Source organism: Condylostylus longicornis, unplaced genomic scaffold (genome assembly GCF_029603195.1).
Source record: "Condylostylus longicornis isolate FDR11 unplaced genomic scaffold, ASM2960319v2 ptg000013l, whole genome shotgun sequence".
Taxonomy (NCBI): domain Eukaryota; kingdom Metazoa; phylum Arthropoda; class Insecta; order Diptera; family Dolichopodidae; genus Condylostylus; species Condylostylus longicornis.
The window spans coordinates 12707624-12851802 of NW_026577982.1; the positions used below are offsets into that span (position 1 = coordinate 12707624).

At 25.0% G+C, this 144179-nt stretch overlaps 1 protein-coding gene across 2 annotated transcripts; it reads left to right on the plus strand.

Annotated features, from left to right (window-relative positions):
• Positions 1-6509: 6509 nt before the first annotated feature.
• LOC129619392 (mucin-2) lies at positions 6510-107743 on the plus strand. 2 transcript variants are annotated; one of them, XM_055534645.1, is made up of 8 exons: positions 6510-7010; positions 7515-7919; positions 101060-101189; positions 103274-103388; positions 103495-103655; positions 103764-103906; positions 104715-105798; positions 105914-107743. In XM_055534645.1, the coding sequence occupies exons 2-8, from the start codon at positions 7815-7817 to the stop codon at positions 107365-107367; spliced, it is 3192 nt and encodes a 1063-aa protein (XP_055390620.1). In that variant the 5' UTR covers positions 6510-7010; positions 7515-7814; the 3' UTR covers positions 107368-107743. The 2 variants fall into 2 exon arrangements, with proteins under 2 accessions (XP_055390620.1, XP_055390621.1); XM_055534646.1 differs by having other exon boundaries at positions 6510-6928.
• The last annotated feature ends 36436 nt before the right edge of the window (positions 107744-144179 follow it).

A 144179-nucleotide genomic window follows, 5' to 3' on the forward strand; every position in this document is an offset into this window, starting at 1 on the left:
GCTAGTTTTTCAGGTCCTCAAAAATTTTATTTTAATCCATTTAAAAGTTGTAAAAGATTGACATTATAAAAATTATTAATACCATTCAGAGACAGGTTTTTCTTAGAAAAATTTAATTATTTTCAGCAATCTTCGTTGATAGACTAGCAGTTCCAGACAATTATTTTTGGTCTGTTTTTCAATATTCCTGGAAAAATTTACGTATTCGTTGGTAAAAAATTATAAAGAACGCTACCGAGATATTGAAAATATTGATTTTCTTAAGATGGAACTACATTTGTATACTGGCGTCCCAGAACAATATTAGCGAAAGGATTATGATATTGCATTTACGTAAAATATTCTGTTATAGATTTTAAAATTCAAGGCACAAATTTCAAAATATAGCCCAATATTCAACATAATTAAAAGTAATTGAATAAACAAGGTTGTGTGTTTGTACGCTATAAGTCAAACGAATTGTCTGTAGTACACTATATAGTGTGTATGTATGTATATACTATGATAATTAAAATAATTTCTTTTCTCGAACAAAAGTTGTCACTTTTTTATTGCTTAAAATTGGGGCCAAATTTTTTATTTTCATATCTAGGTAAATAATTTTCGCAATACTTTATTGAGCTCGAAGTTTCGTTTATAACGTAATTTGAAAGAGGCGAAAATAAGTTTTCCATGTGTTTATTCTTTTAAAAGAAATCAAATATCTATTTGGGGGGTATTTTTTTCATTCTCCATTCAGAAAGAGAAATTATTTGAAACTCTATATTGCTAGTTATTTAAATAATTAAAATGTGACAGTGAAGCCTTGTAAGAATGAAATTCTTAATGATACTCGTACTACCGTCATGTTCAATTCAATTAAAATGCCAGTGTCCTTAACCCTATATATTTGAGAATTTACGTGGTGTTTTTTTGAAGTTACCTACAGTTGGCATTATTAGTTTTTACTTTAGTTTTCTGTTGCTCATTTAACAAGCAAAAATTAAAAAAAAAGATTGAAAATTACGATAAATATCTTGCACCAAATAAATTTAATTTCAAAATTACTTTATTATTATAAGGCAAAAAAACTAAAAATGTTTCTGAATGAGAAAAGGACATTTTTTATTGCTATTCATAAAAAGTTTTGAATGCAAAAACTCTTGCCTTTGTTGACTACTTTTAATTTGCTATTTAATTAGAAAGCATTTTTATCTGACAGCAGAAGATTTTTGGAACAGTTTTTTTTATATTTGAAAAATTTCAAGTTATAAAATATAGTCCTAGATACTTTCGATGCAATAAAAAAAATATTGCTATTTAAGAATTAAATTGAAATTAAAATTGAAAATTGTAATAAGTGTAAAATTAGAAGAAAAAATTATGAAACTCAATGGACGTTGATTGTAAATTGTAAAATAATTTGTTCTAATTTAGAATTATGTTTCATTGATTGCAAAATGGAAATGATGTCATTGTAGAGAAAATTAAATTTGTAAGCTGTTGAAAAATAATTGGCATTTTTAATTAGGAACGATTAATTTTTAAATATAATTAAAATGTTTTTCTATTAACAAGGATATTTCATTATTGTAATACCAGTAATTTCTTTATTCATGATCGAAAATGAAGAGAAAATGTAATTAAGTAGTATTCATACTTTAATATTTGGTAAATTTGGTCATTTGGAAATGTCTTTGTGCTAAATATTTTTGAAAACACTAGAAGAATTGAAAGTGCTTTGTGAGAAATTGAAAAATATTTTTAAATTGTTTTGAAGCAGATGGTTTTTTGGAAAAATCCGTTAAAATGAGAATAGACGCTGGCTCTGTTAGCATAGAAAGAATTAAGATTTTTAAAAATTTATTTGAACGGTCCAAAACTGGAAATCTCTCAGAATTATGAAAACTATTTTAAACTGTTTGAGTTTTTCTGGAGTGAGTTAAGTGAACTAATTAAAATTTACATACTAATTTATGTTGATCTAATTTTATTAATTAGTGAATCCCAATATTTTCCTCTTATTCATCCAGTTTCATCAATAAATTTATTTCAAAATTCACTTTATTAAAATATTCAAAGTTCGAATTGTAATATTATTTTTTTTTAAGCAAGAGTTTTTCATCTATCATTTCCTTTGTGTATGTATAGAGAAACTCTACTAATAAAAATAAATATTTATCTTCAATATTTCCTTCAATATCCTGTAATATCCTTTTCAATTTATAAATTTATAGAGCAACCATTTAAAAGACAAAAAAAAAATTTTTTTTTAACAATATTTGAAAGTGTTAATGGAATTTTTTCTTCTTTTTTATTCCAACACCTATACACCTTTGTCTCTGTCTTTTTCATTATTTTTTGTCCTTTATAAGAATGAACTGAATCGATTAAATTTTGTTGTTATACATAAGGATAATAATACATACATATATAGAAATAGTTTCCTTACATTTAGAGTAAAATACATGTTATCCTTTAAATTGTAAAGCATAAGTCCAAAACAAATAAATTATATTGTATTACATGTGTATGTACATATATGTGTGTTTTGTACAAAACTGATGATATATTTACTCATCATTAAATTGCTTACTTCAATATAACAAAACAATTTTCTTTTGTTGTGTCCTTTTTTCGACTATATAAATTGTTTAACAAGTAAAAGAAGAAAATAAAAATTTTCAAACATGTAAGTAAAGTCCTATTTTTACAATTTTGTGTTCTTTTTTGTATTTTAAAGGAAAATATTAAAGTATAGGAGGAAAATCGTAAAGAAAAATTTAAAATAAAATCACAAAGGACATGGCAATTTGAAAGGAAGAAAAAGAAAGTAAGGAAAATAAGAGAAGAAAAAATAAAAATTGAGAAAATTATAAAATTGGACAAGAAAATTGAAAAGGGTATATTCTGACAATAACCTCAGTTATCTTTCTCTGGTATTGCTCTTCACCTGTATTAGGAACTCTTACAAATAAGTGAGAATAAAAGAAAAATAGTTTTGTGTTTCTAGACCTATTTTGAAAATATTATATTGGTACATGTCAGTATAGGCTTTGATTTTTTTGCATTTTGTGATTTGAAACCAAATATACTTACAACTCTAATTAAGATACTACCAGTTTTATTGGTTTATTTACCATTTAGTCATATTTTTCGATTATTGTGAAACTAATGGAAAAAATTTCGCTCATAAACGAATTTGGAAAATTATTTTACAATTTTAATTTTTGTTTACACAATTTTAGTCCTGTTCATTTTAGAGGATATTCTTTTATTATATTTTCATATAGGAAGTAGTTGATTATGTGAAGTTCGATAAGTATACGATCATTGAGCGTTTTGGTTTTTTTTAATGTCGTCAACCGGTTTATTAAAAAAAAAATCTGTAACTTGTTTTCGTTTTACATAAAATAATTGAAAATATTTTGATAAAATTTCAAATTTTAGGCTTATTGGCAAGAAATTTTGAAAATTTCGTAACTGGGTCGAAAACTATGTGCACATCAAAGTATTTGGCTTGATAAATTTCAGGTCATATTCGTGTAAAGCTAGTTTTAATTTGGTTATATTTAACGAAAATTGTCCGAAATTAATTAAATTATAATTTTTACCGAAAGTTTCTGTGGTTACCAGCAGATAGTCAATAAATATTTCTGAAAAATACAATAAATTTATAATCTCTTGGGATTTGATAAGAAGGGAACTGATAGCATAGGATTGTAAATTAAAAATTTAACATTTTTAATTTGAGATTCTTAAAAATGTTCCCTGTATTTCCTGTATTTACATTTTGTCGACTGATAAAATATTTATCGACACGTTGATTGAAATGAGTTTTTTTTTTTTCATTTAAAGATTCTTTCTTTTACAATGAAAAAAAGGATATAGGAAGAAAATTGTATTCAAGAATTAAGTGTGTTGCAATAACAAAAAATTTTTGTATTTATTTTTATAAATGAAAGAAAGATAATGTCCTTTTTATAAGAAAAATTCAAAGTTGGAAATTTACGAATTAAATTTTTTATTAATTTTGTTTTCTTTTCTACGGAAAATCTCTTTTTTTAAATAAATATAAGGATACCGTATTAAATTTTAAAGTCTATATTTATTTTACACAAACACACACACATGTCAGAACATATTCTTCCTATCAGCACATATTCTTCTCCTCTTATCGTAGATAGTGTGTTTCCAAGAATAATAATATTTAATTTTTAAAATATAAATACAATGATTAAGGATAATAATAAAGAGAGAATCGAAAGTCGAAAAGGTGTTTGTTTTCTGTTTATTTTCTTTTTTTTTGATTTACAAAATGATGGTCAGGATTATTGAGTGTGAGTAAATGAGGGTAATGATGGTTAAAGGAAATTAAAAATTAAATAAAAATCAAAAAAGAAAATGGTATAAATGGAATGATGTGTCTTTTGAATATACTGTAAATTTGAAAAGGATATTTGCTTTTTGTTATTGTAAATGTATAATGTTAAAAGGATTAAAGAAAATCACTTTATTTTAGGCATATTTTTTCTTTTTTTGAACAGAAACAATTTTTTAATACGATTTTCATTTTATATATTTTAATAATGTAATTTTTAGGTGACATTTAAATGGAAATCCAAAGGTTATTCAAAATTCATAAGAATATTGAATTAAAATTTTTATTATTGTATTTTGTGTGTTATTATTGTGTTGTAAAAGTTAAAAGAAAAGAAAATTTAATTTTGTTTTATTTTTATTATTGTTATCTTTATTATAATTTTTGGATACACTTAGGAAAATTGAAAATTTTATAAAATCTTTTGATCACATCAATTATTAATTTAAATTAAAAGTCAGTATCAGGTTTATTTATAAAAAACTTTGTTTTGTTTTTTGTTGTTTTTTAAGAAATATTCAATAAGGATATTGTATATTCAATAAGGATATTGTGTATTATAAGGAAATATTGTAAAACAAATTGTTAGGATATGAAATTTTAGTATGATATGGGAAAGTTTATAAATAAGATGGAAAGATAAATGGGAAAAACTGACCTAAAATATGATTAAAAATTTTTTCTTAATATTGAAATTTTAGTAGGTCGAACCCTATATTCCTTATAGATTTGACTCCTAAATTTTGAATAACAATTAAAAATTTTTTAAATAATTTCTTTAAAAAGTTTTTTCAGAGGCTCATAATACATGATTAAGGGAGAAAATATTATGGTAGATTTTCGATAAATCATGTTTCTAAAACTACTCCGTTTTAGAAATTCTAAGTATGACAATGAATTTAAAATATTCGAAATCATTTTTTGAAATGTACATGGAATTGGTGCAGTTTGGCTGCTATTGTTATTAATTTAATCTATGGATTTTAATGCGGGAAATTGAAATATTGTTATATTTTGATTTCGTACTAAGTTCATATACGATCATATACTATACTGCTTATTCTGTATTTTAATAAAATATTTTGGTCATACCCTTGCTAAAGACAGCTACATGAATTTACAATGAAATTACAGAAAATAGAATTAGTCATCATTAGTATGAGATAAATATAAGGTAAACGAGTATTATTTTCTCGAAACGTGGAGAAACTACACTGACATCTTCCCAGGAGCCTAAGTTGTTGTGCTTAATTTTGAATTCTAAGTTAATTGGAAGACTAACGTCAAAGTTGTGGTGAAAAAGACAACTACTGGAATTTATTTGCATATAGAAAGGCCATCAGGAATTATAGCTGTTCGAAGATCACAGTATTTTGTAGTGAAATTTTTATATTTTTCAGAAATTTGTACAATTTCATTTACAGAATGAAGATATTCTGAATTAGTGCGAACACACTGAAAAAAAGTAATTAAATTTCATTTTTTACATCTACTACAAATTTTTAAACATAAAAAAATCAACACATTGTCGGAAACTATGCACATGTTTTTAAAATAGTTATTATTTATTTTACATTGAAAGCTTTCAAGAATGAGAGAAAAATTTCCCAAAAGCTGAAAATAAAAAAGCTTTTTCTTTCTATATCAAAAAAACATAAAAAATTTCCCAAAATTTTTACAATTCATGTTTTCTCTCTCTGATGTTTTCCTTTATAAAAATATAAAATATTAGTTGAAAACATCCTTTTCGTAAAGCAAGTACACCACACACATATATAACAGCTTTGTTAATTGAATCCTTTTTTTTTTGTTTTATTTTTTTTTTACCATAAGTTTGTTTGTTTTTCTCTTGGTTAACATTTTTCATAATAATATACGTACTACTCTATATGTATATCTATATGAGGTTTAAAGAAAAAGTGTGGGAAAATATCGGGAGAAAAACAAATAAAAATAAAAAAAATGTACTGACAGCATGGACAATTGTCTATACGTTGTTTCTCATTTCATTTACTATTGTTGTTGTTATTGTACTTTTCTTGTTTATTATTGTTCTTTTTTTCCTTTCCTCTTTCTTTTTGTTCTGTTATGTTTTTTGTTTTGTTGATGATTTTTTTCTTCTTTTTTCGATTTAAGTTAATTTTATAATGTGAATTTTCTGTTAGAACTTCCGTGTCTCTTGAAGTGAACAGTTCGTAAGAAGCGGTTAAAATAAATAATAAAGAAAAAACAAAATTTGAGGAAAACAAAAATTTGAAAAAATTAAAAAAAAAAAAAAAACATTTTGACGTCGGAATTTTTTGATTTTAATTTTTTTCCTCTCATTTATATTCTCTCTTTTAAAAATATTGTGAAAATTTTTTTAAGACAACGGTTTCTAATTATTTAACATTTGTGAACAAACATTTGAAAAAAAAAATAAAGTAAAAACACAAGGGGACAAAGAATTTCAATTCATTTTTGATAGTAGAAGTTGAGAGGAAATTTTTCTGAATTTTATTAAGATTAATCAAAAAAATAAATAATAAAAAAAAATATCAGTTATTTTTATTTTATAACAGTAAGAAAGTAAGAGTATTAAAATAAAGAAAAGTTAAAAAAAAGAACAAGAGAAAAAAAAGGCAAAAGACGAAAAAGACGAAAGAATTTCGTAATTATTTTTGAGTCCTTGAATATCCGTTTTGTGTGTTCATTTCTTATTTTTTCGTTTTTGTTTCTTTTTTGGTTTTTATATTGTTTTTATTTTCGGGTCATGGTCATAAAAAATTTTTAATGTTTCCATAAGAAAAGTGTTGTGTTTTTCTTTAAAAAATAATATTTTTGTTTTTTTTTCTGTGTTTTTCTTATGCGTTTCTTTGCCTTCATATTTTTTTTGCCTTGGTTATAGTGGTGTACGAATTTAGTTGAGTCCGTTTATGTTCTTTAATCTTTTTCATTTTTTTTTATCATTCCTAAAATTTTTTATTTCTTTATTGCTACTGTTATTTTTCTTAGAGAAATTTCTACCACAAGAATTTAACAATAAAAAATTGACTAAAAAAACACATAAAAAAAATTTCTTTTCTTTTATTATTTTCTGTTCTTTTTTGTTTTCTCAAATAAATTTTTGTTAAAATAGAAAAATTAAAAATTTTCTTCTTTCTTTTTCATTCAGAAAAAATATTTCAGTTGGTATTTTAAGATAATAAGGAAAATAAGAATGATTAGAGAATTTTTGAAATGATGATCCTTAAAAGTGCTTAAGAGTTCTAAAATAATATTAAAAGTAGAATAAAAAAAGAAAAAAAAATTAAGAAGCAAAAATTGTGTAAAATACAAAAAAAAAATAAAAAAAAAATTATTTGTATTTTTTTTTTAATAAAAAATTTTTTTTGTAATTTTATCCTTCTTTGAATATTTTTTGAAGAATTTTGAATTTATTTTCGAAAAATAAGAAAAGGAAGAAAAAAAAATAATGTTATTACATAGAAACTTTTTGATGATGGAAAATCGTGGAAAATATTTTGGTTTGATCCTGGTGATATTCGGAATAATTTCGAATCCATGTGATGCACGTGCGGTAAGTAAAACTACAAATATATTGAAATATTTTTTTTCTGTTAAAATTCTGTAATAGAATATGAGTATTTTGTGGGGAGAAATTTTTAGTCTTTAAATGCCGACTTAGGTAATCGCTTTATTTTTATTATGAATTAAAAATTTTTGTTTGTAATATTTATGGCAGAAAGTTATCGTTTTAAAAATTTGTAATTGTAGTCAAACATGAATGAATTTTGTTCGCTTTTATCAGTGAAATGAAACTAATTTAACAAAAGTAAAATGAAACTAATTAAAATTGTTACTACTAGATTAAGAAGTTCGTTAGATAAGGAAGGTATTTAAGTAAGAATTTTAAAATTATAATTATTTTTATTTTTTCATTAATTTATTTGTTTATCTGGAATATATAACAGTGATAATTCAATAAAATATTAAAACATCGATTTTTACAAAAAAAATAATCACTTGAAACCCTCTTCATCTAAATCGTTCAATACAGCCAAATCGAAAGATGTATTTGCGTTTTCAATCTATTTTTCAGGATAAACTCCATAATAAGGTTCCGTTCCTTTAAATGCTTAACAGATGCTTATATAATAGGCTTTCTTCTAAGTGCTTCACAACTTAAATTTCATTATTTTTATGTTTTTTCTAAAATAAAGTATTAAGTATAATCAAACAAGCATTTCAATATTAATCATACGAAAGTTTTAATAGTAATCATACGAACATTTACTGCCAATGACAGTAAACGTAAGTATATGATATATTGTAAAATTTCCACTACAATTTTAATCGATTAAATATTGAATCAATGTTATTGCACAGAGTTAACATTTGAGCTGTAAAATTTTCGTATTGATTTTAACATTTTCCAAATTCTCTTTTTAAAAATCTTCTTCATTATTGTTTAAATCAAAAATTTTATAACATTTTTATTACATTTAAATGTACAGATTATGTTAATCTATATCTCAACTATACGTAAAGCTAGATTATTCAAAAGGATTACATAAATTAATATGAAAAACATTTAAAATTAAATTATAAAATAAATTTTGAGCAATTTTTCTTTTACTTTTGAGCTATTTTTATAACATTTTGATTATTTCTACAGTTTTTTTTGTATATGATTGAATTAAATTTCCATAAGTTTAAAAAAGAATTTAATACTTTAATTGAATATTGATGAAAGCAATTATGACGTATTTTATAATCAAACCCACCGCCCTCACATAATTTCATTTTTTTAAAAGATTAATTAGTTTAATTTATTAATTATATAATCAGAAAATTTTTATGGCCCCTCCAAAATATGTACATAAAAATTTTTTTTTTTGAATGAAAGGTTATAGGGTCGTATGATATAAATATAAAAATAAAGGAGGAAAATAAAATCGATTATAAATGACCTTGTCATAATGTTATTCAAAATGAATTGAGTAAAAACAAAAAAAAAACACAGTGAAAATTTTAATTTTATTTTTAACTTTGAAAAATTATTTTTGAAAATAATAAATGATTACAATTTTGTTAACTTAAATTTTATGAAATGAATTACATATAGATTTGTTGAACAGTTCAATATTCTTTATTGAATTTCTTATAATCATTTTGAGCGTTCAATTTAATTCTTATAATAAATCAGAAATTGATTATATAATTATATTGTGTATATGTATGTGTATGTATTAGGGTATATTACTTCATATAATGAACAAAATTTATTAAGGCAGTGTTCATGTACATATATCGTACGTATGTTGGGTTACTGACCGTTTGAATTTTTATTTTTTTGATATACGAGGACATTAGGGTTATAAGAATGGCGATGTGGGAAACAGAGTTAATATTTTACTTGAAGTGTAAATTACTGCAATATTTATTAATGGTGTTGTGGACATTTTTATTATATATACATCTGGAATAAAGTAAGTACTTACAGATTTTGAAGTATTTATATGACCTATAATTAGGTTATGCGTGTAAATTGGAAAAATTATTATTGTATTCGTATATATTGTTGATTCCTTGAGTTTCTTCTGTTAAAAATTTGGTTTAAAACTTTACAATATGAATACATATAAAGTTTAGAATGTATGTATGTATGTTGTTTTTTATTTCTTTAAAAATATTTTAAAACTGAAGAGAAAAAATTTAAGAATTTTTGTAATTTGGAAACAATGCCTATTACGTTTATTGAAAATTTTTTAATATTTTACATTGTTTACTTTAATTTTATACGTTTTAAACGTGAAATGTAGAGTCTTATCTAACAATTTTATGATTTAAAATTTTTCGTTTTAAATATTCTTTTAATTATACATGTACGAGTAGTCTACTATTTTCCATTCATTTTCTTTTTTTTTCATAAAAAATTTTCATGATTATTTTCTATTTATAATTATTAAGAACTCACATAAAACAAAAACACAATATCTACTATAATTATGCTGTTTCCGTGTTAATAGCAAAAGACTGGGACTGGTCATTATAATGGAAGCATAAAAATTTAAATATAGATATTATTTTCCTAAAGGTTGATTGGCCTTTTTTTGAAAATTTTTAAAAAAAAATTATCAATTAATGTGAATGTACAAAAACAGGGGTGTACAATGTATTGAAAAAAAATTTGCTAAATTCTATACTTAAAACCAGATTGCTGTGGCATGGAGGTCTACTAAATAATTTGAGTTTGAAATAAGTTGAGCAGTTGAGACTCTTTCAAAATAGTAGGTGGAAATAGTAAAATGTTTATTCGACTGTTTTTTGAACAGCTCTCTTCCTAGATTTACATACTAGGAGAAGATAATACGAGAAAGCAGTATCTAATTGCACACACATACATGGAATTTTGTACGATATGAACAAATATAATTTTTTGTAATGTTACCGTAAGTACGCAGTAGTATGCAATTTGCACCTCGTGTTATTCAAGAAATAATTGGAAAAATTTTTTATGTCAATTTTAAAATTGAACCAAATCAATTGCGTCAGTAAATACCATTATAGGTCGTAGCTCTTATAAAATAAACAACTTAAAAATTTTATATTTAATAATTGAAAATTTTTATTTTTAAAATTAATTTAAATATTGAAATTTAAAAAAATATTATTACCCCATTCAAAATATTTAATGGTTTTAAAATACGTGCTCGTATTGTAAGTGTTCCCATACCATTTAAAAACAAATTGGTATCTCTATTCTTGTGGTATCGTATAGTGGTTATGGTATAGTGTTTAAGAAATATCGTTAAAATTCGTGTAATGAAGGACTTGCGTGACTTTACTAAATTAACTAAACATTCTTTTTCATATTATTCTATTGAATTTTGTAAATAAATTTCATATTACATACTTACATACAGCATTATACATATGCATAGGTACTAACACAAATAAAGAATTTTGTGTATAGCTATTTTATGACTATTAGACGGCACTGAATCATTTTGAAAATAAAATTACTTAATGGATAATGAAAAAAAAATTATATACACAGGGTATTCCTAGAGGTAGTGCAATGATGGACAATACCGTGCAGCTAAAATTAATAACCAATATGCTTCTATCTTTCAAGGGATATACCATAAGTCTTAGGGGACTTCAATTATTTTAAAAATCAAAAATATTTGTAAAAAATTATTTGCCAATTATTGCGGTATCCGTATACTTAGGGAATGGGCATTTATTCCTCGTTTTCAGCCAGTTGTTTTAAAGTACCATTATGTCACACACAGCCAAATCTATTTTCAATAAAGCCAGCTAAAAATTTTGATCTTAAAATCTATTTTGACGTACCTTTGTAATTAGTTGGCCCTTGTAGACCATTTTGTTTCTTGCAAACAAAGATTTATACACGGCATATTTACGTTGAAGAACAATTTAAGGTCACACTCTGTATATAAACGTAATCGAAGCGAAAAATTATACATAGAAATAAAATATTAAAGGAAAATATAATTTTGTAAAAGTTTTTGATTTTAAAAGTTGAAAATTATTGTTGTAGTGGTAGTTGTAAAACATAAATAAATTTGTTTATGTTTTACAATTTTAAATGTAGTTTCCTTTGAAAAAGATGAAAAGTTATTCATTCTCTTTTTAATAAAACTTAGAAGGCCATTCAAAATATTCAATGTATCACAAAATATTATATTCGTTTATAGTTAAAAATCACGACCTTCTAAAAATATTTAACAAACAAAATAATGCAAAACTGAAATGTATGTGCGTTTTCAACAGAAAATAAATTAAAAAAAGCGAAATCAAAAATACTCGATTACAATATCCTTTTTCTTTCATACCCTAAATTAGAGAAAATTTATAAACAGAGAAAAAAATTATAAAAAGAACTGCAATAACATAACCGTAAAAACTGTAACTCTTGAACTGAACAGGGGGAAAATAGTGAAAAAAGTACTCATATTAATTATAGAAAATATAGCGTTAAAAATAAAAGCGAAATGTTAAAATTTCCTTTTTTTTTCTGTTAAATTTATTAGGAAAAATATTTTGAAGTGTTACCAGGGTTAATCACTTAAGTACAAATAAAGAAAATGAAAAAATATTAAGGAAATAGAAAATTATTTTGAAGAATTCATTTTGAAATGAGAGTATGAAAAAAAAGGATGGTATTAAAATCCTTCAAACAATAATAATCGCTTTGTTATATAGAATGTTTGGGTATTATCCGAAACGCAAAGGGACGGGGAGAGAGTAAAAATGAGAAGAGGAAAGCATAGTAAAAATAGTGAAAAAAATTTTTTTTTATTTTTTCATTTCATTGTGTTACGAAACAGGGTTAAGTGGTTGCTCTCTTTTCAATGTGTTCACTTTTTTTTATTTTCAACTTTTTATTTTTTCCTTTCTATTTTTTTCTCTTTTCCGTGTGGTTTTCTTATGTTTTCTTTTTTATGGTTTTTGTGGGCTCACTATTTCTTGCCAATTATACAAATGATGGAAATTTCTTTTTTTTCGTTTCTATTTTTACCTATTTCGACTTTTATCCGAGAGTTTCATTTTATTGTTTGTTTGTGTAAGGCACAAAGCTTTTGATTCTCGTTTAGAATACTTTTCTTTTAATCGTTAATTCTTTGGCTTCTTAAACATTTCTATTCTTTGAGCGTTGTTTCTTCTATATAGTTTTTTCTTGCATACTCGTTTTTAAATATGGCTTTGTTAACTCAAATTTTTAATCTTATTGTAAGTAAAGAGTATTGGTGAAAATGTAGGGGTTGCATTGTTTCAGTTTTGTTTAAAGTAGCGAAGATTAAAGAATGATTGAGTTTATATTGAAAATAATTCTAAAAAAATTTATTTTCATTTTAGTAATTTGGTGTGATGTTGTTGATGTTGCTCAGTTACATTACGTCTTCGCTGATTCTAGGGTTTTAATGAAATTGGTACTTAACAAAAGTTTGAATAAAATTAGAAATCTATTTAAAGAAATTTAAAGGTACTACACGTTCTTGCATCTTAAAGTGGTACCTATATTATGAAAAGAAGCCCCTGCAAATGTTCTTAAGTTTGATTTAAACAATAATTACTGCAACCATTGAAGGCTATCATAACACAATCAAACTGAATTTTTTTCCTATGTATTTATATTGTGTTTTAAACTCCCATTCTTCAGCTCCCACATTTGTTTATCGGTGACAATTTTTAATTTCTCAACTCACTGTATATGAAATCTTAATTTATATATTCAAAATAACAGTTTTGTAAAATCATCATTTCCATTCATCACTTTACCCTTATGATTCATTTAAAGTTGAGTTTTAGTTCATTAACTACTATTAAAAATTTACAATATCTAAATTTTATAAATATGTAATGCTTCGTTCGTTATTGAAAAATTATCAAAATTTTCAAAGAAAATCCAAAAACAAAAAAAAATACCACATTTTTGGGGACAAAAAAAAATTATAACCATAAATTTTACCCATAACAATACCATAAAAATAAAATCAAATTATTATTATTATTATAATGGGGTAAATATTATTATGGACAATCCGTTTAAAAGCCTAAATCTAAAAATTTAATGCTTCATAAAGATTTTTTAATACGATTATTAACAAATTTTCAATTTTAAGTCTTCATCTTATTAACCTGATATTATCCAAAGGAATAATAAGTTTGTTTTTCTTTTCTCTCTGTTTTTGTTTTTTTTTTGCTTTCCTGATTATCCTATTATGAATAATGTTATTAAACTGACACATAACATGTATATTATAATATTGGTATATACTCGTATTTATAGCACAATACATTGTAAACTGTTCACCATATGCACATGCTTAAGAGACCCCCACATTATAAGGAAAATCCTTACAATTTCAATATTTTTTTTCTTCTCATATATTTCGATTTCTCTTTTCCTTTTTTTTCTTTGTATAATTTTAGTTTATAAAATATTTTTGAATAAATTCTTGTGAAACGTGTAACTACCTATATTTACTTCTGACATTTCATATTTATTAGATACATTCAATATGGTTATAGTATTGCTTCTCTTTTATAAAATGAAAGTTTGGAAAAAGAAAAACTTGTAAAACTATATTTTGTAGTTTATGTAGTTGAATATACAAGGAAGTTCAAATGAGGCAAAATCAAGAGGAAGAAGAAGAGATGAAGAGAAAAACGAAAAGTTGAAGTTGCAAGATGTAGCATAATCAATGAACGTTTGTTGAAATTTCCATTACCGAAATCATTTTTGTGAGCTTGACATAATATAAGCTTGGTATTTTGAATAAATTCGATAGTTTGAGCACATAGTTCTCATTTTGTTTTCAGAGGATCGCGTTTTCTGTCATATTAACTTTAATTTAAAGCTCTGACTGAGATTTTCTTTGAGATTCTTCACATTTAAATGTTACAATTGAAATGCGAAAATGTTTAATAATTGAAGAAATTAGCAACGGCCTAACAATAAAACAAAACTGATGCAAATCCAAATTGAATTTTCATACGAATTTTACAATACTGTTATTTGACAATTCGTACAATGCAAAAATTAGGGACTTACGAAAAGTAATCTCGCGTCTTCCTTGTCACTGCCAGGTTAGACGAGATTTTAAAATTTTTAAAAATAAAGTATTTTGTATGTCGAATTAAACATTGATTACGTAATGCAACCCTAAAACGATAAAATCCTAAAATTTTCTAAATTCAATGTTTTAAATCAGCTAAAATTAAATTCAAGTTTTATAATTTTTACTTTTACGGACCCCATAGCAACGGAAAATTATGTAAAACACAGTAATTATGAAAAGAAATGAAAAATTTTTCATAGAACATAAATTTTGCCCGACTATAAATATTTCTTCATATTATTATGTAGCAAAATAATTTGGCTTTTATACTGATGGTCATCATAAATAATCAAGCCTTATTGGCCTTGTTAGAATTCAAGATAACCTAAACCGTAGTAGTAGTAGTTGTACCGAAATGATTTATGACTAACAGATTTTGTTTTTGTACTTATGTTGTTCTTTTTTTTTTTGTTTGCCCCCAAATGTAAAATTATAATGTGGTGTTGTTCTGATTTAATGTTTGTGTTCTCTTTTCCTTATACACATATTATATACAACATAATAATTTGGTAAGGAAGGTATGAAAAGAATGAAAAAAACGGAAATGTTATGAAAGATTCACATATAGAAAGAGTGCGGGTTTTCAAAAGATGAAACTTTTTTAATATGTTGTACAAAATTATACTGTGTGCTGGCAGTTATTATAATTGAAGAAAGAAAGGTTTTGCAATTTTTTTTTAAGTAGCTCCTTCTTTATTTAGATATACTCAGGTTGACATTTTTATTTTTAAATTTAAATTAAATAAATTAGTTGCCAGAAAACTGTTTAATTCATATGTTGGCAAAGTAATTTTGTATAACGAACTTGGTAAAATAAGTGAAGGTAAAAAATAGACTTTTGAATAGTTTCGTGGAAATTTAAATATAGTTTGAGTTTCCTAAAGAAGTTCAATATTAATCTGAAATTATGCTTTCTCATTATTTTCGCCAATTTATTATGGACTGAAATTTTAATTTAAATTTCCAATACAATTGAAAGCAATTTCTAATTAACAATTTTTTCAATCGTGTGAGTCTGAAATTCTTTAATGGCTCGTATTCATATTGGAAAAATTGCCTCCCTGATTTACGATTAATTTTCAATGAATTGCAAAATTTTAATTTTAATTTGTTTCTAGTTTCCACGAAAAATTTCAAAAGAATATTTGGTTTTTCATATTAGCTTCACGTATTTTGTTCGTCCATTCGCTTATTGGAAATGTTTCTTTTGAGCTGCTTTCTTTTAAGTTAAATTTCTTAAAAAGTAGTACAAATTTAAGTTTTTTAATAGTGCAAATCGTAAACATCTTATTAATTTGCAAATGTAGAGGTATGATTATTTATTGTGAGCAATTATGGCAACGAGGTCTCAATTTAACAATTTTGTATAAATCATTAATAAATAGCTTGTTTTATAGGAAGAAGAATTTCTTCTAACCCCCGCCATCTCTCAACATATTTCTCCTAAAATTTTACAATTTTCGACACAATTATATTCAACAAATTTTTAAAAATGCAGGAACCAGTAATATATTAGCAAAATAGTAATGATTTCTCCCAAAAGTATGCAATATTATAATAGTAATTTATAAACTTTAAACCTGAAATTGTTTAATTTTCATTTTTAAAACTATACGGTCCGATTTCATTCAATTCTGTTTGCTTTTTACTTTATTGTGTTTTTCATATTGTAGCGAAATATTTTTGTAGCGAATTAATTTTCAATTTAACAGGGGCATAATTAGAGTTGATTTTCTTCATACTGATAAAATAATTAAATTTAATTACAAATTTAATAACAAATTCATAATTTTTCCAGCTTAATAATTTAAAAAATTTCAGCATAATAAATATAAAGCCTAAAATTGAAATTAGTCACGCTGCCGTTCAGTCTATATGCATTCAATCTAATGTCTGATTTTCTTGATTTCTAAAAAAAAAGTATAACCCCAAACAACCAACCACATTTAATGTGAAAATATTTGAAATTAAAATAGGAAAATTCGAAAAATATCGGAAAAATTAAAACAAAAGCACAAAATACAAGCAGAGTAATAAAAACGAAAAAAAAAATTCTTCCAGGACTTTAAGGAAAATGATAAGCAAAAATTAAAAGGACAGAAGATAAATTACTTTTGCAAATGACCATCTATATTTTAGGTTCTTGTTTTCTGTTTTGAATACGTTCTTTTTTTTTTGTTTTTTGCTATATAGGTTTCTCTGGAAAAGACAGGATGTATTTTTATGTTTTGAAAACCTTTACAATAGAGGTTCCATTTTAATAAAATTTTATAATGGTAGCAATACGCCATCTATACGATTAAATTTAAAAGAGTAAAATGAGGAAAATAAGAATACGATGAGAGAAAAGAAGATAAAATTGGAAAAATAAAATTTAGTTGACCCTGATGAAGTCAGTGAGTGCGGGTAAAACAAAGAAGTTAAAATATTAATAGATAAAAAAAAACAGAAATGAAAGAATTAAAGGCAGAATAAAAATAGAAGAAGAAAAAAAGAACAACAAGGATAACATGGTCGGGTTTTTAAATATAAATCTCTAACCAGAGTTTCAGAGTTAAAAAAAAAAGAAACAACAAAAAAAACATACAATTGAAGCGTTAATAACGTGCCCAGAAAGGGTTTACTTTACAAAGTAAATTAGGCGTAAACAAATCGCTTTACTCTTTTTCATTGCATTTTTCTTCTTATTTATTTTTGTTTTCCATTGTTTTTTTTTTCCTATTCTATTTTTTCTATACTATTTTTATCCCATATAGAAAAATGAAAACAAGAAAAAAAAAGTATAATATTTTTATTATCCTGTTTGTTGGTTTTTTTATTTGTTTTTATTGTTGGTATTTTTGTTTTTTTGGTTGTTTTTCTTCTATGTTTTTGTTTTTGTTGCTGTTGTTGTTGTTCTTTTGAAAGGATTGCTTTCTTTTAACCAGTTTTATTGCTTGTAAGAATAATTTGGTTAATTTATTTTTTTTTGTTGTTGTTTATTTTCTTTTGGTTTTTATTTTTTCTTGTCTGTCTCTCTTTCTTTGATGATTCTTTTGTTTTCTTTTTCAAATTTTTATGTTTTTTTTTCTTTGTTATTTTTACGTGAACGTTCAAAACAGGATTTTTGTTAATTTGCTGGTGTGTTGTAAATTTGAGATTTGTTTTCATTCTTCTATAATATTGTAAACAAAAATTCCAGAAAGAAAAAAAAAATTATAATAAAGAAGCAAAGAGAGGGAATGGTGTAAATAAGAAGAAATTAGAAGAGAGAAACAGAGAGAAAGAGATTTTGGTGAGTAATAAATTTTTTTAAACGAATTAAGGTGCTGCCGCTTCAACATTGTTGTTGCTTTGCTATTCTTGCTGGTGGTAATGTTGGGAATAATGGATTGTGATACGAAATTTTTATAATGTTATCCGTTGTTTTCGTATTAATGTTCGGGTTGTTGTTTTTACTTCTTTTTTTTTGTGTGTAATTTATAAAAGGCGAAAATGAGATAAAAGTATAATGGTAGATTACTTTTAATTTTGATGATTTTCAAAATCAGATTCCTGTTTTTTTTCTTGTTGTTTTTTTCCATGTATAGACAAGAGTATTGAAATTAAATGAATTTTTGTGTTTTATCTTAATTTAAAAAAGTAAACTGGGGGAAAATGAGGTATTGGCACATAATTTAATGGTATTTGTATATTGAGTTCTGGGGGTAATCAAATTGATTATGAAAGATGAACTTTTAATGATGAAAATATGAAAATTATTAAGAGTTATGAAAATATTAGTGAAGAGAATTTTAATTTTGTGAAATGTAATTTTGAAAATTGAAATTTTTTTTTAGAAATGTGAAATTAAGGAAAAGGAAAATTATTTGGGACTGGAATATGAATTTTTGAAATTATATAAAAATTTTATATTGTTCTCAAAATTAAATCTTTACATATGAACATAGTCGTTTAAAACTTCTATAAGCAAATATTTCAAGGTTTATGAATGTTACAAATCGAAGTTATTCTGCATACATAATTGAAACTAACTTTAAGGTAAAATTAATTTAGAAAAATTTTAATATTATCCATGAATTTCAATAATTAGCTCAAATTTTCCCATTAGAGAGTAAAAATGTTATGCACCAATTTTTTTTTTAATTATTTGTACAGTAGCATAGTAATTTTCAAGAATCTAAAGCAGCACAGAAATACTTTAGAAATTTATAAAAACATCTGAGTTCCTTAGTGATACCTTATAGATTAGGGAGTTTATACCTTACAGAAAAGTAAAATATTGTACTATGCTCATTATAACATTTTCTCAGAATCTGATTGGCTCAAACGATTTAAACAAATCCTGTAGTGAGTCATGTTTCGTAATTTGGGAATAATTTTCCAGTATATCTTCTAATTTGTTAGCCAACAGTAAAGTAATGGCACGCGTCGAAATACCTACTATGGCAATTAATATACAAAATTATTTTTTCTTTCAGATTCAGGAAACGTATTCTATATTTTTACTAAATTAATAATAAATTAAAGTATTTAAGGCATAAATGAAATTAAAGTCTCCGAAATTTAAAATAAATATAAAATAAAATTTAAAGTAAATAATATAAAAAAATTCTAAAATTTAACAGTAAAAGAAAAAAAACACATTGAAAACAACAAAAAAAAAAATACTTTATCGTCCTAAGGGATAAAGAAAACAAGGGTACTACAATAATTTGAAGAAGTAAATTTTATATTAAAAATAATAAAATATCGAGCGACTTGTTTGTTTAAGTGAGATGCAGAAAAACAGAAAAAAAAATCACTCCCTTTCCATTTATTCACAACGCATACAACATTTTGTTGCCAAAATTCAAGCCTGATCGGTCTACATCGCAAAAAAACATAACAACAAAAACAAGAAGCAAAACTCTAGGTATGAATTTATTTTTTCCTTTGCATTTATTCCCAAAAGAAGGTTCGCTTTTCTCATTTTTTGTTTTTGTTGTATTTTTATTTTTGCTCCAATTGTTCCTTAAAAAAATATAAAATAAAAGTAGAAACAGTTTTTTTTTTTGTTGCCTTTTGTTTTTCGTTAATATCTCCCAAGGCTTGTAAGGGTACTTTATATGGTAGGTACGTCCTGATTTTGATTCCATACAAAAATTCGTATACAAAATTTTCAGCCTTTTGTTATTGTATTTATGCTCTTTCGCTTGTTGGGCTTCATAATAATTCCGCTAAATTTTCATAGCTAAAAATAAAAAAAAAATGAATAACAAACATATATACAAACATACCTTTACATAAAAATATGCTTTACATATATAATTTTACATATACCTACTACATTTATACTGTGTGTTTGTATAGCTGATGCTGTTATTCCTGTTGTTATTGTTGTTGCTATTTGTAGAAAGAAAAGACGTAAATCTTTTTTAATGCCCATTATTTCCGAATGAAATAAAATTTTCACAGGAATTGTTTGAACTGGAACTACAAAATATCATAAAAATTAAACAGAGTATAAAAAACAAAACGCGTTTTTTATATTAAAAATGCAAAATAAAAAAAAAAAATATTTTATTTTGATGCTTTACTTGAATAAAAAAATACAATAAAAAAATATTGAAAGCATAAAATTTTTTTTTTTGAAAAATTTTATTTTTGAGTTATGAAAAGCAGGAACATGATTGAAATATCAATACCTTATACCTTATGAAAGCAACATTGAACAGGTTGAACGATATGAGGGGGAAAATATTGTTGAAATGGAATTTCAACATTTTTATATTCGAATTCTTATGTATTTTTTATGGTTTATTGAAAAATTGGAGTAAAAAAAATATTTTAGTTTTCAAATCTTTGGGAATTGAATTTTGAATTTCATATTGAATGAAGGAAAATACAAAAATAATGTTGGTGTGCCTACATAGTTTTCAATAATCAAAATTAATTTTGAATGATTAAATTTCCTTATATTAATTCCGTCGGTGCATGCAATATGGAATTTAATATTCGATCTGGTTTGAAAATTCCAAAAAATTCATGAGAAAAATTTGCTGACTAAAGGTAAGTATGCATTATAGAATTTTTAAATAAAATTCTATTTTGAGATTTTTAATAAAATCGTAATTTTTTCATACTTAGAGAGCTCAGTTGGATGAGCATTTTCCTAGAAACTGGTTGATCATTTATTGGAGTTCATAAATTGAGTAGAGAAATTTTTTCGATTTTGCTGAAAACTTTTTCTTTTGTTGACATTCTTGTCTGCTTTGCCGTTGTATGAAAAATTATTCATTCTTTTATATTCTTTGAAACCATTTTCAATTCAAAAAGGTGAATTTCAACAACGAGGGAATTTCATCTTAGAGAAGGAGTACAAACGTTTGTAACTCCAAATTCTTTGTTTTGGGAATATTACTATAAATTTCATTGAAATATGTTGGAGTAAGACAAAGAACGTAGCTCCCATATCATATGTGAATGTGAATAGCTCTCATACGTAACAAAATTATTCAATTATTCTAAGGGATCTTTGATTTGTGCATCAATTTGATACAACTTTAAATATTGGCTATTCTATTGCAATTAAATTAATACTTTAGAATTTTCACAATAATTGGTCAATTCAAAATTATTTGTTTATCCTGAAATCTATATAAAAAGTTTTTAATTAAAACAATTTTTTTTAAATCTTTTAATGTACATACATGTGTACTTATATCGTATTTCATTTAATTAATTTAATAATGTTAATTAACAAACAATTTCATTAATTTATTGATAAACAAATAAACATACTTTTGTACTCTTAATATTATTGCCATTAATAAATTATGAGTTAATTATGAAAAGTTTTGATGACAAAAAAAAAAACAAATTCAAAAAGGATCTTAAAAATTTTAATGAATAATTAAAATTTTTGATAATAGCAAAATAAATAAGTAAATTAAATATTTTAAGAAATTTTTTAAATTACTATTGGTCCATGAATCTACATATTTAATGTCCTTATTATTAATTAATAGTGCATTTCATTTCATTTAAAGTTCATTTAAACTAAAGTGCCCATTTTTGAGTAAGTTTTTTTTTCAAGAACAATTTTAGTTATAAAAGAAGCTCGAGATTGTATTATTTGGCATTATAAATTAAAGTAAAAGCTATTTTAAGATTTTTCGAATACATTGAGAATACGTTTGCAAAGGGTACTTCTTTCATAAATATTGTACTTCAGTTCTTTTGTAAAGCATACGATCTTAATTGTTTTCAGATTTGATTTTAAATCAGCTTATATTTGAAAGTAAAAAAAAAATTTATACATTTTCTTTATGAAAAATGTTAAATTTTAAAATAAAATATTTGTTAAAAGCCTTTTTAAAATATTTATAAAAAAAGAAAGGAGAAAATCAATTATTTTAAGAATTTAATTTTGATATTTTGTTGTCAAAAAAGAAAATTTGCCTTCTTTAGCACATTTTTTACAAAATTAAATAAAAAAATATTCCCATCAGATTTTCTTTTTGGTCTAGCCTGGTTATTAGTCTATATCATATCAATGTTCGAATAAATCTTAAATTAATTTCAAATTTGAAACGAACATGTTTGGAAAATCCTGTATTATTAAATTAACATGGCTGGCATATTGTAGCAATCAAAATTACATGCCAAAGTAAAAGTGTTCGTATTCACATTCAATTTAGAATGAAATTCCGATCATATGAAATTTGCATGAGAAAATTTTTTAAATTTGCATACTTTTAGGATATTAATCAATTATAAATTTTTTAGTGAATGTATTTTAAGTCATTATTAATATTGGAGGTATTTCGTTGTGAGAGATATTGACCCGGAGAAGTTGCTCGGATTTATAAAAAGAGGAAGGCTAAACGGAAAACACTACAGCTTGTTTGGAGACGCAATAGATCTTTTAGCCGCGGTGTATCATCGCCCTAATCTGTAATTATTTACAATATAAATAAATCATTGTCATTATCCTTATCAATTATCATTAACAATCTACATAAATCGAGTATGTATTCGTGTATGTTAACCGTGTATTTGTTTTTAAGTAACCAATTTTGCTTTGTCATTACCAATATAAATAGCAATACAAAATTGTTCTTCTTTCTTTCCAACTTCATTGATTCAACTATAGCATCTTTACTGTTCTTTGCTGATTTAGCAATTACCATTTTAAATATTTCTAATGTACTTATTTTATAATACAGTTTCTCTTCTTAAAGCAATTCCTTCCATCTATTTCCACTTTCAAATTCAAGATTTTGATAAAATTTATTAAAAAAAATTTGATGTTATGTGATGGGTTTTGTATAGTAGGACTTGCCAGTATGATAAAATTGTAATAACTACAATAAAAATATTTATCGATCTATTAAATGATTAAGTATTATTGAAATAGAACCGTTCAAATGGTCAATCAATGTATGATAACTTCAAATAAAATGAAATTCACAATATAAACAACGACGTATCCCTACAGTGCAGCCACAGCTATTCAAATGTTTAGTGAAAGCAGCAATTACGTTAACGTGTATTCACATTAAATTCGTAAATGTTTTCTGAACTAAAAAAATTAAATAAACAAATTAAAATCATAAAGAAAATTTTTAAGAGTTCGGTAACCTAATTCTACCCATAAAAACAAACACAAAATAATAGAAATCATTTGTGAAGCGAGATGCAGAGATGAGGGTTGAAAAATTGTCGTACATCATACAGTTTGTTACACATACAATGTACACTTTTCATACAATAAACTGAAAAATGGATTGTTACTCCTTTGATAGTACGTGCGTTTATTTTCTAAGAAAAAAACAAACACAAAAATGTAAAAAAAAAAAGATATTTTTTACGACCAATTTGACTAAATTCTATTCAACATCATGAGCAAAAAAAAAGCACACATACTTAGATCATAAATTTATGTTTTTATTTTTAAGAGTACGTGGTGTGGTGGTAAAATGCTGAAATAAGAAAGGGGTTTCTTTTTTAGCTTCTCGAACAAAAAAAAAAAACGAGATGTGTGCATTAAAGCAGAAAATGTCAGAAAAACTCAAGTTAACAAAAAAAAAAAATTCAAATTTATTGGAAGAAAAATGAACTTTTCGTTGAGAAAAATTTTTTATTGTCTCAGCTAAAAAAATATTATCTATTTTGGATGGAATTGTAGATGTCATACATTAAAATGTGCTAAGAAGACTTGCAAAAATGTTCACAAAAATCCTAAATATTTTTTACTAATTTAGATAGAGTTAAGAAAAATCGTTTAAAGTTCCCTGAAAGGACATATTCTGTGGTTCCAACTCAACAAAATTTATTGTTGATCGACAGCAAACCTAAACAGTTTCATTGAACATTTAACACAGATTGAATTTTATGTTTTAAAGGTATAAAAATTTTAGAAGTTTCATTAATGTTAAGCTGGAACATTTTACATACTGATCTCGATGATTAGGAAATTCCAGGGAAAATTTTGGTGTAAGCCAATAAAATGTCTGAAATTCGTCATCATTGACGTTTAACAGATTGCCTTCGTATAAAACAGGAATTCGAAATCACTTCTTTTTATGGCCGTAAAACTTTACTCCTGAATAATTCAACTTAAATACTCTTGAAGATATTGAGTCAACTAAAGTCTCTTAATACTAAAAGTAATACAAAAATTTTTCGCTAGGGAAAAGAAATTCCCTCTTATTATTTCAAAGTTTACTCAAAATGCAATTCTAGATTCATAAATATTTTAAAAAATTTTATTTCAAATTAATATTCTATAAAATTTTCTATGTTTGCACAAAAATTTTACTGTTGAACCGCATATGTAAAAAAAAAACACAAATAGACTTCTACTGCTGCTGCTACTTCTAGTGAAAAAACAAAAAAACAAGTAGAATTATGAAAAAACAATGACACTTTCAAATTATGGTGGTCACAGCTGATGATTTATGATAATGGCTTATGTGGTTGAGCGGACACATTATTCTTTTAAGAATACGTTGGTAACAACAAAAAAAAACAATAACATAATAAAATAAAATGAAAAATGTAAACAACATAGAAAAACATAAAAAAAGGATTCAAACTTTTTGAGTTTCTAAAAAGGAGCTTTCCAAAGAATTAGAAAAGAGTTGAGATCTTAAAGTCACAACAAAAAACATCGTGTGTTTTTCTTTCTTTTTAACTTACAAATTCATGAAACACAATAACCATTTATAAAAAGCATTTGTACATTTGTGTAGAAGGCACAAACAACAAGAAAGAAACAAAAAATAAAAAGCAAGAAATTTTTTTATATAAATTACTTATAAGGAATCATAAAAAAAGGATATTTGAGGTTAGATTCTCCTTTTTGCTTTTTTCTGCTTTTTTTTGCTTTTGCTAATAAAAAACTTTTTTATTTGTTTCTTTTATTTTCAATTTATGAGACGGAAGCGGTTTTGTGCCTCTTTTTTTTCCTTTCTTTTTTCTCTCCTGTTTTGATTCTCTCAGATTTTTCGTTTTGTTGAGTTGAAATGACATTTTGAATGTTATTTACTTGAGTGATTCATGTGTGTAAATAACAATATAGTCAAATACGTTACGTCTGAAGCGAGAATTATGGTCATAAAATGGAATTTTTAAAAGAACGAGTAAGAGAGAGAGAGAGGTAGAAAGAGAAAGAAAATGAAAAACAAAATTAATGAGGTGTATGAGTGTATGTGACGTTTTACTGTTTAAAAAAAATAACATTTGTGACGTAAAAAAAAATTTATTGTGTAAATATTCAGTGATTTATGCGTAATGTTGTTCATTAAAAAAAAATATTTATGGACTACGCCTTTTTTTATTATATGTTTTTTTTTTTTTGATTACATGTACTAAAAATGCAATATAAACGAAATCATACGGTAATTTGAATTGGAATATTCAGCCATTTTTATGTTACTATTAAATTTTAATATGTTTAATTTATTAAATGGTAATAAAATTGATTTTAGAACACATGTACTAAAAAATTTTATAACGACTTCATGGCGTTTAAAGTGGGGAAGAGAAAAACCAAATTTAAAATTTGGGACTTAATTAATAATTGGCGCTTATTTTTAGAAACTTTGAAATACAATCGAAATATAAAAAATTTGAAAATGTACTAAAAAAGTTCTAAAAATAACTTAATTTAATTTATTCATTCAACAGTTCTTTCTGATAAGGCTGCTTCCAAATGAAGAAATAGGTAAAAAATAGAAATAATTAAATTAATGTGAACTTAGATGGAAATTAGTCTTATTACCTAATCTAAATGGTTTGGAAGGGCTAGTCGATCTATTCACATATTTTGAAGATTTTGCATCACTTTCATTCCGATCAACAAAGACGATTATTGTTTTTGTTAGAGTTGTTCCACCAGAAGGAAAAACTAAAAAATTAAAAAATGCGAAAATGAAGTAATTTTAATGTCGTCATACTTTAAGTTTTAGGTACTGAATAACGGAATACTTCTGCTTTAATCCAATTTTTGTACATAATTTCGCTCAAAAGACGCGAAAATTACTTATAATAGATTATAATTCAAATTATTCAAGTATAGCACGTAAAAACGTAACGAATTCGGTATCTAAAATTTTGACATAATTTTAAATACAGGACGACCCTGATTATGTTAAGTTTGTGAAAATTTGTTCACTATAGTCTATTTAAATATAATTTATCAGTACACGCCAACATGTTTTACACTCTAAATTAAATGATCCTTAAAAATAATCGAAAATCTTTAAAAATATTTTATTTTCCAGGAATATTTTCAAAACTCTTCTTCGTCTTCTTAGAATATTCATTTTTAAAAGCATTTATAATTTAATTTATGAAAAATCCTTTTATTCTTTAATATTATGTACGTATGCATGTGTGTATGTATTTGCCCTATAATATTTTGAAATATAATTGTATTTAAATTTGAAATAAAAAATTGAAGTATTTTTCTGATTTTAAAATATCATTAAAATCTATAGAGGATTACGTCAATTATTCAATTTTTATGTTAGAAAATCTGTCAGAAAATTGGACTTCATCCTTTCAATCATGTTACAAAAATTTTTTGTTTCCCTATTGTTTTTGTAATATTTTCTATGTTTGGTTGTGTATTAGATTCGATTCGGAAATTTTAACCTAATTTTTTTCTATATCCATAGATATTTGGAAAAAAAGGATTTTTTTTTGTACAGAATTTTCACATTTGAATTTTTTGAATGCTTAATAAATCTAATTTTAAGTATTTTTATGGTACAAACATCATTCATTCTCAATATTAAAATATCCTTACTAAAATTTTTGTCTGTTTCAATTTTACATTAAGCCTAATACAATTTTGCTTATAGGGTACTTTATATATATATATACAACATTAACTTTTGAGTTTTCTCATTTTCATTCTCTATTCTACATGAGCATGAAAAAGCGAATTGAATATAAATTTTAATTTTTTTTCCATTTCTAATTTCTTCCCTATAATCTCAAATCAAATTTTATTCCCTGTGGGATGTATAAGTATTACATATCAAAATGTCAGAAAATTAAATCAATCTGTTAGAAGAATATACAAGAAGCATAGTGTGTGTTTTTTTTTTGAGATCTACTGGAGGCTGTTAAATTGTACATTTATCAAATATCTGTCGTTTCTCAGTTCTTTTACATAATCTTTTTTGTTTTGTTTGCTTTTAAATACAAATTTGTACTAAAGAGATTACCTACTACGACTACTACTGCTAGAATATACTAGTATATTATTTGGATTGAGGTTATGGATTTTTGTCTGCGTGCTTATTACTTTTTATATTTTCCGAGGTTTTTAATGTTATGTCAACTTATTGTATCAATGTCAGTCAAAATCAGAAAAAAAAGGAGAGAATTTTGTTTTTTTTTTTTTCAAAGTAGGCAAAATATAAATCCCCAAGATTCGCTAAAAGATTTCGATATATGGATGTACGGAATATGGAGATTGAGGTAAAATATGGGAATTATTTCAAATTAGGTGAGTATTGTAAGAATAATAATTATTGTTGGTGAATTTTTGAAGTTAAATTTTGAGTCAAATTGGTTTATTAATTCGGGATTATGTTATTTCTGAGAGCTCATTGTCATACTTTTTGAAAGGCTAATTTGTTAATTATTGGAAATTTAATGATTGTATATAACCATTTAAATTTAATTATCTACTCAGTAATTAATTAATGAGAAATAAATTTAAAAGCAAGTACACATTTCATTATTCGATAAATAAGGTTGTAATTCACAAAAGTACACAAATTACAGCCGCAATTTCCTATCGTCGCAGTAATAATGTTCAATATGCCAAACATAAAATTAATGGAAATACTGCATCCTTAATTAAATACAGGTATGCCTGCACGTGCACTTTTACGCGACTAACTTATAAAATAAATTATTTTAGATATTGAAATTGATGTGTAGACAAAAAAAAACAAAAACAAAATATGCTCTTCAACTCAACTTAATTCAATCATTCCCATCTTATTACAGGCAATCTACGTGACATTAAAGCGCAATTCTTTAACATCACGTCCTCTGTTTTAAAATTTGAATGAAAAAGGTTAACAATATTCCGATGCCAGTTACAGCCTTGATGATTTTAAATTTTCCTTTTTTTTTTATTTTTTCTCTTTTAGATCGTTTTCTAATACCATAATACAATTAATCTATATATATATTTTATATAAAATATATTTGTGTATGTATAAGAACAATTTGCTATAAAATTTAAAAGGCTAAGAGAGAGAAAGAGAAATAAAAAAAAAAAAAACCATAACTGTGACAAAAGTAAAATATTTTGTTATAGGAGATTGAAAAGGATGTGGTTGGTTGCTTAAATGTTGGAGAAAAATTTGAATTTTATGAAAAAAAAAGAAAATAAAAAAAAAAAAAAGACTACAATATTCAACACAATATGAGCAGAAAATTTTTTAAATAAAAATCCTGGTAACGAAATCCTCTAAATCTTCTCTGACTAATTGAGAACAATGGAGTGATCCTTTTTTGATTGAATTTTGCGGTTTATATGGATAAGACTTATTTATAGTCTGGTGATGGTTCAATTTGTTGGATTTGATTGGATTTATTCTTGTTTAGTTAAAAATTCTTGAAAAATTTTTTTCCTTTTCTTCTAAATTAAAATTCCTTTGACGAGTGGAGAAGAATATTGAATTTAATGTTGGTTGTTTTTTTTTCTTAATTGCTGTCAGTAGCAGCAAAAATTTTTGGTTTTTTTTTGGAAAAATATTAAACTTACATAATAGAAATTTGGATATTTTGTTACTTGTTGCGGTTTTGACTGCTTATATTATAAAGTAATTTAAATTAAATCTTAATTAAATATTTACAGTTTAAAATCTCCATTATGTATTGGTCTGCTGATTTTCTTATAATATCTCAAAATATATTCTGGATTAGGTCTACTTATGTACTTCTTTTATTTTATGAATGATTTTTGAAAACTTTATGAATTTCTATTAAATATTTCAAATTAAAAAATCGTGTGGATAAAATATAATTTTAAAATTTTATGATTACTAGATAATGGCATTCAATATTGTAACAATTTGATTTTAAAAATTTAAAAATTTGTAAATAAAATACAAGGTAACACGCAATTTCTTGGTTGAATACTGCACTACCCATCCACTGCTTTGTTCCAATTATTGATTCGTTTAAGAAAAATAATTAGATCAGCAGCGTCTTAGAAGACATTCTTCTTCATAGTAAGCAAACCACTTAATTTGCAAATTTTTTAAAATTCTTATGGCTTGTGGCCATAATCACCTTTATATTTTGAATATTTTTAACACCACTATTTTATTAATCTTAGCTGCCTATTACATATTTGCATTCCTTAAAAATCTTACTATACTAAAACAAAACAGCTCTTTTAAGATTTTATGTAAAAATTTTTTAAATTCTCTTAAACTTTAATAATTTATAAGTTCACATCGTACATATAGAATCAAAGTAAACATTTCAGAATCAATATGAAAATTCAAAAAAAAGACAAAAAAAAAACAAACAAATTGAACTGGAGAGGAAGAAAAATCACAAGAATTTCTTTTATCTTGATTCAATTGCAAAATTGAAAAATTCTTAGTTATTTTTGAAGAAAATCAAAGGAGTTCTTTACGTAATATTCTCGGCCGCGCTAGTATAAAAGATTTCAGACAAAGTTATCATTTTGTTCTTTGTTTATAATAACAAGATGTCGGATTTCTAAAGATTTAGTTTGAATATAATTTGTTTGCTACAAAAAACGATAACTAATTCAAGTAAAACTTAAATTTATTTCGAAACTCGCTTAACGAAATTTATTACCATTATGCAATTTAGTCTCTTTGAAATTCCTCCTATATGTATGCAATGAATGACAATGAGAGAATTTCTTTGTTAGAATTTCGTTTTCATCACTTAAACCTCAATCTTTTATATAAATATTACTTCTAGATTTAAAAGAACACAAGGGGAAAATATGATATTCTGCAAACCATACGAGCTTAATTGGATGCATTTTTATGTTAAGTAAACCCAACTTATTAGAAAATTTGTTCGGAATTAATTAGAAAATTTGTTCAATAGCAAGCACACTTCAATTTAATGCCCGAGAAAACCAAATTGAACTACGATTCAATACAAACTAAAAGCCAATTACTATTACAAAAATTTCACTTCATATTTGAAATTTTCAGTATAAATAGTACAAAATAACCAATCATAGTTTTATCGATTGTAAAATAGGGCAAAGAGAAAGAAAACTATGAAAAAAATTTATTAATGGTAAAAGAGAAAGGTAAACATGAAAATTTGTGAGAAAAAAAAAAGAAAAAGTAGAATGAGAAAGAAATTATTTTTTGTGAAGAAAAATTCCAGGAATTCACCTAAAAAACACCTTTATTGAACAGTTACTTTTTTCGATGATGGTGATAAAATGCCACCTCACATTCCTGGTCTAGGTGTTCTCATATAAAAAATGGCGATTTAAAGTTTTTTTATATGTTCAATTTTGAATGAAATTTTTGATTGTGTTAGAGTTTACTGTACATAACAGTGAATTGTGGGTGAAATTCCTGTATACATTAAAAGCATTCTCCGATCTCTTACATAATTTATAAGATCACCTTTGGATAATGTCCTGTTCTGGCAGTTACATTTTATTTGTATACCATTTTGTGTCTTTTATTTTCTCTTTCTTTTTTTTTTTAGTGAAAAAGAGAGAAAACAAAAAATATTATTTTTATAGAAGATTTTTTTTTTTTCTTTTGTTCAATTGCTCAGTCTTACGTTTTGCTTTTTTTTTTGTTTAAAATTTTCAATGTTTATTTTTGTACGCGAAAGTTAAGGTGGGAAGGTATAGAGGGAGTGAAAATTCAATTGAAAACTTTTTAATATTTTCATTATTGTATAAAAGAAAATTTTTTTTTGTTTGTTGCAAAGAAAAATGTTTTCTCTCAAAAGAAGAAAGTGAAGAAATTTTTTTTATTTTTTTGAAAATTTCGTTATAATTTCGCATTTTTTACATTTTACAATTTTTAAGTATTTTACAAATAATTTTCAAAATTTCATGACATCAAAAGAATGACTGAAAGAAAAGGAAGAGAAAGAGAGGAATAGAGAGTGAGATTGTGAGTGCAGGATGAGGAAATTCAAAGTTTTTTAGAAAAAGTAGATAGTTATACTCATTGTGCCCTTGTCTGTCTCAGGACTCATGCTTTAGTGAACCGGAGCAGCTTGTGCGTTTATTAAAAACTCATTTCTGTTTGCTTAATGTTACTTTTTAACTACAAAGGAGAGACTAGAACTAATGAAATAACATAAATTTTTTGCTTTATGTAGAATTACTTGGCTTGACTAATTACCTTGCTAATTTTTATATGCATTTTAGACTTGACTAGATAACATAACCTCTCCTACCATCTCTGTGGTTTCGTGACATAAATAAGATCGAATTTAATTGCTGTGAAAATAGAGAAGATGCATTTTTAATTATCATGCAAAGCATTGAATCTAGTAGTGCAGTTCAGGGCTAAACATCTTCGTTTACTTCACTTTTTCAACTAATTCTCGACTTTATCTTAAGGGACGCTTTATTTTTTTTTCTGTCATTAATATAAGAAACTTTTTCCTTAATTTGCCATCTTACCTCCGAGTCACTGAAATATTGAAATAAAAGAATTCAAAGTTTCTTTTGTCATTTTCCAATGTAATCAGCACCCGCAGTTTTGTGTTCTTTTCATTTTCTTTCTTCTCTTTTTTGTTTTGTTCCCTGTATTTATGCTTTGTTCTCACTTTTTAAGTGAAAACTTTGCAGTTTGAATTTAATTACGATTATCATTTACTTTGTTCCGTTTTATATTTCTTCTACGAAATGCCTCTGATGTTATGCTTTGTATTGACAACACAAAAAAAAAATAAATAAATATTGTAAATTCGCAATTTAACCGTTATTTGTGATGTCGATAACAAAATACATAAGGAGGAGAAAAGAATAAAGCTGTTGAAAATGTCTAATAAAAAATATTTAAGCTTAAGATTGTAAATTCGTGTGATTTTTATTGTATGGGCACTTTTGAATGGAAAATATTTGAAAATGAAAGAAAATTTAATAAATTTTAAAGTAAACGAATTTTAAAAATTTAATTTAATTTGGAATTTCAATTACTTTCGTATAGCTAGCGTTTCGTAATTCGAAAACTCTATCATTGCTATATCTAGTTCTCCGCTTGCAAGATAACAATATAATCAATTCACATCTTATATTTGTATTACTTGCTGAATTTAAAATTTAAATAATTCCGAAAAAAATTTCATAGCTTGCCTAATTGACTAGGTGTTTTAGAAACCATAATATTAAAAAAACTAGTATTCTGTTAAAGTTGTGTTAAAAATACTTACAAACTTTCTTAAATCAGTAGGACTACTAATAAACTTTAATGGTTAACCACAAAGCAGTACAGTCATCGTCTCATAAGGTGATCTATTTTCTTCCATTGCATTTAAAGAACTTCTTCTCAAAGTTTTTGAACATGAATAGAAATCTTGTTACTACCAGTTTCTTTATTAAACGACGTTATATAAATATCAGCTGTTTGGTATATAAATGATTGATTCATTTTATGTAATGTAAACTAGTGTGTGAGAACTAGAACAGTGACTTAACTGTTTTAGTGACAATGATCCAGGATTGTTTAGTTCGGATATTAATCAAGTGTGCCTCGATTCCTAAAAATATATCTGCAGTTACGTACTTAGGATCGGAGTAGCATAAGTGGTGACTTACTATAATTATCAGAAGGTTAATTTTCGATACTCGTCCTAGCGGCCAACGCCTATTTAAATTTCAAACATTTGAATGTTTAGAAGTTTTAATACAATCAAAAATTTGATTTGAGCTTGACCAAAGACATTCTGTTTTTGTTCCATTCATCATTGCAATATTTTTTCGGAATTTTATAAAATAAAATTTAATTTTAAATAATTTTACTTAAAAACGTGAATTGCTTTTTAAATCTTTGTATTTTCCTGATTCTGTGAGCAAAACATAAAAATATTTTCAACAATAACGGTCCCATATATGCAGTGCATTGGAAATCAGTGAACCTTTAAGAATTTTTTTTTTCTTCTTTTTAACTGTAGATACCGATTTAAATATTCCCACATATAAAAAAAATCAGATACACAATATACTCTTGTAATCATGTAACAGATTTTTGTAATCGCATATGTATAAAGCATGGATCTTAAAAGTTACATGAAAAATAAAATACAAAACATAAGTATTTATGGTTATACAATATACATACATATATACTATAAGAATATTCGTGTATATATTTGTATGTATATAAGGATGTAGGAATGTAAACATAACATATTTTTGAATAAAATCAATAAACTGAAGTTTCTGAATTAAATTAGAATAGTTTATTTTATCTATTTTGTTCTTTTTTTTTGTACTCAAATATTGGTTATAACTTTGTCCAAGTGGGAATCATAATTTTTTCTTATACTTTCTCTTTTTTCTTCGATACATTCATATTATATATTTGTTTATGTAAGTGTATATTCGAAGGATATTTGAAATTCAAATCTGTAATCTCTAAAGACAAACAATATGAAACATAAAAACTTATTTGTAAATATTAGAAGAAGAAAAAAGGAAGGGAAAAAGAGAAAAAGAACTCAAAAAAAAAAAGATGATGAATGTGCCCGAAAGGACTTTTACTAGCCTTGTCTATTTATCAAAATAAATAAAAAATTTGAGGTAGAAGATGAGGATTATGCGGGCAAGTGAGAGAAAATTTATACAAGTTTAACTTGATTTTTTTTTGCCTTAACTAAATATTTTATTTGTAGGAATAGTTTTTCTTTTCTTTCATGGAAGGGCTTCAAGGTTCACATTTGATGTGAACAGTGCATATTTGACTATAATGGCTAGCTTAGCCTTTAAGAATCTAATAAAATTATTGGAACAAACTAAGTTTAATTCAACATTTGTGGTAAAATTTAATAGTTTTTTAATTAAACAACAGTCAAGAACTTGAAACTTTTACAACAAATTTCACCTATTTCAATCGAAGTCTTAACCAGTTTTTGGTCTCGGCAGTTCCGTCTTAAATTCGAATGTGCATTTAGAATTTTATTGAAATTATTCAACTTAAAAAATTTAATTTATTCTCCAAAATTGGTACTTGGCATTGCCTTTTTGTAAGGTGAAATTTCTTCAAATTTGTGGGGCGTGATTAGACGCAAGTTTAAAGCAAGAAAAATTTAAAGATTTCTGTAATTTTCAATTAATTAAATGAAAAATGAAAAGTCAGAATTGTTAGACTGATTATTTTGCAAAAATTTCCAGCAAATATTAATTTTATCTCATAATGGTTCAGCGCGAAATTTTCTTACTTTTTTCCTAAAAACTTTTTGAAATATAAAATTAGGTATGATTTTGAACAATACCTCTCTTATTGTACAGTAACACACTCGAAGAAGAAAGATATCAAGATGTAAACTTTATAGATAAGAGAAATTTTAACATAAGTGGGACATAGGAAAAAAAAATTCATTTACAAAAATATGAAAGTTTTCTTGATTTTTTATAAGTGAATCAGAAACATAATTTATACATAAAGATGTTCTAAATATATACATATATAAATGTACTTAGGTAAATATAGAACAAGTGCTATTAATTATGTATCATTACGGATGGTTTTCTTATAGCAAGCGGATATTCTTGCAAGTTGTATTCAATTGGATTTTTAGTTCATTCACTTAAGTTAGAATCCTTTGAGCATATTACTCGTATATTACATGTGTAGTTGGACAGAAAAAATTTCATAAAGGTTGAGCAGAGCTTGGGAATTCGTTTAAAAAATTCAAAGGGTTTTTGGTGTTCGGTCTGCATTAGTCTCTTTTAAAAAATATAATAAATTTTTACCTTGCCTTTCTTCATTCCTGAATAAACGACAATAAAACTTTAATACCGAGGCTCTTTGGCAGGTATGAAATCGCCAAAATCAAGATGTAAATGTGAAATCAAATATAGTTTGCGATGCGAAATTTTCTAATTCTTTTGACTCAGTTATCCTGCTAATTTTTCTAACTTGAAACAAGAGTCTCTTATTCCATTATTTTATGTCCTATCCTCTTACTCCTGAAATATGAAAAGTTTTCTATAAGTTTTATTGTTTCTAATTTGAAAAGGACAATATAAACAATAATTATCAATAATCAATAATCAATAATTGTACATATTGACAATATTTTATCAATTTAGTATCACAAATATATAAAATTATGAATAAATTTCAATTGTTTTATATTTTATTATTGTAAGAGAATTGAAGTTGTACCTCCACCAATTGAACTATGTACCTATATATATATAACTGTTATACCATTATATAATGTTCGACAGGATAATAAATGAAATTGGGAAAACAAAAGAAAAAGTATAATGAATATAAAAAAAAAAAAAATTTATATAAATTTTATTTATTACACTTGTATGTGTGCAGATGTGCTTAAATTATACAAAATATAAATGTATAACAGTACAATTGTATAACAGTATTTTGTGTAAGAATTTATTTAAGTATTTGTTCTTTTGTAGATCGTAAATTGATTTTTTGTGTACTGAAGGAGGGCTGGAGAGACAAAGACAAGGAAAACAAGAGACAATAAGAATATTATAAATTGGAAATGAAAAGAATAATAAAAAGAAAAGGAAAATTAATAAAAATTGAATAAAACTATTTGCTTGTCTCTTTTGTTTTTTTACTGTTTCTTGTTTTTATCGAATTATTGTATCGGATACTTTTGGGGAATGAATGGAAAATTTTTTCTCCTAAAACAAAAAAAAATTCAATTTTACTAAACTAATAAATTTAATTCTCATTTATAATTCTAGAGCAATATGAATGTACTAAAGTGTATGCAAAGGTTTAGAAAATTTGTAACTACATTTCTGTTAAATATTTTTTAATACTAAAGTGTTGTGTTGCATTGTTATTATGTGCAATACGTGACACATGAACTTGTTTGTTTTTTTTAGCTTCAGGTGTACATGAAGTTGTATGGAATATGTGTATATGTTACTAATTTTATTGAGAAAAAATTTTATTAAGAACAATATACGAGAAAAAAACATTTCATACAATACAAGGTATGTGAGGTTTCGAACACAAGGAATGTGTGGTGACATTTGGTTTGAAGTAAAATTTTTTAAATTGTGGTTTAGTACAATTCCATCATTTCGGAGTTTAAAAAAGAATTCATATGCGTTTGTAATTTAAGTTGTAGTTAGTTGATGACCTGATCACCTGGTGACATATTCTTATAATTAAATGGTTTTTGATTTGGAATTTTATTCTGCAAAAAAATTTTTTTTTGTAAAATAAAAGTAGAGGGCTCTTAAGGTATGCGACCTTAGGAAATCGGACGGGCTCCTAGCAATTTCTTGGGGTACCATTGCCTACCTCAATGCAGTCTACGCAGAACACTGATCGCTAGAGGAGCATGCAGTTAGGCTGGGATTGCTCTTCAACAACGTGTCACAGCTGCCAGAAATGGATAAGAAGAAGACGATTTTTTACTATGTGTGCGAGTGTCTGGCTTTGGGCTTGGCCAGACTGATAACGTACGACAAAGCAAGTGTGACGGAGTAGTTTATTATTTCTTTAAATAATTCAAAAACATGCAGTATCTTTCGATATTTTCATTTATGAATATTGCTGCACTATTACTGATCGACTACAATAAAATTCTCCTCACAAAAAAAAAAATTTATTTATTAAGTTTAAAAGAATTTTTGAGGTTATAATTTTCTATTGAACTAGGTTTTTATTATCTAGTGTTGTTATAGAAATTTTTTTTATTATCTTAGATTTTATATTGTTACTAAAAATTTAATTGTTCAATTTTTACCATTTGCAAATTTTTTTTTTTTTAGAATTTATTAGAATTATTTAAAAATTTAATTAAAATTTATTTAGAAAAATGTGTTCTAGATGTAGTAAGGAAAATTTATACCGAATGATTTCCTGCATTCAAAAATATTACAAAAGAATATTTTAGTAAAAATTTTTGGTATATTTTGGTACGTGAGTTTTTGGTCTTCCAAAATATAAAAAGTATTTTTTAATATTAATTAGTAAGGATTTAGGTTTTGGTTAATATAGTAACTATGGTTGCACTGCATCAAACCGAGGAAGAATTATTTTTTAGTTTTTAGAATTTGAAATAAGCATTTAATTTTTCTATATGTAGATTCTGTGATTGTAAAATACTAAAATATATTTGTTCAATTTAAGGGAACATTACATTGCAAGATGGAAGAATATTCGACAATATAATTTGTCGCACGACTGACTGAATTCTAAATCTAATTGGTCATGTCACGTTCGGCTCTGTGTATTCTTGACAGTTTTGTTTTGGAAGACTTATTTGATAACGTGAGGAGCTATCCCTGTCTATATGTACTTATTTCTCTTAAAAATATAGGTGGCGGTATTTTACATAAGTGATCTTGCATTATTGGAACAGGTGTTAGAAAACGAACATTAAAAATTATCTTTTAAAAGCTTATAATTGAAGTGATTTCCAAATGCTCTACAACGTACCTTTATTTCTGCATGTTTAAAATCAGCCTCATGAGACTTCATATTTGCATATATCAATGAAAGTATTGTAATCGTATCAAACAATACTTTATTTAGCTGAAACAATATTCATAGAGAAATTTAGACTTGTATGATTGAAATTTTTCGATTACGATGATCGATCAACCTTTGTGTTTACATCAGAATACAGAATAACTAGACCTATATAACTGATCGTTTTTTAAACCTTTGAGCATTTTTAAAAAAATTGTCAAGAAATCTTATATTAGGCTAACATATTGGAAGCAGCTCGTGGATCAAAACGAAATTTTGTATAAGAAGAATAGATTTTTATTCTTGTAGCAAAATAGAAACTCTTTTAAGGACTTAACTTGTTTTTTTCGGATTACGTTAATTTATTAAGGCCGATGCAACTATTCCTAAAATTTTTGTTCCTAAATTAGTGTGAAAAAGACATTTAGATAATTTTCCTACTCTTTACTAGTAGCCTAACTAACGCTTACCTAGTCTGAATAAATTTGTCCATATTTGATTAAATAACATTCAGAAAACCAGGTTTCTTATTACTACTCTTAATATAACAAGAAAAAAATAAGAAAACTTTTTTACTTCAAAATAATTTTCAATCCCTTTTCATTTTGATTTGCCGGTTGCCGGTTGCATTACTAAATTACACTCATATTTTTTAACTGCGGTTATGAAAAATTTTATTGAAAAACTTCATTTTTAATAATAAAATTTTGTTGTTGGAACAGTGGAAAGGTTTTGAAAGATTAAATTTTCCAATACATATGACGATTTTTTTTTTTATTTTTGAAAGTTTTCCTCCTTTTTTCTTATTTCCAACTTAAGTGGATAATCGAATTAGTAAAGTTCTTCCTGCTTGATAAAAAATAAAAATTATTTTAAGAATATTAAAATTTTTTTTTTTGTTATTCTTGTTTCATTTTTATACTTTTATTCCTTAATATCCTTAATGGATTTACAAAATAAAATAAGAACAGAAAATTTTAATCTTATTTCTATTTTGTTTTCATTTTTTTTCTCAGTGTTTTCATATAAAATTGTTGTTGTACTTTTCAAATTTAATATGGGTGTAATATTGTTGTTGGTGTAATCTTTAAATTCTTCCATGGAAATAAAAACTCGTATAGTATTAATAGATTTCCTGTTTTTCATAAAAATAAAAAAAAAGGAATATTGAAATGAAATTTTAATTGAATTTTTGAAATTCAGATTTCTTATTGTTTCTTAAAACGTATTAAGATTATAGAAAATAGAATATTTTTTACTAAAATTAAAGAAAATCTTAGAAGAATATGGGAATTTCTTAAAGAATTCTGTGTACCTTTTGTTTTATTGAACGAGATTCATAACGTCGGAGTAGAATGTTTGTATATTGAATTGCATTATTGCAACATTCGATATTTTATATTCACGATTTTATTAATTATAATTTCATACAGTTCAGAACTTGTGAACATCTGGGTTGTTAATGCAATATTAAATGGTTCGTACTGGTTTGAAATTTTCCACTCCATAAAATTGAAATCAATTTAATAGAAATTTGAAAATAATAATTACATTTTCCTCGATATTTTGATGAGGAATATGTGAAATATTGAACGAGAATGTGGGCTCTAAATATTTTATTTATTATTTTTTAGTGGCCCCTATTTACAAACAACGAGTGGATTATTTGATTTTCTCATCAAATATAAAATAAATTTATTTTAATTTTGTCAAATTCTAATAGCACAAATTCAAATATTTTATTAGAATTCTTGAGGAAATTAAAATTTTGGGTAAATACTTCCTTTATTCTCATAATTTCAAGATAAATATCTTAAAATTATAACTATAGAATAATTATATATGCAAAATATTAATCTAGGTCATGACATTTTGTTATATAATCCTTAGAGATTATTAATGTAAATTTAAACAAAAGCAAGATAATATACTGTTATTAAATTATCAATAGTATCAAAACTAATAATATGTAATTAAATAACTATTGTTTTTCAATAATAAACAGTTATGTTTATTCAAAAAATTTATTAATCTAATCTAATTTTCAATTATGATTAAAGAAATATAGAATATTAAATTGTATAGGATTGATTAAATACTGGTATAAATTATAACGATTTTGAATTTGGTGATTTGTTCACATAATATGATAATGTATAGTAGGAGTTTTCCAGGATATTCTATATATTATACAAATTATATGCTTCAGTGAATTCGAATCAAGCCAATGGATTTTAAAGTACTAGATTCTGCTTGAACAAATTGAATTTAAAAGTAATTTTCTACTTTATTCTCTTTCAAATTATATCAATACATAATAAAAAATTGCATACTTTTAGGGAAATCCGAAAAAATTAAAAAACGCATGAAGAATGGTCAAATTCATGAATGGTCATTAAATCAGTTATCAGTTAAAATAAATAATTAGGGCTTTGATGGCAAGATTTTTTCTTTTAGTTTTTTGCTTTTGCCTAAAGATTTGAAGAGGGTAACATTTTTAAAAATAGAAATATATGAAAATTGTAATTTTGTTAAATTATGCGAGGTGATAACTTACCTTCTGAAAGAACAGAAGAGAGACCTTGAATGATTGGGTGTAAAAAACGAAAAGGTGATTGAAATAATAACCCTGACGTCGGTATCATACTCTAAGAAATTAAATGTTCACTCCGAATTATAGTTGAACGATAAATGAAAGATTTGAACCTTTCGGAATCCGGACTATCGCTTGATTCATCTATAAGACTTTACACCTCCACAGTCAATTTAAAAAAGAAAAAATATTCAAACCGGAGAGTAATTTCTTACCGTATTTGTTTGGAGGAATGCGAAAGACAAGACATTTACTATGCAAATGAGAGACGGTTTTATTTAGCGCTTAAAATTTTTAAATTTGACCTTCTGCTTCAATATTACGATTTGTAGGAGTTGAATTATGCCTCGTATTTTCTGATATGGAATCTCTTTATGGTGTTCGTTCATTTATCACTAATTCATTATTATTTTACAGCTTATTGCATTTTGAGTTTTATATTCTGAATTATGAAAATGAAATTAGCTGCAGTGACGAAGAGAATTATTGGTCCTTTAATTTTATTATTAGAAAATTGACAATTAAAGCAGTTTTTACTATAAACAAACTATTTATTATCTGATTTTCATCTTAAAAAACATAAGGTCCCAAACAAATTTCAATTATTATTAGAAATTCAATTTAATTCAGTTTTATTTTTAATCAATTAGGGCTTAAGACCTATTTTTGGATAATAAATGAATTTTATTTTAATTAATATAAAAGAGGTGTCCATTTGTTTTGCCTTTTTTTTTTGCCAATTTTTATATTTAATTTTAATTAAAATTCACGCACCTAATGCAATATTTTTAAAAATAGTTCATAATTTAGTATTCTTACCTATCCAAATGTGGTATGGAAAAGGATAACTGAAAAAAAAAATTTTATTTAAGTGTAATTAGTTTAATATTTTTATGAAACAAAATTCTATAGAATTTATCAGTTTAAGTAATGGGTTATTATAGTGATATAATTATTTTTTTTGCAATAAATTCACCACACCTGTTTATTTTTTCTATCCTTTGAGGATAGTTATTATTTTCTATTACAAGAACAAAAACAAAACAAAAAGGATAATATAAACATTAAGTATGTCAACAATATTCACAAAGGACACACCTAATATGTACATACAAAGTATACATATACACATAATATCATGTATTTAGGTTTTATATAGGATAAATAATATAGGGACCCACATAATATTTTATTATTTTTAATAAACTTCATTTAACGTTAATAATAATATACGTAATATTTTATTTTTGTATCTTCATATTATTATAAATTCCATTTAAATATAGGTTTGAAGTATATTGTTGTTGTAGGAAAAGGTATCTTTGCATAAAAATAAAAATAATAATAATTAATCATATTAATAATATAAACAACAAATAATAATAATAATAAAATTAACATTTTTATGAAATGTAAATGTATATTCAACTCCCACACCCCTTGAAACATGAAAATAGAAAAAAATTTGTATAAATATTTTGTTTTACACACATTAATAACATATACAAAAGATACCAGTACCACAAATATATTCAAAATATCCTTTTTTTCTCGTTTTGGAATTTTAGAATATTAGAGAAAATTGTCCTTGTTATTATTGTAATTAGATATGATGCCATGGTTAAAATATGCATTACCTTGTCACAATAAAACCTCATAACATCAGCTATCTTATATATGTACAAACATCATAATTTCCATATAAATGTGTATCCTTTTGAATAAATAATGACAAGAAGAAGCAAAAAAAACAACAAAAAGTAAAAAATTGTATATTTGACACGTTGAATATAAAAATATGGCGATATATGCTTTATAGCACTACAGGGTACACAAAATATGGAAATATATTACTCGTATTATATAAGAGGTTATGGGTAAAAAGAATGAAAAAACAAGAAATAATAATTTTTTTTTTGTATTTTTTATGATTCATTCGAACATCACCATTACATTCCACATTACAATATAACAAGATTATTTTCATTCAGTATACACATATGTAGGATGTTTGTATAAAATGTGTTTATGCATAATGTAATTTAAATGAATCCTTCATTTGTTTACTTCCTTTTTTTAAGTAAAATGCTTGTGTAACAAAAACCCTTACAGTTCATGTATACTTTTGTGATCTTTTCCTTGTACTATGGAAAAGGTGTTCCTTGACATCATAACATTACAGTGCATGTTTGGCATAAAACCGGATTTGTTCGACAATATTGTTCGAAAAAAAAATTTTCTATAATTTTCTGATAATTTTACGACGATTAGATTTAATTACGATTGCTCGAGCTACAATTTGAATTGGAAATTCCAAAATAGTTTCTTTATGTACAGAAACAAGCGAAAACTACCATGAAATACATATCGCATAATAATAAAATTGTTTCTCTCAGCTCTAGAATAATATTTATTATTGAAACGCACTTTTGTGAAAGTGGGGTACTGTGGTAACTTTGATACTACAAAGGTTTTCAAAAAAAAAAAAAATAAGAACAAGGAAAATTAGATGCTTAAGAGCAGATTTTTATATTCTTAAACATCTCACATATCATGACACACAAGTGTTAATAACAGAAAATATGTTAACTGGAATAAAATTCGAATGTGATCATGTGGAGTACAAGAACTAATTCTAATTAATACAATGCACACCGTATTAAATATAACATATTAAATTTAATTATACGTGATGAATTTTTTTAAATGCATTAAATTAGATAAGATAACATATGGGTGGCAATGTTCCCCTCCCCCTTTTCCTACTATCATGCCTACTGATTTCAGTCCACATCTATGCTTCAAATAAATTCGATAATATCCTGTGGGGACTAATTTCAACTGTACTGTGTGATTTATTTTGTATCCTGTAGTTTATCTTAAGCAAAAGGGTTGAGAGAAGGTAAGCATTCAGAGGCTTTATTATTTTCTGCATCAAAGCTTCATATTCACCGAGGAGGTACACCAAATTTCAAATGCAAACCGATTTTTTTGCAGAACCAGCAGAATTTTTATCGAATTCATTAATTATAGAAATTAAATTCCCAAAATTAGGCCATTAATTGCAGAAAGATTTGTTTATCTATATGAACCTATCATAGATTGAGAATTAATCCGAGATCTGGTTAACGATGAAATTAAAAAAACCTAATTTCTTTCAAAATCCTTTTTATTAAGTAATGCAATCGATGATGGAAATTTTTAAATTTATAAGAATGTATTTTGAAATTTAAAATTTCGGAGCTAAAACATTCACATTATTAAAAATATATTTATTATGCCACCATCCTAATAGTGTGATTATAAGAGAACATTATATAATTATGTTGGGATTTCTTACCCAATAATAAATTCTCAATTTATCCTGGTATATCTGATACCAGGATAATTGAGTCACATGCAATAAATAAAGCAATTAAGGTAAAGACTTACCTGTAAAGATGTTATTCCATTAACTAAATATCTACTATAAAAGAGTTAAGAGAATGTAAAATTCTTTTTATTCCGATGCAAAAAATTACACATTATTGGTTGAAAAGAATAAGAACGTATAGCACATTTATTTTAAAAGATTTATTTTTTACTTATAGAATTTTATGTGTTAAGTGTTACCATTCTAGTACAATGTCCTTATCATACTATTTGTAGATATTACTTTATCTCTTTCCGACTATGACAATAAAAAACTTGAGAAAAGGATATTCTATTAGTATTAAATACATTATTAATGTACACCTTTATTGTGGCATTTTAATGATATTCTTTTAAATTCAGGCCATATATTCTCTGTGCCTATATACATGTACATATATACATATATATATGTTGTGTATGTATAAAATGTTGACATAAATTTTGTTTTTCTTTGCTTCTTCTTTTCTATTCTGTATGCATATATGTACTTGTATGATAAATTTAAGAAGCTGCCGCTATGCTGATTGTACTCTAAAACAAAAAAATAAAAATTATTTTCTTTTGTTCTATATTTTTTGTAATATATTAAAACTTAAGTCCTTATAAAGTCCTTTTTTATGGTTATTTTATTTTATTTATCTCTATTTATGTAGGAATTGTATTTTATCCTTTATAATATACACAGATAATGAGGGTGGCAATTAAATAATTGCGGTTTAAAAAAAATTCTTTTAATGATAAAAATTCCCGTTTGTTTAATTGAATTTTTTATTTTTCCATAATTCGGTACCATAAAAATTAAATTAAGTAATAAAATAAAGTACAGATTTGGCCTATGTTACGCTTGTTTTATAGGATTATTTTTGAAATTAATGATTCCGCTCGATGTTCTATGAATTCAATTACAATATATTCTTAAACTCCGAGCCTACATTCAAAGGTGACACAAAGCCAATCTTAAATTGTTTTGCTTTAAACCAAGCCACAGTCGTATCCTCACACAGCAGTTATTCTACCATCTTTTTCTGTTCTGAGCAGAATTTCTAGACCTACATAACTTTTAGTAATAAACACCAGAAGATAATATTCAGTCGATATATTCTTCTTATAATAGCGTTACGCCTAAAAGAAATGTAAGAAGATAGCAAAAAATGAACGTTAACTTGATCTAATTTATTACGCGAAGTGTTCGTTATACAGTGTGTTTTATAATATGAAGATGTTTGAACAAGCTGCTTACCAACCACCAGTTGTGGTAAAATTGAATGTCATATTATAATTCTAAGAAGAGTGTTATCGAAATAATCTCACTATTTTCCTTTTTAGTGAATATTTTTCAAAACTTAAGTCACTTTATTTTTAAGTTACAATAGTTTAGTCAGTTTCTTTAAGTTTTTATATGATTCAGTGAGAAAAAGAGAGAAATGAATTTGAGAAAATGAGAGTTTTAATTCGAATTAAATTCTTCTCAATCTCGAAAGTTAAGTGATTTTCTCTCCCTTTTCTGATGAATTATGACAATAACAAGCTGTAACCAATAGTTTTTAAGTGGAAATTTATTACTAAGTAAATTGCTGAGTACCGACCTCAGATGTGATTAAGTGTTGGTCAGAATATTGCATGGGTTTGACATAATCCGAAAATATGTAACGGGTGTGCATGTATATACTCGGCATCTACTAGCCAAAATCTTTTCTTTCCCTCATGAATTTATTTAGTTGCCAATTTAAAATATAAAAATTATTTTGTGGTTGTGTTGTAAACTATTTCTGTTCATTTATATAAATTCAAAATTACTAAGTATGTACATAAAATGTACCACATTAGTACAAGATCCGAGAGTATTTCGTTTGTTGTTATTTTGCTTGTTTTGTTTTTAGATGTAAAAAGGATGCGCACTATATGTGTAAATTTTATCCTATGAAATAGAAATTCATGATTACATAATATTTATGCTTAAATTTTTGTTATTCCATAAATATCTTTTAATATTTTATAATTTTTTTTTTTTTGTATTTTTCGGTAGAAATTTGAGTATCCGTTTGTTTTAGTCGTTTATTTTATTTTTCGGAATGTTGGAATTTTTATCAAATTAAAAGCTAATTCTATCGGATATTATAGGAAAATTTATTTGTTGCTCCCAAAATAGTGATTTAAGACATCTAAACCCAACAGACATCTAAATATATGTACATATTTAAGCATAATATGAAAACATACATATATATTTATTATATATAAAATAAAATATAATAAGGAAAACAAAAAAAAAAAAAATAATAATAATAATTTAATATGAGAAGGATAAAAGTGTTTAGTGTGTAAGGAAGGCCCACTCTAAAATTAAATATTTTATGTGTTTATGATGAAATTTCCATAATAATTGGTAATAAGTTTTATGTATATTTTAAGTTAACATTCACACATTGTGCATATGTTCAAATACATAAATGGGGGGTTAAATAAAATGAAAAAAAAAATAAATTATTTATTTGAACTCTTATTGGTAAAAATGATATTTTAGGTATACATAAATGAATTTACGGTGATTTTGGGAATATTTTTCAAAGTTTTCAAGGTAAATTGGTTATTTTGTTTTTTTTTTTTTGCTTGGAATTGGAAACAAATGGTACTTAAAGTACGATAAAACAATAATTTAAGTGTTATTGGTTTTAAAAGTTAAAAGTTTTTTTTTATTTATTCATTTACTGACCATAATATTTAGATTTTATATGTTTATTTTAATATTTATAAATAGTTTTAAGGGTTTAGATGGAATTTTAGTTTTGGATATGCAATAATTAAAGTGTTAGAAATGTTGTATGTAATAGAGGAATAAAGGGCTTTGAAACTGCCTAACTCATAAAATGTGGTTTCTCAAAACGAACTATAGTGAAGGAATATTTTAATAATGAAAGCAATAAAACAATTTTGCAAGTTAAATATAAGATATTAAGCACATTTCCTTTAATATTTCCAATAAGTTTTACAAAAAATCTTCCTATTGTAAGAAAGTGTTTATATATCAAATATTATTCATTGAAAATATAGGATTTTATTTAATGTGTTAAAATTCTTTATGAAAATTAGATGAGTAAATGCCCGTGGATTGTGTTTGATGGAAAAAAATTCCAAATTTAGGTTCATTGAACTGCAGAAATTTGAGTTATTGAGATATCTTAGAGTTCCAATTCGCTTCGATGGGTTACAATATTTATTAGCAAATATAAATACAATAATAATTTCAATCCATTTTAAAAGTGCATAAACTGGTTTTCATGAGGTTTGGAATGTCCGGTGATGTTATTATGAGTTTTGTAGTCTTAATTTACCCTTCTGGTTTTGTGTAATACATTCCAATATCTTTTATTTAGAAAGCTACAGGTTTATTTTTTGAAAAAATTTTTCATTACTTTAATTGACGCAGTCCCTGATCTCGGAATATACAACTTTTTTGTACAACCTTTTACTACTTTAATTCCACACAAAATACTATCCACCTTTGAACTAAAAAAATTTCGAATTTTTATTTTTCGAAATGGAACATTTGCACTCTAATCTGCATACGACTTAAAATATTCAAATTTTTTTTTTTTACAAAATTTTTGAAAATTAGTATTCCATTCACAAAAATCTTTTATATTTTTCATTTATAGTTTTTGAAAGTTTTAATAAAATTATCCATTATCAAATTAATTTCAATTATACATAAAGGACTATTAAGGATATATAAGCCAAGAACACAAATATATGTGTGTGTGCACATACATACTTGTAATGTATAAGTTTTGAGATAATTTTAAAATTTTAACAACTTTGAAAAATTTCTTTATTGCTGCATAATATCAAAGAAAAACAACAAAGAACAAATTCTCTAATAACATAATTGTTTCCATACACTTTTCATATATACCACCTTTCACATTTTCCAAATTGCTTTCCTCATTATCGATTTTCCATTATATTTTCATTTTTATATATTTTTACCTGTTTTATGTCTTTTTGTTTTTTTTTATATTCACATGTCTACACTCACCTGCTCCCATTTTAAACATTTTAATTTTGACCGATTCATATTACAAAATTAAAAAAAAAAAAATTCTTTTCATGTAATTCACATCCAATGTATATAAAAATAGAATGAAACCAGGTGTTCTCGAACAGAACAGGTGGAATATAATATAGATTTAATTTTTTTTTTTCTTCTGCTATTCCAAAGTTATTTACTGAACCCATTGCAAAATAGCCAGCAATTTTAACATCGTTTCTTGTTGTTATTTGAGAGCGTAGATTTTCTTAAATCCATTTTGATATTTTTGTATACCGTTATAGATGATTATGTGGGATTTTATATGGCATTTGTGTGTATGAGAGTGTATTTTATGTACATTCATTGTATGTATATATGTTCATATATTTATTTTTAATATAGAGAGTATTAGCTAATATTTACTCATTAAAATGTACTTTTAAGCCAATTATATTCTATTAACTTTCAATTGACCTACGTACATAATATATACATAGATTATTTGTGTGGATTTTATTAACTAAGCAAAAAAAAAAAGAAGAAAACTTGGAATGCAGGTGGTGCTTAGATTGAATAAAAATTAAAGTGATTTGGACAGGTGATTATATAAATGGTTTGAAAATTGATTTTTTTTTTTTTTTAAATTCTATTTTCATTATTTTTGGATTTAAATTGGATGAAATGTTGAATAAGTTATAAAAATTTATATAATATAGGTTTTTATATATTTGTAAAAATATGTGGAATGGATTGCGCTATATGTATAACTTCAGTGGATTTTGTAATATAGAGAAACAATTGGAAACAGCTAATGTGCCATTGTAAATAGTTGAGTATTGGATGGGATTTTTGAGGAAAATATGAAAAGGAATTGCAAAATTGTTGGCACTGCAATACGTTGATATTTTCATAGAAAAACTGAAAATATAAAAATAAAAGGTAAGTAAATATTGTACCATACCATATAATAAAAGTGATAAATGAGTCTTGAGCGGTAATGAAGGAAGAACAGCCTCTTTTAGACGAAAAACCATTACTTTACAAATTAAATTTCAATACATTTAAAAATCTTTTATATTTTAGAAATTCGTGGATGGTTAATCGTTTTGTAAGCCAACATTTTGTTGTCCTATACTACACGACCTGTTTAAAATCAAATTTCAACGATATTTAAATAATTTCATTAAATAATTGTGGTTAAATATGTCAATTGTTATGAACCCCTTATTACCATTGAAACTCATAAATATTTCGCGAAAATGTTGCCAAAGTTTCAGTGAAATTTGGATCTGTTTCTAATATTTTTTATTTTATAGAACATTTTCTTACATTTAGGAAACATTATAGGAAACTAAATGAAACGTTCTTGTACCAGATAAAAATGTTAGATAATATTTCAATTAGCAAATTTATATTTCCATAAAAAGTTTAAGAGATCTGATTAGGAAATTATAGAAAGCCCATAACATTTTGATTTGTTGATTGAACCAATTTATAATTATTGCGAATATTTTTTAATAAATTATAAATTTTCTGTTTAAATTTTTAGATTTTAGATGAATTTTTAATATTTTTTTTCAAATCATATTAATTATTTTTTTGAAAACCATAAAACATACGAAAAATTTCAACTTCAAGGATTTCAAATAAAATTTCTTAGCGTACTCAATAGATCCTTAGCAATTAATCTAACTCAATATTATAATGACAATTAAATCAACATAATTTTGATTTAGAAAATACAAGCATATTGAAGATTGAATAATTGAAAATTTGATCAACTCAATAAGAAATGGCACTAAGAGTCTTGAGAACCAATATTATAATTAAAAATCAGAATTCAAACTACTTGTACATCTTAATAGACAACCACAATCTAATTTCAATAAAATCATAAAATATTCATTCATTTTCGAGTTCTAGAAAACACAATCCTTCATTATTTTTTACTCAACATAATTTTTATTTTCATAATTAAAAGATCCTTGTATACGCATTAATATTAACATTATATATAGTGTATGTGCGTATGTTATCCTAAAATAATTTCAAGTCTATTAAAAAAACCCAATTAAGAATTTATGCAGAAAAAGCTTAAATTCTAACAAAAATTTATAGTTTTTAAAGTATCATTCTCTTGAATTAAATTTTATTTTTCCCATTTTAAACAGGATTGTATGTATGTGTACGTAGGAGCAGATGGCCTTGACGGAATTATATTACAAATATTATCGGATGGAAAAAGTAATTACTTTTCCTTTTTGACATTTTTTATTTTCAAAAAACAAGAAACAACAACAGAAATTAATTAAGAAGAACAACCAACAGCAAAACAAGCCAAAACAACAGAAAAATCAAATAAATAAATTAAAAGCCTTCTGTCTCCCGGCCTTTTGTCTCCATTTTAATAATTTTGAATTTTTTTTTTATTCTGTGTTTTTTGTTATCTTATATAAAATATTTTATTTACTTTATCTCATTTTATTTTATTTGTTGTTCTTATAGTTGTAGCCCTCATAAATTTATATATTTATAATTATCCATATGTTCTCATATAACATATACAAGGAATATTAATAATAATAATCGTATGTAAAATTTAAATTCTTTAAATTATTATTATAATTCTGGATCACTCTAAGGTTATCAAATATTTTCCAAACATATTAATTCTAAATTTTGTAAGATAATATTTTTCGCATTGCCTTTCAGATTGAATAAAGAAAATTTATTTCATTTACGATTTTTAGAGGAAACTCGCAGGCTTCATAGGAAGTTGTGAGAGTTATTCCACTGGGACGTCATATGTATATGTGTATTCCAATCCAATGCTTTGGATTTCACGAGTTTGTTTTATTGAGAAGAAGAGAAAATTGTTATTCATTTGCCTCCAGAAATAAATAAATTCAGTTCTTAAAAGTTTTATTTTATTCGTAAATCACGGCTTTGTATATTTTGCTGCAGTGATCAATATACAAAAATATACGCACTCAATTCATTCTGCACACATTTTCAACATATCTGTTATATTTTCTGACCAACGGTGTGCTTTTTTGGACTTAATTCTGAACTGAATAAAAGAGAAATCATTTTAATTTACATATTTTTGACAATTATTACGTATACTCGATAAGAGTATATTATCTCTCTCTCTGTCTCTTTCTTAATTTTCAGAAATTCAATCTCTCAGCATCAATCACTTGAAAGTACTTGAATTGAATTGAATTTGAAACAATTGAAATTCTCTTTTTCGCCTTCTTTGTATGGGATAGTCATTTTCACTTAATAATTTGGCAGTTTTTAATTTGTTATTTTGTGCTGTCAATTATTGCGAAATATTTAAAGGAAAATGTGACGTACAAAATCAAGTTAATTATAAACGGAATTGATTTTTAGGATTTTTGTTTTTTTAATTTTTACTCATGTTATTTTAAAGTTTGTTGATATCAAAAGTATTAATACAATGTACTCGTGTTTATTCTATTTGTGTAGTAGTAGAATGAAAGTAGGACGATGAAGTAGATTTTTTTTTGTATAACAGAAAGTATATATGTATAATAATAGGTTTACATGACCAATTCAAAAATTACGTCTCGATTATTATTACTGCCTTTTTTTCTTGTTTTTGTTTTTCAATTTTTCTTCTACCTTCTTTTTTTTTTTTTCATTATTCGTTTTTGTGCTTTTAGTGACATGTCAAAATAAAATGAAAAAAAAAACGGAAAAAATTGTCATATTCATTCCAATTTTTTTTTTTATAAATATTTTTTTAGCACATATGCACGACCATATAGAGTACAATATACACAAAAAATGAAAAAAAGACAAACTAAAGAAAAAAAGAGAAACGGTAAACAAACTTTTCGTCCTTGTTCTCATTTCATGTACTTGTGTGTTTCTGTTGTATCTGAAATGTCATTATGAAAAAGAGGATTTCATTTTTGCCCTTTTTTTTGTAGCATTAATATACTTCAATTTTATATATCCTTTCAAATATATTATTATTATTATTATGTACATTCAATAATAACACATACACAATATGTACGAGCAATATGAAAATTAATATATGTTGTGGTATGTGTATATTTTGTATATATTGTATACATATATGTATGTTGAGTACATGAATATTGACACATAAGAGAAATTTTTATGACCATTTTTTCGTATATTTACATATACATTCATATTTATATTCATGTACGTTTGTATATTTTTACATATACCCGTATATGTGCATTCATAATGGGCGATGAGATAAAATTTCAGTTTAAGTCTCATAGAAACGATGACTGGGTTAATTTTATTCTTTATTATTATTATTTTTTTCTTTTTGTATTTTTTCACAAGTCCTTGATGAAATTTATGGAGCAAAAAAGAAATTGAAAAGTATTAAAGATTATGGAATTCATTATATGAACAATTTTTAAGTTATATCTCTATATTATACATATAAACATATATACAAACTGTATACAATAAGTATATTATGGTAAATGAATATTAAGATGATTTTGTATGTATATATATAATTATATATATGCTTATAGTTGAATGAATGTAGATTAAATGAAATTTAAATGTACAATAACGTTATGATTAAATCTAGCAAAAAAAAAACAGAACAACTCTACTAATAACTGAATGAAAATTTTTTAAGTAAAAAATAATTTAAAATATTCGCATAAGTGAACGTAGAAACTGAAAAGTACTGCAATATTGCATGAAAGTACTAATTTAATAAATTATATAAAATTGCATATCTTCAGGCGAAAATATTCATCATAAATCATTGCTTCTTTTCAATGATCATTGGGGCTTATAAATCATTGCTTCTTTGACATAGAAGAGATCTAAGGAAAACTTATAATATTACAAAATTCTGTTATAAATTGAAATTCATAAGCACAATCTGTTATATTCATTAAATTAATCAAACCAATTTTGATTACGGTTCTCAGAAAAAAAATTTTTTTGATGATATTGAAAAAAATTTTCTAAGGAAATTTTTTGTTTATTTCATCTTAATTCAAATACTAATTTGTTCTTGTATAACGGTTATTAATAATTTTTGTTTATCCTTACAAAATTATCCTCTTTTTTTTTTGTTTTTTCTTTACTAAATTGTTATTAAATTCAATTTTAATGTCACTGAATATTTTATGACTGAACTTGCTGACAAAAGAAGATATTAAATAACACAGAAAATATTATGGATGATGACTGGTAACAGATGGAACGATTGTTCAACAATTTATTACAGTGACATCCTTTTTTTTCGCATGGTTTTTTGATTTTTTGATTTTTCTAAATTTTGATGTTTTACGTTTTTTTTTTTTTTTGTATCATTATTTTCAATGTTGTCACTGCTGATATTGTACATAAAAAATTATGAAAAATAATGTTGGTAATGAAGTGTTTTTTTTTTCTCTTGTTTTGTTGCTTTAACAAAATTTACACACTAAAATTTTGTTAAAGTTGAACTGGAACTGTGTATAGGTGGTTCGGCAAAATTTTATTAATTAAGTGAAGTGTGGGTTCTATGTAAATTGATGCGTTATTAGAAAATTACTTTAGAAATTAGTTTGAATTTTGATATTAGAATTTGTTTCAATATTTTGTGAGAAAAGCTTGGTGTTTAATTGAATTTTTGCTATTGTATAGGCTATGCATATCATACTCCTATTTATTATTACTCAGAACGAATATTTAATTTAAAAGAAATTCAAATGGTTTAAGAAAACTTTATTATATCATAATAATTGTTCATATTGAATAACATTAGGCATCTAAGGAGCTATACAAAAGGGATATAATGGAACTTCTTACTCAATTTTTGTGTCAAGATGCAATTATTTTCATTAGAATAACCAGTAAAAGTAACCCGAATTAAAACACCATGATAATAAAAATTTCAAAGAGAACTTTTATAAATTTTTTTATTTTTTTCATTTTGCATAAAATTCTTTTAAAAATTTTTCCATCCATTTTTATTGCAGATAAAGTCCATTTGTCATAAATTTTAATATCCTTTAATATCCTTTTACATGTTCAATTGATTTTTATTACAGTTTCCTAATTTAACATTGCTCAACAAAAGCCTAGAACTTAATCTTCATTTTTAAATTATATGAAAATAAAAAAAATTATTCGAGAAGAAGGAAAGCCGCATAAATTTGTTCACAAGTTATTTTATTATTTCCCAAGAAAAAAATTGAAAAGGAAAGAAATAAAAAATAACAATTTTTAATTTTTTTAACACCTAAACACTTTGTCAAAAGATTATGAGAAAAAAAAAAACAAAATGGCTGACATTTGATGTTGTCTTTTCTTCTTTAATATTTTTTCTTAATTTTTTCCGTTTTTTTGGTTTTTTGCTTTAAAAAAAAATATTTTACGATCATAATAATTTTGGAGAAAAAAATACACTATAAAACTCAATGAAGCGAAAACCAATTTTCGCAATTTTTCATGCGAAAATTTTCAATTTCAAAGTGAAAAAAAAAACAATGAAATGAAAAAATTTTTTCATAAAAATTCAAATAAATTTTCTTTATTTTTTGTTTTTTTTTTTGTTTCCTTTCATTGTTTTTCATATATTATTATTATTATCTTCTTATCTTCTTCCTTTTTAATATTCTAAAATATAATATCCAATAAATAATAAAAACAACAACCGAAAACAGAAATAGTAACAACAATAGCAACTGAAATTTATGAAGAGAGACAATGCTAGAGTGGTAAAGAGTGTTAAGAGATTGGGATCAAAAAAATTTTCTTTTCTTGTTTAAAATTTTCATTATATTTTTTTTGGAAGAAAAGGTTCTCGAATACAAAACTAGAGCAACAACAAATAATTTTCTCTTCTACATTTTCATACTCCTACTCCTTTTATATTGAAATATTAATGAAACACGTCTGATCTAATAGAATTCTCATTTAAAATTCTATATTGCCTTAAAAAATAGATACTCGTATCTATGTACTTTTAAAAATAGAAAAAAAAAATTTTGTTTTCTTAGAGTCTCTTTATAAAATTAATCAGTTTTTCTTATACTTACTTCTTCTTCTTCTCTTCTTCTTCTTTGTCATAGGTTTCCCTGTTTCTTGATACATTTGTCGGTCTTACTATTATATTTGTTGTTATCCAAGATATGATGATGGTTGTTGTTTAGGATATGATGATGTAGTTGCTAGTTGACATATGTGATTTGATTGTGGTATTTATTTTGTGTGTTCGGATGTGTATTTTACTATGGTTGTTCTTGTGAAATTGATGACCAGCATTGTTTCCATCGTTTTGGAGGGCGACCTGGAAGTCGTTGACTGTATGGTTTTTCCGTGTATGCAATTTTTGCCAATCTATTGTTATCCATTCTTTCAACATGATCCCTCCAATCGCGTCTTCTACCTCGTACCCATCGTACAATGTCGGGGATCTTACAGCTTTTCCTGATTTCTGCGCTTCTGATCTGATCACGTAGAGTTTTACCACAGATTTGCCGTAAAGTTTTCATTTCAGTGGCTCTTAATTTTTGTTTTGTTATGGAAGTGTCTGCCCTACACTCTAAAGCATACGTTGAAATTGGTCGTACACATGTCTTATATATTTTGACTTTTGCTTCCTGTGACATGTATTTGTTTCTCCATACGACCTGTCGTAAACAGCCAGAGATTAATGAAGCTTTATTGGTCTGTTTACTCATTTCGGCCTTTATGTCTCTATATGCAGTTGTTTCGACACCGAGATAATTGAATTTCATAACTTGCTCTACGGATTTGTTGTTGATGACTAGTTTGCATCTAATTGGATTTTTGGCAATTACCATGCTTTTCGTTTTTTCAATGGAAATCTTCATGTTATATTGTTCTGCAGCTTTCGCAAAATTAAACAGTAATCTTTGAGCATCATCTTCGTTCTCTGCTATAACTGTGGCGTCATCAGCATAACACAATATATTGATTCTCCTGTTACCCATTGTGTATCCGGCATTGACCTCTTTTGTTTTTTCAATTATTTTATCCATGATTAGATTAAATAAAATGGGGCTTAAGCTATCGCCCTGTCTAATGCCATTAGCCACACGCACATCTTGAGTCAGTTTTTTATTGGCTCTGATCTTTGTTTTGTTCTCTGTGTTCATGTCACGGATGATATTGATAATTTGTGGGTGGACACCTTTTTCATTCATTATAGCAAGAACGTCTCCAAGTTTTACTTTATCGAAAGCTTTTGTTAAGTCAATAAAGCACATATATGCTGGTTTATTGAATTCTATTGCTTTCTCTATTATTTGTGTGATTATAAATATGGCGTCTATTGTTGATCGGTTTTGACGGAAACCTTGTTGCTCTTCGCTAATTTTGGATTTATTGTCGACTTCTTGAGCGAGTATTTTTGTGAGAAGTTTTAGAATTGAACTTAGTAAACTTATTCCTCTATAGTTTATGGGGTCTGTCTTACTGCCTTTTTTGAAGATAGGTACTGTTATACTGGTTTTCCATTCTTTGGGAACTTGACCATTTTTAAGTATCAAATTGAAAAGCTTTGTGAGCTCATTTGTTAGTTGATCTCCTCTTATACTTACCTATGACTAAAATAATAAAGAATGGGGGTAAAAATCGGTCTGATGGAATATAAGAAGGAAATTGAGAAAAATTGCATAACGTGAGGGGCATATTTTAAAAATATCATAATCATATGAAAATCAAACTGTGACATAAATTGCATAATGTTAATAAACCCTTATATTTACTTTTTTTCTATTATTTACTGGAGGTCTAATACAAAAAAAATTGTTTTTAAATAAGTTGCATGTAGCATTTGGCGCTACAGATCCATATTAGCCATGGTTTTCGTCACAATACCCCTCCATGTTGATCTAAAATATCTTTAGCCAGTGTTCTCCAATTTGGTACCCCTATAAAATGTGCGCCATTTCCAACATCATCCAACCATCTTGTTCTGGGTCTTCCTCTCGCCCGAGTAAGATAAGGACGATTTCTAAAAATTCTACCTCGTGCTCTTTCTTCACCCATCCTAGCCACATACCAGCCGAACTTAACCTTTGTGACTTAATGAATCTGACTATATCTTTACCCCCTATCAGCTGCTCAAGCTCACTGTTGCTTCGTTTTTCATATTCACCATTTACAAGTCTTTACGCATTAAAGATTTTTCGAAGTATATTTCTCTCAAAAATTTGTAAAGCATTGTCATCGACCATGTTTCACTACTGTATGTTACCAGAGGGCTTATTAATGTTTTGTAAATCGTTAATATTGAGTTTCATGAAAATAACTTTAATGTTACTAATTTCTTGTTTGCGTAGTAACTCCTGTTACCCGCCTGAATTCTACTCTGAATTGTAGAATGCATGCTGTTATCTTGACGTGCCAAGAAATTTAAAACTACTGACACATTCAAGAGATTAAGAAGTTAAAATATGAAAATCACAACGAACCTGTACTTTATATGGCAACACTAAGATCTACTAATCTTACTCAGAGAAAAAATGTACAAGCAAATTGAGTTAAAAAACAATTTCCTCATTGAGAACAACTTACTAAATTGGTAAATCTTTATTTTTTCTTAAATTAAAAAATTCCACACAAACATTTATCAATATTCAATCTTGAAAATTTGAGAAATTAAAAAAATTCTTTGTGAAATTAAAAAACAAAAATTCTTTAGCTACTTTTATAGTGCGGTTCCTGACGATTCTCTTATGATCTCAAAAAGTTTATGAAATATAAAGAAGAATATAGGTAAAGGCAAATCCTTTAGATTTGATAAGAAATATGATATTTTTATTCTTCAAGGACCTAAATTAAATTTGAAAAAAAAACTTTTCAAACAACACAAAAGAAGAGAAAAGAAAAGGAAAACAGGAGGCTTTAGATTCACATCAAAAGCCGTGGATGTCGCGTAATCTTTTGCACAAAAAGTTTAATAAAAGTAGAATTTCTTTTTTCGTTTTGTAAGTGTGTGTACAATAAATTTATCATCCTTTTTGTACTAGATAATAATTTAGTAGTCCTTTCTTTTCAAAGATAATTTCACCTTTTCTCATTTTTTTTTTCATATTCTTTTATTTTTTGTTAAAAGAATGAAATCTTAAAAATTCAAAATTTAAAACGTTGCTACTCTTATGTACATTATGTATGTATGTAGTTATATAAGAACCACTGTTATTATTTAGTGTTGAATTTTATGCCTATATTTAATATAAAAAATATAACAGTTATAATAATGTCTAGATAACAGTTGGAGAGCAAAAGACTAATTCACTAAAAATAACCTTTCATTTTCTTGTCCCATTTACCAACTTCTATTTATTAGAAATATAACAAGTAAAGAGAGAGAGAGAGAGAAAAGGAATGATAGTGAGAGCAAGAGTGGTGGAGGTTCGAAGAGGAAAAATATGATTAAATTTCTTTTTAAAGAAAATTTTATGAAAGAGACAGAATAAAAAAAAAAGAGTAAGAAAAGAATAAAGAGTAAAAGATAATTTGATTTTTCTTTGTTTCGTGTTTTTTTTATTTTTTAAGATTGAGGTTAGAGTAGACGAGTTTTGGTAGATTTAAAATTAAATAAAAAAGGTAAAAAATAAATTTTATCTCAAAAATAAAAAATTTTTTTTTTCTCATTTTTCTCATTTTCTTTGTATATCCTTGAAACTGTTCTAATTTGCAATAAAATAGATTGAAGTTACGTTATTGTCCTTTTTACATTTTCAATAAAAAAAAAAATGAAAACTAAATTCCTTTTTTAAATTCATGAAATTTGGACAAAATTTGAGTTAAAAAATTTTGTTTTTATTTTTTAAAATTCGCTTGGTTTAAACCGGATATTTGGTTATAAAAAAAAAAGTTACTTAAAAATTATTTGATTCCTGTGTGTCCTTGCATGTTAGACGCCTTTTCGTTGAATATTTTGTACCCAAAACTAAATTTTACCAGAAATGTTTTATGACATTTTATTTCGCCTTTTTTTTTGGTTGAAAGATAAAAAAAGGACTTGTATATTATGTGCCGGATATGAATAAGAACAACAAGAATAAAAGAGGAAAACTAATGCAATACAAATAAAAATGTTGTCTTGTTGTCTCTGAGCATGAAGGACGAGAATTTTAAAATACAATAAAATGTCAACGGTCACAAAAAGTCACAATTGTTATAAGGCTTTTAGACAGAAAAAAGGAGTAAATTTTGTAAATTTTTGAAAAGGGTATTGAAAACTTTAAGGAACGAAAGTCAAAAATGAATTTAATAATTTTTAAATTTTTAAGGAATTTATAAAAATTTTTATTTCAAATGGAATTTTTTGTAGAGCAGAATTTGATTATTAATATTGTATAAAATTTATTGGAGGAAATTTCCAATAAAATTTTTAAGTTTTATTGAAAATATTCGTGTATAAATTGCAAAATCAATCCAATTGAAAGTAACTAAAGTTCAATCCAATAGTTGAACGTAAGTTTAATACTACTTTGGCTGTCGATTTTCACAGTGATTTACGATATTACTTGTACATAATAAATTTTGAAAATGATTGTACATATTAAAATTTGAAAAAACATGGAAGACAGTAAGATTTTTTGATTATGTTTTACAAAAACAAAATTACCTTAAGAACTAAAGGTAAACAGCTTTTATAGTACAAAATTTCCCTAATTTCAGTTTGGTGTTTTGAAGTCATAGCTTTGAAAATCAATAATTCTTAAGATAAGTAACAATTTTTGAAATTTTAAGTAAATATTTTTCTCCTTTAAAACTTCAAAAATACAAAATTCAACCCAAATAAACAAAAAATTTTTAAAAGCTATTCGCTCATTCCAATATCGATTTAATAGTAACAACTCAGTTGTAAGTGTGTCGAAAGATGATTTATTCTCTTCTGATGCAAATCAATTTATGGAGAAGATCAATTTATGTGAGATAATGAAGAAACTTTATTAATATACGAAATAACCCATGTAGATTTTCCATTTCAAAACAGAAATCTCTCTAGCAACGGTACTGCCCATTCATTAAAAAAGTAAAATTTTCCGAAGTAAAGGATTCTTTTTTGCTTAAAAGCATTTATAAGCTGCCAATAGTCATAGTTAAAAACATTCAATTTTAAATGATCCATACATGACAAATAGAACTAAAACAAATACAAATTAAATCCGAAGTTAAGGCAAGGAACATTTTTTGTTTTTCCATCAAAAAAAAAAATTTACATTCAAATAGAATTTTACTCTACCTATACCATCCCATAAATTAAAATGAAATGAAGATATCTTACATATTAATTTTAGTATATTAAAATATTGTGTAGTCATTGCAAAAATATCCCTGTAATAGACTTATTTTGACTTACTAATCGAATTTAGTTTTATGTACCTATAGACATATAAGGATATGAAGGCTCAATACAAGCATATTATAAAATTCTTTCACATGAACATTATACAAACATTGAAGCCGTGTTATTATCCAATTTATATTACTTTTCTGTTATCATCATCATCATCAGCATCATCAACAGCGGCAGTAGCAGCAAAATCATCAACATCATCATGTTCATCTGCTGAATAAAGACTTTTTTCTCTTATTTTTTTTTTCCTTTCTGTTGTTTTTATTGTATTTTATACAAAGAGAGTTCATATTGGTATTTGTTTTGCTTTTTATTTTGAAATCTCTTAATAAAGTATTCAATTCACGTGAATGCTTCCTTTACAAAAAATGAGAAGAAAATAAATATGTACATTTGTTTATATATATATAAAGAACATAGAAGAAAAACAAACAAAAAAAAAGAAAAACAATTTCTTTATCCCAATTTTGTTTTATCCGCACGTCTCATATTCACATTTCACCAGAAGAAACTTTTCATTTCATTCAGAGTTTGTCAGTCATTTTGGCCCCTCAAGCAGACAAAACATTGTACATACTAAGGTACTTGTAGTAACATGTACTCGTATTTAATATGTAAAAAAAACAACAACGACTCAGAAATAGAAGGTATGTACATACCTACAGTTATTGAGGGTATATGTGTACATTAAGAGTATATATACAAAATGAATGAAATAAACGTAAAGAAAATTAAATTCTTTCTTATTATATTTAATTTTTCTTTTTGTTTTTCTGTTTTGTTTTTCTTGTTGTTAAATGACTCAGGGAAAATTTCTCTCATATATAAATGTTGTGTATGTACGCCCCCATCATATAAAGAATCAGAATTTTTTGAAAGGTATACAAAATTCAAAATATCCATATAATCATTGTATGTACGTATACCAATAGTGTTTCAAGGATAACCTCATTATAATATTCATTCATTTAGTATTTTTACTTTCATTTTCAAATTTTAAGTATATTAAAAAAGAATTTAAGATGAAAAAAAAAGGCGAAATACTGTGATCATTGCTAATACAATTGTAATCGAAGAAAATCTGTCAAATAGTGACATAAATGTCAAAATGAGAACAATCAGTTTGAAATTGAAAATAAAATGAACACAATGATTTTTGTTGTTATATTGAAGGGAATTTTTAAATATAAAACAGCTCTTAATTATTGTAGATAAATTAAATTTAGATTAACAGTTTAATTTAGTTCCATATAAACACACAAAAATTAAGAGAAGAATCATATTGGTTTTGTAAATATGTCAGTTAGATTGTAGATTGCAGATTTTTCAAGAGAACCGAGTGAGGCAGGAGTATCTCCCGGGCCACCGACGCCATTTGCGAGTTATATATCAAACTATCAGTTAATAAAAAAATTAACATGCTCTGAAACTATTCTCTCCGAAAATGTCTAATCGAATTGGGAATTTTTATTTGGCAAGTACTGTAATAAACATACGTTATTACCCTTTTACGTTTCCAATTAAAAATAACTTGTATCAGGTTCCAAAGGTGAGGTGATAGAGCACTTACAAGCAATTAATTGAACTAGAACTTAAAGTGATAAAGTTTTACTAAAAAATTTTTTCATTGAAAAGTTTTTAAATAAATTTTTTAATAGACTGACAACTCCACAAATAAATTTTATTTTAGTTTTTAAATTGAATTTTCATTGATATTTCGAAAGTCAAAAAGTATGACTTTTTTTAAAAAATGTGGATAGAACTCAGTCAAGGCATTAAAACTAAAGTCACTAATTTTTATCTCAATTCCAAGCCTTATAGTCAATTATTCACTCCGACTTCATTCCGTATAATGACACTCAAGTGATCTAATAATAATAATAATAAATTCTCTATTCACAGTACACACACAATTATACGTATTCTACTAAATTCAAAAAAATAATTATTAAACATTTCAATCAGAGATTTTATATTGTGAACAAGTGATAAATAAATGAAAATTGTTAAAGAAGTGAGTGGGAGTCAGTAATAAAACAAAGCAAACGGAAATGAGAATATGAACAGCGAGAGGAAAATGTATGATCTGTTTATATTCATTTTCTCTTCATTTTGTTAAGAGAAAACTTCAAAATTAATGAGATATCGAACATTGTTTTTAACATAAGGAAATTGAAAGCTTACCTATTTTTTCGATTTTCAAAATTTCTTAAACAATTAGAACTAGATTAATGACAGATGTATTACAAATCAAATATTAATGGCAAAATAAGAATTGTATTAAATGTCATCGTAACAAAAGAAACACTTCAAAAAATTTTAAGAGCAATCAAATAATTGTTTCAATAATGTTTTCAATATGAATGAATAAGAAAACGAGATCCTTAAAGAATATTCAAGGAAATTACAATCGGAATGAAATTATTTTAAAGGTACGTGAGTGTGTGTTGGTAGTAGTTTCATGACTACAGTTTTCTTAATTTTCGTTGTCAAAATTTATTTTAGCTCACATATCTTCAAATACTTGATTACATTTTATTATTTTCGAATAATTGTTGTTTGAAAATTACAATTAAAAAAATTCCTTAATAAAGTTTCAATTAAGCCTTAACAAACGAACTTTTTTATGATGATTTCCATCAAATGTACACACAAAGTCTTAAAAAAAAATTTTTGGTCCCAAATAATATTGCTAAAATTTTATTTGATTACTTAAATTTATGTCACCGTATAATTTTGTTATTGAGGTACCAAAACAAAAAAAAAAAAATAAATTTCTCTATTAATTTTGATTTTTAAAGATTAAATCCCTTACGCAGTCATGAAATTTCTCTTAATTGACATAATAAATCATTTCCATTAAATAATAATGACTACTCTTGCTGCCGTTAATCACGTGTATTAAACCACGAAATTACAAAATTCACTTATCTTATCTAATTTAATGTACGAGTATAATATATATATATATAGAAGGAGAAAGTTATAAAATAATCTTAAAACGTTTCATTTATTTCCTAAGCATATTTTGAAAAATTTTATTTTTCCTTTTGATTTGAAATATGCTATTAATTTTGTTGATTTTGATTTGTGTCTGTCGTTAAATGCAACAATTATTTTATCATAACAAAATTTTATTAGAGTAAAGGTGTTACAGGACTATCAAGTTATCCTATACACAATATGTACCGTGAGTCTTTTGATATTCTTTTTGTAACAATTTTCTTTGCATTTTATATCATTGTACTAAAGGCAAATGTGTGGTACTCTTGGGCAATCTGGTTTTTCACATAAATTAAGCTTCCGTAATCATCATAGCTCAAAGCTGTAAGATGCCAAGAGACCAGTAAAATTTTATTAAAAAATTATAGCAAAAGTAAAATTACTAATTATCTTAACTAAAGTATTTACTCCAGAATTAAGTGATTTTTCTCTTGTTATTGTGGAGAGAAAAATTAAAAAATTACTCATTTTCACTATGTTAAATTTTAAGTAATATGATTGAATATGATTGCAATCAACATCAGTTTTTTAAGTCCTATTTATTACAATACGCTCCCAAATATATGCAATTTTTTCTTTAACATTGTTTTGAACCGAAATTAAAAAAAAAAAAATTTTTCCTTTTTAGGAAATCATGTTTTTTACAAATCTTAAAATTAATAATTAATTTAATTTCAATTTTCATCTATCATAGTAGCATAGGCTGGTTAAGTCATAAAAAGTTGGGTTATTTTAAACATAATAGTGCGGTAATAAACGCAAAGAACCGATAAAATTAGATTTTTATACTGGAAACAAGAAAAAATGAAGAAAAAGATTACAATATTTCTTCTCATTTTATTATCACCGAAAGGATCACAAACGAACAGGGGACAGAGAGGACTAATTTTATCTACATTATTTCTATTTTTTTTTTTCTCTATTTTCATTTTCCTTATGTCCTTTTAAAGGAATAATTTCAGTTGCTTGTATTACTTAGTGAATATTACCATCATTTACGAATCATCGACGATTATTTTTTCTATGTGTTTCATTCTAGATTTATCTGTTGAACCATCATCCATATCAAGGATATTAAGTCTGTTTTTTTGTTCCCTTTTTCTCTTTTTCGTTTTTTTTTTTGTTATAAAAGTATTTAGGATTCTCTTTATAAAAACATATACTATGTAGTAAATATTACATTGTTTTTTCTATGTTTGTTATTTTAATTTTATTTTTTTTAAGGATTTCATAAAAAAAAGGAAATTATATTGAAGAGAAGAATAACAACACAACCTATAATGAAAGTATATAATATTAGATATTAAATGTTTTATAGCTGGGAAACATTTTGAATTTAATTTATCTCCCAAAACAACATTATAATATTGTATATATTTATATATATATATATACCAAAACCTATAAAATAAATAATATAGTATAAAGAATGGAATTAAATTCATTTATATTATATATTAAGTAAAAGTTGAAATTATCCTCCAGGATGGCATCAAAAGAAATTAGAGCACATCTTGATATGTATTCAAGGCACATAGGTATATATATACATATACATTGTGTATATTAAACAGGAATATATGGGATAAAAATAACAAATGAAATAAGGAATTGTGTAAGAAAAATCGTGAGGGGAAATTCGGGGTTTTAAAGGGAAATATTAGCTAATATATCTTATGAGTTCTCCTCTCATTTTTAATCCTAAATTATACATGCCATAGAGCATCAATGTATGTGTGTATGTATGTACGGGTATGTTTTTATTTTCACTTAATTGAAGCTGATAAAAAAATTTGTTTTTTTTTTTTTTTACATTTTTTTATTTTTCTTTTATTATCCTTAGGAAATTTTTTGATTTACGCAAAAACAAAAAAAAAGGAAAACAGTAAAAAAGGAAATAAACCCCACGTTTATAAAATCATTTTTTTTTTTTTTGAATGTTATAAAATACTTTTGTAATTAAAAATTAATTTTTTCATTGCGTAAGGCGTCGTCGCCGTGGCCGTCGCCATCGCCGTCTTCGTCATCATTGTCTTCATAGTCTCGTTTGTTCTTTCATTTTATTTTTTTGATATTTTGTTTTTTTTTTCTTTCTTTCTACTGAAACCTAGGCAGCCATAGTATTTTAAGGAAGGAAGCAATTTAAAAATGCCTCTAAATCGCGATTTTCACAAATTACTTTTAAAAAGAAAAGAGAAAAAAATAAATAGAATTTTTTTTCCAATTTAATTACCTTTCAAATTTTTTTTTTATATTGTGTAAAAAAATTTTATGTTTTCATGTAATTAAAAAGGTAAAAATAAGTTGGTAGAATGCCATAAAATGTGAATTTGAGGTTTTTGAGTAACGGGAGTAAAAAACGAAAAAAAAATCGATTAATTGATACAATTTCGGATTAATTATTCGATGGAAGAAGAAAAAAATTTTTTTTGGAAATTTTAATTTGGTTTTTATTGGTACTAGATATAAAAATTTTTGAGTGGATTGTTTTAAGTTTCAAATGAAAATTTTGAAGAATTTTTTATTGAAGAACACTATATAGCGTCTTGTGAATGATCGATTTTTATATATGATTTGGTACGTTTCCACTCCAAGACATTATAAATTCAGTCTATCTAAGCATTTTAGCAAAATTTTTACTCTTTAACTTCACCAGACTCAGTTTAAGTTCTGAAGTATTAAAGTGCTTGATTTTACCGTAAAATTATTGTTTATGTCAGGTTCTGAACTAAAATTCGGTTAAAACAATAACGGAATGTAGAATATCGAAATGAATAGCCAATGTTGAATTATTTCAAGGTTTTCAAAACTTGAGTTTCGAGGAATAACCATTATTTTATTTTCAGAACTTTAAGTAACAATTAATTTTAGTCTTAAATTTTATTTTTAGAATTTTGCAAATCTCTTCGAAATTTTAATATGGTTGGAATTCTGGAATTAAATATCTATGAGGAAACAAAGAGAAAATTTTTTTAGTAAAATTTTTCCCAAATTTTATTAACAAAATTTTCTTTTAAAGTCTCTTTAATTAATTTATTTCTTAATGAATTTAAAAAAAATTTAAGAATGAGAATAAGAGTTTGTATTTTTAAACGAATCGTATTAAAACACTTAACTCCTACCAGCTGGTACTCTTAACTGAAATTTAATTGTAATAGTTGAAAAACAATACATCCAATTCTTAAATTCTTGCATTTGTTCTTACTTGGTAGCCAGAATTTATAAATAATTTCAGTAATATTTTCTTGAACTTTAAATGAAAAACACTTTCGAAATTGAAAAATAAAGATGAGTGAAAAAGAAAAACATGAATTAATCTTCCAAGGATTTTGTTTTAAATGTGCCAATTTAATTTTGTTTTTGTTTAAAAAAACGAAGAAGTGTAGGTTGCATACTATTGTGACTGTATTTTACGATATAAATTCTTTTCACCGGAATACTAAAATCTGAAATATCCTTAATATAAAGTTTTAAAAATAATTTTTTTTCTTACTTGTTTTTGACCAAAAAATTTACAATAAATCGTATTAATAAAAATTTATCCAATAAAATCGGATTTAATTTTTTTCTTCCTTCTTCAGAGAAAGTAAAAAAAATGGTCCTTAATAATATTAATTTATATTGGTAATTCGGATTTTATCGAACAAATAATTGACAAAAGACACTTACATTGTAATTTTAACGAAAAATGTAAATTTTAATTTCGCAGAACGGGAATTAAAATGGAATTTGAATTACTCATGGTATACATAATATAGGATTAAAAGTAAAGAATTTTCTGCAAGAATAATATCGTAAAATTAGTTTTTTAAATAATTTTTATAATTTTTTGTTGTTCGAATTAATTTTAAGAGGGAATTGCGTTGTTATTACGAAGTTACTTTTAAGTTTGTTGAACTTGCTTTGTTAGTAAACAAGACGTAATACTCGTAGTGTTGAAGGCTGAAAATATTGTTGTGAATAACTGAGATTAATAACCTAAAACTATTACATTGAAATTTACTAAGCTTCAACAGAATGCCGATTAGCGAGATAAATCACTGGAAAATTAAATTTGGTTTAGGCAGATGTTGCACATAGATCTATTGAATTACAAATGAGTGATCAAATAAATTTTAGATATTTTGAAAAAAACTTCTATTATTTAAACTATTTATTAGGATTTTGAGCTAAATACTATTGTTTTGTCTAATATAGTTCAAATTTAAGCGGGTCCTATTGATTTGAATGAAAAATCTATTATTGATTTGAACGAGAACAAATCCCTTAATAATTTTCAACTTACTAAAAAACGTCTCATATTCAAAAATTATTAAAATTTTTAAATCATAAATAAAAATTTATATTTTAATTTATTTTAAAAACCTTAATTTATATAAGAATTATTTTTTGTTTTCTTTACAGGTAAGCCATTATTTATTAAATATCAAGACATCACACAAGCAACATCTCACCCCCTATTTACTCTATTACTCATAAATGATAAATATTGTGGTTTCTCTTATGTGGAAACGTAAGTTATTTTAATAACTTTTCTAATTATATTTACATGTGTTTACTTTATGTATTGCAAAATATGTGCCTCCTTTTCTATATATGTGTGTAAACATTAAAATTTATTAAGCTAATTAAATTTACACAAACATACATATTATGTATGTATGTACTTAACAATATAAGTTAAGTACGTAATTCAAAAACTAGGTCGTATATAATAGTGTAAATAAGTACATGTGCTTAATTTAGAATGAGAGAATAAATTAAGTGTAACCTTAAAAATAAATTAAAAAGCAATCACAGTTATGTTAATTTTTCAGATCATTAATAGTCAATTTTCACTATAATAATAAATTGTATATGAAAATGTGGGTGTTAGTGTGTGTATAACACAAATAATAACAATAGTCTGAATGAAAATGTTGAGTGTAGGATGTTGATTTATTATTATAGGTAAATTTTTTTGGGTAAACATACAATTCTGGTAAAGAAAATTATTGACACAAGATTCCTGTAACGTTTGTCTAAGAATTTATTATAAGAAAGTAAATTTCAATTTTTGTATTTTTAAAGATTTAACAGGATGTTACATATGGTTTATTTAAGAGCTACTCGTTATTTTCGCTTAAAAAAGTAATTGCTTATATAAAAATAAATTCATGAATGAGATTGTAACACTTGTGCGTCGGAAAGAACGGCAGTATAACTGAAAAATCCGAATTGTTCACTACACAAGCATTTAAAGAATTATGAGGTACTCGTTATTTAAAAGATTTTGCTTTAAATATTGGTAATGTTTTATTCGGGTTTCATTAATCAAGTCAAAGGAAACGTAAAACTAGGAATCTTAATTTTCAGATTAAATGAAAATTTTTTGGAACTTCAAATATATGGCATCTTGTAGAGGTATAATATTTTGCTATGTATTAGCATATGGGCTCAAGATTCTTGTTATGCTGTTATTTTGCAAGAAAACTAGCTTTGTCCGAAGACACTTTGTTTGTGAATAATTTAAAATTTTCTCATTCCATAGTGATATTGATTCAAAATTTGTTGAATGCGGTTAACATGAAAAAAAGACCAAAATCGGATGGAAACTAAATTGTAAGTTCATTATATTTTTGAATTTCCCTAATATTTTTCCTATATGTAAAATATCTCAAACAAACTGATTTCTTTTAGAAAGATTTCACACAAAATTATTACAAACACCTAATAAGTTTAGGATTGAAAATTGTCAAATAATTTTTATTAATAAATTTAATATTGTATTAATTAATCAGTAATTAATAACAATTTTCTTTTTATTCCATTCTTTATACAAACAATTCTTGAAATGAAAACCTTCACATCAATTCAATCCCCTAAAGCTAGAACACAATATTTTTTTAATATTACCCTTTTGTTATATTAAGAAAATTATGAAATCGAAAAGTGACAATATGCACAAGGACACCAATTGTTCCATTTTATTAAAAGTGTACATACAAAAATAATTTCTGGCATTCATTTAATGAGATTTATTAAGGGCAAATCATCTGTTTGTACATAGAATGGTCATGAAATTAATTTGAATATTAAAATTAATATAAAATATATTTTCAAGCTATCGGCAATTTAGTTTTCTGGTTTTCATTTTAATAAGAGTGTTAAATAATTTGATTTCAAATCAAAATTTTAACTGCAAGAGTTCATAAAATAGGGTAAAAATTGTTCTAATTTAATTATTTCGCATTATTGAATTTCATATCGTAAATAAGTATGTATATGTGTATGTCAAATTATATTTGTGTCTATTAATGATAGATAGAATATGAATCAAGTTATATAGAAGAAATTGAATTTATGTCAGAATGATCGAAAATATTATAGAAAATTTTATTAATTTTTAACATATGCACTCTATACTGTTATAATAATTAGATTTTGTTAATGATTCAATTAACTTACTATAAATTTCTCCTGGAAATGAAAATTTTATTTGATTGAAAATGCTTAGAGCGAATAATAAGATTCTCTTTAATTGAATTAATGAGAAAATGGAAGAGAAATTGTTTAATTCTGAATACATAGTACAAAAAAATTTAAATATTTAAGAGAAAATTAAAAGTTATGTGGAAAAATATTGAAGTCCACGCGAAAAAATTTGTATTTCACCCCCCAAAACTGACGAAATGATTTTTGATTAAGTACTTGAAGCCCTACGTTGCATTCTAAATTGTTTAAGGGTCTTCTCATTCTAAACTTGGAGGTCATCGTCTTCAATTTAAGGTTAAAAATTGCTCTTTTGCCTTTTAAGTTTTTTAATTAATTAAAAAAATTAATTTTTTAAATTTCATTTTCAAAAGGACTTTTTGCCAATCAATAATCAGAAAACGTACCAATCCCATTCAATTATTAAATTTTTCTATTTCTCTCCCACAAAAAAAAAAGAACAATAAATTAAAAAAATTAAATTTATTGTCTCTAAGAAAATTTTATAGTAAAAAAAAAATTTTTTACGTGTACAAAATTTATAATAATTTTCAAAAGGTAGAAAGAAGCTCATTATAATTCAAAGATCGTTAGAGGAATCCGCAGTTTTCACTTCTTTAATTTCGCTTTTTTTTTTTTTTTAATTATTACTTACTTTTTTATAACCCACCTATTAGTTACAATCGTATTGTCTCAAAAGTGAAAATGATGGCGTGTTTACATACCTTTGCTTTTTCCATTCCAATCCTTTTTAATTACTTATGGTTCATTTTATATCTTGAATATTCTTTCTATATACTTTCTTTTGGTTTTCTATGAATTGTAACTGTGTATGTGCCTGCCGCCCTTATATTTCATTCAAAAGAATAAAATGTTTTACTTTTGTTTGTTGTTGCTATTTTGAATGTTAAATATTCTTATTGTTTTAACCTAAGTGTCACAAAATGTCAACATTTAATTTTAATTACAAAAAGAAAGATGGAGAGAAAATATGAGAATATTATGAGGAGCGCACGCTGAATTTTTTAGACTGGAATCAAAAGAATCCTTTTATTTTTTATTTTTTCATTGTGCACCAACTCCTTTGCTATTCCACAATATTTTTCTTATTATTATTTATTTTAATCTGACATAGGCAGACAATATAGATCCTATTGTTCAATGATTTCTAAAATGAGAATGAAAAAGATAAAAAATATAATAGATTTTTTTCCCTTTTCTTCTTCTTGTTATTTTAAAAATTCGAATTTTATATAATTGCATTGGCAGACATACTTTTACGTCATTGATGAGTCTAAAGAGAAATAAATTGTTGGAGACAATAAAAAAAAAACGAAAACAGAAAATAAAAATTTTATAAGTTGGCGACAATATCTTCGTCGACCCTATTAAAACCACTTAAAACTTCACATTGGAAATTATAATTCCTTTTCTTCATACATGAGCGATAACGTAATATATAAGATTTCTATAAGTATATCACGAGTTCTCAATAGGGTACAAGGTCTTTCAATTAAAAATTTTTTGAATTAAATTGAGGTGCAGAAAAATTTTTCGCGTTTTTAAACTCTTTTGATTTTGCGCGAATTTCTGTTTAATTTCATTTTGCATACATTCAGGAGTTTTTTATTTTATAACATTTTGCAAATGCGAAAACATTGCTACTCTTTGAAATTGTACTAAATCTTTTCGTTAAATTTGTTTGCGAAAATTTCACGAATTTCGATCGGAAAACGAAGATATCCGAAGTTTACATTTAAAAATTAATTTTTTAATTTTAATAACTTTTTCCTATTCCGAAAAACTGAATGTCGCATAAATTTTAGAGAGAAATTCTATAACCATATTATTACTGGTGTTGCCACATGTTCTCAAATAATTTCAGATCAATTCGTTCTTATTGGAAAATATTTTTTATGAAATTCCCAAGTTGTAAAAAAAAACATTTAGTAGTGTAGAAATTGAATGGTTCAGTTCATTTTAGCAAATAAATATATTGGAAAATATTTACGAAGACGGAAGGTGATATTTATTTAAGTTCAAGAAAACCCATACCAAAATCACAAAATACAAAATAAAAGTCTTTCATTTGAAGGTAAGATTTGAAGGATGTTAAAAAAGTAAAAAAACACGTCCCTTACAATAAATATGTAGGTATGGCACTTTTCATATTACACACACACACATTATACAAACAAATTCAGTTTGGTTTAGCCTAAACAATCAACAACCGCATCTTCCAAGTAAAAAATATACAAACACACGTGCGTATTCCACCATATTTTCTGTACTTGTTATCTTGAATAAAATTGAAACCCATCATTTGGCTGTTCACCTTTATCTTTTCTCGTTTTTGGATTGTCAGGGATGAATGTGAATTTTTTCGCTATGTTCTCTGTAAAATTTTAACCTGCTTGGAATGAAAATTAAGAAAAATAAATTGCAGTTTATTTTTTAAAGGGATATTTGGGTGGGAAAAGGTGAATAAGGAGTTTTGAATTTATTTATTTTAAATGGAAAAGGTAAACATTTTGATAAAACGAGAAAATAAAAGCAGAAATAAAAGAAAATGAATCGTTAACTTAAATGGTTTTAAGAATGTGATAAGTAAATGTGTCTTTAAGAGTGATTTAGTGATTCTTTTAGTGTTACCATACGTAACAAAAAAAATTGTTATTTTGGAAAATGTTTGATTAAAAGAAAGATTTTTCATATTTTGTAAAGAATAATTTCAATTTATCGCGAGTACATTTCAAAAGGCTGCATTTTGCAGGAGAGCGCTTTAAAATAAAAAAAAAAATTCTCATTTTTAATTAAGCTCGAGTGATACTATTAAAAATCGAGAGTAGATTAAAATTAGCGAGATTGAAGTAGAGTTGAAAGAAGACTAAAGCCAAGAGTAAATTAAAGCTAAAGAGAGTATAAATTAATAAGAGTAGATTAAAATGCAAATTAGGTAAAAATTACACTTTAAGAGTTATTCTCAATAATGTTGTCTACTCAGGCTCTGGAGATAGTTTTCATATTTTTCAAACAAAAATCAATACCAAATTTTTTCCGATACATGACATTTGCGGCTAACAGTGTTTACCTTTGTATAAGAATATTACAATTTTATTTGAAAATTATTCTTCTTGCGTGCTACCTCGAAATCAGAGTACAAATTTAAAATTTACTTGGAAAACAAAAAACTTTTAAGAATTTTAAATTATTGGAGCTATTCATACCTACTAGTCGGCCTACCAATAGTAACAATATTTTGTTTTAAATAATTCAAAACGTCTTTTACAACTCCAATAATTCATACAGCAAAAATTTCCAAAATTTAAACAAAAAGAAATTTCATCTGGTCACATTGAAAAAATTTATATTTGTATGTTCGTATATAAAATTAAATGACTGAATCAAAAGATATTACAGGCATGATGTATTCTAACTGTTTTAACAGTCATCTTCATAAACATACACATATATATATACATAGAATTACTCATATACCGTAATTATTGTATATCAAGTCATCAGACAGCTATTTATGTATACCACAAACGTGCCAAATTTAAAAATTTTTTTGTTTTCTTTTGTACTTCTACAAAATACCTTAGAAAAGTGAAAATTACAATAAAAAAAAACAAAAACAAAAAATTTCAGAAAAAAAAACCAAATATTTCTTAAGAAAATTAGGTAGGTACATTTATATTTAAAATAAGAACAAAACAAGAAAAACAAAAAAAAAAAAATTCAAAATAAACAAAATACGAAAAAATTTTTTTTCCAAGGAACCCGTTTGAGTCTCTTCAATTTTTGGTTCATTTCAATACGATAAAATCAAAAAGGATTTTTGGAAAAACATGAAGGTGATAAAAGAAAAGAAAAATCACAAACAGAAATAAAAAAATAAAATGAAAATTATCTGAAAATGGAGCAGTTATTTTATTGTTTATTCCACTGTTCTTCTTCTTCTTCTCCTTGTTCTCCTTGTTCTTCCTCTTCTTTGAAAATGGAAAATGATGTGAAAAAACGCAGAAGAAAAATTTTATTTTTTCATAACATTTCTCTTACTATGCAAAGGAATAAAATTTTCTTTAAATTATTCTTGTTTTTCTGTGTTTCTGACTCCTTAAGCTATCAAGAAATAAAATGTATAGCTACTTTTAAAATATTATGGTATGAACGATGATAGCTTTTATTATAACTTTTTATCTTATCAAAGACTTCACACTTATTATTATTTTTTAAGAAATATTTAAAGTTTTTTAAGGTTTATAGAGGCTTATAATGAAACCTGCCTACTTTCATTCACAATAATCAACAACTATAGGTTTATTGTGTTCAGATAAAATTCACAAACAATTGGAATTTAAGTATAAAAAAAAAGTTGATTTGATTTATGAAGTTAATATTCTTATATTTCGGTATTTCGACAGATCTCCTTCTTCTTTTTGGCAGAGGAAACGAGTGAGAATGAAATAAGAGTTTTAAAAAATGAAATTTATCAGTTCTTAACCTTATAGGAAGGGACGGTGTACGTGGGTATGGTTAGAAATAAAACCGGCTTACAAATTGATGATAAACATCAAAAATTTACAAAATGATTGCAATACTATATTACTCAAGAAATTCAGTAATTCCAACTGATAAAGTGAACGGTGTATTAACACTATTATTGTAATTTTTAAGTCAGGAGTTTTAGTTTAAATATTTAGAATTAAGTGTTTTTCTTTTCCAAAAATTTTTCTTTTAAAAAATACTCAAAATATTGTAGAACAGTTACGAAAAGTAAACAAGATTACTTAAATGACTCCGTATTGAATTCATAATTCTAGATCTATGAGCGCTCCTTTCAAAGGATTGTCAAATAACCACATGATTTAATATTATATCGTATTAAGAATTAAACAGCAGCTAAAAATTCAAATTTTAATACATTCTCAGCTTAAAGAAATTTAACCTGTTGGGAGATTGTGAAAACTATTACTTTCAAATGGACTCCTAACACGGAACGCTGGGTTCTATGTTAGAATATTTCGAATATCATGTGCAACTTAATATTGCATTTGAATTTCACTCAGTCTAGAATATCAGCGTTGTTCAATCGTATTTTGAGTGTTAAATCTTTTTTATATACGAGTACAAACATACTTCCATTTCATTATATACGCCTAAATTTTAAATATTAATTTTTTCTTATTCTCGGAATAATACCAAACTCCCACAGATTATTTAATTTGCTCTTTATTCTATTCATTTCATTATTCTTTTTCTGTTTCTCAATGTGCTTAACTGAATATTGTGTTTATCTCTTTCCCCTATTACGAACTATTTCCATTGAATTGCTTTCTCGTTCTTTTCATCTGTCAGAATTATTTATCCTTAAACATTATATTTCTTTATTGAGTTTTGATTTTGTTTGATCTAAGATGATTTTTCATTTCTTTGAATTTATTGGATTTCAGATTGAGTTTTAATTCAAAAATATTGTAGACTGTTTGGATTGTAGATGTAGACTATAGAGAGTTGGAGTTGAATAGCACTATGGAATTTTTCTTTTTAAATAATATGACTAATTTTTTTTTCTTTTTGTTATTTTCATTTTTTGCTTTTTATTTTGAAATATTAGAAAATGTTATGTTTTGTAAATATTACAGAGAGAAAAATGAGATGAAATTATGTGAAAAATAAACAAAGTAAAAAATAAAAAGAAATAAAGAGAAAAATAATAAATATAACGAATCGAATCAGAGAAAGAAGAGCAAAAATAATAAGAAGAATTTAGAAGAAAAACAGAGATGATAATATGAAATATGACTGAGTATATTTTTTGATTATTCTTTCTCTTTTTTTTTTGTGCCTCTTAAACGGAGTTAATTGGCAGGGAGATAAATAAAATTGACTCTGACGGATTTAGGCTTTTACTTATTTAGGGATTTTTTTCCCAAAATTTTTTTTTTTGTTGTTAATGTTTCAGATTTCTTTTTAGCACTTTTCCAAAATTTTTTTTGAAAAAAGTGCTTATTAGTTTCACTCTGTCCGTCCGTCCGTCCGTCCGTCCGTCCGTCCGTCCGTCCGTCCGTGGACACTTTTTTTGTTTACAAAACTTCTACACCCTTGAAGATAGAAAGCTGAAATTTTATATGTACATAGATCTTTACTAGAAACTTACTTTCGTAGAACAAAGTTTTTACCTATCTCCCCCCCTCTAGAAGTTATACCCCCCCAAAACCTTAAAAATGGCCTTTTTTAACTATTTGTTGCAATGAAACCATAAGCATTTTTGAAATTTCGCAAACGCAGAAAGGCAGCGGCTTGCTTTCCCTAGCGCGGTATACTACAGTTGAACTTTAGAAAAACAAAATGGCCGCTCAAATTTACCGTTATCTTAAGTCCTTTTTTTCCAAATTTTTGATGTCGTTTTTCTTCTAGACCCCAGCCTGTAGAAGCTTAAAATTTCGGGGACTTTTAGACATAAATAAATAGTTCATTTCGTTAGAAGAAAATTTTTTTCCATCTCCACCCCCTCTCAAGTTATCGCCCTTTGAAATTTGTAAAATTTGAATTTTTGACACCTTATATTTCCGAAATCGCACGTTTTTTCAAATTTCTATAAACGCAAAAAGCTAACGGTAAATTCCATGACATTAAAAAATATAATTATTTTCCTTAACTCACACAATTAACCCTTAAAATCGAGCATTATGTTAACCCCTTTTTATATTAATTTTTCTTTATTTCAAAGACTGCATATATGCATCATCCTAAATATATGCAATCCTTGGAATAGTTTTGTATATGAATGAAAATAATTTTAATAGTGTGATAGGTATACATAGACTGTATTTAAAAGCAGAATTTTCACTTGTTGAAGGGAAAAGTGCTACAATACAAACCATTGGTTTGACCCAACTTTATTATATTAGGGTTTTCTCTTTTTCTAAATATTATGATGATTGATGAGAGGAAAGATAATTTTTCATATTTTTGCTTTTTTCTTCTTATTTATGATAATTTTTTAATACAAATTTTTTTTTGTTTTCTCCATGTTTTGCAATCAGCAGCAACAATAGAATTGTTTATTAAGAGCAAATGTACAAACAGTGCAATTTTTTTAAAAAAAAATTTGGAATAAAGACCAAATATTTTATACAGGGTTTAAGCAATTATTAACTAAACTGCATTTTGTATTTTGTAAGGAAATTTCTCAAGAGATAGGAGGCATGTTTTTGTATATTAAATAAAACTATTACTCCCGATGCACAGTCTTACTCCCAATTTAGGAATTATGAAAATCACAGCAGCGCAAAATGGTTCTTTCTTGTTAGCACCAAATGCTTATTTGTAGCATATTAAAAGTAGGTACCTAAAAATTTCGTTGAACTTACTAACTCTAAATCATAAAAATGTAAAATGTGGTAAAAAAATTGTAATTAACAAAAGCAAAAAACAGAAAATTCAAACAGAACAGAAAAAAACAAACGAGAAATTATAAAAAATGAAAGAGTAATTTTTTAATTTTTTTTAAAAAGAGACAAAAGATGTGACGCGATGCTAGCTGACTAATCATTTTTGACTTAAATAATAATTTATGTCTCTTTCGCTTTTATTTTTCTCTTTTTTGTATACCCATAACATAATTAGGTCCCAGGTTGTTAATTTTTTTTTTCTTTAATATTTTCAGGGATATTTTTTTTCCTTCAGTTCAATAATTTAATTTTCGTTTACTTACCTTTTAGGTTCGAGTGTTGACATTTGATAAATAAATTTTTTTTTTTGGTTAATTTTATTTGAGAGGGAAGAAAATAAATGAAACATTAATTAGCTGGGTACAAAAATTTATTTTACCTTTTCTGTAGGTAGAGTTAAGTTTCCAAAATTATTTACTGTTATTTTTGTATAAGTGTTAGATTTTTGTTTTTGTTATTTTACAATTTATTTTTTTAAAATAATGTAAATTTTACGGTTAAAGATCTCATTCACCCACCTATTTTGCACTGGAAATATTAAATACAAAAGGAAAAAATAAAAATTTTCTGGATGTTAAAGGATAGCTCATTGTTCTAAATTACAACTATAGGCGTAATTTAAGGATAATTTAAAAATGTATTTACATTCACACATAAATTAAATTAGTGTTATTAGAAGATTTATTACTAATTATTTTTATTATTATTACTCAGAAATTATGCTCAACAAAAGAGTTAAAGATAATTTTATTGCACTTTTGTTGGATTAAATTGCGTTCTGTGCTGCGAAGCATGGAAGCTGAAATTTTTGCAATAACTAATATTCTCTTGTTTACAATATCATGAAGTGTGTATTATAATTTTTATTAAAAATATTTTTTAAACTCCCAAATTTTTGCTACAGTTCAGTTATTATAAAATTCTAGATTTTCTGTTCTTGAAGTCACTGTTTCAGAGATCCAATGTGATGAAAGTCTATTGATTTTTCTGACTTAATATAGGCTTATTCATTTGGCCGCATCATCACCTTGTATTATTCATTTACTCTCATCACCGATCAGTTTTTTTATTATGCGGAGGAATTTTTTTTTCTTTATTTAGGAGAACAACATTAATTCACCTTGTTATTGCATAAATATAAGGTAATTTAATTTCAAATCTAAAATTTCCCAAGGAAATTATTTGGATTTTCAATATAGTTTAAAGTTTGTTAAAAAAATTATAGTGTATAATATAGTCAATGAATTATATTGTTGCGTTAGCTTATTTTGATCAATTTCAATCAAAAATATTTTCTGAGTGTAAAAAAACCCACTGATTTTCGTTTTGTATAAAAATTCATTATTTTATAATTAATTTTATTTTATTTGTTTATTTCTATTAATTTTCCAATTATAATAATTTCATACACAGTTTATCAAAACAATATTCCCTATACGTGTTACATAACACTATATACTGTTATACCAGATATGCTGTATAATAGATGTTTGTGGAATATTTTAATTTGTTCACGTAATGAATCGAGTTTTTCAAACTAATTTAATACAGAACAAACCGAAAAAATTAATTTTATTTATAAATTATGAGAAAAAAATTTTCAACACAAAAAAAAATAATTATGTAAAATTTTAAATAAAAATGCTTATTACTCGTACATGTACGAACACCAGTTACATTAATTAATTTAAATTGTGTGGCTAAAATTTTATTCCATTTAAAAAACCATAATTATATTGTTTTTTTTTTTTTTGCAATATCAGCATCGGGAATAAATCCGAATGTAAGTGTAGATATACGTGGTATACAGACTAGCATGCAAAAAAACACAAACCTATACAAGTGATAAATTTAAATAAAATTAAGAATTTTTTTGCCATTTTTTAATTTAATAATAAATATAACATTATCCGCTTTATTTTTTTAACAGAAAAACAAAAACCATTAAAATTTCATTTTATTTTCAAATTAAATCTAAAAAAAAATCAGCTATTTATATTTTCAATACAGACATACATGTAAATACATATATGTAAATAAATTATGAAATTAGTTCGAGACGGAGAGGGGAATTGGGAATTTAATTCTACAAACTTTATTAACTTTTTTAATGTAATATTGCTCTAGATATTGCAATTCTTTAAAATAAAATTAAAGCCTAATTAAATTTACGGTAAAAATTAAATCTCTTAATATTTAAGAGTAATTTCATAGGTTAATTTAAAATTTATGAAAGATGCACGCAAAATAAACTCTTAATAATATTAAAAGATAAAATTTCTCTTTCTTAAATGTTTTCGAAATAAAAATACAGAAAGATGAAAAAAATTTAATGAAAAGGAGAATATATATATAAATAATTATAAAACTTAATATAATTCTCTCTTTGATCTTAAGAAAGTCTGCCGTCGTCTGGTAAAATTCGTACTACATGTGAAACATATACAAACACAGTTACCAGTCTAATTATATAGCATAATAATAACAAAGGAGAAAAGGCTTGTATAATTAAAGTGAAATATGTTATAAACGATTTAAATTTCCCTATAACGAAATCCTGCTTTTGGAAGAAGAGAAAAGGAGGGGAGTCTAATTACTTTTCTCAATTTAGCTTCTCTTTTTCAATTCCATCTCTATATACGTTATGATTTATTTTTTATTTTCATTATTAATCTTTTCATTATAATTATTCCTCATCAATACTAACAACAGACGTAATTTATAATATATTTATTAAAAAAATAAAACAACAACAATAGAGAATATAGTTATAAATAATTTCATTTATGCTTTCATACAAAACCTAGAAGAACAAAGAACAGCAAACAAAATCACATTCATAATAAATTTACAACAAAATAACAATAATAATAAAAAAATATGTTCACTTCTACATAAATAACAAAATATTCTTAGAATTCTATAGGTACTGATTTTTCTTGTATTTGTGCACAACAACAATAGTAGTACAACCCTACTGTCTATATTCATTTATCTTCAATATTAAAAGTTTGTTACTGTGATTTATAGGCAACAAAATTTCTTACATATTTCTGTTTTTGTTTTCTTCTTTTATAATAATAAAATTATACAAAATAAATACAAAATAAATCCATGAAAATACCAATAATCTATTAAATCCAGTCTAATATCCTTCGACTTTTTATTGAATTAACCATCAACAATAAAAACTGAAAGAAAACGAACTAAAGTTAATAAAATTTCACAAGAAAAAACAATTCTTGTTTACGTACATAATGTATGTATGTATGTATAAAATATATTATATATTATTTTGTATATTCAAAGATCTTATAATATTAACCATAAAGGACTTATAAGTAAATCACAATATAAGAAAAAATATACCTATAATATTGCATATATTTAGGGATTCCATTGTAAATTCATACAATTCTTACACGACGTATACATACGTATTATACACATTAAAGATTACATACGAATACTATATGGAATGAAATATGGAATATGGGTGCTGGTGGTTTGATATTATATAATGAATGAAGAAAAAATGAAAAAAAAAACATAATATTTTTATATGTTTTCATTTTAGGTGAAGTCTGGGGAGAAAATAATATTGTTATGTACACAACATGAAAAGTATCGTGAGAGTAATAACTGTCTATCAAAAATCACAACTTTAATCTTTAATGTATTATTATGTTCATAATATATATTTATTTGTACATGAAATCACATTCATAAAAATATACATACATACAAATTGTGTACAGTTCAAAAATGAATCTTTGTACATGTACAAAATTATAGGTGTTTGTGTCAGTATACAGAGATACATCAATTTTATTCATTGTGTTACATCATTCTTTCCCACCTTTGCTTTAACATTATTGAAATTTCGAATGCTCTTTAATATTTAGAAAATGCCTTATGAATATTTGTGTTACTATCAAATCCTGAGCGCCATTTATTTCGTTCATTTGAATCCTAATCGCTCAATTTACTTTGATCACAGGAAAAACTTGTATAACCCGTCTTCGTTTCAAAAAATATTCGAAACTACTCTGGAGTAAGTGAGAGTAGTATGTGAATGGTAGCCTGTTTTGTATGGTAAGCATGTTATATAGAAAACTACCCTAAAAATTCAAATAATAAAAATTCGACAATTGTGAAAATAATATTATGTACTACAATTCATTTCATTTACTCCTACTCTTAATTAATTAATAAACTTCAAGTAAATTTTCAATAATTTTAAATAAACCAAACAAAAATTATATTTTAATACATAAACTCTGAAAAAAAATTGATTTTCACAGGAAATGTGCTCTAAACCACTCATTATTTTTGCACGTACCTTGTCACTCAGTTCTTCTTACTTGCCTACACTTGACAATGTGTTTTCATATTATGTACCATTACAAAGGGACTCTAACATGGAATTCATTGTAATCAGAACAGTAGAAATGTTAAATAAATCAAAATTTCATTAGTTTACTAAAATATGTATAAGTATGTATGTATATGTTTTGTTAATGTTAAATATTGTATGACAGCTGTCTAAACTTTTGAACCAAAAATTTTTTTTTTTAACTCAAGACGCAAATAAATTGATCTGTGTTTAGCAGGTTACAAAAAATATTTCACATATAAGATACAAAATTTCTTAGTTTTCAATCAAATATGAATATTTCATATAAGTAAATCATATAGAATTTCTTTGACATTAAACATAACATACTTATGATGTGATACTGTTATATAACTTGCGTGTTAAGTAGTAGTTGCGGTGTAGCTGGCGTGGATTTATTATAATTTATATCCTCTGTTTTACGTTTACATATTGCTGAAGATCAAGTTTAAAATAAAAACTGTTATATAGTAATATACCAGTAACTGTTATATATAACATTCTAGTATATTTGTAGTAATATTATACTAGTACATACATATGTAGTGTACTATTATATTTCTGCTGATTAAACTAAATACTGTTTGATTTTAAATTTAAAAATTTGTGCGTATTTTGCATTCACATTAAATTTTACGCTATTGTACTCCTTTTATGTCTGAATGTGCTTTTACTTTATTATACTTTTACACGCTTATTTACATTACCGTATATAATTTACTCTTATTTGTTTTTTTTCCTCTTAAAATATTACAGACAATGAAATTTATCATCGTTTGCGGAACGTAACATTTTAATAAAAGTTTCATTTTTATCTGTTATACTATAACTATAAATATATTATAACAATAATATCTAAATTGTTATATACAACAAATAATATAAAAATTTTAAAATATTATGAAAAAAATTTAGTTTAGAATATTGAAGCAGGTGTGCCTTTAAATTCATCGTGGAATTCAATGTACTTTTTTCTTCGTAAAAGAATGCTTATGCATATAGGCAGGCACCTAACATTAAATTTATGAGGTTTTGTGAAGTCATAAAAATGATTAGATCTTTATAGTTTAATAATAATTTAAAATTTTTGAAGATGTTATTGAAATTTATGAGAACTTTTATTTTATTTAATTATTTGAATATAAATGCATGCCAATTATTTTGAGAATTATTGGTTTTAAATATTTATTTAACAGCGTTAAAGGGGCGGAATTCAAACCATCTATTGAAATTTAACATTCTTTTAAGGTTTTTGGTAAAATGTTTTATTGGAACATTTAATAGTTATATTTCTCATGACTTAAATAATGTATATAACATATGACCATGAACCATATTCGGATCACCTCAGTATTGTTCTACCTTTTTCCCGAGTTTCTGCACTGTTCAAGAGACAAATAGAAGCATTTGTGATTCAAATTATAGTAAGGAAATGAAAGTAAACATAACGTAAAAGGGGGGAATAAAAGATATTCTCGCAATTCGAATTTTACACCACTCTTTAAATTATTGCTCAGTATTCAGTAATAGGAGAAGGATTTTTAATATCTTTAATTGAGATTTAGGTTATTATTTACTCAATATGGTGTACTGTACACTCAACAGAGGAGCGCATTAAACTTAGCTAGTCCAGAAAATTTGAATGTATAAAAAAAAATTTTACTTGCACACAATATAAAAGAGTTAATTATTATTTATGAGAGAGAAGAAATGAATTGCTCACCATCATAATGCCGTCATAGTGTTTTCATTTTTTATGAAAATTTCATAGAATGTTTTCTTGCAACTTCATTATAGAATATTTTTTATATTTTCCATAAAATTTTATTTCAAAGATGGTTATGTATAGTGGTAATATTTTTCACATATACTAAAGGATTTCCATGTAAAATTGATTTACTTTTGTGAAAGTAATCCAAAATAAGAAGGGGAAGCAAAAACAAAAAAAATAATTTTTTCATCAAAGTTGTGCACACACAAAAATGAAAATCTTGTTTGCACAGAAAAGAAAATAAAAACACGAAAGAAATGAAAACATAATTTTCGTTTTCATAAATCGAGATGAAAAAAAAAACAAGGAAGAAAACAACAAATATGAAAGAAAATGTGAAAATTTTTCTTTTTTTTTTTTGTATTTACGTTGGGAAAATAAAAAATCAGAGTTAAATTTGCAATGCTGTTCTCTTGGCTTTGAAGGTTTATGTTTTTGTTGCTGTTGTTGTTGTTGCTGTTCTTTCAAATCCTTATTTACATTGTAAAGCTTTATTTTATTGCGTGTGTATATTCTAATATTTGTTTAACCCATACACAAACATTAAAAGATTGATATGAAAACGAAAAAAAAAAAAATTTATTTGTTGGTTTTAAAGGATTTCAAAGTTCTCATGTTTGAGCGTTTAAAAGAGGAAAACAAACAAGGAAAAAAACAATTTTTTTCGTTTTTATTACTTTGACGGGTTTTTCCTGTTTTTCGTTTTCTTTTTCCATTTCCTTTCATATTTTTTAAAATTGACTTTGACATTTAAAGATTTTTTATGATATTTTCAATTGAAAAAAAATGCAAAAATTTTTGTTTTTTTTTTTGTTTTTTTTTAGTGGATTCTAATGTATTTGTTATCCTTTCAGATTTGTTTTTTTGTTGTTTTTCTTTCAATTTTATAAAAATTTATATCCATTCAAGTTTGTAAATTACACCAGTTATTGAAATGAATTTCAAAACTCTTATTGAAAATTAAATCAGAGAGAAAAAAAAATAAATAACTTTTTTATTTAACACAAAATGTTTATAGCGAAGAGTTTATGATGATATTGAATCACAGTATTGCCAGATGATGAAAAGAAATTAGTGGGTATACATTATGTTTGGTGTTGGAGTATAATGTTGAAATAGTTATAGTTTTTGCATTCTTGGAGAACTTGAAATTGACAATAGGAACTCAATAGGATTTTCTGTCGTCTTATCTTGAAACAAACGCACAGTTTTTATTGCCTTTTATATGTTCAAGAAGCCTCTATTTTCGGGAATTGTTTGAATAACTGATTAATAGGACGAAATGATTAATAATTAAACAAACCCTTAGGATTGGGCGAATTCTCCGGATTATAAGGAAGAGATAAAGATTGAAAATTGCTCATATGAAAATTGGATTGAGTAGCTATTCCTTAAGATAATTATTCCTTTTTCCTGATTTATTCATTATGCAATTATGTAAATTTTCATATCGATTGAAAATTTTCAACAAAAAAATCTTTCCCAATTCAAAATTATGTCCAATCGGGTCCAATATTAAGATTAATTTTAATAATTATTAAAAGCGGTTTATGAAATGAATTTCATTCAATCATTCAATATTTTTTATTAACAATTTCTTTAGTTAAAATAAATTGTAATTCAATTACATATTAAAGGTGTATATAAAATAAACCAAAACGTTTTTAAATAATGCAATTATTTATGAATAAAAATTAAATTTCTCTTTACAGTCATTTATTTTTTTTCCTCTCTCTGTTTTTTTTTTTTTTTGCTTTCTATATAAATAATGATAACCTAATTACAGAGTTACCGTAATACACACAATAATATACGTAGAATTTTAAAATTGACCATACATGTAGGAAAAATAAAAATATTGTAAAATATTTTGTCATAAACCGTAACCACAATTCGGTTAAATATGCTTGCATTATTTTATTATACTATACAAGTGTTCATATAATATTGGTCATGTTATGCAGAAAAGCATATTGAATTATAGATAAACAATTTATCAGAATATTTACATACCATGTATAATTATTATGTATGTACAAATAACAAATTGACACAAGTGTCTATATTTCAACAAGGATATTAATATTTAAAAAAAAAGGATTTTTTCGTTTGAATTTTAGTGAAATAAATTTTTGTATTTGAATGAATCAATATCGTGAATTTTTAATGAAAAAATGCATAAAGTTTTTCGAATGAAAATAAATTCCGGCAAATTAAAATTCAGAGAAATTTGTGTGTGTTTAAACATTTATTTGTAAATTGTCAACCACATTTCTTGAAATGAAATGACGTTAAAATATTATAATGAATATTTATGAACTTAAGAAGAAAATAAATATGAGAAATTAATTTTTTTTTAAATAAATAAAAAAATTATCATTTAACATATTGTTGATTCAAAATTATAGCGTATCGCGTTATGATACTCAAAACACGTCACTGAATTGATTTAAAATGAATCCTGGATAGTTAATTTTACACTTAAACTACTTGTAAGGCTTGCTAGCCTTTCTCAGAAAACTGAACAAATAAAACAATTTTTATTTTAAGCAATACCTATGAGTTGAAATTAAATTCAAATGAAATTCAATTTGGAATATCGGCAAGAAGTTTCAATAGCATTATGCACAAGAATTAAAAATTTCTTCTCTTATATTAATTTCTACTCTTAAAAATTTACAAGTAACCAATACGATCTAAATATTCTCTTTACCTTTACATATTGGAAAATTGAAGTGAGAAAATCGATCAAAATAATTAAATTTGAAATAGGTATATCTCAAAAATTTGCTCTCTGTATCTACTTCTGTTATCTTCAATTTTTTTTTAGATACTATACATACGAAACAAACCATTTTGTCTTATTTTGCCGTTTTATTCTCGCATTCTCTTTTAATTTATATGTTATAATTTGAGTTTGAGTTGAATTTTATTTTGTTACAGGTGATTATTGTAATGCTTTTGTAATAAGTGCTGTAACAATAACGTATTATATTTACTCACTAATATTGGTGAGAGTAATGACAGTACAATATAAAAAATTGATATGCAAAGTAAATATTTGACTTTATGTGTAAGGTCCTTTTTGATAAAATATTAAGTGACATATTATTATATTTTATGTTAATTATAACATATGTAGAGAATTATGTACATATATTTTATATAAAACATAAGAGTGTTTTAATTGTGATACAACTCAATTATTTTCCCATTCAAGTCATTAGATTCTTACATATATATGTATAGTTAGTTTTGAAGGATGAACAAAATTTGTTTGGTTCGGAATATACTCATATAATATTTAATTCTACAAGTGAATATAAGTGAGAGGATATGGCTCCATTGTAGTTGTGAGGTTTTCATAAAAAGTTATTATTTAAATAAAATTCTTATGAATAATTAATTTCATTGGCAAAAAAATTTCTTCTAAAATTGTATTTGGAGCAATAAAATTCACAAACACAATTCTGGGTAATGTAATTTTGACTTAATGTTCAAGAAACTATTCAAATGTGTGTTAACAGTGTTATTTAATCCTCGATTACAGAATGAATATTGAACAGAAACAAATCAATACTGACACAATCATATTAAGAAATTTTTCATCCCATTACGATTTTCACCTTGAAATTTTTAAAGTTTTTTCTTTCTTCTCCGTGAAATCCGGGTTAAAAGAATTTAATCCAGAGAAAAGAAGAGGGTTCCATTTAAGAATATTAAATTTATTAAATCATATATTCACTTTAATATACCATTTATATAAATCCGCCATTATAAATAATCCAATTTTTATAAAATTTCCCCGGTATAAAGTCATAACACCTTAAATTTAATAAAATATAAGGCAATAATATTTTAAATTAAATTGAAATTTGAAGGACATTTTCGAAATATAAAAATTTTTCTTTTAAATCTTGCGTGTAATTTAAATTATATTGCCGTCTTACATTAATCCTTCACAATAACATTCTGATTTTTCTCTTCTCTTTGAATACCTTACATTAAAAATATCGCTATTTCAAAAAAAAAAACACTACATGTATGTAACTTTCACATATCCTTGAAGTCAAAGTTTATAAAGTTTCACGAAGAAAAATTGCAGAGAAAAAAGAAATTTCTTTTACAATTTCTTAAACACAAGTCTCAAATGTACCTTACAAGAAAGAAACCTTTTAACTTCATGTGTTAAGAAAATTTTTCTTGCTTTTCTCTCTATATACACATACATATATGTATATACTTTTAATAATATGAAGTTTCATCGTTTCAAATTCGACACAAAAATAAAAAAAAAGAGGCAAAAAAAAAACAAGATAAATGTTATGAAAATTTTATGTCCTTGTAATATTTTTTAAGGGTAATAATTGTAAGAGCATTTCCTTTTAGCATTTCTTAATATAATTTTTTATTGTGTATATATTCGCGTATATTTATATATATATACACGTTATGTATATAGCCCTATCATTCTTGCAATATTTTCTTATTTTTTGTATCTCTTTCATACATTTTCATAGATCTATCTTTAAATTATATACAGTTATTATATTTGTCGCAATAATATCATATCCTGTTCTACATATACACGTATACATACATGTTACTATGAGTATAATCCTTTTGCAATATTAAAATAAGTTATGCAAACAAGATTGAAATCATTCAAAAATAAAACCAAAAAGAAATAAGAAAATGAGCAGCAAAGAAGAAAAAAAAAATACACACACAAGAGAGAGAAACAAAATTCAGAAAAAAAAGTTAAAGAAATGGAAACCAGGATCTTCCAGGATATAACGATGATATTATCATAAACTTTTGCTACATTGTAAAATTTTAAAAATATTGGGTTCTATAATTTTGCCACAGAAATAAATAAAAAAAAACAAAAATAAGAAAAAATATTTATAAATCTTGTTCTTCTCGTATTTCGCAGAAAAACAGGGGGGGCTTTCTCAAGTACTTAAGTCTCTTCTCATAACAATAATATTAATATATTCGAAAAACTTTTTTTCTACAACTGTTTTAAATATTTTGCATGTATATTTGGAAAAGGAAGCGCAAAAATAATTTGCATAATTTGATTTTAAAAACGATAAAGCACAAGAGAAGAGAAACCGAGAATAAATATAGGAAAAACAAACCAACAAAAAAAAAATGGTTGTAAATATTGCCAACAACAAAACTCCATATTATATATAATGGGGCGGAGGCGAATCGATTTACGCATCACAGGATAATAATTTTTATGTTATGATGATAGGTTAAATGTAGGTTTTTTTCCCCAAAAAAATTTTCTAAGGATTATTATTCATAAATTATATACGTTTTTCGAGAGAGTATCACGCAATACAACCACCGCCGCCGCATATATTTGTAAAATATTTAAATTTTCTCATTTCCTTTCAAAAGGAAATTATTGCGTATCCTTTCTACATAATAACTCATTCTTATATTATTCTAGAAATAAAATTTGTTAAGCTCACATGTGTATCCTAAGTGTTCCTATGAAAATATTTTCATTCATTGTCATTTTTTTTTTCGCTCGCCCCCCTCCACACATTTTAATCGATTTATGATAAGTTTTCGTTTCCTTTCCATTTTATTTAGTGTATTCAAAATATTAAAATTAATTCCGGAATGTAAGGTGATAAAAAAGAGCAAGAAAATTTTGTTTGTTCATTTTTTCAGTAATTTTCTTTTTAATATACGGAAATTTTGAATAAATTATGTAATATTATCTACAAATAATGGATTTATAATAATAATAATAAAAAAAATTGGAAAAGTAAATGAAAACTTTTGAGGTTTTTGCCTTTTCTTTTAATAAAATATCAATAATGAGTAATTGATATTTAACCTTCGAATAAAAAATTTTTTTCCCATAAAATCTTACACATAGTTCTGAATTATTAAACCATTTTGTTACGAAAATATTAAAGGATTGACTTGGTTTTTAAAAAAAAAGGAAATTTATATCTCAAATTTAGTTTTATAGAGCGTTTATATTAAATGTTAGAGCATACATATTAAAAATTCCAGAGTTATTTAACAAGATTATTAAGTTTTGTGTGAGTTTTCGCGAATGTATTGTGAATTATTCTTCTTTTGAAGAGAAAAATCAGAATGTTATTGTGAAGTATTAAAATAAGACGGCAATATAATTTAAATTACACGCAATATTTTGAAAACAAAATTGCAGTAAACTGAGCAACCTTCAAGCTCTAAATTTTGACTATTAATAATCGATACAAGATTATGCTAAATATATTGAAATTCGTTATTTTACTGGAAAAGTAATCATGGAACGAGCGCTAGTTATTGAACAAAATACTACTATTAATTGAGAAAACTTGGAAATATCTGAAATTTCAGTCAAAACGAAAATGATATTAAAAAAAATTTGGGTAATTTAGAGTAACGCTTAATCTTGGCAGCCATTTTGTGATTAATATGTTTTCCCTCACAGAATGTTTTGCAGATGAAAAAGAAATCCGCTATTATCAAACATTTACACAATATTAGAAAATGTTTGTTGTTTCACATTTTGAGAGCCAGACCGCTGTAATTTCTTGAAGGATGGTGGTAAATGAAAATTTTCTTCTAGAGAAATATTTTTCCAGCAATGATTAATTTATGTATAAAATTCCAGGTTTCTAAATTGAAGAAGTTTTTTTAAACAGATTCAAGTAGAGATGAAGAGAGTAAGCACATAACTTAATAAGCACATTTCTTTTTCTATTCTATTTTTGATTTGAAATTGATGAAAATTTCATAAATCTTTAATTAAAATAATTTCAAATATTGCTGTAAACATCAGAAAAACATCAAATAAATCCAAATTTTTTTTTTTTCTTTTACACATTCAATTACAATAGAAAAACAAAAAAAAATCCCCTAAAAATATGCAATATTATCAAATTTTACCTTAATACCTGAAATTTGAAATAGAAAAACTTTTCATATTAAAATTGATATTTTAAGCTGAACTTTATGAAAGTAAGCAAAAATGAATAAAATTTCATGAAAAAAAAACAAAAACAAAAAAATATCAAAAATTTTTTTTTACTTATACTTTAGCAAAGAATATTAAAAGTTTCCAAAGTACTATTATATAACAAGTTGCTAAAGAACATAAAATGAAATCGAATCAAATAGACAAAAAAAGCAAAAAGAAAAAAAATCTCACAACTTTTTAAAAATATTAAAAATATTCGCTATTTTTGCAACTTTACATACATACCTACACATTTCTTCTTCTAATTCCACCCCACCACCTACAAAACCTCCTACAACAATTTTACAAAATTTAAAATGACACTGTTTTGCATATAAGAACAAAAAACAGAAAGAAAATGTATGCTGAGGTTACAAGGAGCCTAAGTGGAAAACACAACGCTGATATTTTTTTTGTAACAAATTTATGAGAAAAGTTTTTTTAAAATTTTTCAACTTTTCTTTTCGAAATATTTTCCATTTTCTTTGTTTTTGTTTCTATAAATTTTTCTATTTAGCATTTTGTTGTATCTTATGTACGGGAAAGAAGAATAACTAATTTTTAAATATTTTGCCAATAAATTTATTTATTTGAAATGGATCATAAGTTAAAAAGTATCAGGAGAAAGAAACAAAGAAAAAAAAAATTTATTAAAAATTTTTTTGAAAAATATTTTTTAGTATGAAAACTGTAATCTTCTAAGAAGAATTTTTTAATTTTGTTTTTGTTGTTTTTTTCTTGACTTGGAAATATTTCAATAACAAAAACAAAAATTCAAAGAAAAATATTTCCAATTATTTTTTTCGCTTTTAGTTATAAGCGTTGTAAATATTTTGCAAAATATTTTTATAAAAGACAACTACTATTATTTTAAGAATGACAGTAGATATAGTTTAAGGAATAATTTGTTATGTAGGTAGTTATTTGGTTGTATGGATTTGCAAAGATTTCTTAAATGATATTGCGATTGGATGTCATATTGAAATTGTGAACTGATTTACAAGTTTTTCTCTTCAACAGAACGAAAATGTGTTCAATATAAGAAATTCTTATACAGTATTTGGCTCAGATAACAAATTGTTTATTTTTACACCAATCTAGAATTGTGACACTTAAATTCATTTTCAAATTTTCAAATTAATTAATGAGAATATTTTCAAATTATATAAAACAGCTACTTAAATGAAGACCAACTCCAATTCAATTTAAATTAATTCTGATTTTCTCTGAATTTTTATTTAATGATAAATTCGATAACACTACCAATATGTAGTGAACAAATGTCAAGTTTTAAGTTGTAAACGTAGAAGTTGGCATTCAAAAGGAAAAGAAGCAAACAATTTTTCACTTAGATCACACATTTAAAGGTAATAAATTCGAAGGGAAAGAAAATAACAGAGAGAATAATATACAGAGAGCATATAATAACAATTTGCAGAATATAGAGCAGATTATATAGCTACAATTTCCGTGTTTAAGTATTAAGGCCGATTTAAAACGACAAATAATTTACAAAGTCGTCTGCGTTGAATTCGTAGACGCGATTTACTTCCTGAATTACCGAATTCTCATATTGTACCTGCTATTTTTACATTATTATTTTTTATAATTCATTAGAATACTGAAAATATTCAATAACAAAATAAAAACAAAACAAAACCCGAAGACCTTATATATAAAAACTCCTTAATATAAAAAAAAAATATTCTCCAACAATATTTTTATGAGGTTAATCGCATTCCGTTAATTCAAAGCATGTACGAATAATATTCTCATTAACACGTAATTATGTTTAACGAGCATTATTATCGTATGAATTAAACAAAATACTTTAATGTCTTGCATATTTTTATTTCTCCTGCTCTCTTCATCACTCTTCATCTCTTTTTTTCACCATTGCGCTTATATTCATTTGAAGTTTTCAGGGTTATTATAACACAACAATGTTATCAAAAAAAAAATTCTCTTTCATTCTCTCACAATATTTTTTGACGGTTGTTTATGTGATGTGGTTATGTGTTTAGAATTTCTTATATTAATAAATAAATAGAAAGGGGAAAAAAATATTCGAAGTTTTTCTATGTTGTTCTTTGTTATTTTGTCATTCTTTTAACCGAAGTATCACACAACACAATATTATACTTGTATAAAAGGACTATCTATCATTATAATGTATTGTTTACAAAAAAAAAACCACTTCACCATTATACTTTTAAATATTAAAGTTGTCACATTGTTTCTAAAGCAAAGCGCATATAGCTGCTCTATATGCACATAATATAAACATATACGCTCATCCATCTTCAAGTTTTTCTATCTTATTCTCAGAATTCATTGTATATACACTCTTATTTGCATATCATTTTAAGAATTCCATCTAAAGGACACTTAAAATTTCTTTACAAAAAAAATAATAAAAAATAAATTTTCAAAGTGATCGTATGCACATTTTTAAATGAAAAGATAAAATGTATAAGAAAATTGCAATCATTCTATATTGTTATATTATGTTATATTATGTGAATATAACAGAATATTCTTAAATTCTATTAATGTCTAGGAAGATTCATTTGCAAAATAATGTAGAATTATGCATACAGTGATGAAAATAATGTCCTGTCTTTTGATAAATATTAAATTTTCATTTTGAGAAATATTATGTAATTTATATATTATATACACATATACACATATTATGTATTTATATTTAGCATACTTTTGAACTGGCATTTTAATATATTGTATCTGAGAATATCATTAATTAAAATATATATATATATATATATATGTGAGTGTTATTATGCTCGGGAATCTATATAGTGTTCTTCTTTTGATAAATTTGTTAAGAAATATTTTTTAAGGAAATTTTATTCTGTATGAAAGCATGCAATCATTTTGATTTTAATTTTAGATTTAAATTTTTTGCAATATATTTTAAGAAAATGAAATTAATAGGACATATATAGATATATATAATATGCGAATATGTATATCCTTATTAAAATTCTTTCTTATTATATAAAATGCACAACATCTGTTATTTAGTAATTAATCACTTAGGTTATTTAAAAATTTTAAAAAATCTTATTTTTCTGTCTTCCAATACGAGTATATAGGATTTTGTAGAACTTTTAAGATTCCGAATATAAATAATATGACATGTATATGTATATATACATAATGTGCATGTTAATGTAAATGAATTTCAAATAAAATTTTATTAGTTCCATATAGATGATATTGGTAACATATTGGAAATTTAATTATAACATAAAATTTTGTTTAATTAAATTTCAATAAAAAATTTTCAATTATGAAAACATGAAATTTTTGTGCTTTAAAAGGAACAGATGCATCTTAAAATTTACATGTTAAAATTAAATTGGAAATTTTTTTTAAATTTATTCAGAATTTAAATATCGCCCAATTAAAATTTTTATTTGCTTAACTAATTTTCAGCATTCGTATTTGAAACTAAGATTGTACCATTAGGTAAATGACAAAATTTTCATTAGCCACAAAACGTGTAACGATAGTGGTTGCAATTTCTCAAAAATTGTTTCAAAGTCAGACGATAATTGCATATGAGTTTTTTTGCCCAATTTTTAAAATAAGAATGAAATAGAAAACTGGAATGATGCATAAACCATTAGGTGATCAGCGCTTGAAGTCCGGAATTTACAAGTTACTAGAAAATATGAAAAAACTATATTTAATAGCATTGAAAGTATTTGAAATATAAATGAATACCATTAGGTTTTTCGCCTTGCACAAGGCAAATCATTATAAATTCCAGACTTGACCTATTCCATCAAAGCATACGAAATTAATATGCTTTTCCTGTCATAAAATTCTAGCAAAATTGCAGATTTTTTCAAAATTTTACGTGAAATTTTTGCAGTTACATTATGATTAAAATAATACGTAAGAAGTTCTTCAAAATTATCCTCGAACATCCACAATTCCTTATTATAACTAATTCCTAAATCAAAATTTCATATACGCTATTTATTTTTTCGAAACATTTCCAATTTTTCTTAGACATAAGAAAGAAAAAACAACAAATTTATTAAAAATCATAGAAAAAACTCAAGAAAACTCTCCATCAAATCTCATTCATCATAACTTAAGAAAAATGAAGAAGGAAATTTTAAATTAACGATTTTATGGTACAAAAATTGAAAAAGAAATCAACTGTAAAATCTTTAAAAATTATTGTTATCCTTATAAGGATTCTATTAAATTGGAATTTATTCAACTTACAAAATAAATATTAAAAAATTTTTCTTTCTAAACGGTTAAATAGTTTCTACAAAATCCTTGATATTTTACTTTCAATTTAATGCCTTCATTTTAAATTTATTAAGCGAGAAATTTTCTATGCTCTCTCTCTCTCTCTTTTATTTTTTTCCCCCCCTGAATAATAAATGATTTATGCAGCAAGTTATATGGAAAATAGTGAAATTTTATGGTAGTGGAATAATAGTTGGAATTCAATATTATGACGGAAGTAGAGATGGTTCAGTTAGTATTACGATAAATTTATTATGCTAAACTTAAATTAAATTTGGTTGCATATATGAATTGAAAAATTTTATATATAGAAGAGAAAAAATAAATAAATTATTCAATATGCCATCGAATTTAATAATTTATGACGTATTTTATTGATCAGAGAAAATAATTTTAAGGCTTAAGGCAGATTTTTTATGTTAGTTTTTGTGCAAAAGTATGGATAAGTTTTCGCATAATACTTTATTTTATTTTTTACATTGGGTGGGTATTGTGTAGTTCATATTGCGCTTTGCATATATTTCTGCTTAAATGAAATTTTTTCACAAATTTATGGAGCTATTCAATGCTGGATAATGTAGAACAAATTAAACGAGAACCTACCACTTGTTAAATTTATTATAAATTGGAAATTCGCACCCCAATGAAAATTGAAGTATATACATGCTTTGACATTCTGAATTGCAAATAAAAGGAATTTCACATTTAAGACTAGATTTCAAAATATAGATAAAGCAAATTTTTAAAAAATCGTGAACTAATAATGACTGCTCATTAAAATAATCTGGACTATAATTTAAAAAAATCAAACTGAAACAATTTTTGGATTTAAAAATTACTGAGAATAAATCTTTGTCAAGGATAACGCCAACAGATATTATAAACTCTTAAAATTTTATAACTTTTCCAGCACGAAATCAATGTCGATTTATCCAACCAAACAATATTGTTGTTTTAAATATAAGCGCTCAAAAGAATTCAATCAGAAATCGTTTTCCATATTATAAAAGCACAAGTGGTTTGAAAAATATTTGAAATCATGTAAGCGTGTATATATGAAAAAGCATTAATTAATTCTCATTTCTCATTCATATTTATTATTTTTGTTAGGTACAGGACCTCAATTTACAAAATGTTTTACAGTAATTTTAAACAAAGAAGAAGATGAAGTAGGAGAGTTAAAAAAATTTCCTTTTTCTTTTTGAAATAACAATAAAAAAAAAACTTTAAATGTCGCTCATCCCTCATTGTTTTTCTTTCTTTTACTCTCATCTTTTCTACGCAAAACACAATTGTTTATATTACGTTTTCCTTTTTCTTTATTATTCTCAAAAGATATAAAAGAGGAGGTAATCATACAGCCATAAAACAAAAAGCATTTTAAATGCACATAATCAGAAAAATTGTATGAAATAAAAAAAAAGAGAGAGAGAGAAAAAAAAATTTTTTTGTATTTTTATTGTACACTTGAATATGCATGAAGTGTAATGTGTATATGTGTATATATATAGATGCGTATATAAGTATGTGATGCATGTTGATTTTTATATCATCTTATATTTTATTAAAATTCAATTTATCCTTAGGGAAATTTCAATTTTTAATAATTTTTTTTTTCTGTTTTGTTCTTTACATTATTCGTTATAAAATTATTTGAGCTTTCGTTTTCTTTTCTATTGTTTTCTCTTTGTTTTTGTGAAGTATTCGGATTCTTTTTTCCCGCTGGACATGCCTAAAAGTGGACCTTTTATATATAAAATATAATATGATAATTGTCAGGTAAATTTTTTCATGCCTTGTTACGTGAAAATTTTTGAAATGATTCTATTTTTATAAGGGTACCTGAATTCCTTTCCTTTTTAATTTTTCTTTCTTCAAAAAATCGTTTTTGTAGTCGTTGTTATGTAAAATAATAAAAAAAATTTTTATTTTTATTGAAATAATAAAAACGCTATAATTTTGAAAAATTGCATACTTTTAGGGATAATAAAATAGTTGCGTTGAAAGCATGAAATTAATATTAAATTTTATTGCACATTGATAATTCTTTATATTATAAAAAATTTTAATACACCTTTTTGTGCCCTTAACATATTTTCCTACTTTCAGACGCAAGTAAATTCAAAAACCTGATTTCAAATGTGCAACATCAGCAGTTTCGATTCGAAACGCAGTTTAACTCAATTTATTGTTCGAAAAGCTCATCAACTGTTCGAGCTTACTAATAGTTATCAAGATCAACTATAACAGTAAATACAATATATTGATCGTACTTTATTCTTTATACTTTTCCCATCATAATTAAGAGAACAAAAGAGTCCTTTGTTCATATCCTTTTTTCTTTTATTTTATTTTGAATTGTTATTTTTTTTTCTTTGTTTTATGTACGAACAATTGTTTTTTCATCAGAAAATTATGGTTAATAAGTGTGGGAATAAAAATTGGTAGAAAATCGTAAAAGAAAAGCAAAAGAAATAAAAAAAAAAAAAACAGAGAAAAAAAATAATAATTTTAAAATTTTTATTCAAAAGTAAGCAAAAAAAAAATTGCTCTAAGGATATTCACAAAAAAAAAGGAAAACTATATATGAAATCGCATATAAGGGAAAAAAAATTAAACTATTGTAAAAATAATATTTATGGGCAGTAAAAAACTCATTCATTATAAAATAATTTTCCAGCGTTATTATTCATGGCACTCGTATTTTATTTAAGAAAGGAAATCGCATTTTTTCTTCCACTTTCTTCTCTTTTTTTTTGTCGTTGAGTTTCTTTTTGGCTGCTGCTCGAACCATAAGAGTAAAATAAATTTCTTTTTATTTTAATTTTTATTTTTTTTGGGGCTATTACAATATATTAAGTCTAACAAGGAAATAAATTACTTGTTCTCTCATTCTTATTTCTTAATTTTCTTATGTAGCGTAACATGGCTCAGATGATCTCCTGGTAATATGCAAGCATATGTGTGTACTGTGTGTATATGATAAACTGTTATATTATAATATGCAACATATGAACACTATTCTTTAAAATTTTGTTATAAATTTTACATTTACAATGGAAAATATTTGAAAACTGTTTCGGAATATTTAAAAATTGGAGAAAAAAAACTTTGCATACTTGGTGACCTATTTTTGTTTTTTTTATTAAAAAACAATTTTAACATTATTAAAATTTAAAATTTATATTTATTGTTCATTTTGTAAAGCAAGAAAAAAAAAATTAAATTGGAATTTACATTTTATATGTAAGTTGGCATAAAATTAAAATATTTTTATTGCTTTTATTCCTAAGAATATTAAAATTTTTACATTTAATTGGAAATTTCCAAGAGAAATACAAGAAAAATGTAGTTTATTTTTTTTGGCAATAAAATTTTTTAAGAGAACAAAACATGTACGAATACAATCAAAGATTACATAAAATAATAAAATTTAATATTTTGAGCATTATTCGTTTCTCGCAAGAGTTCTTGCCCTTTACATGGTTGGTTGACGTTACAGGTGCAGCATGTCCACCGAATCTCAACAAATGTGCCGCTACCACTACCTCATAATTAGCAGGTTGTCATTCATATTTATTTATAAAAAATTTAGATACTCGTAATATTGTTTACTCCATTAAATTTTGTACAATGTTAAAATTTACAGAAAAATTACAGAATCATTAACATTTCTGTAATTAGATAAGATTTATTAGTTCTTGCTAGTAATTGATTAATAATGTATTCCCTATTTTATGTATATCAGTTATAAAAATATTGAATTTATTTAATATTAAAAAATATAAAAGAATATTTAAGCACACAAGTATGTTTAGCCTCATTAGACAATCTTAAAATATTGTAATTATTTTATAAATTAATTTTGTTCTGATTTTTATTCTGATCCATTGTAACTCTTACAGATTTGGATTACTTTGGTTATCGGTAACTAAGCAAAAATGCGAAATTAATAGAAATTAACAATATAACGTGTAGTTGTTTATCTTTATTATTAAATTTTTATTAGAATAATTAATAGAACTGTAACCAAAGTAACGAGTCGAGGCAGAAAAATTAAAAAGTTTTCCTCCTCGAACTGGACTCGAAACAATGATATAACCCTTTCTAGGCGAACACTTTACCTACTGACCTGCAGAGATAATACATATGACGAAATCACCTGGAGAACAATTTGTGGGTAATTTCTTAATATCTCTCTTTATTTATTCTAATGCGAAAATAAGTTTTTTTTTTAAAGAATAGACACAATAAATTGATCTTCCTTAATTCTACACACTATTCAGTTGTCATCATCATTCTTCAAATTATTGAGAACCTCTGTCTCTCCCTGTCTCTCAACTAAAGATCACTCATACAAATGTCAAGTTGTTTTTTTTTTTTAAAATATATTTTGTTTGTTACAGAAGTATGGCTGTATTCTTCTGATAGGCTTTTATTATGTTATTCTTCTTTAATGTTATTATTATTGTCTTGGTTCTCTCGTTTCTTATTGCTTATTTTTTGAAATCAATGACTTTTGATTGAAATAATATTTTTGTTTTTTATACAAGTGTGTAGGTACCAAGCATATTACCCAATATTACTTAAGAATAAAAATGTTTACGTGTGTGTGTGTATCTCTCTCTCATTCATATAAAATATTAATGAAATTTACAAAAAGAAAATGAAAATTTTAAATTGAAATCCTTTTGATTGTCTTTTACTCTTTTTTATGTTATTTTCATTTTTTTTTCTTGTTTTTTTCTAAGATGCTACTAGAATATTGATTTCTCTTGTTATGGTTTTGTTACATGAATGGATTCTGTAAGAAACCCTTAGATTAGATGATGAAAAATTTTCTATTTTCTTATTAAGAAAAAAAAGAAAACAAAAAAAAAATTAAAATAAAGAAAACTTTTTTTTTTCAAACCTAAAGATTTTTTTTTTCTTTTTTTTTTTTTTTTCAAATTAAATTTTTTTTTTCTCCTTTACTTTCTATTGACAGTGTGCTTGAGTGTGTGTGTGTGTATTGAAAAATTTTTTTGTTATTTTTACGTTTTAAAAATTCTATTAATAATTTGAGACGTGAGATGAAATTTAATGAATTCGAACTATAAAGAAAAAAATCTAAATAAGATAAGAAAAGAAAATTTCAATAAAATATAAGACAAGAGTTTATTTGGTGTGATTACTCGAATGGATTTTGAGGCTCAATAAGTAAACCATATTAAAGTGATTTCTGTAATAACCTTGATGATTTCAAAATTTTGTAAATAAATTTTTATATATTTTATTTTCGTTATTTTGTTCGAAAAATTTTTAAAATCATTTCACATTTTTGTATAGGCTTGAAATTATGTTTTTGTTTTTCTATATAATCTACATGGAATATAAATGAGTGCAGAATGGTTTTCTAAATTGCTTATTTAAATTCATTTTAGAAGAAAATGAATTCAATTACCTTATGAGTTTATTTAATGAATTTGTTGTCATTTACAGAATAATGTTTACGTCTTAAAATTAATCTACAAAAGGGGATGTTGAGACACGTATTCGTTGGGCACGCACCTAAGCATTCATCCATAACGGGTGCATATTCTTTGGGTATGCACCCATTATTGCATACGTCATTTATTCTGCTGCAATGAAACTTCGAATATTGTTAAATTTTTTCCCGTTAATGATTTGTAAAACGAAAATTGTTTCCAAAAATCTGCTAGTTTGGCTACATACATTCATATCGGTTAGAAACATCCGCACACATGCATAAACCACAAATTTGTAACAGAAAATAATACTATCGTCTTTTGCATCATTACATCGTTTGCTGCAGTGCATACCGTTTATAATACTGTTTGCTGCATTGCATTATTTAAAGTTACGTTACTAGTTCGAATTTAATATTTGAAATAGAATGAAATAGTTTGGAGCATGCAGCACATCTTCTAAAATAATTATTAGGCATTTAAAGTAATTTTATTCTAGAAAACTTATTTTAACTCACTTCGTGCCATGAAACTGCCATCCTCATTGATCTTCAACTAGAAAAATTATCTACATATTTTTACCTACATAATTACAACTTTGTGTATTAAAATTAAAAATCATATTATTTTTTTTTTTCAGGTCAATATAAGCAACACTTGGACGTTACCACATGATGGTTTCACAGTTTTTTATCGTTTCTTTAGAGATCAAATTTCATGGTTTGAAGCAGATGCTGTTTGTCAATTTCATCATGCCAATTTAGTAACAGGTAAATTTTCATATTTTATTCGAAAATATAATTTATAGGTTTAGTTTAGAATTAAATAGACTTACTTGCGGTTATGAGACCCCACATTGCAGCTTTGTCCATCAAACATAATTTCTAAATATTTTAAGCATATTTTAAAATTGTGAACTTTTAATCAGATTTAATGAATTATAGGAACACCGTAAAAATATTTTTCTAAAAGAGTTTTTGATTGGTCATGCATTAAAATCAGGCTACCCTCAAATTCTAGATTTCAGTATGTGCTTTGTGAATCCTCTTTATTTTTTAAATATAATAAAAACTATTAATCCAAAAACAAAATTTTAAAAAGTTTTGAAAAAAATTCCAATTTAAAAAAAATTTATTTTAATTTTAATGTGCACAAACATTGTTACCTACACTCATGTGCACACGTTAAAATTAAATTTTCTGAAAAAGGATATAAATTTTTCTTAATTTTAATAAGTTTTTAATTGGTCTGCATTTATCTATATATACAACATATGTGCACATAAGATGCTAGAATGTTAATGATTTTAATTTTCAGAATTTCAATCTGATTTTAACTTCTTAGACAAATTAAAGAGTCTTTTAACGTTAGCCATCTGTGAATATTTGTTTAGTACTCAAACTAAAAGTGAATATTATAAAAATTTAAATTAACTTACACACATACATATATACACATTTTCATACAAGTTGTGCAAGACTCGATAACATCCTCGAATGAGGGAGACAGAATTGATGGAAAAATTATAGAAGAATTTTATTTTTTTCGTGTTGCTTCTCAAGTTTTTGAGGCTCAAAATAGCTCTTACTATAAAGAGTCATCCTTTTGCAATGGGACAATGAAGTATCCCTAAAATTAGAGCCAAAATGTTTTTAAATTTAAAATTATTGAACTTCAGATTTTTTATCGTGGAGGATGTGAAATATCTGCATTATTCTTTATCCCTCTGAATCGATTCTATAAGCCTAAACATGGAGTGTTATCAGCTCATACATCAGAAATTATCAGTATATAGGTATGTGTATTGTAGATATATGTGTATGGGTATTGGTTATCTTATAAAAAATTTTTAATATTATGAGATTTTCATAATATAATTTTAGATTCTTTCATCCTCTTCCTAGTACACATCATAGTTCATCAAAACAAAATTTTATATATGGAAGATATGGGCCGAATATTTTATTCAACATCCTTTATAGTTTTCAATGCAATTATGTATGTGTATATGTGTATGTGTATACATAATTTTCTCTTTGCTTATTTAGGTGCTCATCATAGTATGAGTACACTCATAGTCCATTCACTTAAATAACGGGATTATTTATTTTGTAGAGTCATTTCTTAAGTGCATTATCAACATACTTATATATGAATTATATATATGCACATTTCTGTATGTGCATGGATATGAAAGGGCAATATATTTAGTTGAAAGTGGTTTACTTGATGATTTTTCATGCAAATAATTTGCTTTTTATCTTTAAACCTGTTCTCAACTACAACATTCAATTTATTTTGTTGGATAACAGAATATTTTTGTTTTTATATAATGGGAAAATTATTTTTTTTTTTGTTAAAATAATATTTTTTATGGGGAGAATCTTCTGGTACACATACTGACTAACATTAATAATAAATTAAATTTACTTTAGAAAATACAGATGCATCTTGGCAATATAACTTTGTATAGCACATAAGTAAGCAAGTTAATAAAGGGACAATGATCTTTTCTAAGACTAAATTTTAAATATTTAAAATTCTTTCTCAACTGGTTTTTCTTAATTACAAATTGTTATGAATTCCTAAGGCACTCTTGAAATCCCGACTATTTTCAAAAAAAAAACTAAAAAAGAAATTAATTAGTGCAATAAGACTAAAACTATCAACTATAGATTGTGAATAACTCGGAAACTGACAAACGAAAGTAAACTACCAGAAGGACTGCGACAACATTTTGTATTATCTGTACATTGAGCTGTAACTTGGACAGACTTTTAACTTGACGAAGCAACTGATTACCTGTTTAATTTCTTTTTAAAAACAAAAATTTATTTTTATACTCCAATTTTAGTTACCAACAGTGTAGAATTCGATGCATCAAGAGAATTTCTTAGAATATTAGATGTTACTGAACCAGTTTGGATCGGTTTAATGAGATCACAGAATTCTGATCGTTTCTACTGGTCGTAAGTATTTTGAATGAATTAATGATTTCTATTTTCTTTACGAATTCTTCTCAAAAATGCATTTTCAACTTCATCTAAAAATTCCTTTTGTATTCTATTATTATAGAAATTCTAAACCATTGGTTTCAACAACTGAATATTGGGCTGAATCTTTACCAGTTATTGATGCACCATTATGTGCAGTTATAGATCCAGTAAGAGATTATCGTTGGCATGCATTAAGATGTGGAGGACCAGAAACAGCATCATTTCTTTGTGAAATGAATGGTAAATATTAAAAAATTTCATCTTTATTTTTTACTAAAAACGCTACAAATAATATTAGAGCTAAAAATTAATTTGAAAAATTAAAATCTTTTTCATTTCATATTATAGTACCTAGTTGGGCTGAAGAATGTGTTATAAGAGATATCCCATCACTAACAATTCAGTATATGGCTGATAGTGGAACAGTTGAAATAACAAAAGATTGTGGTGATGAAGAAGGTACAATAATTCAAGTTTGCCGTGGAAAACAGGTAAGATCTTTGGCACACACCTTCATATCACATTTAAATTTTTGATCATATCACTGTTGAATTGGGTCACATATTCTACATTAGTCGTATTAAAATTTTACAAAAGCAGAAATTTTAAGAGTAACTGTCAGAAATGTGATTGCAAGGATCATTTGTATTTGAAATTTTCATTCCTTTCAGGAAAATCTTCTATAACAAGTCAGATATAATATGAATTACGCGTGGTAGATTTTTCTAATATTCTCTACTTGAAAAATGTAAGAATATAAATGCTAATTCATCCACATATTCGTTCTATGGTTACACAAAATTTACTATGTTTCATAAAAAAAAAGTTAATACAGAAGAGAACGCGGTTGAGTCTGTCTATGTGGAAATAATACAAGCATACTAATAATGTCACTAAATTAAAAGTGAAAACAAAACCAACATTATCAACTTCATTATTTATTCAAATCATGAAATTTTCCTTTTCAAAAAATATGCTTGATGTTTCCATTCTCTTCCATATATATTTACAATCTGATTTGTTAAACTAATAGCTCTCTATTAATTTAACAAAGTCCCAAAATATACCAAGCAAACCCAAGTTTAATAATGACAAAAAACATACAATAGAAGCATAGATAATACAAATTTTACTTCATAACGGTACCATTATATTTTTCTATTTCTTTTATTTTCTTTCTTTCCATCTATTTTTTCAAAAAAATTATTCATAAAAAATTTTGTGGACATCTTATTTCACTGATAACATGAACAATTTCAAAATAACCTTATTATTGTGGTGGTAAAAAAAAAAACACAGGATCTAGATAAAATTATTAACAACCTGATTTGCAAAAATGAAAAAATTCAACAAGAAATCCAACAAATTTTCAGTCATGAACGACAAAACTTAGTTATTAACTCAGATCTATTAGACAGTCATAAGAAGTCAATTGAAATCATTAAAAATGCTCAAACTGATAACAATGAAGACAATAATATAAGTGTACAGAATAATAATGGTTTTCATCCGATGGAGAAAATTTCCGAACAAGAAACTGAAAATCCTGTTCAAAAATTAATTGAGCAATTTGATGTTGAAGAATTAATGCAAGCTGATCAGCCACAAGAACAAACACAAAAACAAGAAACTCAGCAAACTTCTACACCATCTGAGGAAATAATTCCATCAACAGGTGCCACGATTAATCAGAAAACACTTAAACGACAAAATAAAAAAGTAAGATCTGGTGATAAAAAATTAAATAAGAAATTACCAAATGGACAGAAGAAAGAGCAACGTGGTAAAAATATAGCTATTGAAGATATGATGATGGGTGATCAACCAATTTTAGGATTTGGAGATGATGATCTTAATGAGATTCAAGAACCTCTTCCACATACAAAAAAAATGTTACCACAAGATTTAAAACATGAAGATGATAATTTAGCTAAAGATAAGGACTTGAATAAAGCAATGAAGGAAAAAATTCCCGATAAAATAATGTTAACAACTACAACAATGCAGTCAAATATTGTTGCTGGTACGACACATTTAGTTGCGCATGAAAAAGAAATGGAATCAATTACTATTGATAATACAGATGATGAAACTGTAACAGGAACTACAACATTACCTGTAATAGCCACTGATGATATAGTTGATGATGTTAGTCGCTCAAACGGAATCATTTCAACAACAAATCCACTTGCAGGTGAAGAAAATTTAAATACTGCATCGGGAATATCATCTGACGGTACAATTAGTTCATTACCAAATGAAGCATCAATATCTATAACAACAAGTGAATCGGAGTCCCTACCATCCAGTACCTTAACAGCTTATACAAATTTACCTGATTCAACTACGACAACGGCTACAATATCGTCATCTCACGTAACAAGTAAGAGTTTTTTGTCAACGATCTTATTCCTATGATTTTCAATTTAATATTCTTACATTTTATCAAGAATTTTCTAAATAAATTTTTAAACAGTCTAATTTATTTATTTTATTAGTCACAACATTATCGCCAGGTGAAACTAAGTCAACACCAGCTGTTACAATTGGTCATCCAATGCACCCACAACAACCACGTAGCAATATAATATCAGAAGAAACTGCTCATCAACATATTAAAGAAACTAATGATAATCACTTTATACCCCCAATGCTTATGGTTAAATCTCACTATCAATCACCAAAATCGGCTTTGGGACACAACAACGAACATCAATTAGATTTGCAGATTGTCAGAAAGAAAACGACACCAACTGATTCAAATACAACTTCTTTGACTTCATCGAATGACGAAGTCAATCATTCAGGGTCCGAATCAAACAGTATTACCACGACTACAATTAAATCAATGACACCTATTGTAAATGATGTTAATCACCACACTACAACGTTAGCTAGTTCAAAAGTATTAGTATCTGACTCCAAACAAAATAAACCTGACGAAGTAAATTTCGACCAATCTACGGCAACACAGGTTGCTGGTGAAAAATTACCATTAACAACATTACCAGAATCAGAAGTTTTGGAACAAACAGTTTCGACGGTCACAAGTTTAACCTCAAAAGATATCTCAGAAGCGAAATCAGTAACAGATAAAGACATTTCTGAATCACAACAAATTACACCAACAGCTACTATTATACCAAATCAAGTTGTTGAAATAAAATTATCGAATGATGGAAGTACAGAAAATCCCAGAAGAATTTCGATTACAACAAAACCAATAACATTAATGTCATCAGAAATTGATATAGATTCGCAAAATAAACCATCCACTGATGAAATTCCAAAACTATTACCAACTGTAGATATGGCACCACTTACCGCAACTGAATACTCAAATAATAAAGAAAGTGGAATTCATTTTACTTCAGAATCTGAAAATTTACCGAATGCAGAATCTCTTAAATTGTCATCTTTCGTTCCATCTCTCGCTGAATCAAATATTCAAAAAGCCGAACTACCAACAACAGTTGATGAAACATTATTTGGAACACCAACACAAGATATTAATAAAAATTTAAATGAGCTTTCAACAACAGCCGCACTTATTAATTCCGTATCTGATAAAAGTATATCAGCATTGGGCGAAACTAATAATAATTCTACATCTTCTTCCGAAATGGGTGATTTAAATAGATCGAAACAAATTAATAATGAAAATCTTTATATAACATCAACTAGGGCTACAACAACAATTAAAACTTTATTACCCACAAAGAAAACTTCAATGTTAAAAAAACATAATTTGAAAAAGGCAACAGCATCATCGTCGTCGTCATCAGATACAACTGGAACAATATCGTCATCATCATCAATAGAAGAGGGTTCAGTAGGACATCATGATGTTTATACTTCAGATGAAGGAAGTTTTGAACAGCATAAACCAAATCGAAAACGTATTTTAACTAAACCAGAAACTCAAAGTTATTTGAAAAAGATTCTTGGTTAAAAATAAAATTTTTATTTTTGTTAGTTTTTTATAAATAAGATTTTAATTTTTATTTGAAAAATATTTATTGCATTCGCAATTCAACTGATTTTTGGAAACGATAAAGATGAAAAAAACATTTAATCTTAATAACAAATTCGAATTCGATTCAGCTGGCTTAGCAATACTTGAAATTCTTACAATTATTTCAATTTTAATTAATTTACTGCATACAGCCACAGAGGAATGCAGGAATTGAAAATTATTAATATTTTTACTCAATTTCTCACCGCAAGCTCAATGTAATGATTGTCAATGTAAACAATATTGCCAATTGTACTATAATTTTTATTCAACTTTATTACCAGAATCAAAAATCAAAAGATTTTTAATGAAGTAATTTGTAAAACAAACTCAGAAAATTCATAACATTTCTAGCATATTGCCAGAATGCATCAGATTTTTTTGGCATATTTCTGGTGTCGTTGTTGAGTACAGGTTACTTGTAATTGTTTTTATATTTTATAATGCAAAATAATTACCAAATTACTGATTTATTAAATTATTCTTTATTTAAAATTAAATTATTACCGAAATTATAATTGATTTGTAACTTATTCGAATTTAATTAACAATTTTAATGAAAAACATAAATTTATAAATTTAATCAAATTTTCTTCAAAAAATTTTCAATAACAATAGAACATTTTTTTGTATTGCTGCTTTCTAAAGTTCACGATCCAAAAATAGTTCATAAATATTATTATAATATACAGAGTAATAACAAAATAAAGCTATTAATGCAATTAATATTTAAAAATAAAAAAAAATCAAAAATAATTTTAATAATTTTGTTCTTTTTCTTTGAAATCATTGTTATTGCAAATAAAATGATTTCAACAACATTTTCTGTTAAAACAATAATTAATAACATTTATTATAACATTTTCACAATGTTATAAAATTTTACACTGTAATTTTTATAATAACTCTGTATTAATAAAAAAAAAATTAATGTAATGATTAAAAGTAAGAGAAAGAAATTAAAAAAAAAAAATACCATAAAATTAAAAATTTTAGTAAAAGACGTGTTAAAAATTTAATCGTGTATAAACGTACAAAAATGACAACTTCTGAAAATTAAAAAAAAAAATAATAATAATGAAAAATGTAAATGTCACAAGTTACAAAAAAAAAACAAAATATCACAAAAATCAAAGCTTCAGAAACACAAAATAATTAAGTAATTTATACAATATTATTAATGAAAATAAATTAATAAAAAATAGAGTTTAAAAAATAATATTAATAAATTTAAAATAAACATATAGAATAAAAAACAAAAAACACACTTTAATTAAATATTTGCAAAAAAAAAAATATAAACAACATTTAATTAAATTTAATTAAATAATAAAAAAATTATTCGATGCCAAAAAAATGAAAACAATTTTAAAATTAATTTAAAAATTAAAATAAAATTAAAATCAACAAAACAAAAAAAATGTATAATAAACACACACATTATTATTATAATTATTATTACAATTATTATGAAAGAAAATTATAAAAGCAGAAACGTAAATTTATATTTTAAGATTTAATATTAAAAAAAAAGAAAACAAAGTTTTAAATAATTAATGAAGAAAATCCAAAAAAAAAAATGAATAATTGTCAAAAAAACACATAACAATTTAATTATAGTAATAAAATTATATACATACATACATTATATAAAAAAAAATTACACATTCAAAGAAAACAAATTAAGAAAAATCTATAAAAATCCTGAAAATTTTCTAAAAATTTCTAGGAATTTCAAAATCAATAAAATATTTATTATATAATAGTCATTTTAACTTTGACAATTATAGTTTTCTGTGATTTATAAAACTTATTTTTAAATATATTTTATAATTTAATTTAATATTATATTCCAAAATAATTATAATTTATTTAATAATTTTAAATTAAAACACAAAAATCAACAACACTTTTCAAATATATTTTCTAATTCTCTACTCTATATAAAAAATATAAATAATTTAAAGTGTCGCAACAATATGGCAACACTATTGTAAGTTTGCATATTAAAACATTATTTTTATGTTTCATGTCAAAATAACACTCAATAAATGACTTAATAAATGAGAATTTAAGAGAAGATATTAAATGAACAAGAGAACGTTCAAATTCAAAATCAGACAGTAAGTGGTAAATAAAATCAATTTGTATAGCAATTACTATTGACAGAATTTTTTTACAACACTGAAAAAAATCTACATTTTTTAATATTTTCTCTGAGATTAGCAACATTCAAATTAAATATTCACAATGAAAATATCGAAAATTGTTCGAAATATTAATAAAAACGAGATAACAATGTATAAAAATAATTACAAATAATTTGAAAATTTAAACTTAAATGTTTAAAATGAAAAATATAATATGTAAAGTAGAGAATAAATATTGTCAATCAAAAAAATTTTACATAAGAATAACATATTATATAAATTGAGAACAATTGAAAAATTTTTAACAATAAAAATATTATTTGTAACAAATCAAAAAATCAAGGGTATTAACAATAATCTATATAAATATAAAATGATAATATTTGTATACATACCCTTATATATTTGACATTGCACATAACCATAAACATTTATTAAATTTAATTATAAAAGGAAAAAAATTAATAAATAAATAATTTAAAACAAGGAGAACTTTTAGTTATTTTTAAAAAGAAATGAAAAAAAAAAATTTTATTATTAAAAATAAATAGAAACCAAAAAAAAAAATTTTGTGCCGTTTTATTAAATTTTATGATTTTACTTTAAAATTTTTCCATTACAGAGGAATGAGCATGGAATGCCATTGCGAATAAGATCTTCCTTCTTACAACTGGAAATTTCTTATTAAACAACGATTCACAATACAGGGCGTTTTGCATAAGATTACAAATAACTTCAAAAAAGATTCTTTGATCAATTTCCAGCAAAAAATTGTATGAGTTTGGAGTGTGGGGGGGGGTGATATATTCTCGTATGAAATATGCATTTTTCCCATGTTTTTGAGCACATTTAACACTTTTTACTGGAAAAACTATGATAGATAGAGAAAAATGTAATATGGCTTAACTTTTAGTTCGTAGCGCTTTAAAAAAAATTATAATAACAAAAATTTTCGAGAAATTTCGAGTTTTGTGAAAAAAATTTCAGGACAAAAATTCTGACTTTGACAAACTGTATCTCGAAAATTATAGTTCACACCAAAACTGTAAGACCAAAAGTAAAAAACAATCAATCGCCTGTAAAACAAGCTCCGAATGATAACCTTATTTTGTATCGCATTCGAAGTTATGAGCATTAATGCATATGCAGAAAAAGCCCGTACCTTTTTTTCAACAGAATGTAGCTCAAAAATAAGTATACTTGCACCATCCCGCCCCTCCCCCCCCCCCCCCTCCTCCTGTAATAAATAACAAATTTAAAATAGATGTTGCTTCCTAGCCGCTTTTGTTTTTTACAACAAAAATTAAATTACTTGTGAACAATTAGAAATAAAATTAAATAAAATTTTATTTATTTTTATTTTCCAAATTTAAATAAAATGTTCCCATTTTTTTTTTATATAATTTTTTCAATACCAAATTTTGACCTCAAATAATAATTAATGCTCTCATTTAATTTGCATTTTTTTTCTCAGTTCGCGCCGCATTTCCGCAATTTACGACATACACTGACTATCATTTTGTGTAATTAATCATTTTATAAAATTTTATTGCAAATCAAATTAAGGCGATTCTCTCTCTATATACAACATGCATATAAAATGTTAAAAAAAAAATTGCATTACAAATATTTTTTATGAAGCTTTTAATTAATTTAGATCAAAGGATTTTTTTTTATAAAATAATTAAAAGTTTCCTGTTTTTCTCTTTATCATTGTTTTTTTTTTAAATAAAGGAGAAAATTATAAATAACTCTTCATTGTATTTCACATCATGTAGGTGAACTAAATTTTATTACATTTTTAGTTTTTTCTGTTTTAACATGTTTTACATAAAGTTTATTGCAGGGTGTGTTTAATTAGACATCTATTGTTTTTGATGCACTGGATATTTTCCTTTATGATGGCTCTAAGAAGTAGATTATTCCAAATATAATTCACTGAGGAGTTCAATTTAAGACCTAAATATGCATATGTAATATTTTATATTCTTTAGGCATAAAAAATACTTTTGCTTTATGGCAATAAAATTAAATTATTAAAGATTTTGTCTCAGTGAAAAAATACCTCCATATTAGGAATGACACATTTAATACAAATCACAAGTCCTACCGACCCAATCTTATTGGTTTGAAGTATAAGAACCTAAATGACCTTTACTTAGCTTAAATAAGAGCCTAATAAACCTTCTATTTTCATCTGATTTAAAATATAAAGGTGGAAAGAATCAAAAATACTTCGAATATCAAAAATATTCCGTACATATAAGAACTCATACTTCTAATTCAAATTACTTGTATGCAATTTTTAATTTTCGCCTATACTTAAATTATTAAAGAAAACCTTTAATAGCAACCTTTAATTTTATTAATTATAGCATTTGCAAAACAAAACCTTTTCCAAACAAATATTTTATGTATTTGCTTATGCAATTCAGATTGCTGTGCTTTATTTCTACTCAATCTTAATAAAATGCAATTCTATATGGTTTTTTAACAGACGTTAAAATAAATAAAATATTTGTAAAAGAAAAAAATCTAAAAAAAAAAAAACAAAACAAACATAATGCCATTAATAATAATTGTGAACAAAAAATTAAAAAAAAAATTTCCTAAAATTAAGCGCTTGACTAATTTCCATTCATAAAGAAAACACAAAAATAAAAAGTAAATGAAAATGAGTATGTTGTGTTTGCAATAAGTGAAACGTACACATGTAAAAATAAATAAAAAAATGGAGAAATGAGAAAAAAGAGAAAAAATTTAAGTCATTCAGTCTACTAGACATACGAAGAACTTTGTTTAAAAAAATCTTTGCTTGGATAAACTTCAAAAAAAAAACATTAAAAATATTTACAGAATTCATGCACCCTTTAATCAAATAAGAATGGAAAGAAAAAAATTGAAAAGAAATGTTTTACCTCATAAGGGATCAAAATTAGTTTTCACCTCAATTAGTATTTAAGGTTTATTCGTATGTGTTTAAAATACCATTGTGTTGAAAAGGTAACGTATCTAATGGTTTAAGTTTTAATCAGCAAATTTTTAAGGTAAGGATAAACAGATTATAGCGGCAGGTATCCAAAAACAGATAAGCAGCAAACGACACAATCTAAGGTAATCACTAATCTTATTCTGCCTATCATTGTGTCAGCCTCTTTTTTTACACAATTTTTAATTCGAAGTTCTCATGTCTTGGATATTACTTTTTCGATTAATATTTTTTTTCAAAAGTTTTAGTATATCGACTAGTTTTAGTAATCGACACCTTCATTTAGTATTTTCTCTTGATTATTGCTATACCAATATTGTTATGATATCCCCCAATTTTCTTTTCCCTGTAAACTTTTCCAATTTTCTTTCATTATAATAGTTGTAGTCAATAATATACTCAGCTCATTGCACATCGCTTCTGAGTTTCATAAACTCAATATTGTGAATATTGTGAATAATTTTCTAATAAATACATATATGTAGGTATACCCGCATTTTTATGAGAATAAAATTCTATTCAAAACAAAATGAAATTGATGGAAACCACTTTTTATAGTAGCAGTCTTACACACTCAAATTTATATTATATTATGTATGTATATATAAAAAATAAAATTTTATGCTGCTCATTAAAATTTATTTCATATTATGTAAATAATAATCCATAAAATTTCATTTATTTATCATGGACAAAAATTATTTATATTTTTGCAGTATTTTTCATTGGCCGCAATTTCAATTTTCAATTTGAATATGGCCATAATGACAAACCAATATAAATAACTCAATTTATAATTAATGTGACCTTATAATGCAAAATTTAAATAAATTTCTAATTATAATAAAAAAATTCATATTATATGCACATACACACAATCATACACATATAACAACATCTATTTGTTTTATAAATCTAGAAAAATAAATTTTGATTATTCAAACCCTGTTGATTTCGTAATTTTGAGAATTGCAATCAATTTAATTTTATACTAATTTTTGCTTATTTTTTTCAAAGTATTGCACTTTTTTAATTTACTTAAATATTAAATTTAATTCTGCAATATTCACACACACAAACATAATTGCTTGTAAGAAAAATATTACATATAACCAATGTTATGCCTAAAATTATGCAATCTTTTAAAAGCAATCACATACCAGTCAACACAATTCTTTTTGATTATTTTGATTGATCCCACAATCAAGTATTTTGTAGTTTTAAATATAATATCTTTTTCGATCGTTAAACGTTAATTAAAGTTTAGTTAATAGATTCTTGGAACCTCATTCTTTTCCTCCTCCCCGTGGAACTTTGGTTGGTATGTTTAGTTTTCTATATCTTAAAGGACTTTTAAGCTTACAAAATTAAGAATATATCAAATACCATTACTCTACACAATTAGAACTTTATTCACGATTAAATTGAATTCCAATACTCGATTGATTTTATAAATACTCTTGAGCTTCTCTAATGTTGCCCTCAGATTTTTATTGTGCATGCAAACCCTATAAAATAAAAGAAAATCATTACCGAAATTTATTTCTAATAAATTTGATTTTAATTCAAATCCTTTTATAAATTTTTCTAATTATATTAATAAAAATGGTGCGATTCCATAAACCATCTGAAAATAAAAAAAAATAATAAATAAAATAATTTTAATAAAAATTCTACCATTAAAATTTAATGATTCTGAATTGAAAAATATTTTAGTACTAAACGTTTTTGTATTGAAAATAAATTAAAATTTTATTTACACAACTTTCATCTAAATAGAAAATAAAAAAAACAATTGAACTAATAATCTAGATAACATTTTAGATATTACCTTACAAACATACACATATAAATTTTTATTTTTAATTATAGACATAAATTGAAATTTCAATCAATTTGATTGAAATTTTTGAACAAAATTTATTTTAAATTAAATTATACAAATTGTTAACATTACACTCTAAGATCATTTAGAAATTAAATTAATACATAACGTTGTAACGACATCTATGAGTAAAATATTGAAACTAGTGAAGAGTGTATAACATAATAAACCGTGTTTACATAATTAACTGTTTATAAAAAATTTTGATTTGATAAAAGATTTTATATTAAAGTTCGACGTGTCAAACGTCCACGAATTTTATTTAATCGAGAAATTAATCAAATTTGTCATTCGCAATTCTCATCGAACAAAATTAATACATGAACCATGTTTGATGGCTAGTCTTGCATAAAGATGCTATAGCTCTTTTAAAAATTTACAAATTAAGCATATGTAAGTGTGGTTAATTTCTACACAACTGCAGTAGCAGATTTAAATTAGAGAATTAAAACGCTCTTGTGTTGTATGACTGCCATTCAGTGAACTTTTAACCCCACTATTCTATCAAAAGAGCATAAAACTAGAATTTGTCGTCATTAGGTACTCTCAATTATTTTTTCCCCAGAATAATTAATTCTCCGGTTTCAGTCACTATATCATATTTTACGATATTTTGAGTTCATTCTAAATGGACATTCAACAATATTGTTAAAACTATATAAATAAAAAAAGAAATAATTTTATTTTTAATAGAATGAATATAAAAATTTTTGTTATTCATTAATTTTTTGTTTTTTATCTGATTTGAACCTCAAATTATAGAAAACAAAAGACCTTATGTTATTGAGTCATCATGATCGGTTATAGTAGATAGATAGTAGATAACAGTTAGATCAACTCCAATATACCAATAACAAAATTATTTGTTTTCTTTTTTTACTCTTGTATAATAAAAATACACAATGGTAATAAAAATTCAAAAAAAAAAGGAAAAAATTAATATAAAAACGGGAGTTCAATAAAATTTTGCTTTTTCTCTCAATTTCATTGTTTTTCATTTGAGGTAAATAAACTGTATAAAAACCATTTTTGTTTTTATTTTATTTCTCTTCTCTTTTCTTTTCTACACTCTTCTTGTATTATAATAATACTCTCCTTTAATTTTAACATCTCCATATATTGCTGCTTTATTTTTATCATTTTGAAAAATGCTGAATAATTCAATTGCTGTTTTTCTCTCTCTCTCTCTCTCTCTATGAAAATTACTTACTTACATATACTTTACTTTCATTGTCTATATTTTACAATGGTTTTTTTGTGTTGATGCAATAATGCGTTTTCAAAATTACTCTAGGGTATCCTTTTCGTCCTTTTCTATTTTTTTTCTTCTTATTTTGTGCTATTCTTCAATTTTATCTTTCAATTTTATTTGAAATGTACATAGTTATATGTGTATATGGAAATCGTAAAAAGAAAAGGAGAAATTGTAAAATTTTATAGAGAACTGTAAAAGTTAAGTAAAAAACAAGTAAAATTTCAATTCATTTCATTTAATTGTTATGATTATTATGATGATTTTTTTTTTATTTTATGCTTCTATTTTTGTTTTTAATGTATTCATGATAAAGAAATATAAATAGCATGAAGTCGATTCAGATTGAAAATTCAAATTTGATATTTTACAAAAATTAAAATTTATTTAAAATTCAAAATTGTATTTGAAATTGCTCTCTCTATGTGCACACAATAAATACAAACTCTGTGTCTGTGTCTCTGTTATGTGTTCATTCTAAATTACTTAATTTTTCCATGTTAGTAAATTTTATTACTGTTTTCATATTACAAGTATAGCTAGCTAATGTAATTTTAGATTTACTTTAAAAATATACTGGAGTTTTGTAAATTATGATCTAAATCCTTAATTTAACTGTTAAGACAGCGTAGTAACATTACAGTTGATCGTAATAAATGTTCAATAAATATTTTATACTATCTTTCTTTTGAAATATTGTAATTATATATACAATTTACATATAATATAAAAGAGGAAATTGTGAAAGTGAAAGCAATTAGTACATTAATTGGAATATGGAATGAAAATTGTGTTTTTTTTTTTCTTTTTTTCAAGGGAAATCACAGTTTTAAAAGGGTATTTTGAAGGAAAATGGTTACTTTTATAGGTTTATTTACTTAAAATGAAAAAATAGTCAATATTAATTTTCATGATAAATAATTAATATTTCGATTAATGGGAAATAATTAAAAGAAAATTACACGGATAATTGAACCCTTTTTAAGTGAAAAGTAAAAAAATAATCAAAGGCATTTCCCATGGAATTTGTATGCCTATATATAAATAACTAGTTGTACTTAATAAAAATGAGTCTTAATTTCTAGTGAAATATTTTAACCAGATAATTTTAAAATAGGATCAAAGTATTAATTTCTAGCAAAATAATGTTTTTTTACTCTTAATTACACAAATAAATCCGAAATGATAATAAAATATTAATTTTTAACCATTCTAAAGGCCATAATAGTGGTTAGTACCTTACAGCTGTAGAAGTGATCTCGTTATATGGTGTTGTTCATTCACCCCTTGTATAATTCCCCGTTTATCAACTCTATAATTTTCAAAAATTAAATTTAAACAGGCTTGGCTCGAATTAAATGCTCAAAATTTATTGATTTCAAAAAGTTAAAGCAGATGATAATTTTAAAAACAAGAAAAAAAAATAAATAATTTATTAGCTAAATATAGAAAAATAAATTTAATTGATTTTTTTTTTGAATAATGTGATATTTAATTTTTAATTGAATAATAATGTGAACAGGATTTTTTTCTGTAAATAATGTATGTGCATTAGAGAGTGTAGAATTAATTAAATATAGAGTGAAAAATAAAATTATTTCATTTATTTAATTTTATAATGTCAATCTAAGTCAATCATTTAAAAATAATTTTTTTTTTTTCTAAATAGAAAAATAAATAAAAAAAATATTCATTATTCATGATTTTAATACATGAATGATTCTAAATGGATTTATGGTAGAAAAAATCTTTATTGTTTTTAGGAGAGCAATAACTATAATACTAGTATACAGTAACACAACCTACCCTGAAAATTAAATTTAATAAGAATGTGCTAAAATTTACATTTTTGTATGTATTTTAATTCCTGTATCTGCTTACAAGAAATTAAAGTTTTGACAGTTTTCATATAATAATTAGTATGTTATTATGACAGTACATTATTACGACAATGGCATGTGACAACAACGAACATAATACTAATATAATTTTCTATGATAGCTATGACAATTTTAATTTAGTCAGACACAAAAAAACTTTCTTTCTCTTTTTATAATTTATTCATATTTTAAAAAAACTTTTATTCATATAATTTTTATGTATGTAAAATTTTTAAAATATTTATAAATTATTTATTTAAGGGTTCAAATAAATTTAATGGAAGTAAATTGACTTGGATCTATTTTTAACTGCAAAAGTAAAGAACAAAATATACTATAAGAAGGTAGTAGAGGAGAGTTAATAGATATAGTACACAAGCGACTCCTATTGTATATATGGAGGTTAAAATGTATGCAAGAAGAGAATAATAAACAGCATCAAAATGGTTGGTGTCCAAAATGTGCCTTGTTTAATTTTATATAACCGTCACTAATGAAAATTTCAATAATAATTGGTAATTTTGAATATGGAAGGAAACACTAGCAATACTTTTATTATCACTTGATGTTTACTATTGAGACCAACGCAAAATTAAATATTTCCGCTCTTTATTCGGAAAATAATGAAAATTCAAATCATTTTTTGTATAATTAAGGAAACCAATACATGCAATATTATGGTCCAAATTACAATAATATTCGTAATACAAATAAAAATTTTGCTCAGAATTTGACGTTTATTGAAGTCTGTAAATTTCTGCGTTTAATTAAGAAGAAAAAAAAATATAAAAATAAAATTTTCGCTTCCAGTTCGTTTGCAGTGCCTTACACAAATTGGACATCAAAAGAATTTTTTTTTAAACTCCAATAATATCAAAAATATAAAAATATAAAGTAGAAAATATTAAAAATTCGCAATCAAAATGTTGATTTCATTCAAAAGATATCCTTAAGCCCATATGGTACATATTTGAAGTAATTTTTTTGTTTAAAACTTGTGGTTTTTTTTTTTGTTCCTTCATTTTATATACGTTATTTTTTTTCAATATTTTACGATGCAAAGGGTCGCCGGAAAATTTTTTATTTTCCATTTTTTATATTATTTGCGGTTACGTTTATTTATCAAGTTAAACTTCATAATCACAACCACATATATGTTAAAATTCTCATACATATATAAAATTTTTATTGATTGAATACAATTTTTCAGATATCCGAATTGGAGAAAACAAAAAACATATTTTTCCATGTGAAAATGAAAGTTATTAAAGGAAAATGGTCACCGTTTGCCTAGTTGACGTAAATGAAAGTTTAACAGTAAAAAGTGCTACTATATAAAAACCATTTTTTTAAATAGCTAGTTTTCGAGATTTTATTGCAAAGACTGCTCAGAAATATGCTGAAAGCGTAGATGTAAGAAAGTGAACATTATTGCGGACTAAGACTCTGGGTTTTCAATATGAAAAATTCAGAAATTGAGCCTCTTTTATATTGTGTCGCATTCATTTCATTTTAATTAACCCTGGTAACTCGATTGCTTTAGTAAAACATTAGAGCATTGTACTCTTTAAAAATAAATCAAATTATTAAATATTTTTGAAAATAGCATTCTTTGCAATTACACAAGATTTTCTTAATAAATTGCAAATATCGTTTTATTTTCAATTTCATACTAGATGATCATTTAGTCATTACATTAAAAAATTAGTTTTCGAAATTCGAAATTTTTATTCAAACATATAACAAAACCAATTCATTACAGTATTTATACTCAAATAATAAAAATAATCTAGCGCTTTAACATCACAAAATCATTTTTATGTACTATTTTCAAAAATTAGTATTCTACCACGCATATAAGCACTACATTGCCTTCGATATTTTTACCATAGGCACACACGCGCACAGCACATACTTTTTTTTATAATTCCTCCATAAACACACGCACCTCATTATTTTTAATAATAGATTCCAATACGCATTGTCTATACCAATAACATTTTATTGGCATGGTGTCTGCAATTTTTCTCTAACATCATCAGCAGCTGTCGTTCCCGTCATATGATATTGTGTAATACACCAATACGCACAAAGAAAACTAAAATATTTCAACACAAAAAAAATAAAATTTTTGTTTTTTTTTACTATTTTATGTTCAGAAAATGTGATTAACTTTTGGAAAATGAAAGGGGATATAAAAAATGTAGAGAACCTAAAAGTTGATTAACTTTTATTTAAACGTTGTTTTGCTGAATCAATAAAATTATCAAAAATAAAATATGAAGAAAAAAAATATGAAATAATAAGAGAAAAAGTCATAAAAATGAAATTTTTATCAAATATGATGAGACTCCGGTATCTTGTAAACCCATAAATGAGAAAATATTAATAAATTTTTTTTAAGAAACTTTGACTTGGGTTGAATATTTGTTTATACGTTTATAATGGTGGATTTTTATTATGGGAAAACCAATTTCACGTTATGACTAGGAAAATATTAAGGCTAGAATTATTTAAGCTAGGATTTCAAGCTATTTCTACTATATTTAATCTCAAAACCGCCATACTTCGTATAATAAGGTAAAATTGAAATTAAATTTTTGAAATTTCGCGAGAAACAAATAATAATTAAGTCGGTTTGAGGTAGTAACTTACACCAAGTTGTGGAACATAATTATTCGCTTCTAAGCAGTGTTAAAACTAGCTTCATTAATGTGATCAAAGTGATACTGCACTGTTGTTTCCAAGCAGCGCCTTATATAGGGCTTTATCTTAATATTTTCAAAACTGATTAAAATTTCTCTTTTATCCTTCTGAAATTTTTTAACGATTACAAAGGGAGTAGCCATAAAAAATGACTAACATAAAACCATTAAAATTATTTTATTTGTTGTTAAAAATTTATTAAACTTGTATGGTACGAAGAAAAAAAAAAAACATTAAAAATAATAATCCAAGAAGGATTCAAAGAAAAAAAAAGGAAATTTTTTTTTCGATCTTCTCTTGTTAATTTTTCTATTCTTTTTTATACCCTGCACTTCGTGAAGGGTATATTAACTTTGGTATGGAGTTTGTAACTACTTGAAGGACATATATATATATTCTTGCTCAGCGTAAAATTCTGCGTCGATTTAGACATGTCCGTCCGTCCGTCCGTCCGTCCGTCCGTCCGTCCGTCCGATCGCACGATAACTCAAAAACGAATAATGCAATCGACACCAAACTTTCACAAGTTTTTTCTTTTGTGCCAAGGACGAACCCTATTGTTATTGGACTAAGTCGGACAACGGGTTCGGGTAGCTGCCATACAACTCCAAGAGTTTATTTTAAATATTTCAAAAACTAATAAAGGTATAAATATAAAATTTTGTATACATGTGTCCAATTATATTCTACACATGCTCTAAAAATTATAATGGGATAGCTGCACCGGTTCGGGTGGCTGCCATACAACTCCAACAGCAAATTTTTTATATTCGGCAAAATAATAAAGTCAGATTCATGAAACTTGGCAGTCATGTGTCCAATTATAGGTCAAATATATTTCTGAAGTTTTAGAGGAATTGCTTAACAGGTTCGGGTACCTGCCATACAACTCCAGAAGCTAATTTTAAATATTTGGAAAAATAATAAAGTCAGATTCATGAAACTTGGCAGTCATGTGTTCAATTATGGGTCAAATATATTTCTGAAGTTTTGGTGGAATTACTTGACAGGTTCGAGTAGCTCCCATACAAGTCTAAAAGCTTATTTTAAATATTTGGAAAAATAATAAGGTCAAATTCATGAGACTTGGCAGTCGTGTGTCCAATTGTAGGTCAGACATATTTCTAAAGTTTTGGTGGGATTGCTTGACAGGTTCGAGTAGCTCCCATACAAGTCCAAAAGCTTATTCTTAATATTTGGAAAAATAATAAAGTCAGATTCATGAAACTTGGCAGTTGTGTGTCCAATTATAGATCAGATATATTTGTGAAGTTTTGGTGGAATTGCTTGGCAGGTTCAGGTACTTACCATACAACTCCAAAAGCTAATTTTAAATATTTGGAAAAATTATAAAGTCAGATTCATGAAACTTGGCAGTCGGATGTCTAATTATAGGTCAGACATGTCCGTGAAGTTTCTATAGAATGATTTCACAGGTTCGAGTAATTGCTACACAATAACGAAAGGTGCAGGGTATAATTCAATCGGTTTATACCGACTGAAACGTTTTTACTTGTTTTATTATCATTTTTGTTCTAAAATTGTAGGTTTTTTTTTTTAAATATTAAATTTATTTTCTTATTTTTCTTAACTTTTTGATTAATTTTTTATATGAAAAAAAAAAAATGGAATCTTTAATATCAAAGTGGTTGACAATTATTGTCGTTCTATTAAAAATGACAGCAACAGCAGCGCACTAGCAGCATGTATCGAAGTGATGAAAAACTTTTAATTAGAATAAAAGTTTTCCTTCCTCCTATATCATATAAGAGGAAAATAATAGAAAAAATTTGAGGAAATTTCTTAAGTTACAACAAAATTTTTTTTATAAATGACACCAAAATATTAAGGGAGGCCCATATTGGGCTATAATAAGACAATTTTGAAATGAATGAAAGTTCAGAGGTTATGATTGTTTAGAAAAAGTTTAAATTATATAAATGTGTTTTCTGCCATGGCAAATCCAGTTAAATTATAAGAATGGTTCCACGTTGGTTTGAGTTCATTATCTTATATCAATTTTTTTCATTTTGAACTTTGATTTTACAAGATTTTCTCTCCATATTCCTAGTGTTCTGTCATTATAATGAACAAAATTATTTGATCAAAAATTTTCTAAAAAATTTTACTGTATCATCAAATTGTTTCAAATAAAAAATAATTTTTTGAAAAATGTCTTCAATTATAATAAAAGGCCAATGTCGAATATTGATCTCTAGGTCACATTTTTTGAATAACTCCATGACAACGGGTATTACCAGTATACATATATATTTCATATCACTCTCACTGTTTCACAACACCGTTCAGTTATTTAATCATCTGTTCCAATATTCTTACTGTTGCGACATTCCATAATTCTGCGCATCCACTTCCAATAATTCCACTACCTTTTCAGATAAAAGTTCGAGAATAAGACCTGAAATTTTACAAGGAAATCAATTTCAGATTGAAGTCACTAAATTCCTAAACTAATTTAAAAGTTTATATAATGTAAATGCCCTACTGCGGCAACTTATTGTAAATTTAATTTTTTTTTTCCCAATTCTTTCCTAAAAGTATGCAATAAGAGTTCGTAACAATTTAATGTGAGACATAAAAAAAGTTATTGGTTTAATAGACTTTATTTTTCATATCCACTGCCATTTACTGAATTAATTAGATCAAGCCACAAGATTTCTTCTACATTCCCCACAATATCGTAAATTTATTTAACTGTTCTAACATTAATCTTTAATTAAGATTCGCGACAAGACAAAATTTAATACCTACTGCACTTTTCTGGTTTTAGCTGGTGATAAAAACAATTATTGCCTAATTTATCTCGTAAACTATAGCCACAATTCTAAATTTACAATTGCTATATTAGGGGCTTTTAATTTATAGTAGGAAACACAATTTTGTATTTAATATTTTATAATCGTTCTAAATTAAAACAAAGATCCTAATCATATCAATAAATCTTCTTTAAACATGAATTTTTTAATCTTCCGCCTGCTCTTCTATATTGCGGTTTTATTTCTTTAACATTTTTTAATTTTATTATTTTGTTGCAGAAAAACTAACACATCGTTATGCAAACCAACAACTTCAACCAAAAAATTTTGTTCTGTAAATTGTGAAAATATCGCAATTATAAAAAATATAACAGAAAAATAATATTTAACTACATAAAATTAGTGTACTTAGTCAAGATATATCCCATATATACAAGCTATAATTTTAATTTTAACCCATCTTTATTATTCTAATGTACAAGCACTGGTATGGATCATGTATTCTGTAAGTACAAGGTACATATAGAAAATTTCTCTTAGATTGTTGTTATATGGTTAGTTTTTCTTGCATTTTCTTGATTATAACTATTTGAAATATTGTAAACAGCTTTTATAACATGCACCAGGTGATATTTGTGTTGTATGAGAACGTTATTCAACTATATTGCGGTTTTAAGTTCAACAAAAAAAATTTTAAATTAAAGCCACAGAGTAAAGATAAATTTGTGTTTTAAATTGTTTATTTTAAAAGGAACATCCTGACAAAACGAGGTATACTTATAATGTATAAGAGGAAAATTTATATTGTTAAAACACTCTGTTAAATACTTTTGTAAATTACCAAGATTTTACATTTTAGATTTATGTATAGTTCTGTAGTACAAAACATTTGGACTCGTGACCAAAACACGATAAAATTGTTTAAGGATATTAAAATTGTAGCAAAATTACAATTGTTGTACTATGTGTTGTATATTATAATGGAATTGAGAGAATACAAAATTTTTATATGTTCTTGGTTAGTAGCTTATAAGAATGGATAAGGAAATGAAATGGACGGTCTTTATACATTTTTTGGAAAGAAAATAAGTAATGAGTTGTTTCTCATAACTCAAAAATATTCTAAGTATCAGAATAGCTGTTAAAGACAGTGACTATTAGCAGGATTACAGCTTGAAAAAATAATCTAATAAAAGAACAGACCTGTGCCTTGTCACAATATTTTTTCTGCATTGCGCCGATTTGAAACACAGTGAATATTTTTTATGGTATAATAATGTTGCTAATAATTCTCGCCCAACACAATTAAGAGAAAATAAAGAAAGAGAACAAAGAGAATAAAGAGAAGACAGCACTTACAATTTATTAATACGATCAGATGCCAAACGCAACATTTCAAAAATTTTAGGGAGACTTTTCTAATTAAGAGTAAGAAGAATTGTTTAATGAAAGGAGAATGTAAGCAAAGTGAATTAGAAAATAATTAGAAACATAATATAAAAGACATCGCCATGTCCCTCATTACAGACTGATGGCTTCCACTTTTAAGTCCCACGTTACTGGAGAGATATTTAATATCGAGTGATTACAAAAAATTAGTTTTCCTCTTGTTAAATAATTAATTTCTTCAACATTGTCCATTCGAAACAAAGCCACCTATCTCGTTACATATTGCTGTTTTAGAAATTGTATTCTAATTTTTGAAAATTAACTCTCAATAATATAAAAAATAAGTTTACAATATTTAATCAAATAATAAAAAACCAGTACACACTTACATTTTACACATCAGTTACGTACTATGCGTGTTGACAATATTATGTTCTCTTATTTCTGTTAATAAAAAGTACCAATTCCATAAAAATGAAATGAGGACCCCATATGTTTATGATTCAGAAAATGGTTAAAATTGTAATAAAAAAAAAAAAGAAATCTATTTTTTTATGTCCGGCTTTTTACATAAAATAATGTGTCAGGTTGTTACTTACTTACATAACACATACATACATGGAAACGATATTCTCCTATAGATTGGGGTTTTTTGTTTGAATTCTTTTTGATTTTTTCAAAAATGCTTCCCTAACTTAACACCAAAATAAAAACAAAACTAAAGAAGAAAGGACATTTTACAATACATTTTGCAATACTTTTGTGTCGAAATATGTAAATACGCAGGATATAAAATTGGAATTTTTTTTTCTGTTCTTTCTGTTATGTTTTTGTTATGTTTTTTTTTCTGGTAATGGAGATACAATTGTTTCATAAAAATTTGATTCATTTTAACTAAGTTTAACTTGAATTTTTCTTTTTATATTTTTGTGAATATAAGAAGAAAAGGTCGATTTCATATTACAATTGTATTTTTTTTTATTGTAAAATTTACAAGGATATTTACAAAATGTACACGCAAATATTGTATCTGTGTTGTATGTGTGTAAAAAATCAACACAAAATAAGAAGAGAAATAAAAATAAAATGCAAAAAAAAAAAGTACATAAATAAAAAATAAAACGAAGTGAAAATGTAAATAGATTTTTGTTTTTCATTTTTAGTGCCTTTCAACAGGATATGAGCCAAAACAATAAAAAAATTGTTATATGAATGGTTTTTGTTGAGCACTTTAGGAAATTTGAATTTTTTTCTCATTTCTTTCTTCTTATTTTCGGATTCGGCTTTACAATGTCCTTGCATAAAGTTTTTTTCGGTCTTATATCGAAAAAAAAGCATATTATAGACTCTTGAGGTTTAAAATTTTATAGTTTTTTTTTTTATTTTTATGAGAAGTTCATTCAAATTTCCAAAAACCTTTCGAGTATGAAAAGAAATTTTGTTCGAAGAAGAGAAATTTGTTATTTTCTTTTACCACCCACAATTATTTTATTTAAAAGGATATAACATGGATGTTAGTAATAGGAAAACGGATATTAAGACTATGAAAAGTTTTAAAATCATTGCCAAAATCACTTTTATCTGTGCAACTCAATTTCTAATGAAAAATAATTTCAATTATCATGCAATAATTTAATTTTTTTCTACTTTCTTTAAGAATTATAAAAATAAAAATTCGTTTTACCACGTATTTATTAAATTTCTTTGTACCCATACATACGTGAAATAATTAAAAATAAGGAACATTAAAATGTACGCAGCTGTATGGGATGAACATAGAAAAAGACTTCTGAATTTTCATGTCAATTTCAAGAAGCAGCGTTAAAATAGTACGTTGTCTAAGAAGAGCACTACTTGATGACAACAATGTCTACTCAGAATATTTTATTGTAAAATTTCAATATCACTTATTGTTCTCTATATACATTTCATTTAATAATAAAGAATATAGTTATGGAGTAGGTTCTTATTTAAGTGAGATATTTTGGATTTTATTGTCTATGAAAATTTGTTGTAGAGAATGAACAGCAGAACTTAAGAAAAAGCCACTAATAATTTTCTATTGGTTTGTGTAAGTAGATGGCTATTACATGTTATGTGCGATTTAAAATTACTATTGTAGTGCAAATGGAAATTGAAAGCAAGCATATGCATGATAATAGCTAAGACAACCACCAATTATTGTTCTTCTCTTTTTGTGTAATATAGGGTGTTTTCAAAAAATTCATAAATTCGGTTATCATAACAAAAATATTTAAGTAACTTAACATTTTCCATCATCTCTGTCTTTGTCTCCGATATAACCTTGTCTAAGTAGTGAATTACTGAACATTTTTGTTACTAAGTATAGGACAACACACAATCACTAACACCATTACCTCCATAACATTACACAGAACTGGTGATTGTATTCAGTTTAATAATAAAAAACCTTACATTAACTAATTAATAAATTTCCTAATATAATTTCAAAAATTCGGAGAATTATAGTTGAAAATATTTTCAATTTAGTCTTTAGGGATTCTGGCGAGTTAAGATTTATACGATAAATTTGAAAATGCTTTATTAATGTATGTACACAGATTTTTTTTATTTTACCCGAAGCTTACTGTCAGTTCTAATTTTTAGCATCCTAAATATATTTTTTTTTTATTGCAAAGAGAATTTTTTATTTTTGAAATTCCCAGATGCATTTGTGTTTATTCCACTATCAAAGAATTTCTTTGAATTTTTTTCGTTTTTTGTTTTTACAATTTTTCTAAGAAGAAAAAAATGTTTTTTTTTTTGTTTAATTTTCGGTTCACCTCGTCCAATGGGAAAAATAAATTTTATTTTTCTGAAATAATTTTTTTTTTCCCATTTTTTATTCTTTTAGTAATTTTACGATATACCTAATGAAATTTGTGTTGGAGGCCAGAAGTGAACATTTATTGTTGTCGTTCTTTATTTATTTTATGTGCTTTTAAATGCTCAGCGTACTTATACATACATAAAATGTGTACCCACATATTTCAGCGTACAATCCAAAATGTAAACAAAAAAGGCAAAGGACTCATACAGAGCACCATGTTACTTGATCAGTTACAAGGTTGGAGGAGGTGATAACTTTACACACAATTGTATTGAAATATTAAAAATTTGATTTTCTTTTTTTTTAACTGTGCCTCCCAACATCGATTTTCTTGATATTCCGTTTCATACAACCATGCAACTTTTTTTTATATACGTCTGGGATTTTCAATTGAACTCCCGTTTTTTTTTGTTTTTGGTTTTTCTCTATAGATTTTAATAATTGCAGCGTTGCAGTCATCTATAATTATTTTGTAATTTTATTTTTTTTTTTTCTTTACAATTTTTTTATTTCAATAATTTTCCAAATTCAATAAAATATTAATTTTTACTGTTGAGCAATAAATTTTGTTAGCTACTAACGTTAACAAAGAGTGAAAAAAAAATGGAATTGGGAAGAAAATAAACGAGTTTAAATTGCAAAAAGGCTCAAATATTTCAAGCTGCTATGCAGAAGAATTATTGCCACAAAAAATATTAAAATCGATTTAGAGTTAAGTTTTCGGTGTGGTTACTATAGGGTATGTGAAACAATATGAATGTGCTATTAAGAGAATTATTGAATATTGAAATTATTCTCGTTATATTGATGGTCAACTAAAGTTATCGTAAATATCGTAAAACTATGACGTGCTTTAAATTCTAAATTGAAATTGTTAGACAAATTTTTAATTGCAAGTTGATCTTATTCTAGCATTCCTGAAATAATATCGAATGGAATCGAATTTGTTTAGCATTTGCATAATTATTAGTATACGAGCAAATAGCTTTACCGACTTTTCAAATAAAACATTATTACTAAAATCACATCTACTTTAAGAAATAAACTTTGAACTCCTAGTACACTGCTTATCAAAAATCAATCTCGCAATATTTATGAGATATAAATGTCTAATCAAATTCATAATACCATTACCACAATTCTAAAATAACCATTTGTTAAGAACGTAATATAAAATATATATGGTGTATAAAAATAGTGGAAATTTAATGAAACAACAGATTTTCATTTAATTCTTTGCCATAAAAAAAAAAAAATATTGATGAAGGAAATATGCTCGCGTATATTATTCAAAAGAAATTTTCAATGAAGTTTTAATTAACTACAAGAGAATAAATTATTATATTGTTCGATTCAATAAAGTGATTAAGTAAAAACAGAAATGACTTAAAATCGATATTATTGAAAAAAAAAACCCGAGGAAATAAGCAAAATATAAAATTTATGTGAAAGTTATTGTAAAAAATTATTCTCATAACAGCAATTTACAATAGATGTGTTTCACAATAGCATGATAGCGAATAGCATGATAGTAAATCCAAAAAAAAAAAAAAACGTCTTAAATAACTTTTTTATGCATTAGTGTTATTGCTCATGTTATTTTTATGTGTTAAGAAAATTTATATGCGTTAGGATATTAATTACTTTTGAGACTTAGAGACTAATGAATTCGTAGAATTTATACTTTTGATAACTTTAATATTCTAATATTAATTTTTACTTTGATAAATATGTTCCATGGCCTAATTTGTAAATCTCATAGAAAAATCTCTTGTTTGATTAAAAAAATTTTGCTTCAAAGTCTTTTTTTTTTTAGTTAAACTATAAATTCTTGAAAAATCACTTTATGTTGTAAAGAACATAAATCCTCAAATACAAATCAACTGTGAATTTATAGAAATTGTTACAAAATCTTTAATTAAAAATCTTGAATTTTGAATTCAAAAAGGTGTTCTTCAATCAAACAGCTTATTAAAAAATGCAATCAAATTTTAAAATAATGCAGAACAATTGTGAATGCAACACATGCCATACTGCATAACTCACAATTTCTATAATTTTCAGGGGACCCAAAAACATTTTGTTTGTGTTGGTTGAATTTTAATTGTATCAGAATCGAACCATGTATGGAATCGAAACAACCTCTTCGAACATTAAAATTCGCAATTATTTTATTTGAATTTGATAATTTGTGCAATATCTAATAAATTGTCTGTTAATATCTTACCATATACAACAAAAGAATGCAAGAATAACACTTTTTAAAACTATTCATTTTATATTCACTATGAAAGCAATATTCAATACATTGAGCTCTGCTATACACGTTTCTTAATAATATTCTTAACTTGTTATAACAATAAAATTTAACTGTATAAGAAAAAAACTCCCATCAGACCAATACAAAACACAATGAGATTATTACTCTCTTAAGATTTAACATAACAATCATAACACTAAACCACTGCTACAATCACAATTATTAATCATCACTATTACAGTAAAAATAAAACGATTTTTAAATTTTCTCACTCAAATTTTTTTTTTATTTTTAAAAATTTCCCTTTTTTTTTTCATTTCTATTTTTATAACTTAATCATATTAAAGTTTTTTTTCGTTGTGTACACACTCATTCAACTTTCCTATTATATCATTCTTATAACTTAATGTTAAATTGACATACGAGTACATGGTACTCATGACACTCTTCTACTCTCTTAAAATTTTTGCATATTATACTACTTAAATATATATAAACAGTTTACTATTATAGCTGTCATAACCGTTTTGAGTATAAAACAATATACATATATAGTTTAAAAATGTTACAAAAGTTATAAAACGTTTTAAAATCTTATGCAAAAAAAAAAAAAAAATTTTTATTCCCACCCACCCACCTCTATTATTACTCGCGTATACAAATTCATAATTTGATCCTTTACAAATTTTTTCCTCTAATTTTCGTTGTTTTGTTTCTTAATTTTGTTATTATGTCTATTAATTAGACTTATGTGTGACCTTAATTACAATTATTATAATTATATACAAAAAAACAAAAAATAGAAACTTTTCATATATAAAAACAACACTCTAACCATATAATAATAATTATACACACATTTACACAAATTAGTCAAATTTATTATAATAATATAATTAACACATACATATATATGTATGTATTACAAAACTACAAAAATATGTGTTAAATTTTTTGAATAGGAAAAATTTTTCGAGGGCGCATAAAACGTTTTTGTGTAATTTTTTGTATAAATGTATAAAATTATAGAAAAATCTTTTATATTGTACGAAAATCTAAAAAATTTGAATGTATGTTTACTATTGTGCACATATATACTTTTATATAAATGTATATATACATATAATTACATTTATTATTATATTCTCAAGGGTTTTCTCAGAAAATTTTCTTTGTACTGTCATAAATCATTTTATTCTACTTTTTTATTTGTAAACTTTTACAAAAATTAAATAGAAAAGCAAAACAAAAAAAAAAATAGAGAATTCTATTCCAAAAGAATAAATATGTAGAGGAAGGCATATATATATAGTGGATTTATGTATACATAATGTAGAAAAACTATTTTTCGTATTCATCCTTTTGACTATTCGTTATAGATGTTACATACTCTCTTTTATTTTGTATGCTGTTATACGAGTACACAGAATCTTATTTAAAACGGCCCAAATAACAAAATTTTTCAAATAATTTTATTAAAATACTTTGAATAAACAAGAATTGTATAGAAAGTTAAGAGATCTAGTTGACCAATTTGTTAAGGTGGCCAACTGTTTTTCATTTCTTTATTTAATTCTTCCTACAGCTCTAAGAATGCATATTTTTTTTTGCCAATATTTGATTTTTCGATTTCAGTTTAAGTAAATTTGGGAAAATTTAGAAAATTTATTAAAATACATAATAAGGCCACGTGAAAATACTTAAACACTTCAATGAACTTACTTATAAGAATTAAAGAGTATGGAAGTTAAGAAAGTATTTTTAATATTCTGGTAAGGATTTTCATATACGCGAAAGATCATGTGTGATTAAATGCTAATAAACACTACATATTGTAAACTTCTATATAGCGATGATATTTCTAGCCCAGAAATTTTCCAAAATAATGCGTTGCAAATAAAATCTGATGATTTTGTTCCAATAAAACATTCTGGGAAACTTCCAATTATATTGAGTGGCCATCAAAATCATTTTGGCTCTACAGGTTATATATAAAATTTTACTGAGCTTCAATATATAGCATACCTCTTTAATATCTATAGTGGCTACTTCATTTTACGATAAATTTTACGGTAATAATATTTCTCCATTCCTGTTCCTTAAAATTATTTAAGAAATTTAATTTTCAGTTTTAAAATATTTTTCTCTATACTCTACTAGATGACTTCAATAACTCTTTTACATCAAATATAATTGATAATAATTACTGCAATCAAAATTTGCTACTTGGGTCGTTTTAAGCGCATACGTAAACAACCTTGGAATTTTAGTTATGTTGTTTCTGTCTTTCTCTTTTTCTTTGTAAAAAAAACAAAAAAACCTATTGTCATATGCATACAAACTACTTATATGTATACAATATGTGTATGAAAAGAGACATAAGTAGTTAGATATGAAGAATTCATAAATGTATACAAAAAGGATTTAAAAAAAAAAAACCGCAAATAGCTTTTGTACATTATATGTGAATAAAGTGTCTTGTATTACTTCTATGAAATTAAATTCTTTTATATTATATAATCAAAATTAAAATTATTATACAAACATTAAAAAATCTTATTTTTAGTATAATAGTTTTAATGTTGGGTGTAAAGAAATTTAATAAAAAAGATTTTTAAAAAAGTCATAAGGTTATAAGTAAAGTAGTTAATCTTCTACGGTTTGTGATTTCATTTGTTTTAATTGTGTTTAGCTTTTAAATAAATTTTGGAGAAACTTTTCTAGAATTTATGGTGTACTTTATCATATGAGGACAGTACTTGGGTATTGAGATTATTAGTATTGAAACTCAATATTTGTAGTTAGTTTGAGACTAGCTGAACACCCTGAGAGTCAACAAAATATTTATTTTACCATACATACTCGTACACAGTACAATTGCCTTACAAATTTTAATTTTTCGGTACTTAAAAATTACAAAAATTCCAATGAACTGGAATGGGAAACAATATTAAATACAAAAATTCATTTATGAAAATCAATTTCTATTCCAATTACAAAAATAGAATCTATATCGTATTGATTAATTAAAATTTATATGATCTTATTCCATATAGACTTTACTCCCTGTAGTGCAATATACTTTTAAGTCAATATTTTTTGATTTTATATTAGAAACTTCCTTCTACATTTGAATTGTTTTGGTTTTTATTTTAAATTAACTACAAAATTTACTAAAATCTATTATTGTTACTGACACTCAGAAAATATTTATTTTTTTCCTTTGATATCCTAATACTCTTAAATCCACAAAAATATCCTTGAATTATTCAAAATTTGTTGGAATTGTTTTTCTTCCACACTCTACATATACACTTTATATCCTATAAAAATTTCAAATTATTAGAAAGCTTATGGGATGATATGGATACTTTAGTATTTAAGTATATAGTTATACAAATTTGAAATTTGATATTTTTAAGATAAGTTTAATATATTTGGTTGTATACGTTCAGATACGAAAATTACTATTATTGTGCAATATTGTGGTATTATCCTTTTATTATGTTATTTTGAATTGACTTAAAAATTGTTAGTTGCGGTTCTTCGTATATATATGTATGTACTTGAAATAGGGATATTAAAATTTATTTATGCAAATATTTTGTAACTTTTTGAGGTATTAAAAAGAAAAGAAATGATGTGGTCAGTACCATAATCAATTGCATTGTGAATTTTTCGGAACAAAAAATCATTCGAAATAATTCCATAATTTTGTTGAAAAATTTATTACAAGTGCATTTGTTTGAAATTTGCAAAGAAAATTGATAAACTCTTGGTCATACTACCTCAGAGACGTGAAACTATTTCTAGCGAAACATAATGATCCGGAGATTCAATTTCAATTAAAAGTTAATTGAAATCATTCAATTAACAAGAAAGAAAACAGAGAATTGGGAAAATGTACGAAGAAAACCCTTATATGAATTTGGATAAAAATCGATAAAAAAAGGACATTAAGGTAAGGAATCTTATAGATCAACAAGTTAACCTGTAAATATTTTGCTCAAAATAATTTATTTGTATTTCTTGAAGATGAACAAAATGTATGTCAAAAATTTACATAATAACATGACTCTCCAATCTTTTCTACATAATATGGTCCATAATAAAGTAGATGAAAATAACAAACAGATGATTTTAAATAATAATCTTATAAGTTGTAGCGAAAATTATCAAAATTTACAAGGAAAAATTTTGTATTAATTCAAGTGAGTTCAATCAAAAATATGTTGAACCAAATAAAAATTTGAGTTCCTCAAGAAGAATTTAAGAAAATTGTAATTATTGAAAGGCCAATGTCAATCTGGTTCTACATATGAAGTAAAATAATTTGCTGAGCTTAAGATATACCATAAATAGGCAAAATAAATTTTTGCAACGATTCGATCTTCCCGAAGTATGTGATTTTAAAATTAAATAGTAAATTCACATTACTGGAGTCAATAAATGTCATCACATGTATAATATACAATAACGCAAACACTAACAAATTCTTAATTTCTGTAACGACTTCCGAAAGTATCTATGCCGGACTATAAAAGACAAACTTTCTACTTGAAATTTCTTGCCAATAACATTTATCAGCCGTAATATATTTAAATAACTTAAATGAATGAGTTTAGAGTTCTAAAATATTCATATACGGAAGCAATTTATGCAAATGAATTATCTTCCAAGGCATTATATAATTTCCAAAAAATTTCATTCGCACAGTTTTCAAAATTTAATTTTTAATTAAAAATTTGCATTAAAATTTAATTTTCTTTTAAAAAACTAAAAGAAAAAAGAAAATAATAAGATTAAATTGAGTTGATTTTGTCTACTATTGGATAAATCCTTAAATTACTGAAAATAGAAAGTTCTCTGTGCTTGTAAATAATATTGTAAACCTAATTTTGGAAAGTAGTTTTACACACTAAGAGTGTAATATAACACTTTTGAATTTTCCTATAATTATTTCAAAATAATTGAAAATAATTGATTTTCAATTTGATTTGATTTGAATAAAACTTTCACTATACTTAAAAAATTATTGCATATCCATAGGAGGGTAGCTTAAAATCTCTACTCTCTCTCTCTCTCTCTCTCTCTGTTACTTATAGAAATTACTTTCATAAGACGGATGTTCATTCCATTTAACCACTATTTTTGTAAATATTGTAAACGAAACAAAAAATTTATAATAAACTTTGAACTTTAAGGAATCCTTCAGATCTTCCATAAGAATAAATATTAAATCTTCGGTCAAAAATGTATAGAGAGTAAAACTACACTTTTAAAAATCATTAAACATATTTCACAATACAACTGAACTGAAATACAAGAACTATGAAAAAAAAATGAAAGGAAATTCGAGCAAACAGAAAAAAAGGATAAAAATCGTATATTTGAATTCAAAGGAAATTCAATTTTTATTTGAAAATTATGCAGTCTTCTGTTGCGGATATTCAAATATAACCTTTCTTATATCTTCTTCTTCTTCTTTTCATTTTTTTTTCTCAATTTTATTTCATTTAATTTGAAGAAATTTTTCAGCTTGGAAAAATATTAAAAAGTTTTAGATAAGTTAACAAGATTTTAACCAAAAAAGGAATAAAAGTAACAAGAATTATCCATTTATTTTCACAACATGGTGTTGGTGGAAAATGAAAGAAAATGCAATAGTGAAGGATAAAAAGAGAAAATAACAGATTTTTTCCTTGTAAATATTTAAAATAAAAGAAGCTGAAAGACAGATTCATTCATTCTGAGTTCCTTTTTCCACTTTTAATGAGATTATAACGTAAAATAGGAATACTTTTTTTGAAATGAGACAAGAAAAGAAGAAAGAAAATACAATTTTAGAAATAGAGAAGGAAAATCATCCCTTCACAGACAAAAAAAAAATTAATTTATGTTTGAATGGAGGCCATCTGTAGGAGAAATGAAAATATTTTTTCTTCATTAACTTTTTACCTTGTTTTCTTGTACTCTTCCTCACTTTTATTTTGTACAGCAATTTTAATTTTTTTTCTTTCTTTCTTTTTGTTTGAAGATTGTTTTTATTTTTTCATTTGCACTTTTATAGCTTAATTTCCCGAATTCCATAAGTTTTTTTTTTTGTTTTTTATTGCTATAGGTATTATGCTTTTATTTGGTATGTTGCTTTAAGTACGTTATAAGCTACCAGGTTTGTTTACCATTGTTACCAACTTAACGAAATTTTTAGACTATAAAATGGTTGTGGTTAATAAAAAAATTCTAAATATTAAAAAGTGAATAAAAGGGGCACAATAATTTTTGGTAATATGAAAAAATATTTCATACGTGTGGCGGCTCCACACTTTATTGCAACCCTTGACAAACTTAAAGAGAGCTTGAAAGCAAAATAAAGCAAAACAAGTTCGGCAGCAGCTATACCGAGAACTAAATGCGTATTACATGAGTAGAGTGCTAAATTAAAAATATTTAGCAGCAATCTGAAAAATATGAGCTGGCAACACAGTTTTTATAATGGCTGGTACATTTAGGAGAAATCGTTTGTTTTATTCATTTTTTCTGAAATTCCTTCATGATTCTTGTAGGTTTATTCATAATGACTTTCTGTTTTTTATTCCGAAACTAGTATACCAATATTAATGAAAACATGGACAACTTATTAGTACAACAATTTTTTATGTATATTAAAAGTTTGAATATATTATTCAATAGATTCTCCGGTCCCAAAATAATTAATTCCAGAACTTCAAATTTTTTATTACAAATCCTTGGAACTAGTTCATTTTAGAAATCAGCTCATCTAAAAGTTGAAGGTTTCCAAAGAGGCGAATACTTAGACTCAGAAGCTCTTTGCTCAAAAAGTTTGATTTTACTTTTATTCTAAAATTTTCATTTCCTTATTAGCCTTCATTATAAAAAAATTTCAATTATAACTTGATTCTTCTTATACCTAATATTAATTTTATTTAACTTTAACTTTATTCTAATTTTAGATTAAAACAAAAAATCGTACTAAGAATCAAAAGAAATTTTTTGGACATGTCTAACACCAACATCCGTTTTTCATTAGTCTTAAGAAAGTTTATTGTTCTAAATTTATTCATTTCATTTATTCCATTTTCTTTTTATTGTTTTCTTTCTTCCTTCTAGGTGTTCCTATTATTCATAACAATATCCTTAACAATATTATATTCATTGTTATTCTAGCACTGATGTAGTATCATTTTATGACCACTGGTAAAATCAGCTCCCTACTGAAAAGAAAAATATTTACAGATGAATTTTTGGTACACTCTAAACAATAAAAAAAAAACAGAGAAAAAACAAAATGAATAACCGTAACATAACCATAAAAAAAAAAAAACAAAAAACATTAGAAAAGAGAGGAAAGTGTATGTAATTCAAAAGTATACACAAACCAGTTGTATAGAATACAATAGAGAATGGAGAACCTCATCAGATGGTTGGTGTCACTATTTGTCCTCTCTAAATTATCTTGTGCAGATTACCTCACGTAGTTGAAGAAATATTTCTTCGTTATTTTTCCATAGGTTTTACAAGACTCATTCTCTAATGGTGTTGTTTTTATCTAGGTAAATAATGGAAAAATACGATTGATGAAGTGGTTTTTTTTTCATACCTGTTTTTAATTTTTAATTTCTCGACTATATCCAGAAAGGTACAAATTTTTAATATATGAAGGATTAACATTATTTTTAAGTATATTTTCAATTGACTCATTCTATAGCACCTCATTAGCGTGCCCAATAATTCTGAATTTACTTGCAATAGAATTTACTAAGCCTTATTCTATTAATTTAAAAATCATAAGTGACGCATGATCGTCAAAAATGCCGAGAACGTTTTTGTGATTTGTTTTCCGATGTCTCATAAAAATTTTTTAATTAATTTACAAACGCTGAATCTCCTTTTTGTAAAAGACAAATTAGTTAACCTCAAACCTTTTAGAATATGGTCTGTATAAATATTTGGAGCCGCACGTCCGAATACATTATTCACAATAGTTCACGCGGGATACATTGTTATCTTATAATTAGATAGAATGACCAATAAAGAGCGCCTGTAAAAGATCATGACTATATTTTTTTGTGTTTTTCCAAGCAAATCTCATAAAAACCAACTGAATCAACCCGCACAGGAAAACTACACCATGTTGTTTACCAATTTCAGATTTTATTTTATTTTTTTCTTTTAGTACATTTCATTTAATAGCACGAAGTGAGAAAGAATAAAGAAAAAGAAATTTTGCAATAAAAAAAAAAATTATGTGACATAATGGACCTATTATTCTCGTTGAATAACAAAAGAATGAATTCAAGAAATTCCGATCATGGACAAAGTATTTTAGGAAGATGTAAAAATTTAATTAATTTTGAGGTTTGTTTTATTAACAAAGTTATTGTTGATAAATGAATTATAAGTGACAAGTGTTGTAGATTTTCAAGAGGCATGAAAAAAAAAATCATTTGAAAAAAAAAAAACTTTTGTTTGCTTGTTTTTTTTTTTTTGGAATAAATAACATTTGCTTTCCTCTTAACTTTTAACATTTTTTGCCAACAATTAAAAGTTCTTTTACAGTTAACAATGGAAATTTTTTAACAGAGAATCTAATAAGATCAATGTATGAGACAGAAATAAAAAATTATTAAACATCCAACAGATAGTTATGATTTATAAACAAGAAGCAAGTTTTGGCTGTATTTCATTAGAGTCATTCGAACCCCTGAAAATATGCAATTTTTTTAAGTTTTAAGTGATTAATAATTTCTTGTTTTTGAAGTTTTTATATGCACTTTAATCAACTCTATAATGTCTAAATGCAAAAATGGAATTGTTATTTTGTATAGAACAAAAATTCATAAAAGAAAAAATAAAATTATGTCCAAAATATAAAGGATTGCGAAGCAAATATAAAATATCATTGTGTACAAAACTCAGATAAAAAATATTTAAACAAAATTTTTATATTCAATTTTATTTGTGCTTATTTTGATTTGTTTGTTATTATTATTCAATAATATTTTTGGACAAAAAATATGAATTGAGTAAAATTTTAAAACTTTTATTTTATTTTCCAAAATAAAGTTATTAAAATTAACATTTTATGTTTTCTATCCTTATATTTGCTAAACTATTAATTAAACAAAAAAACAAATATAAAAGCAAGACAGAGAAATATTCAAAATTTGCTCAATTTTCTATTAAATTTACAACTTTTATTACATATATCCTTAAAATATGTATGTATATTCGAAAATCTAAAATGTATTTATGAAATTTGATTAAAACTTCATCTCCCTATAAGTCAATTTATTATTTATTAGTATATTACCATATTATACAGCATCATTCACCATAATGCACCATTATATATTATTCATTCAAAATTCTGATAACTAAATTACTAAAATTCGGTAAAAGTTGTACGCTATACACACAATAGTTGTGGTATTTGTTTTTGTATTTGCAAAAATTTCGTTGAGGTTTCTAACTACAAAATAATATCTCGAATTCTTTTCACTTTATGCTTAATTAACTCTATATATACTACATATATAATATGTAATGAAGCATTAAAATAACTCTATTATTAATAATAATTAAAAAAAGAAAGTACTTTTAAAATTTTAATTATGTAAAATCAGAAAAAACTTTCTCAAAAATTAAATTTCATAACTAAAATCAAATTGTATACAAAATAATATCGAAGCTATATTTTATATTGGAAGATAATATTAAATTAAATGAAATTTTTCCTCTCTATTTTAAATAAATTAAACCTCTTTAAATACGTATGCATGTATGTGTGGTAAAGGAAGACACACATTTTAATTGGCAATAGCAATATTACACAATAATGGATCTAAATGTATAGATCTATATATATATTATGTTCGTGAACGTTTGTTTATACATTCTGTACAATCAAACTCAATTTTCAATAATTAAAATACTTAGTTAACAAAAGTTAATGCAGAATCTAATTCATATAGGAATTTTTGATTTTAAATTTTAATAAACCTTTTATATTATATGCTCTTTAGCTACCATATAATAAAAGCTTATCTGTATATAATAAAATTTTATAAATCTCTATAACATTTAGTTTATATACTGATCCTAATAATTTTTCCTTTTCCTGCGTTATACCAATATTTCAATTAAAATTTATTTCCATATGAATATATACTTGTACACTGCGACCATGTTCATTCCATTATTTTTTGAATGAACCCATAAAATATTAATTCATTACGATATTTCCTATATTATGTAGCGTACATCATATTCAACTATTTTAAACTTTTTTACAAAAAACGAGGAAACTAAATTAAATTTTAAAATAAAATAAGCCCATCATATATACACACACGGATTTCATAATATTTATAATTGTGTATAGGAAAGTATGGGAAAAAAAGAAGACATATTACAATGCGATCTCTTATGTATGCCATTCTAACTTCTATAACTTTACATTTTCCCTTTACATGTATATCGAAATTTTAATAATAATTTTCTCTTAATGTTGTTTAACTTTTATTCCATTTTTTCCCCTCTCTCTCTCACTCTTTCTCTCTTTATTATTCTATATTTATATTTTCTTTATTTTCTTGGTGAAAATATTAATCTAAGCCAAAAATATCATCGACAATTTTCACTATTATTATTGTTATAATATTGTATATATATATACATACATAGCTACGCCATCTATTTGAAATTCTAGGATACAAAAAAAAATACCGAAATAAAACTTAACTTTTTTATATCATGAATTTTTACTTGAATCCCATAAAAATCGGTATTGGCAAGTAAAAATATTATATGAAACATATTATTTACGAGTACAAAAATTATGTATGTGTATATATTATTTATGCGGTTATATTATTGTATCTATATGTAGTTACTAAAGTATGCAGTTTGAAATGAGAAAATTTTTATGAAGGGGGATTTTTTGATAACTTCATTTATAAATTTATTTCAAAGTAATTTTTAATACATTTCGATTGAATATTAATAGGCAAAAATTAAGTCCAAAAAATGAAAAATAATCTAGAGTCTCCGAATTGCGAGATATTGGACGGAAATTGTAAAAAATAAAATTTTAAAATAATTGCCCATTGAATTGGCTAGCGTTCCTCTCTCCATGTATATAGCATCCAGATTACTATATAGCATCCAAAATTGAGCCGAATTTATACTGGTACTGAATCACACCTAAAGTACCAACAATCAAATTTTGAAAAAACCAAATAAAAAAGTCACCCTTTATATATAAATACGTTAAATGTATAAGAGTATGAAAATATTCTCTTTTCTCGAAATTTCCTGTTTTTTTTTATATAAAATAATAAAATAGCGGTATATTACTCATATAACGGTATAATAAGAACAAAAATAACGACAAGAAACCTATTTTAATTAAAATTTTAACATAAATTCTTTGGCCACATGACGTATTGGGGAATTTTTTTAGCAAGAAAAAAAAATTATAAAATAAGGTAAATAAACATATCCCTAATATGATGTTGTATCCTTGCAGTATATATGATTATATATACATGTATATGTAGAAATAAATAAGAAAAAATCCAAATTACAGATATACTAGGCATCATATGTATATATGTATGTTCATATATTATACAATCAAATGCCGTAAAATTGTTGGATAACATAGGAGGATGTACGGTGTTCCTTAAAATAATTTAATATTAAATTTTTGTATACTAATGTTCTTTTTTAATATGAACCTGTTCAAATAATTTTAAATCAATCTTAGAATGCTGTTATTTGGGAAAATTATTATAGAATGTCAAAATGAAAGATGGCATATAGAATAAAATTGAATTTATGGAAAACAGAGTAGTTCTGTTTTGAACTGATCTACAGTATTGAATATTTTTCATGCAAGCTAATTTAATTTTCCCTTTTGGTATATAAATTAATTTGTTGTTGATGACAGGTAAGTGGTTTGAAATCAAGGGAAGCAAATTTCAAACTGTATTTGTATAGAAATAAAATTTCATTAGAATTCTGACAATATTTTTATAAAATTTAATTACATTTGCTTTTAACATATTTGAATAACCTTTAACTTTCTGGTCAGTAATGTACAAGCGATGCATGAACTTAAATTTCCCAATGACGAAACGTGTCTGACAATGTTCGAAAATAATAACTCCAGTTACAATATGTCAAATAGTGCGCGAATATCACGCGAAATAATGCCAGCAATTTTAAATATCGTAAATTTTCATATACAAAAATTAGATATTCAGGAGATTTAGCAAAAATTGTAGTAACTATATCTTCAAAAATTGCAGCAGAATTTGTACAACACTGTCATTTTTATAGTGTATTGATTTTAAATCAAAATAATCTACTTATAGTATGTAGTTAATTCTCATGATAATATTAATTCAACCATATGCAAATATTACATATCAATATTTTAGTACCCAAGTATGTACACAATTTCATAAAGGTTCATTCTATTTTATTATTTACATGTATTGAACATAAACCAATCTATTTCTTCCAACCAATTTTACAATTCCCATAAATGTATATACATATATGTAACTCGTATATATGTATTTACGTGTTCATTAATTCATATGTGTATATATGGCAATAAAGTAGAAAACTTTTCTAAATTTCATTTTATTGAAAACAAATTCATAACAAAAAAAAAAAATTTATCGGTCGACTCAATTTTTAATATGGAAAATTTTTAGAATAAATTTTTAAAATGATTTCATTTTTTCTTTTTATATTCAAATTTTATACATACACATATCCATATATTGAATAATATCCGAAAAGTTTAATAAAGTAGGAATGGTGTAGAAAATTTAAGGGGATGAGCTTGCGGTACAAGTTAATTTAAATATGTCTATTTTGACAACGATACAAGATAATTATTAAATTTAGTCTCCCTTGTTCTTTTCTGAGTATACTACAGAACAACAAATAAAAAACCATAAAATAGAAGGAACTTTTGACTCTATATTCAACATAAAAAGTTGTGTTTTTCATCAAAATTGAATCTAGGGAATTTAGAGGTTATGGTGATGATTTTACTTTACTGTAGAGTTATTTATATGTACAATTTTATTTTGTTAATTAAAAATAGCAATTGAAAGATTTTTATTGAATAATGGATGAATAAAAAACTTTTAAAATGTTATAAAATAATAATTAGAAAGGGAAAAACTTAAAAAAAAAATTTATTGTATAGTTTAAATTTTTTATTACAGAATGTAAAAAGTTTTGCTTTTTTTTTTGAAAATTTCTCAAAGGAATTAAACTTTATTATTTTTTTTTTATTATGATTAAGAAAAATTTATGCTTGAATTCAGATTGAAAGTATAAATTTAAAATCATTGAATTTTAATAAAAATATAAAAACAAGAATTCTAAAGGGAGATTGTAGAACAAAATATTTCATAGTTGAAGAATTTTCATCTCCTTGATTAACAGAAAGGTAAATTAATTCAAATTACTATTGAAAACAGTCACAATGCCGATCAATAGAAAGGAAAACCGAGTTTGCACTTACATTTCGGCCGAACAATTTTAATGACAAATTTATATATCAGTTTACCACTATTATGCTTCATCTCTAAATAAGACAAGCCGCCTCAATTTTCATTTTTTGAATACTTCTTTTATGTGTTAAAAGAAATCTGTATAATAAGTACACCAATGTGTTGTTACAAAACTTTCACGACAGTTATACTAGTTGGCATAATATTGAGCAAGCAAGTCAACATGCAAGTTGGTCATACAAGCTTGTAGTCAATATTGAGCAAGGAAATTGCTCTTGCAAGCAAATAACGTTTCATTAATTTGCAAGAAAGTAGATTTTGGACTTTAAATATGTTAGCTATTCATGTTGGTCATACAAGTCGATCATTCATCATGCAAGTTGGTCATACATGTCGGTCACGCATCATGCCAATCATGATGCTACTTAGTCATATATGTCGTCCATGCAAGTTGGTCATACATGTCGGTCATGCAAGTTGCTCATGCAAGTCGATTATCTATATTGAGCAAAGAAGTTAGCTGCACAAGTTCATCATTTTGAGAAAAAGAAATTGGTCATGCAATCGTATACAGGTGAGCTGGTGTTTTATTACGTAGCAAGAAAATGAATTTTAGACTTTTCCTATCATATTTTCTTGAATTATAAGGGAAAAGTATAAAAATAGGTCGTTCATAAGACCAGTTCAATATAGAGTCTGGAAAAGAAAGATGTATCTTAGTACATTTTTGTCTATTTTAATCCGTCACATTAGTTAAAACTATAAAAATTATATTTCATTTGAAGGGGATATTTTCGAATACAATAAATTTTATAATTCCAACAAATTAATATTTCCTATAATTTTAATTTTACACCCAACATTAATTTGAATCAAACATTAATAATAAAGGAATAAGGATAAAAATTTCATTCTCATTAAAATACTCTCTTTGAAATTCTGAACCACGTTCTTTATTATTATTTTTAACTTAAATTAAAATTAAAATTAACAAATCTAAAATTCAAACTTCTTAATACATTTTTCTTATCAAGATTTTTGAAATTTC

Coding starts and splice junctions, on each gene's coding strand:
- LOC129619392 (XM_055534645.1), top strand. CDS start 7,815: ATGTTATTACATAGAAACTTTTTGATGATGGAAAATCGTGGAAAATAT. Junction 103,656..103,763: donor ATTTCTTTGTGAAATGAATG/GTAAATATTAAA, acceptor TTCATATTATAG/TACCTAGTTGGGCTGAAGAA. Junction 105,799..105,913: donor ATCGTCATCTCACGTAACAA/GTAAGAGTTTTT, acceptor TTATTTTATTAG/TCACAACATTATCGCCAGGT.